The following is a 124,062-nucleotide window of genomic DNA, read 5'->3' as shown; positions in this document are numbered from 1 at the left end:
TGGAATGATGATTTGGTTACCTGTGGGCAGCGAATGAAAGAACCTAAAAAATAAGAAAAGACGAGCACTTTTGAGGCGGGAGGTGAGCGAGGCAAGACACAACCAGGATTTTAAGGCTGAGACAGCTGTATTATAGGAGTAGTCACAGAGAATGAATCTGGCAGCACGGTTCTGAACCGATTCAAGAGAATTAATCACATTAACCTGGGGGTTGTCATAGATAGCACTGGCATATTATAGTTTAAAACGGATTAGGGTTTTATATGCAAGTTCATTTATGTATGATACCTCAAAGGTCGCAGAACGGGACATTACATGAGGGTCTGCGAGGTGATATGTTCGTGAAAGGGACCTCGGTCGAACGTGCAGAGCCATTTCAGTGCGAATAGAACACTTAACTGAATTTTTTCTAAAGCCCTGCGTCACTTCTGCTTTTATTGATTTCATTTTCAGGCCATTTCTGAATAAGGGCTACCCTACAACTTGTTTCCCGGCAGGAGTAAGAACAGCAGATATTTTATATTTTGAAGAAATGAAGACCACCTTATTGTGACCTGTTCCGAAAATTTGAACTGTGGTAGTTGCTTGTACTCGAAAAACCACTACTGAATGCTCGCTTTCCCTCAGTTTTTATGCTTTATACACGGCATTTAGTTGTTGATCCCGGTATCCTCAGTAAACTATGCGGGGCACGGTGTTAATTTTTATTCGAAGTACGAAACAATATCCTGAGTGACGAGCGATAAACGTTTTTTCTGTGTAGGTTCATTGCAAGCCTTTGTAGAAAGTTACATATTGAAGTGTTCCAGGGTGCCATACCGCCGCTTTCCCCGACTACTAAAACAGTTGCATGAGATATGGACTTGAAATTCCATTAAAATATGGATAATTTTCAGCGCAATGCGTTGCGAAAATGTCACTTTCCTGCTTTAAATGCAAGTGTTGCAGATAAACCCTTGTTTTCCCATTTGTTCCCGTGCACCATACGGGATGCGTATAGGTTGCTTCTCCGGTGTCTTCGGTGAGCAAAACAAGGCATCTTGTTTATATATGGGGATAATGAAATTTTGTGACGAAGTAAGATGTGTATTGATGAATTACTGTTTTTTTTTTAATTCCCAGCAAGAAGTGCTTCAACGCATTAAACGAGGACAAGGTTTAAAACGGAACACAAATATATGGGTTACTTTTCAATGTAAGCGATGTAATTACAGGAAACTGAAACATTTAGTGCAACTGTTCGAAAAAAAAAACAGCTTCACTAAATATCGGGTTGCAATTCACTAAGTTCGCAAACCTCTGCCGTCTCTTTTTTTTTTTTTTTTTTTTTTTTTTTTTTTTTAGTATTGAGAGTAATTTATGTTGATTGTACTTCGTTCTGTGTAACCTCGACAGCACTATTACCTTAACTAGCGACACATTTATGCTGTAGACTTAAACACCAAGTAAAATTATTTGTTTAATCAGTAAAATTGAGTGCAACAAATGTGCATTTTTTTTTCTGAGCTGCACTGCATGCTGCTACTGCGTTGGATCAGGGACCTCTGGGCACTCAATGCCATTTGTCCCTGCATCACATATAGATTTCATAGCGACAAGAAATAAATGCAAATTCAAATAATTTTTCGGGCTTCGATGGTTGACCATGTGTTATTGAGAAATAGGTTTATTGTTACGCATAAAAATACCTGACAGATGCATTTCCGGGCTTTTTCACTTATTATAATAGTAATTCTATATATATATATATATATATATATATATATATATATATATATATATATAAGGAGAGAGAGAGAGCGTTAGATCTGCGGTTTGCCCCCCCACTCGAGAAATAGTTGGTACGCCTCTGATTGTGTAAGGTGTCTGAGATCAATGCTCTCGGTGTACTTTTTCCTGTAACCTTAGACTTTTCTGTTAACACTAATCGTATTGGAATGTAGGGTCAGTGCTCTCTAGGCTCTCTTTGCAGACTATCAAGAGAATCCAATTCTCCAATACATTTCCACAAGTTGTACACATCAATCTGTCTTACTCAACTGGAATAGGCATCAGTGGTCTAAAATGGCACTTCTTAACCCAACAGTGACATTAAAGAACGGGTCCAGAAAGAGCGTTTGAGCATCTACCATCACCGCTTTCCTAGCACTGGCACTGGATCTTGTTCTAGCACTGTGGGATTATCGTCACTGGCATCACTTCGTTGCCGACGTAATCGCGCTGACATTCTGTTCCTTTTCAAACTCCTCCATGGTATTACCTAACCTGCCCCGAACTCCTCAGGTGTGTCGTATTTCAAATTCCACGCAAGATCACCAGGGGGCATAAACCTTTCCATGTTCCAGCCTGCCGTACATAGCTAATATTTAGCTATCCACAAAATACAAAATTTTATCACGCATTTTATTTATCTCGCTATTTTTCACAAGTTACTGCCATTGTGTTTTTCCTAACTTTGCTTGTTGTTTCATAGCTAATTCCATACATTGTTCATAGAAGCTCATACAATTTCACACAAGTCCTTTTCTACCCCTTTTTCTCTTGAACTTACCTTCCGTTTTGTTCTATGCAAACTTTTTTTTTCATAATTCTCCTTTTAAATTTAATGTATTTGTTCACCCATATTATTCCCAGTTGTCCTAACTTTTTCTTTTTCTTTTGCCACTTTTTTTTTACTTACATTCTCTTGTAGATGCCTTTTTTATTCTTTTTTTTTTAGCACGTTCAGACTTCAGGGTATTTGGCTGCCGCGCTCTGCAGTCCGGCCTATCCTCATTCTCTGAACGGTGCCAATTAAACGGGTTCACTCTAAGTTCATCTACAATCAAAATTATGTAATATTCGCGCAAAACACATAATACTCTCTTCCATTATTCTGTTTATCGTGCAGTGTTGACCAGGATTGTTGAAATAAGCGTTCTCGATGTGTTTTTTGATAGCATATCAAGCTTCTCCGTTCACGCAAAGCCCGTTGCAACAGGAGGCCTTCCCACGCTCGGTTCCGTCTGCAGACTTACAAGGGATTTCCGTACCTCACTTCCGGTCCTCAAATAGTTCACATCCATGACATCCATTACTTGAATACGCCTCAGCGGTGTGGAATGGCACAAGTGATTGAAATAGCATATAATTGAGCGTGTATACAGAAAAAGTGAATGAGCATATATAAACATCGTTTTCTGACCTCGCGCACCAACAATTTTTTTTCAAGTTTGAATAATTATCCTGCACCGACGTCCTCTATTTATGCAAAATCATTCATGGAATTATTACAAGTTCGGATCTAGCTTCTCTTTCACTGTGGGTTCCGCAGGAGACTGCCAGGGAACATAGACCTTTTTCTTTTTCTTTTTTTTTTTAAGAACGCGCTGACTTAAAAGCACTACACGAAGAAACAAGACGGATTATAGACAAGTTGACAGGACACGGTCAGTATCTCCTGTCAACTTGTGTTTTCCTTCTGTTTCTTCGTGTAGTGTTTTTAATGTCGGTGTATTCTTAACAGAACTCAAAATGAACCAACTAGCCTCACTTATTGCTCTAGCGAACACAAACCCCTCCACGTTCCTGCCTCTTTCAACAGACTCTCGCCTATCCACAGCAAAATGGTGGCTGCTTGGGTTGATTGGTGAAACATTAGTTTAGACAAGCAAAAATCATTTTAGTGTGCAAAATTTTGAAGGAAGAAGGCGACAGGACAGAGAGCACACTAACAACGAATTTTTTTTGCGCATATGGCGGAAATATAAGTGAAATGGGAGAGGGAGAGGAGAAGTGGGAAAAAAGGGGGGAGGGCAGATAAAATCATTCATTTTTCACTGATGAAATAACGGCGTATGCACATGTCCCAGAACATGCATCATCTCAAAAGATACTTATACCATTCTAGTAGACGGTGCACTCCCAGATTTCTTTTGTGCGAGTGCCCATGTACTGCGAATACATGCCCCGCGAATGCACATGCACATGTTTCGCAAATAAGAATTTATTTCCTTGTGGGGTTGTCGCTGCAGACAGACCGTTGTATTAACGATCGCCTAAGAGAGCACGCCAAGCTGATGCACGTGTATAGCCACCTGGCCAATCACTGTTCCAAGTGCATCTCTATAGTTTTGACGATTGCCAAGTTGTGGCCCAGTACAGTGACAAAAGGGCACGTGAAATTCATTAAGCCTTTCTTATTCACGATGAAGGAGAAAAGAAATATGTGAGTGCGCTGTCTTATTAACTTACTAGATAATGAGTATCTTTTAAGATGGTGCGTGTTCTGGGACAGGTGCCTATGCAGTTATTTTATCTGTGAAAAAGGGCTGTTTTTATCTGCCCTCCATCCCCCTTTTTTTTCTCCCTCCTCCTCCTCTCCGATTGTACTTATATTCCCACCATCTGAGCAATACAGGGACAGAGCGTGCGCTCTGTCCCTGTATCGCCTTCTTCTTTTCTTCAACGTTTTGCCCACTGAAAATAATTTCTCCTTTTCTAAAGTAGCCTCTCCATAGAATACTGTCCCTTTCTCCATCTTGAAATCTTTCAAATCGTGTTGTCATCTTTCCGTTTCAAGCTTCGCAATTTCTCTTGAGCATTCTCCCTTGTTGCACTCCTCTGCTGTCTTGTTGTAGTTTATCTCTCCTTCCGTACATGTTCTCCGTCTCTCAATTGTGTGTTATTGCTTTATTGTTGTTCATTATGCAGCTCTTTATCCAGTTCTTTTTTGTTTATGTTTTATCATTCTATTTTTTAACCGATAACTTTTAGTCATAGTTGTTTTACATTTTTGCCTTTCTTGTTGTTTTTCTGTGCACCAGCCCCCAGACCTCAGTGTTGTTGCTGGGCACCCTAAAGGCAATGCTGCGTTAATTAAAAGACACCGGACTCAGTGACAAATTGTGACTACACTGTGTGACGTAGGGTGGGACATTGACACTATGCAACACTAGAACGCCTTCGCAGACTGCGTGACAGTGCCCACAGAAACAGTTCTGTTTTTTTTTTTCTGTGCGTGCGTGCGTGCGTGCGTGCGCGATTTTCTTTCCTTTCTTCCCTTTTTTTTATACTTTTCTCTTCTCTCTCTCTCCTGTCGAATCCCTTTACCCCTCCCCCGGTACACGGTAGCCAACCGGAGAAAATCTCTGGTTAACCTCCCTGTCTTTCCTTTACCTTTCTCTCTCTCTCTCTCTCTCTCTCTGTGCACATTAAATAAATTATTTATTTATTTATTTATTTATTTATTTATTTATTTATTTATTTATTTATTTATTTATTTATTTATTTATTTATTCAGTCATTGATTTCTCCCCATTATAGGTTGATGGAAGGGGTGAGACTAAAAAGTAAAAAACGCTTAACGTGAGTCTCCTACCTTTTACGCCAGGCAACAACAGGGAACACCATACATTTTACACTCATAACCTTGCACTAATAAATCTTTAGGACAGAAATTTGTTTTAAATTTGCGATGGAAGTTGTCGCCCACCCTAATAGACAGTAATTTAATAAGAAAAAGAAAGTGTTATATAACAACAGCTTTACCTTATGTGGCAGGGCTCTAGTCCTGGTAAGCTTTCATGGGGATATGATTTATATGCCTGTCCCACAATATATGCTCTAAAAATGAACATCTAATGATTTTAAAAACTGTATAAATAGTTACTATAAGTTCGCCCTTGAGCGATAAGCTGAAAGTTACGCAGCATGCTTCTTTCTTTGACGAAAACACACTGTCTTAGATTTCTTAGCATTAATGTTCAACTCATTTGTATCGCACCATGATTCCTGTTTTCCAAGAAAATTATTCGCCTGCTGTGCTAAGATATTAAAGCTATCACTTCCAACGAATACAGTGATGTCCGCCTCACATATTATGACACAAGCATTATTATCAATAGTGAGCAGATCAAAATTGCAGATATTTAAAAAAACTGTCCGAGGATGCTGCCTTGCGGCAGCCATAATTCGCAGCTTGCATAGTTGAATTAAATCTGTCCATTGGAACATACTGTTTTCGAGAAGAAAGGTACGATCTCACTAGTTGCAATGCATGACCTATTATTTCATAGCATTCTATTGTTGTTTTTAAGTACGTCGAGACTTACTTTTTCAGACACGCCTTTGAAAATCGAGGAAAATTTCCAACACGACAGTCTTTTTTCAAAATTTCCTAAAACATTTCTTTTGCTGCAGTAGTGCGAGCTGTGTAAAGCGATTTCTCCTGAAGCCGTGCTGACAATCAGTAATAATATTATGTTCGATGAAATAAAAATTTTATTGATTCAAGAAGTACTTTTCTAGCACTTTTGAAAACGCGGGCAACATACTGATTGACTTACAGTTATCGAAATCAATTCTGCTCCCTTGTAAAGTGCACAGACTCCTGCAAACTGCCTGTCTGAAAGAAAAATATCCGTTCGTGCACAGTGATTATATACCGGGTGTTTCAGCGAACACTTCCAAAATTCTTAAAGGTTGCCTGTGGCAGATAGCACAATTCTAGTTCATGAGCTGGTCTACTCGAAGAGGCGGACATTACTTGCACAAAAAATTGAAATGCATAATCGACTAATTAACAAAATTTCACTAATTAAGTTTTAACTAATTACCTTATGGTTCATATTGCAAATTACAAATTCTATCAGCCCTGGAGTTCGCAAGGCGGATTGACTTCGAACGAATTCTCAGGATGACACCAGATATTAATTCCGGAGCTTTGCGGAGAAATGCATTGGCGTTCCAGTTACTTATGTGCTGCAATGCATAAAACGCCGTTTTGTTAAGAAAGTAACTGGTACGCCAATGCATTTCTCCGCAAACTTCGGGAATTAATATCTCGAAACTGGTGTCATCCTGAGAATTCGTTACAAGTGGATCTGCTTTGCGAACTCCACTGCTAGAATTCTTAAATCGGAATATGGGCCTTAAGGTAATCAGTTAAAACATAATTAGTAATTTTTGTTAATTACTCGATTACGCATTTCAATTTTTATGCAAGTAATGTCCACCTCTTCGAGTAGACCAGATCATGAACTAGAATTGGCCTATCTGCCAAAGGCAACCTTTGAAGATTTTTGAAAGTGTTCGCTGAAACATCCTGTATGCGTCGAAGAGGAGAGGCGATAATGTCGATGAAGTATTTAACTGATCTTATATCTAGATTATCATCATCGCAGATAACAGGGAGAGTGTTGTAATGACTTAGTTTTCGCAGTAAGACATAGCTTGAGTAAAAAATGCTTAAATTCATTGGCTAAATAACCTCCTTCATATTCGCGATCCTATGTACTGGTGGCTTCTTACCGTTGCCTCCATCAAGTGAATTGATTTCGCGCCATAAGCTGTCGGATCGGTCGTCTGATGATTCAAAGTGTTTCTCGTAATAGACAGCTTTAGTTTCACGTAGTACAAGAAGATTTTGCAAGATTGAAATGCGCATGCGCCGAACGTAAGGAGCCCTGTCGCGTCTCACGTATACGCACATGAAATCTGCGTCCTTGCGTTGCGCGCCCCACGCACGCGAAGGGCTCTGTGAGCTGCTCGCGTGATATCTCGAAACAAACGAGAGCAGTTTCAAGATGGCATCCGACCTTGCCGACGGTGCGTGTGGTGCTGCACGTTTGCGCTTTTCGAAGTCGGACGACCTCGACTTGCTTCGCGAGGAGGCTTAAATCCGTTTGACATGTCTGCCGAAAAAAAAAAAGCACTAGCAGACATGCGGAAGCATGTCTACTGGCGCAGGGAAGAGTTTAAAACGACCGAGGATCCGTTACAGGCATATGGTAGCGGTACAAGTTGGATAGAGAAGTTTTGAGGAATTGAAACAAGATTAAGGAGATGCATACAAAAATGCTAGGACCAAAAGCACGTATAGCGTACCTGATTAACTCAAGCAGGCTAGGTGACCATCTGTCGCCGCCCCGTTTCAAAGGCGATGTCAATAAATCATCATCATCACCAAGCAACGATCTGAATATTTGCGAGGCCTACATCCTCAAAGTGTTGCGCAAGCAAAACAATAGGCGCGTCCCACCCATGCGGCGCGTAACGCACGTAGGACTCTCACGTTTGCGTGCGCAAAGCTTCTGCGTACGTGAAACTAAAGTTGTCTAATAATGTGTCTTTGCTTTGCAGATGGCACTTTTTAATTAAAGAGTCCCTAAGCCCCCCCTGATAATTCAACGAAGAATCGTGTAGCCCTCTCCGGTCGTGACGCCAAGAGGGTCATGCCCTTAACGTCACCAGGTTTCGACTGGTCCATATACGAGGGACATCAGTTGCAATCCATCTGCTAGCATATCTTTGTCATGCAGTCGCACGATCACTCTTGCTCGCCATCTCGCTTTTTTGTTAGCTAGACTCAAAGCAGAAATGCAGCAAACGAGGGCCGACTTTGAGTCGCTCCGTAATTCTTACCTCTCACAAGCCGAGAAGCAACAGGTGCCCCCATCCACAGGCACGCTAGAGTAAACGTAGGGCCACGCCCCCAGAGGTGGACGCTGACTCTATGGAAACCGAGTCCAATAACAAAGGCTTAGAAAGCATGCAGCGGGCAATCCAGTAGCTCACTGAAAGCGTGACTGCCCTCCTTAAAAGGATGGCGTCCCTGGAAAGTGGACAGGCCGCGTTAGCTACGGCTAGACAGCCTTCAAGAGATCCCAGTCGGGCACCTTCACCCACAAGCGCCTCCGTGGAATGGCCAATCCAAGGCAATCACCATGGCGGTCAATTCCAATAAGCTGGTTGTGTGGCAGTGGAACTGCGCCTGTTTCCAACGGCGCAAAGCTCCGCTGCAGCACTTCGTTTCGGCACAGGCGGTCAAACCGCACGTAATTCTTTTACGAGAAACTCTTGATGACACGCCTACTTTCCCGGGATACCTGGTCATATCGATACGGGAGGAGGGAAAGCGGGGCTTAGCAACCTTGGTCGCATGGAAGTGCTCCTTTCAAGTACACAAATTACCACTTGGCAAAACCAGGGTGGAGATCATTATGGTCGAAATTATCCCTAACAATTGGCTTAAGAGCAGTGTCTTCCTTTTAAACATATACAGCTTGCCGTCGGATCAACGGCAGGTATTCGCCACGATCATGACAAAGGCGGTGGCCCTGACCAAGGGGGCCCCCATAGTGATAGCGGGTGACTTCAATGCACCCCACGATGCCTGGGGATACCCCCGCAACTCCACCAAGGGCAATCTCCTTGTCCAGGCAGCTTCTGACTGCTGACTGGAATTGATTACGGATCCTCAATACCCGAAGCGAATCGGCACGTCGGTAGTCCGAGACACCACTCCGGACCTGGCGTTCGTCAAGAACGCCCCCGGAGCAGGATGGCAACATTTGCAAGAGAATCTGGGTAGCGACGACTTCATTGTGGAGATTACCCTAACAATTAGCACAGCCCTACCAGGGAATTTAAAGTGACGGACTGGGATGCCTTCTGGAAGTTGCGGGAGGCGGACCAGACCGACTACAATAATCTCGATAGTCTGTTCACAAGACTACAGAAGGACGTACAAGCTGCGACGAAGGTGGTTAAGACCGACCTAAAAGTTGATCGGATGGACGCGCGCCTTGCGCACCTCCTAGAAGCCAAAAACTCCATCCTGGCCCGCTGGAGAACGCACAGACTCCACCACCGACTTCGCAAGAAAATTGCGGAGCTCAATCGTGCAATAGAAACTCATTCCATCGAACTGTCCAAACAACAATGGAACGAAGTGTGTTCCTCGGTTGATGGGCAGATGAGAGCGGGGGGAAAATGGAACCTCCTCAAACACTTACTCGACGATTCGCAAATTAAAAGCAATCAAAGACTAGCCATTGATTGCATAGTTCAAAATCAAAAGGCGGCGGGCGTACTTGAACACGTGCTCCTGCAAGAGTTGGCCGAAAAGTATCTCCCGCTGGGCCCCTCCGGTGACGGGGATTATCCTCGTTACCGGGGGGGGGGGGGGGGGGCGCAGTGGGGGATCTCGACGCCTCCTTCACAGAATCTGAAATCTTGGAGGTGCTCCAAACGCTCAACGGTCGCTCTGCACCGGGCCCGGATGGAATCTCCAATAAGCTCCTCCGAAACTTGGACGGACATTCAGTAGCGTTACTCACCGAGGAAGTCAATAAAATCTGGGAAACGGGCCTCGTCCCCGACTCCTGGAAGACAGCCTCAGTGGTGCTCATCCCGAAACCAGGCAAACCTCCTGCGCCGGAGAACATGCGGCCCATCTCGCTCACAACCTGCGTGTGGCAAGGTGGCCGAGCATGCCATTCACAACCGTATATCTAAGCACATAGAAACTAATGAGTTATTCCCTCACAACATGGCCGGATTTCGCCCGGCACTCTCCACACAGGACGTCATGTTATTTATAAAGAGGCAAATCCTTGATGATGACACTAGAGACACTAGGGGCATCCTGGCTCTAGACTTGTCCAAGGCTTTTGATAACATCTCGCACCGGTTCGTGCTAGACGCGATCTCGGACTTGGGCCTGGGGCCACGATTCCATGCGTATGTTAGCTCCTTCCTCAGGGATAGCAAGGCCACTGTAAAAATAGGGCAGGTCAAATCCAAGGAATTTACATTGGGAGCGAGAGACACTACCCTAGGGGCGGTCATCTCTCCCCTACTGTTTAGTATCGCCATGAAGGGCCTCTCGGAAAGACTGGCCACAGTAAGCGGAACGGGTCACGCCCTCTACGCGGATGATATTACCGTGTGGTGCATGGGAGGGTCTGACGCTGCAGTTGAGAGTGCGCTCCAAGAGGCGCTCGACATCACAGAACACTTCCTACTAGACATGGGCCTGAGTCTATCACCAACCAAGTCCGAACTTCTATTGTATAGGCCCAACCGACGGTGGGTTAGGTGCTTCACACCCTTAGATCAAGTTCCCATAGCCCTCTATACGAGGGAAGGAGAACAAATCCCCAGAGTGGCTACCATCCGGGTCCTCGGACTCTTGCTGGAATCGCTCGGGGGCAATTCACAGACTATAGCCCGCATCACCACCAAGACGGGGAACATGCTTAGGCTTATCCTCAGGGTCTCGAACCGCCGGGGGGGGGGGGGGGGGGGGGGGGGGGGGGATTAAGTGAAAGCAATTTCCTCAGACTCTACCACGCGTTTCTTATGAGCCACGTTAACTATGTAGCTTCCGCGTTGCGCTGGTCTAAACGGGAAGAGGCCAAAATCGACGCCCTCATGCGCAAAAGCATTCAAGCGGGTGCTGGGTTTACCACTCACTACCAGTACCGAGCGTCTCATGCAACTAGGCATGCACAACACCCTGTCAGAGGTGATCGAGGCCCAACGAGTGGCCCAAATAATACGACTCTCATCATCGCTAGCGGGGAGACGCATCCTAGAATCCGTTGGATGCGGTCACCAGGAAATCACGGAGCGCAACGCGACCCTATTACCCATGGTCCGAGATACGTTCAAGGTAGATCCTCTGCCACGTAACGTCCACCCTCAATACAATGTAGGGCGCCGGATAGCCCGCGCTCGTTTCCTATTAAAAGTGGCTGCGGCCACTCCGAATCTTGCATGTTTCGTTGATGCCGCCCAGTACGGGCACTCTGATCACTATGTCGTAGTTTCGGTTGATTCCAATGGCACTCTCATTAATTCAGCATTCGTGCGGAAGGTTTCTGCAACAGTAGCCGAGCAGGTTGCTGTAGCTATAGCACTGAAGGACCGTCTACGTCCCCATATCTTTACAGACTCTAGGTCTGCAGCCCGAGCGTTCGCCTCCGGCTAGATCTCAAAGGAGGCGGTGGCCATCCTCGGCACCGAGGGGGCTGCTGGTTTTCATATCATCAAATGGTTCCCGGACCATATGGAAATCAATGTGCACTCTGAGGTTGTTAAAGCCAATGAGTTAGCCCATGACTGCGCGCGAGGTATCACACACCGTGGTGGTTCCGGTAGACTCACGGGCGGCGACTTAGGACTATACAGGGATTCGCTCCTCACCTTCCATGAAATCTTGGCACATTATCAACTTGCTCGGCGGGCCTTTCCGCTACCACATCCTAAACTCACTAGACCACAATCATCGGCCTTTCGCATGCTCCAAACGGGGTCGTTCCCCTCCAGGGGCCGATTCAGTCACTTCGCGCCTAATGTATAGAACCCCACTGTCCATACTGTGGGGAGGCGTACTGCTCTTTATCTCATATGCTCTGGCAATGCTCGGAGTTACGCAGCTCATCGCTTACCACTCTAACGGACTGGGAGGCAGCCCTTAAGAGCGACGACCTCTCAGACCAACTACAGGCTGTCCAGAGGGCCTGCGACAGGGCGGAGGACCACGATCTTCCGACCCCGACGTGGGTGCGGCCCGCGACGGCTACAGGGACTCCCTGAAAAGGGAGGTACCCTAAAGCGGTTCCTCAGGACCACCAATAAAGTTCTTTGTCTGTCTGTCTGTCGCTTTCTTGATATACGCAACCAACCAATTTCACCTCTTCTAACGTGTTTTGCACTGTACGTATGCGTGCGTCGACAACAATGTGTAGCCGGAAAGCGCGGAGTCCTGATAAGTGGAAGGTGATGGTGTTATGAAACAAGAAAAAAGTGCCAGCGCGACGTTCGGCACTGACGTAGTGTCCACGTCGGGAAGCATGCTGCAAGGAGAGAGAGCTCGCGAGGAGGACAGCGAAGGCGAGAGAAAGAGAGCTCATTTTAGTTCTTCACGGGCAATTGCTGCAAATATGACGGCATGCTATTGGGGTGTTGTTGAACGAAATTATGGATGTCTGTATTATCCTCACGGAAAGTAGTTGACAGACAATCCTGCTGGCAAAAGCCCAGTAAAAACAACGGCGTACTTTCTACAGTGTAGGTAACCAAAATCGCGCAAAATCGATAGGGTACGACAAGAAAACAACAAAAAAAAACATTTTGTTTCCTGCTCGGAGGCTGTTGTTCATAATTTGCTTTTATCTTGTGTGAAAGTATATGTTGGCCAGAATGGAAAGTGTGTAAACACAGGGTTATGCTTAGCATAGAACGGGAATAACGTTGGCACGTGTATGCAAGAAAGTGTTACCTTGTAGGACATGTTCAGTATTGGGGGTAGGGCTAAAGATTCACTTGCGAGAGCGATTATTTAAGCATATTTTATAAACCGAGCAGAACAGCAATGTGTGAGCACTCCTTTCATTGCATTATTCGACAAAGAAATTTCCTTTCTGCGCATGTGTTAAGCCTATAAGGTTGCATTGTTTACGATTTCTGTGTTCCGTCCTGTACCACATGTGCCTATAAGTATGCAAGTTCCGTGCCAATAAAACAGTTGGAAGTCAGCGCTCTGTGTGTCCTGTTTCTGCGATCGTCTCTTGTCTAATGCGCTGTGGCATAGTCATAATGCAATACTAGCATCATGCAAAATAAACCAAGAAATGAGAAACGAATATATGGAGAAGCAATAGCTGCGGCGAGAAACGAGGGTGAGCACGATATCTGCCAGGAACGACGCTATCAATAATCCCCTACGTCCTAGGACATTAAATATACATCTTTTTTACAAAAGAGCGGATCGCTGAGTGAATGTACTTACGAGTTAATGGCTTTGCGTGCGGCGTCAGGAGCCGGTGATTGATCGAGTGAGCATTGCCTCAATCAATATGCGACCCCACTTGAGAAAAACGTACTTGGAAACTCATTATCAGGACCAAGAAACCTTGGCCGCTGCTTCACTTCAGCGGATATAACAACGCCCCCTGCTGGCCGATTATTTTTAATCCCCTCCCAAAAGCCGACTAAAGGCGGTCGTTCGGTTGCTAGTTCTCGTATGTACACGTGATAAACCCTCCAGCTCGAAACCAACCACCCCCTTCATTTAGCCTCCCAGGTAGCCCGGGTGAAAATTTTGTCCTGTTATGTTTGCAAGTATTCGAAGTGCGAATATGAAGTATATTCGTCCTTTAAACGAAAATTAGCAGCATGATCTACATTTGTTCGTACAGCAAGCTTCAATCTGACGATTGTGTTCAATAGCGTGCGTGCGTGCGTGCGTGCGTGCGTGCGTGCGTGCGTGCGTGCGTGCGTGCGTGCGTGCGTGCGTGCGTGCGTGCGTGCGTGCGTGCGTGCGTGCGTGCGTGCGTGTAAAAAGTGCAAAGTACAGTTTTTCCATTCTTTTTTAATGATAACCTCGGTCGTCATGGGTCTTAGAAGGTGGGTAGTGAACGAGAATTGGAGGTGGGCGACGAGGGCTTGAAGATTAATATGCAAAATACAAACGTAATACTGGCAAGAGAACAAGAATTCAGGATCCCCAATCAGCCTCTAAAGTCTGTAACTGAGTACGTTTATCTAGGTCAATTATTCACAGGGGACCCTGATCATGAGAAAGAAATTTACAGAAGAATAAAATAGGGTTGGAGTGCATACGGCAGGCATTGCCAAATCCTGACTGGGAGCTTACCACTGTCGTTGAAAAGAAAAGTGTACAATCATTGCATTCTACCGGTGCTAACACATGGAGCAGAAACTTGGATTTAAACAAAGAAGCTCGAGAACAAGTTAAGGACCACACAAAGAGCGATGGAACGAAAAATGTTAGGCCTAACGTTAAGAGACTGGAAGAGAGTGGTGTCGATCAGAGAACAAACTGGGATAGCCGATATTCTAATGGGCATTAAGAGAAAAAAAATGGAGTTGGGCCGGCCATGTAATGCGTAGGATGGATAACCGGTGGATCATTAGAGTTACAGAATGGATACCAAGAGAAGGGAAGCGCAGTCGAGGGCGGCAGAAAACTATAGGTGGTGTGATGAAGTTAGGAAATTTGCAGGCGCAAGTTGGAATCAGCTAGCGCAAGACAGGGGTAATTGGAGATCGCAGGGAGAGGTCTTCGTCCTGCAGTGGACATAAAAATAGACTGATGATGATGATGATAAAGAGTGGACTTAGCTGCATGCGCGCCGTTGCGATGGCGCCCAGATTCGTATCTGTCGCTATCACCACACAAATTATTCCCCCATATTCGAGGCCGTACTGGCTGTGGGAAAACATATTCGTTCTTGACTATAGTTAAATGAAAACCTATGGCGCTCTGCTGACCACGATGTCCCGGTTTCGGTTCCCGGCCGTGGCAGCCACGTTTTGACGGGGGTGAAATTCAAAATCGCTGGTGTGCTTAGATTTCGGTGCACGTTAAAAAAAATTATGCTAGAGCGCTCTCCATTACGGCGACCCTCATAATCCACTGTACAGTTTCGGGTCGTTGAACCCCACCACTTCCTTAATTAGTTCATGAAACCACTGCTGCTAAGTGCGCCCTACGTGAATGGCTTTCATGACACGCTGCGTACAAAAGTCGGGTGGGAAGTAAAAAAAAAATGAGAGAATAAAAGCTGCTGCTATACAGATAATGCCGGATGTACCTGTTTCATTTCAAGCTAAGTCATCGCTGAAATCATTTTATTACATCGTTGTAAAGGGAAGGGAAGATGGGGAGCATGGCCTCAAAGCATGAAGAAATGATTTTCAGGGTGAGACTGAAGTTTTAGCAAAGTCAGGTGTATCTGTGAAAGCTGGATCCGCTCAAGCTCTTAAATTCGTAGCGGTTTGTCAAGCGAATCCAGCTGTACTCTCGATCGAGCTGTACGCTCCATTTAATTATCTTTATTAAATTGTCACGAAGCATGGAATCAATGTTCATTCGCTTTCGCCGTGGTGAATCACTTTCTATAAATATATTGTGCAAGTCTGTCATCGTTGATGGACGTTGTTGAACCTTAACTGCCAGCGAAGGCGGCCGCTACGCTACAAGTTGGAGGCGCCGGGCAGTGTTAGGTAAACACATATTGTCGCTTAAGACTGTACCTTTACCATGTCCTTTTTGAGATCTTGAAGTATGTGAGCGCTTATTAATGCCAAACCCGTTTTTCATTAGTGCGTATAGGTCTTCGTATATTAATTAACTTGTACATTTTCTATGAACCTGAGTTTGTCATTCTTGTTCAGTCATTAATTATTTAGTTGTTTTTTAACTTAAATATATAGTTTTAATATATGTCCATGTGGACCATACGAGTCGTTAATATATTTTGTTTGACCAAATCAATATACGAAGTGGTCCTGATAATGCCACGGATAATTGTTTGCTGACCTACAAAACACCGACACCAAGAGTTGGGCTGGTTTTAAGGTCTACAAATGTCGTTCTCCGAAGTTCACCCGGCGCATGAAAAAGAAAAAGAACTGGGAGTAGAGAGGAAATGTTTATCGAATACCTTGCCCGGTGTGATATTTGCACCTCGCGAACGTCCATGTCCGAGGCTGCCAATGTGTGGCGGTCTACGGTATGACTGTAGCAGAAGTTATGGTTGTCGTGCATTGCATACTTCTTCAGACAATGATTAAAATGTTTTTGATGAAGCTCGCCCTAACCTTAGGTACTGAAGCTCGGTTTAAACCGAGGAGATTGGTTTCAACGCTATCTTCAAGATAACGAAAAGCAGTTGAGGTGGGTGCTGCATATCGAGACGAATGTTATCCAGCGTCCCGCTTTATATTCGCATAAAATCGCACTTGGCCTTGTAGCTATGACTGAAATTTAATAAGTAAATTTTGTAGTTTTACGTGCCAAACCACGATGTAATTATGAGGTACGCCGTAGAGGGGGCATCCTTGGTTAATTGTGACCAAATGGTCACAACTTTAACGGTCACCCAAGTCTAAGTAGACGATCATTTTAATGGGGGCGTTTCACCCCCATCGAAATGCAGCCGCCGCGGCCGGCAATTGAACCGGCGACCTCGATCTCAGCAGCGCGACGCCATAGCCACTAAGCTACCGCGGCGGAAAATTAAGACACAAATAAATAGGACATCATCCTTGCACGCCTGAGCTTTGCCTGCGATGCCTCGACAGTACTTAGATATTCCCTCCCCACGTAGGCCAAGTCGCGGCTCCTTTTGAATAAACTTATTCTCTCTCTCTCTTCATGTTGCAGTGTTACCGTTTAGACAATGCACTCAAAAGCTGTTTTCCCCGGTTGTACGGACAAGCTGCAAGTTGGCGAGTAGAGCCAGCCTCCATGCAATGAAGCGGTGCTTAGTGCGACGCGGTTGCGCACAGGAGTTTTCCTTGGAATCTTAAGCATGAGTAAGTTGTAGTAGTATAGAAAACACAAACGCGCATACGCAACGCTGTACACAAAGAAATGTTCAAAACACTGTCCACAAGAATGTCTCGTAGAGCTTTGACGCCTAGTCTGTGTTTACTGGGGCACGACTATATGTGGTCCGAGTATTTTCAGGCACAGACAAGGGACGTCTATCTAAGGCGTTGATGCGACTACCTCTCGTTGCCGGCCGCCGCTGCTCAGGTCCTTCTTACTTGGCCTAAATCATTAGCTCTTTCGTTCGTTCATGAACTTCCTTGCTGTGCCAAAATATGGTGCTCGCGCGAGTCAAGAAATTCATAAAGTCCACAAAGTCTAGTTATCCGGAGCATTGACTACGTATTGATCGGTAGTTTTCATGGTGTAACATTTTGAGAAATATCGCAGGGAAACGATGATTGCAACAATGTAGAACCGTTCAATGTAAATTTTTTCTAGCCTTTTGCACAAGCTCAGTGGTCCTTTAGAAAGTGTTCAATTATTTACTCAACGCAGCAGGCCTTCGCAACTCCGAAATAAGACGTGCTCGCATGGAGGATGAATAACAAGGAAGGCGCTGGAAGTCATGAATTCTTCATCAACTGGCGGGGGCCTCAGGAAGAATGTGGTGTCGGGGAAAAAGAAGAAAATGAAAGACGTGATTACAAATTTACCGCCAGCGATGTAAACCAAACAAACGGGCAATAACAGGCAAAAGAAAATGTATTTATGCGGCCAATCAACGTGCATCCTAAAATGCATGCATCACTAAAAAGTCATTAAGAAAACAACAAGAGACCTGCTACACGCCATGTCGCTGCACTATACCCGTGAAATGCACCCGCCGCGATAGCTTACTGCCTACGACGTTGTGCTATGTTCAACAAATTTGTGTCACATAGTATAAATGCAACAGATGGTGAAGGTCTCTATGAGGAACTTAGGTATTTGAGGCGATGGTATTGCCGAGAGCCCGCGCGTGGAAGATGTTCCCTTTTGAAGCTGTTGGGCTTTCTCCTTGTACTTCGCCTGATAATTTTGATGCAAGCAGGCGAAGCACTCGAGGTCACCCACTCTATCGCGTGAGATGCTATAAGGAGCAAACGTTTGGGCACCTTTGGAGCCAACCACTTTACTCCATCACCGTACGTGCACCACTGATGCACGGTGATGCAGTTCGGTGGCGACTGCACACGCAGCTGTTGATATTGTCGACGCTGTAAACAGTTCGCAGCGGCGCGTCCCGTATAGTAAACAACCACTCTGTTATGTCAGTGATCAAGTTATGAGTCTAAAATGTCAGCTCCTGGACCAGAACTCAACACCGACCACGTTTCGTGTGGAGACATTCAACGTGGCTAAATTATGAGAGTGGTTTTCCAAATTTATCTTAGCAATAGTAGCGAAACGTTCTGCTCCCTCAAGTGCCAATTTCCAACTATATAAAGAAACCCTATCTTATGAAGAAAATGCCGTATAGCTGAGCGACACAATATCTACAACTGACTCTAGCAAAGTTCTGAAGAGACAACCGTGACGCCACTCGCTCACGAACTCGTATTCGAACATGCACTCGCAGAGGCACTCGCACGTGCACACGACGAAGTGACCGTGTTTTGAGACAAATCCAAAATTGAGTACAGCCGAAGTAGACGCGTGTCTGCTGCACAACTTCACGAATAAGGCAATTAAAAACAAAAGCCGTTGCGACCTTGCCGCGCCTCTCGTTGACATTGCGGTCTCATTATCCTCTTGAGTTCCGTTGTACGACGTACCACAGAGATCACAAGTTCCGCAAATAAGTTACCGCAGTGGCAGTGGTACTGTCTCTTGCGGAGCACAAGGCCGCGGGTTCGATTCTCGGCAGCGACAACCGCAGTCGACGAAGCTAGAATGCAAATACACTCATGTGCCGAACCTACCTGAGTTGCACGTTAAAGAACCTTAGGTGGTCAAAGTCAATCTCCATTACAACGTGCCTCTTAGAGTCCCGGTGTTTCTTTGAGACGTCAAACTGTATTTATTTATTAATTAATGCAAAGCATCCTCTGCCGCATTCTTGGCACTTTGCGGTAGGAATGTAGGTAGGTAGGTTCCTATCTGTCTCACCTCGGTTTAATAAACATAATGATAAGGAGATTTACTGACGGCAAGCGGCAGGCGAAAAACCAGTACAGTTGCAAGAGAGCAACGGTCTCGGCGCCAAGAGCTCGTGATCTGCGCTCACGCCCTACATCTATGAGAGCGCCCCACTACTGCTTGCTCCCTGTTCTTCTTCTTCACTACAATAACCCCGGCGGCGAAGGGGAGCTATCCTGGTGACTCAAGGGGACGCAAGAATGAGAGGGTCGTGATGCGGCTTGAGGCGGCTGACGTGGACCGTGTCGCGACCGAGACGGCGCTTGTCCGAGGAGGGGTGACCGGCTCAATGACATAAGTGACGGGAGACCTGCGCTCGATGACGCGGTATGACCCGTGGTACTTGGCAGCAAACTTGGTAGTGAGGCCAGGAGAATTGAAAGGTATCCGGAGCCAGACGAGGGATCCAACGGCAAAGCTCTGCACATGCTCATCGGTGTCCCGGCGATCTTTCTGGAGGGCTTGGCTGTCGGACGTGAACGAGCGGGCCAGCTGACGACACTCCTCTGCATGCTGGGCGACGTCAGAAATTGCACTGAATTCGGAGGCGTCCGGGCGGTACGGTAAAATTGTGTCAAGCGTGGAGGATGGTTCATGGCCATTTAAAAGAAAGAATGGTGAAAAGCCCGTCGTAGACTGTGTCGCGGTGTTATACGCATAATTCACGAAGGGGAGAACGACGTCCCAATTGGAATGATCAGAATCAATGTACATCGACAGCATGTCACCGAGCGTGCGGTTGAAACGTTCCGTGAGCCCATTCGTTTGAGGATGGTAGGCAGTTGATGTGCGATGAACAATACGACACGAGCGGAGCAGCTCTTGTATCACGTTGGACAAAAACACACGTCCTCTGTCGCTCAGCAGTTCCCGTGGGGCTCCATGACGGAGTATGAAATGGCGCAATATGAAGGAAGCGACGTCACGAGCACCAGCCGCAGGGAGTGGAGCGGTTTCTGCGTATCGCGTGAGATGGTCCACCGCGACAATTATCCAGCGATTGCCAGCAACAGAGCACGGAAGCGGCCCATAAAGGTCGATTCCAATGCGTTCAAAAGGGCGGGCAGGACATGGTAAAGGCTGCAGCTGACCAGGTGTATGGTTAAACGTCTTCCGTTGTTGACATGCGGAACAAGACCGTATATATTTACGGACAAATGTGTACATCCCACGCCAGTAGTAGCATTGGCGGAGCCGTTGATACGTTTTCAGCCCGCTAGCATGGGCATGTTGCGGATCAGCATGGAAGTATGCACACACATCGGCTCGCAAGTGCTTGGGTATGACCAGCAGCCATTTACGTCCGTCCTCCAGGTAGTTGCGGCGGTACAAAAGTGAATCGCGTATTGCGAAATGCTTGGCTTGTCGACGAAGGGCACGGGGTTGGCTAGCGGGTGAAGAGGCGCAGAGAACTTTCAAGAGGGACGCGATCCATGGGTCCTTGCGCTGTTCCGAAGGCATGCCGGTGATGGTCAGAGCATCCAGGGAAAAGTCGACCGCTGAAGGAGGCTCTGCTTCGGATTTGACGGGTGAACGAGAGAGCGCATCCGTGTCAGAATGCTTGCGCCCGGATCGGTAAACGACGCGAATGTCGAATTCTTGAATACGAAGAGCCCATCGACCGAGACAACCAGAGGGATCTTTGAGGGAAGCCAGCCAGCAGAGTGCATGATGGTCGGTTACAACGTCGAAAGGCCTGCCGTACAAATAGGGGCGGAATTTTCCTAACGCCCATACAATCGCGAGGCACTCTTTTTCGGTGACCGAATAATTCGCTTCCGCCTTGGTGAGGGCGCGGCTTGCATAGGCCACAACATACTCAGCGAAGCCGGGCTTGCGTTGCGCGAGAACTGCACCAAGACCGATACCACTGGCGTCAGTATGTATTTCGGTTGGCGCAGCAGGGTCATAATGGCGTATAGCACGGGGGGCGAAGTAAGTAGGCGGCGCAGTGTCGCAAATGCGTCGTCGCAGGCCGGTGTCCAATGCGAAAGGTCGCTGGGGCCGGCGAGGAGCTTCGTAAGCGGTGCGCTGATGGAGGCGAAATTTCGGACGAAGCGACGAAAATAGGAGGCCAAGCCGACAAAGCCGTCAGCCGCCGAGCTAGGACGCGCTGCTTACGTAGTTCGTCGAAGCTCTGGCACAAGGTCACGAGTTCAGACACGGTGCGTGGGTCCTTGGCCAGCAACATCTGAAAGGCGTCGTCGTCTATGCCTTTCATGATGTGCTTTATCCTGTCTTGCTCAATCATAGAAGGATTCACGCGCTTGTACAAGTCAATGACGTCTTCCGACAACGGCTCAAAGACTCCCGATCCCGCGCAACGCTCAGAAGAGACGGCCCGGTCTCGCTCTCATCCATGGCCAAGCTCGCACTGACTAGGCGAGCGCGGCGCTCCTCTTAGCCAGGCGCGCGGCGAGTCACGTGGTCAGGCGGCGACCCAGCTGCGGAGAGCGCATGCGCCAAGCCAGTGGCGGAGCTCATCGCGGTGAGTCACGTGATGCGTTGCCGAGGCTACGGTGCAGCTGCGGTCAAATGAAGGTCAAATTGCTAGCGACTGCGAAACTCGGCTCGACTAGGTTGGTAAACTTTCGCTTTAATAATAATAATAGTAAAAAGTTGGAGGATCCATAAGCATATTCTGATGAGATAAGAACGCGAAAGCGTTTTTGTTGGCTAGGTTGTTACGGAAGGGTGCTGCAATGTGGTGTTGCGTCATTCTTTGTGTTTTTATCTCACAAGAATATGCTTAGGGATCCTCAAACTTTTGTTTTCTTCTTCGTAGACAGTGAAGTGGGTGTAGAGCGTACACGTTTCAATTCACGCTTGTCCCCTGAGTCATCCTCGTCGAGTGAGCGCTTCGTCGACGAGTCATCTGCCGACGTCGACACTAAGACTAAAACTTCGACATTAGACCGCTACTTGTTGCAGAATCACTATCCATGCTGCTGCGACAGTACCAAGAACCTGAAGGCAAACTGCAAGTGCGGGAGAGGGCGCGCTCCTTTTTTAGGTGCTACGTCGGTGACTATAGTCGGGTACAACTTAAGAACGCAGGGGAGGCCCCGCCCAGATGACCGAAGCGCAGCAGCCCATTTCCTATGCGACTAAAGAAATAGTCCCGCTGACGCGACTCGCCCCGGCTTCAAGCGCGGGCTGCCATGTTCTCTGTCGGCGGCATGGAGGAAGGAAGTCGGCGGGGACACCGGCCGTCCGGCTCATGACGCAAGTCTTTAGTGCGCGCCCATTGGTGGAGGCTCGTATGCATCCGCCTTTGAGGGGGCAAATGCCGCTGCCTTCTAAAGTTGTACCCGACTGACCGCGCCGACTATTCGAATCCGCTTTCCTTCTCCCCTTCGAGTCAGGGCTTCCCCTTCTGCTGCGGGAATCCCCCTACTCCTACGCCGCGGCTGCAGGCGGTTCGAAGTGGAGCGCGCGTTAAGTGTTGCTACGGAAGGCGTTGGCGCCGGCGTCAATTCCGGTGGGAGAGGTCATGTGCTTTCCGGGCACGGCTTTTGCGGACGCCTTTTGCGGACGCCAGCCGGGTGCGCGCTTTCACCAACCTAGCCAAGAAACGCTTTCGCGTTAATAATGTTTCACCGACGGTGGAATCGAACCTCTGCCGTCAAGCGCAGCAGCCCTGTGCTCTAATCACTAGGCCACGATCACTTTTTATTGCGATAGCAATTATATGGACACTTCCACCGAATTTCTGCCTTCGGCGTCGCCGTCGCCGTGAGGTTCCCTATAGATAAAATCTTCGCCGCGCGCCGTATGCCCGAGCGGAAGCGTGCGGGGACGCGCGCTATCACGGAGAGCGAACGCACTCAATCTCCCACGCGCAAGCAAGGAAGCAGGAAGCCAGCGCCGGAAAGAGCGGGGGGGGGGGGGGGGGGCCCACTTCTACTCCGCCAACAACTGCGCTCGTCGCTCGTCCGCACTGCACCGTCTCTTATCTCCACACGGCTCTGACCTTTATGCGCCGTGCATTCGCCGCTCAGTTTCCTTTGAAGCGATAGACCGCACGTACCTTCCGCCGCTGCGGCGTATGCTTGCTGCCAGCGTTTTGACAGTCGTTGTCTGCAGTCATTCAGTGTGATCTATTCGTGTTTGTTTGTGCGCGCTCACACCACGCTTGTTCATTCAGTTAGTAATAGTCGGGTCACATTTTCCAACGCACGCTACACATGCAATGCTGCCCGGATCGGCAGTGCAGCGCTACAGGTGTGTCCCTTCGCACGCGCTGCCCACGGGCAGCGCTTCTCATCAACACCACCGTTTCACACGCGCCTTCTCGTGGTCATCCAGTCTCTCTTCATGTCGGTCTACTTACGCCGCAGCACACCTGCTTACTTAATCAGCTCATGTTTACTACAATTCATATTGCTACCAAAGCCGCTCACCTTACTTCGTATGACATTGCTGTGTTGCTATCGCATTCATTGCTTCACCCTTAGGGCGAAACTGTGGCATTTTTTTTTGTTCCTTCTTTTTTTTTTCATCCCTAGGCCACGATCGCACGCGCGAGTGTTTCGAAGAGCTCACTCGGCGTGTGCGTCTCATGCTTCTTTCCTCGTGACAGCTCGCACTCTGACGCACTGTGTTTGATTGCACTATCTCCGACACCGGCCCACATTCCCCAGTACTTCCCGCGTAGCAGCTAACGCTACGTACAGAGGTCAACACACTTCTCTAGAACGCGCGAACCACGTTCTGAAGACTGCGCTGGCGAATCTGAAGATGACATGCGGCACAAAATTGGCTGTATGTGAGGTTGCGCGACCACATTTACAGTTTCCATTGATTTCTCTCGACCTGGTGGCTTCTTTGACCCTCAGGAGTGTTTTAGACAAGTGTGTTGACCTCTGTACAAACTGTGCGACGCTGTACCACCTTCATGATTGGCCAAGTTAATCGTGTTATAACATTTGTTCGCCGGCGTACAAATGTCATCGTCGTTTTAACATACACCACATGACAGAGACATGAGTGCGTACGTTTGTGTAACACTTAGTCGCAGTTCACGTTACAGTGCGCGTTTATCTCACTAACGCCCCGTTGAGTACCTGTGTAGAACCCAACAATCGACGTGTCTCGTCGAACGGCCGCAGTAGAAATGTTGCCCTCGCCGCCATACAATCGTGTTCAACCTGGACGTCGTCGTGCTGCTGTCGTCCCACACACAAACACTCGATTTACACAAACACGTTGGTTCACCTCGTCTTGCTCTGCGGAACCCCAAAAAATGCTGAATAGATAGGCGCCTGCAAAATTTAACATCGATTCCCATAGTGCCTAGGATCTGCACCATTTTTATCCGTCCGTCCGTCCGTCCGTCCGTCCGTCTGTCTGTCTGTCTGTCTCTGTCTATTCCTGAAATAGGCCGAATTGTATCCAATATATAGTTCGAGAAACACAGACATTGAATGTATTACACTGGAGTATCGTGCAGACGTATCTGCAACGTGACGAAGGCAGTGAGGTAAGTTGTCTATGATCCTGTAGCGGCCGCGAGAGGGCCACAACGTGCAGGCAAGGGTAGGGTGCGGCGCTGGGCATCGAGGCACCCTAGGCAAGGGCGAGCAGCGAGCGTACCTCCGAACCGGTTGCACCCCACGCCTCCGACCTCCACTCTCCACCAATGGTGACGAGTGCAAAGGGCGAGCAGCCCCAAGGGCGGCTGAAGCAAAAGAAAAATAAAACCAGTTGACAGTTGGGATTCACGCCGTCGAGTCGTCTCTCTCTCTTCTCCGCTATAGTGTACTAGAATATGTACCTCCGCGCGGTCTTCTCGTCCTGCACTCGCCGGAGCAAGACGTGTTTTTCTTGCTCCCTTGCGCCGCTTTGTTCCCCTCCCACGACCACGCTCTGAGCGTAGCCCTTATCAGGGCTCCCAAGGGAGTGGGACGTTAGGAACCTTAGCTCTAGCTGAGTTATCGTATAGCTAGGCGGCTACACTCAACATGTAGCCATCCAGCCCAGCACCCTCACGATGGGTAACCTCTCGGACGGCGAGTCCGGTTTCGCGCCCAGCGGCACCCCCGGCCGCTCGCGGAACATGGAGGCTCTCCTCAGAGCCACTCGACGGCTCCTGACCCATGACCTGCACCCACCGGCTCTCCAGTCTGCATCCCAGAAGGTCGGAACAGTGGGTAAAAAAATGCGCATTGCCAAGCGCCTCCGGCCTTCACCCAGACGCACCGGCGCCCCGACCCCTGCAACGGCCCGAAAGCGCAAGCGCCGCAAAGTCGCCGCAGCCCCCCGGTATGCTGCATCCCCACCAGCCACATCACAAAGCCGCCCCAGTTTGAGAGAAGCTGAAACCACAACCGGTTCGCCACAGCACACCGATCTGGTCTCACCTCCCCCACCCACGCAGCACGAAGTGGCCACGCACTCCCCCCCACCCCCCCAGCAGCCTGACACAGCAGGGGACGGTGCGGCAGACGAAAAGAGCCCGCATACAAGTACGCTCTCCAGTCCCCCCCTCACATCCGCTTCCACGAGCCCTTCCGAGAGCCCCTCCCCCTCGCCATCGACCGAGAGCACTCCGAGCAGCGAGGACACCTCCTCTCCAGCTTGCACCCGATCCCCTTCCCTGTCGGATCGAGAAGCCTCCGAGCTGTCAGAGGGAGAGGAACCTGTCCAGCAAGTCCACCCCCCAGTGGGTGACGTGGCTCCCGAGGTGGCGGAAGTAGAGGAACCGGCTGCTCAACCACCCGCACATCACGAGGTCCCCAAGTTCCCGGAGGGAGACAAACCGGTTGAGAGTCAACAACTCTCAGAGCACGTGGCTCCCAAGCTCCCGGCAAGAGAGAAATCTCCCCAGCGACACCACCCGACGGCGGACCAGGTTGACACTGCTCTACCGGAGAGAGGGAAACCGATCGGACAGCTCCCTTCCCCGGCCGGAACGGCGCGCCCCAGCTGTGTGCTTGGTACCCGCGCCCCCCTGGTCGAGGATACGTTCCCACCTCTACCCCCTCCAGGCAAGCCGCCCCTCCCCCACCCTGGCACAAAGGCAAGCCTGCCACAGGCAAGGAGGGAGAGAGACAACCAGCTGAAGGAGTCAGCTGTGGCTCCAAGGAAGCAGCCCAGCGACCGGGCCGGCACACGTGCACTCAACGGTGCCCCGCCCCCTCCAGCGATGCGAAACCGCAAGCGCCGCCGCCGCGGAGGCCGTCGACAGCGTCCTCGCCGCGCCCCAGCCCTTCTGCCTTTGCGGGAACCCTGCGACACTGTGTTGTATCGCCCCCTCGCCAGGATGACAAACTTCCTCGCACACTCGCAGGAGGCGATTGCGGCACAGCTGTCGCGGGTGGCTGGCGCGCGCCGGGTCAGAGTCAACTTCCGACTCAACATTGTCGCGGTTGACGCTGCCACCGACGCTCCACTGGACCCGCTCCTCGCTGTCACGGAAATATGTGGCGTCCCGGTTCGCGCGACGTCAGCCCCGGCCGAGTCCTGCACGGGATACGTCTTCGGCGTCGACCGCAACCTCAACGACGACATCCTGCTGGCGAATGTCGAGTCGGGTGTTGCGGTACTTGGATGCGTCCGTGCGGGCGGAAATGTTGTCCTCCGCTTCGCGGGCAGGAAGCCCCCTGCTGAGGTCGCATTGTTTAAGGTGCGCCGGTCTGTGCTCCCGAAGCGCCCGCGTCCTAGGCAGTGCCACCACTGTGGCGCCTACGGCCATATAACCGCGACCTGCACCTCCGAGCAACGTTGCCTGCGTTGTGGGGGCGCCCACAAAACGTCCGGCTGCACGGCCAAACAAGCCACCTGCCTGAACTGCGGCGGCCCGCACGCGGCGACAGAGCCGCGCTGCCCCAGCTGGCAGCACGAAAGGAAGGTCGCTGAGACCCTCGCCTCGTCTGAGCTGCCCATAACTCGCCGCCAAGCTACCGTCCTCGTCCGCACCACGGGACAGCCCACCACACAGGGGCCGAAACAACACGCCGCCTCCCTTGTCCCGTCCCGAGTGCAACCTGGCCGGAGCTACTCCGACGCCGCGGGCGACCGCCCGGCGAGGCCGCCCGTCGCGGGCAACACGTCGACGCCTGCGCCCCGATTGCCCTCGGCGTCTCCCGACTCACGCGACGCCGTCATCGCGCTGTTGACTGCCGCGCTCGCGTTCGCGACAGAGTTTTTGCCGCAGGACTGCCCCGCACGCCCACTGTGCGCGGCCGCCCTTGCCGCTCAACGAACACTCGCCAGCCATGGCAGTTAGACCTCAGGGTGCCTCTCGGCCGCGCATATTGCAGTGGAACTGCAACTCCCTGCGCCGCCGACACGCTGAGCTCGCAGAGCACCTTCCTCTGCACGACTACGATATTCTCGCTTTACAGGAAACGTACGCGCGTGCAGAGGAGGTCTCGCTGCCGGGCTACATCGGTTACAGCAGTGCGTCGGACTGTGCAATGCCTGAGTGTGACGCTGCGCCGTGCTCTGTTGACGCGCATCCGCCTGGCCGTCCCCGCGTTGCCGTCTACGTGCGAGCCGCCCTTCCTCATGCGCGGGTCCCCACGGACCACCTGTGCTCCGCGATGATCGAGTGCGTGGCCGTCACTGTGCGCGTGCGCGGCACGAACACCTCGGTGGCCAGTGTTTACGTTCGCGCGGGTGCCCGTCGCGCCGACTACTCGTTCGTTGTGCGCCTCACTGCGCTGCTCTCGCCTGACACCGTCGTGTGCGGCGATTTCAACGCTCACCACCGCGACTGGGGCAGTGCCAGGAGCAATGCGCGAGGAGGGGACTTGTCGTCTGCCGTTGCGGCTGCGGGCCTCACCGTCCTCAACAGTGGGGAAGCGACGTTCGTGCGGCGGGACGGAGTCGCCACAGTGATCGACCTGGCGCTTGTCTCGGAGCGCTGCTCTTACTCCTGGCAGCGTGCTCCGGACACCGCCGGATCGGATCACTACCCGATCACCCTGTGCCCCACCAAGCCAAGTCGCGGCGCCACGCGCGTGTACGCTGTCGTGCGGTGGCCGCTCTTCCGCGAGATGTGTGCGAGACCGTCGCACTGCAGTGATTACTTCGCGCACATCGCGGAGTGCGCGGGCCGTGCCACGACACGCGTGATCGTCCCCGCCGGCACGCCCTGCCCCGACATCAAGTTGCTGAACGTCCGCGCGGCTCGCCGACGTGCTCAGCGACGCGCGGTCCGCTCCGGTGCCGCCGCGGACTGGACTACATACAACCGACTTGACGCGGTGTGCAGGCGACACGCGAGGCAGCTGCGCCGACGTAGCTGGGCGGGCCTCTGCTCGTCGCTCGCGAGACCCCGCAACCAACACCGCGGCTGGCGCGTCCTGAATGCGCTGCTGAACCCCAGGACACCACGGTTCCCTGTGCTCGCCATCGCTGTGGCGCAGGGCATCAGCGAGCTCGCGCTCGCCGAACAGCTGGCGGAAGCCTTTGCTGCTGCCGCCACCGCTCCCCTCCTTGGTGTGCCTGCGGTCGCGCTGCGGGCGCTCTACGTGGCTGTGTTCGTGCGGGGTGGAGATCAGTCAACCCACGCGCAGGCAATCACAAGTCTGTGCGAGGAAGACTTCACCTTTCACGAGCTGCAGCGCGTGCTGTGCCGCGGGCGGCGCCGCAGTGCGCCCGGGCAGGATGGAGTCACCCACCAAATGCTGCGCAACCTGGACGAAGATCAGCGACACCTCCTGCTCGACGCATTCAACGGTGTCCTGCGCAGCGGGTGCCTCCCGGAGTCCTGGCGCTCCGCGCTCGTGGTGCCAGTACTGAAGAGTGGCAAGCCGCCTCGCAGCCTCGCCTCATACAGGCCCGTCTCTCTAACGTCAGTCCCTGGCAAGACGATGGAGGCGATGGCCCTGTCGAGGCTCCAATGGATAGCGGACATCCGGGGTGTTTTTCCACCTGAACAGTGTGGGTTCCGCACGCACCGCTCCACGGCCGACTGCCTTGCCGCCGTTGTGGGCACGCTGGAGCAGGCAAGTCGCGACGGCCACGCCGCGTTTCTGCTGCTCTTAGACGTCCAGAGCGCGTTCGACTCCCTGCCCCACGACACCATCATCTCGGCTGTGCGCGCTCTTGGTGTGGGGGGCCGGCTCCTGGCGTACGTGCGGGCCTTCCTAACAGACAGGTCGTCCGTTGTTCGGGTTGGGCGTGCGACCAGCTCGCCCCGTTCAGTGACTTGTGGTGTGCCTCAGGGGAGTGTGTTGAGCCCCTTTCTGTTCAACCTTGCACTCGCGCCCATCAGCGAGTGCGTGCGCAGCAGTGGGCACCTCCCTGTGCGTACCGTGGTCTACGCGGACGACGTGGCGCTCTTCGTCCGTGGCCCGCCGGCAACGATGGCACAGATGCGTCTGCAGCTCCAGGCGGCGGCGGATGCGGTCGGCGACTTCCTGCGGGCTATTGGCCTGCGCTTGTCGGCGGCAAAGTCGGAGGCCATCATGGTCCACCCACGCGCTGCTGCCCGGCGCCACACTGGCTGCGTGGTCGTCGACGGTGTTCCTCTTCCCTGGCGGCTGACGGTGCGCTACCTCGGGCTCACCATCGACCATCGCCTGACATGGCTCCCCGCCGTGAAGCGGCTTCGCACTGCCATGCGCCAAGTTGAGGGCGCGGTGCGCGCGCTCCTCGCGCGTGGTGACGGCTGCCCCCCCTCGTTCGCGGTTGGCATGTACGGTGCAGTGGCGCTGTCCAGGGTCCTGTACGCGCTCCCACTGTGCAACCTGCGACCGCATCTGTGGCGACGCATCGACGGCGACCACCGACGAGTGCTTCGCATGTGCCACGGCCTGCCCAGTGCTTCCCGTGTCGCGGAGACGCTCGCGGAAACCGGCGCCTGGCCCGTCTCCCTCACTGCCGATCTGCGCGCCCTTGGCCACTTGGAGCGCCTCTCCCGTGCCCCCGGTGCCGGCCCCATGCTGTCATACCTGCGCGAGCTGCCCAAGTCGCGTGTGGGGATGCTCCTCGAGCTCTTCGACAGCCTGGTGGTCGACGCCCCGGCCTCCCCTGCTGCCTGGCCGCCACCAAACCAGCGTGTTCCGTTGCGAGTGTGCCTCGACCTGCCGGGCGTCCGCTCCAAGCACCGCACGCCTCGTTGCGCTGTGGTACAGGAGGCTGCTGCACGGATACACGACGACCTGGTGGGGAGGGCACACCTGTACACTGACGGTTCTGTCCGCCAGGATGGTTCCGCGGCCGCCGCCTGCGTTGTGCCGCACCTCGATGTCGCGAGACAGTGCCGCCTGTCCTACCGAGCTTCCTCCACCACAGCGGAGCTTGTGGGACTACATCTGGCGGCCGACATCCTCGAAGAGTCGCCGTTCCTGAACCGAGTGGCGATTCTTTGCGACTCGAGGTCCGCTTTGCGCCAGCTGCTGCTCGACGAGCGTGCGCCGCTACTGGCACAGCGCGTTGCCTGCAGGCTGCATGCTCTACAGCGACAGGGGTGCGACCTGTGCCTCCAGTGGATACCGTCGCACGTCGGTGTCGCCGGGAACGAGGCAGCTGATGACCTGGCAAGGCGCGCCCACGATCCCCTATCCCCGCTGTCGACGCGAGTCAACTCGTTGGACGTGGCACGGCTTCATTTCAAACGGGAGCTCGCGCTGCGCCACCCCGACAGCCGCGTCGCGCGCGGTCGCCCGCCACGCCTGCTTCCGGAATCCGGCTTCACGAGGAGAGTGCGAGGAGGACCGGTTCCGTCTGGCCCGCCGAGCGCAAGCACCGCCTCCGCGGAGCCTCCTCGCCCCTCTGCCATGTAGTAGTAGTAGAAAACGTTTATTCACACAGAAAATAAATACGGAGGAAAATGTACATCGAGTGGAGTCTTCATTTCAAGACCCCAGTGGCCTTGGCTGCCGCTCTCGCCTGGATTACCAGTCCGCGCTGGGTTGCTAGGTCGGGGCTGGACAGAGTGGCCTCCCACTGCTCCTCCGGTTGTTGTGTTTGTATGTCTGGCGGTTTGGGGCCTGTACACCCCCACGTGACGTGGTAGGCGGTGGGTCGTTCGTTGCACCATGGGCATGCGTCTTTGTAGTGTTCTGAGAAGATAATGCTGTATTTGTGTAAGTTGGGGAAGGTGTTGGTTTGGAGCTGTCTCCAGTCCCGTGCTTCCTGTGCATTTAGCCCCTTGTGTGGTGGGGGGTAAAGCTGACGTTGTTTGCGCAAGTGTTGAAGTCGCGCGCCGTAAGCCGCAGGTACGGGGAGGGTAGTAGTGGGATCGAGGATTGTGGCCGCTCGGTTTGTGTGACCTCGAGCTAGCCTGTCCGCGGCCTCGTTACCCTCCAGCCCCGAGTGCCCCGGAGCCCACGTGATCTGATGTTTGAGCGATGAATTTCTAGCCAATGGATTAGTCGTGAACCTAGCTAATTTCTGAGGTATTCTGCCTGCAAGAAGGAGCCGACACGCCGCTTGGGAGTCGGTTATTACTTGAAGTTCTCGGTTGGTCGCGTCCCCGTACTGAACGGCCAGCACGATCGCCGCAGCTTCCGCTTCTGTGACGGTGCAGTGCGGGATGGAGATGCTGGAGACTTCTTCGTAAGAAGAGTCCACCACCACGGCTGCTGCTGCGTTCGATGCATCCTTATATAGGGCGGCGTCCACGTACACCGTCCTCGGGCTCCGTCCCACTGTGCGTTTGAGGTAGTCCACTCGGGCGTTTCTTCTGCCTTCGTTGTGGGATTGTGACATATTTTTTGGGAGCGGGGCCACGTGTACTCTGGCTCGGTACGATGTCGGAATGTTTGTGGTCGACTGGATGGCGTCAAGGTCCGCCGGGTAGCCGATGCGCTTTAGGATGTGTCGGCCTGTCGCTGTGGACAGGAGGCGTTCTCTCTGGGTCAGGAGGACCGCCTCCTGAATTTCCTCGAACGTGTTATTTAGTCCCAAAGCTTCCAAGCTGACGTTGGATGTGTACGGTGGGAGACCGAGGGCGTTCTTGTAGGCTACGCGTATCATCGCATTAACTTTGTTGAAGTCTGCTCGGAGCAGGGTGAGGTAAGGGAGCCCGTAGGAAAGGCGGCTGATGACCAGTGCCTGCACCAAACGGATCGTGTCCTCCTCCCGCATGCCTTTTCTGTTTCTGGCCACCCGGCGGATCATCTTAGAGATCTGCTGTGTTGTAGTCTTGAGCAGTTGGAGTGTGTGGTTGGCCTTTCCGTCGCTCTGCAGCCAGAGGCCCAGGATCCGGATGAGTGGTACCTCCCGGATTGGGACCCCATGTAGGAGGATGTTTAGGTTGCCTGGCGATTTGTAGTGATGTCCCTGTATGCGGATCACTTCGGATTTGTCGGGGGAGCAGTGGAGTCCACATCGAATGGCCTCTGTTTCGACGCAGATTGCTGCCTGCTTGGAGTGTGTCTTCCTTCTCGGCTAGAGAGCCGGTGTTTGTCCAGATCGTAATGTCGTCCGCATACAGGGTGTATCCGATGTTCGGAACCTGCTGCAGAGCCCTTGCGACGCCGATCATGGCGACGTTGAATAGGAGCGGGGAGATGATCGATCCCTGTGGTGTGCCCTTGTTGGGCATGTCTTGAGGGTCCGATCTCGTGTCACCCATTCCTATTGTTGCCGTTCGGTTGGACAGAAAAGTCTTGACATATTGGAAGGTGCGCTCGCCACAGTTGAGATTGCTGAGCTCGGAGAGTATTGCCTCGTGAGACACGTTATCAAACGCGCTTTTTAGATCCAGCGCCATAATGAGGTGTTCGCCACCCCTCGGGATGTTAGAGAGTACTTCCTCCTTCAGGAGAAGGAAGGCGTCTTGTGTCGACAGGCCCGACCGGAAGCCAATCATGGATGGATGAAAAAGGTCGTTATCTTCTATGTAGTGTTGAAGGCGCGTCTGGACGACTCGCTCGTAGAGCTTGCCCAGGCACGATGTGAGAGATATAGGTCGTAGAGCTTCCACTGCCGGCTTCTTGCCCGGTTTCGGGATTACTATGATCTCCGAGTGTTTCCACTCGGAGGGAATTTCATTCTTCTCCCAGAGCGAGTCGTTCAGGTACTTGGTGAGGTCCCTGATCTGTGCCTTGCTCAGGTTGCGGATCATGGCGTTGTTAATTTTGTCCGCTCCAGCCGTAGTATTTCGGGTGCACGATCGTACTGCGGCGTACACCTCGGCTTCGGAGATGGGAGCGTCGAGTGCCGGATTTTCCTCACCCTGATAGGTCGCAGAGCAGGGTGGCGCGGTGCTGGTGCCGATGTATTTGTCCCTTAGAGCAAGAAGTAGGGCTACGTTGTCTCCCGGAAAGAGGTGAGCAATGCGCTTCAGGGTGCGTGTAGATTCAGATTTTGATTTAGAGGGGTCGATGAGGTTCCGCAGGATTGCCCACGTACGGGAGGTTCCCAGCGTTCCCCGCAGTGACTCACAAAACTGTTGCCAGTTTTGCTGTGCTAGGTTGGTGGCGTATGTCTGAGCGCCCTCTGTGAGCTGTGCAATCCGCAGGCGGAGGGATCTGTTTAGCCGTTGCCTTTTCCATCTTCCCACGAGCCGGTTGCGCTTTTCCCATAGCTTGAGAAGGTGGCGGTCTACCTCTGGGGCTTCCGGTGTGCGGTGTATTGTTTCTGTGGCTGTCTTGTATGCCTGTCTGATGTCCTCGCTCCAGACGTGTATCGACTGGATTGGACCTGACGGGACGGGTGCATTGCGGAATTTGGGCCAGTCAGTGATATGGGCGGCACCCAGATGTCTTCTAATTTTGCTAGATGATATGGACGTGCTGAGTATACAGTGGTCGCTGCCCAGGGTTTCTCCTAGGTTCGTCCACGTGGCCTCGGCGACGTTCTTGATCAGGGTGAGGTCGGGGCATGAGTCACGGGTGACACTGTTGCCTTCCCTGGTCGGATATAGAGGGTCGGTAAGGAGTTCCATTCGTAGGGATTCTATTGCTCGCGCGACTGTCACTCCTCTTGCTGAGTTTGACTGATACCCCCAGTCCCGGTGAGGCGAATTGAAGTCCCCGACTACAATAAGCTGGTTTGCTTGCGCCAGTCGACTGGCTTCGGAAAGGAGGTTGGTGAAATCGGCCTTCGCCGGCCTTGGTGGCTTGTACGTGTTAACCACGAACGTGCTCTTTCGGCCCCGTTTGTTGGGTACGATCTCTATGGTTAAGTGCTCAACCTCCGGTTCTGACAACGAGTGCTCGATAACAGTGATGTCTTTTGCGACGAGGATTGCAACCTTCGCCATGTGGGGTTGGTGGATCGTGTAGTAGCCGGCTAGCGTAGGGGTTCTGTCGGCCCCTATCTCTTGCAGGCAGATAATGTCAGGTCTTACGGGGGTGGTGCAGAGGTATTGCTTCAGGAGACCCTGTTTTCTTCTGAAACCTCTGCAGTTCCACTGCCATACTTCGATGTGTTCAGTAGTGTTTGGCTTATGGTTTGGGGCCATATTGGGTGACTAGGTGGGCTGGCGGGCTTGAATCGCTCCCGATGGAATTGGCACGGCTGCGATTACGGGAGGGGCCTTGTTCGCATGACGAGGCGCGTTTTCGGCGTTGAGTCTGGAGCGCCTGTATGGAGTTGGAGTGTTGGTTCTGTGTAGCAGTTACCTGCGTGAGGTTGGCAGCTATGTTCTCGATTTTTGCTTGAAGCGCGCTGAATAGTTGGGTGACATTTTCGATGAGAGAGCTGACTAGTGTCTTCTCCATGTCCTGTAGTGTTCGCTGTAGCGTTTGGTGTGTCACTACTTCATTGGGTTGCTGTGGGGGTGTGGCTGGTGGCGGCGCGGTGTTGTGTTTAATTACTTGTTCAAGTTTGGCCATAAGCGCTGTGAGCTTCGCGTCTTGTTCTGCTATCTTAGCATTTTGCGCTTTTATAATAGCTTGTAATTTAGGGATTCGGGGGTCTGTTTGAGGAGCAGGGGAGTCCTTGCCCTTGCCTTCCCAGCTCACCTGCTTCGTTGTGTCTTGGGCGGGTTGCTGCTGCTTCTTCTTCCTCGGCATCGGTGTGGGCGGTGTCCGAATTTGTGGTGGTTGTGCCTGTTGTTGCCGGGCTCGGGTTCCGGACCCAGACCGGCTCCTGGACTGGCTGCGGCTCGCTGAGTCACTGTCCTCGGAGTAGAACCAGCGATTATTGTAGATCTTGGGGAGGCCGTCCAATCGAGACGGCCTCTTCTCTGCGTTGTTGCGGGCGGGTGGCGGCTGAAGCATCCTTGCTGGTTTCAGTCTCTTGGGGCATTCCTTGGTGCCGGTTTCGTGCTGACCACCGCATAGTCCGCATTTCGGCTCACAGACATGGGTGGGGGGTGGGTTCTGCATGCCGCACTGGCGGCAAACCGGTGTGTTGGGGTTTGGGCACACGTCCGGACGATGTCCCGACTGCATACACATCTGGCAGAACTGCCGGGCCGGCCTAAACTGGTGGCACGGGTATTCACACCCACCGTGATAGACCAGCCTGGGCAGGTGGGGCCCGTCTATGGTGAGCAGTGCCGTTGTAGATGTGCCCAAGATGCGGGCGTCCAGGATCTTGATGCGGGTGTCCCGCACCCACAGTCCTTTCATGAGGGTTTCTCTTGTGTTGTTGGGGTCCAGTCCGTGAATGACACCTCTGATGGTTTGCGGTGAGAACGGCACGTACGCTCTCACCGGGTGGGCTTGGTTGGCCAGCTTCAGGTGGGTAAGTTGGCAGATCTCGTCAGCAGTTTCCTCGTGCGGGGTGCTGACTATCAGGATGTTTGAGCCCTTGTGGGGGCGCACGACGTATTTCCCCTCCACACGGGCGGGGGTCTGGCAGGACATGACAATTGCTGCCGAGATGGCGTGGTTAGGGTATTGTTTGAGGGCTAGGCCTCTTGTCGGCCGGATAACTACCTTCAGATCACCCTTTGGAAGGGGTGGAAGTCTAGGGCGACGAGGACCGGGCTTTCGGGTTATGTCTGGGGACGGGACGTTGACATTGGACGGAGTGCCACTCACGGAATTAGCTGCACCCAATGATGAGGAGATCTGAGCTTCCCGGGCGGCCCTGCGGAGCTTCTTCGCCCGATGCTTGCTGAGAGAGTATTCCCACGCAGGCCCGTGGGAAGGGGAGCTCGCAGCAGGATCGGACGACGATGTCAGGAGGCCTGGATCTTGGGAGGAATATTCACGCGAATCCATATCGGAGTCTTCATCAGGGAGGTTCACCATCGATGGTGTCAGTTGGTGATCGCTGGAAGGGCCCGCATCATCGGGCGAATTTCCGGCGGCCATTTCAGTAGTCGGGGCGGCGGTTGACAGTCGGAGAGCCTGACGCGGCAGGGCCGCGCAGGCAGAGTCCGACTCGAAACCGGTTTAGCGGCTGGGCTGAGGAGCGGCGGGCCAGGAAGCGTAGGAGTATCTACACGCAGGCGGCGGCGAACCCGTCGGGCCGTTCGGCATGAGGCGACCAAGGCAGCCGGAGGTGCGATAGCAACCGGCGTTGGCGGAGAAGGACGACTCGCAGCTTATCGGGGTGGAGCAGGAGCCCATCCGCAACACGTCTGCTCCGGTCGGCTGTCGCGGAGCGAGTCGCCCCTCTGCCAGGACTGCGGTGCTGTCGAGACGCTGCAACATCTGATGTGCGAGTGCAGTGCTTCGTCGACGGCGCGCGCTACTCTTGCCCGCGTTTACCGCGCGCAGAACCTCCCCTGCTTGACGGTGGAGGACGTCTTGCACCCCTCGGGCTGCACATCGAGCCACGGCAAACTCTTCCGCGCACTGCTGAACTTTGCCGACGACGTGGGTTTGGTCGACCGCCTGTAGGCCTCCCGTGTGGGCTCCCGGCGGCTCTTTCGGGGCCGCCCGGGGTGCTGTGTTGGCGCTGGGGTCTGGCGGGTGTCTCTCGGCGTCTACGCCCTTCCTCTGTTTGTTTGTTTGTTGTTGTTGTTATTGTTTTTATTGTTGTTGTTGTTGTTGTTGTTGTTGTTGTTGTTGTTGTTGTTGTTGTTGTTGTTGTTGTTGTTGTTGTTGTTGTTGTTGTTGTTGTTGTTGTTGTTGTTGTTACTTTTTTTTTCCTCACGACCTATTCTCATTTCCGACAGTGTGCGACGTAGACCCCACGCGCCTGCGGCGCCTTAGATGATGCTGCTGCTGCTTCCGCTCCTGCGCCTGCGACCTCTTTCCCTTCTCTTTCCTTTCACTCCCCATCCCCCTGTGCAGCGCGGTTGAGGTGTCCTCTATTGAGAGACAGTTATCGCGCTGCACTTTAACCCAATCTTTCACCCTTTCCAACAATAATCTCTCTCTGTACCTCCGCGCGTACTCGCGTCTCAACAATCCTCTTGCACGTACAGATGTGTGTTATACAGGCCACACTGTCGGCTATTCAGAGTAGAAGTGGGTGAAAGTTTATGAGAGTCACTTTCAAGCAGACAATAAGAGGACATTCGTCGCGCGTCCAAGAAGACCAGATAAATCGAAGTCCGCAAATCAGAGTACAAGGTAATGCACGCCGGCAAGGCTTTCCGTTTTCCCTAGTGAAAACAGTCAAAAGACTTGCATGCATGCCGCCAACACCACCTAGATATCTACAAGATTGTAATCCCTTGCAGCAGCTATACTGGATGGCTTTAACACGCCTGTGCTAAAGCAGCAGTGCAAGTAGTACATGCTCTGGAGACAATTCAGGCTCGATCCTTTAACTATAAAAATAGATACCGCATGCGTGTGACAACATGACCTTGCTTAATAATCATCTTCACCCCTTGACCATTCATTACCCACCTCCTATGTCCCTACATTGCCATTTCCCCCTTCGCTCAGTGTATATAAGTAGCAGATCAGAAGCATGTTCTTCAGGCCCTTCCATCATTGAAGTCTGTCTCTTTTTCTATGATGTCGCGTACGCACTTGTGCACGCTAGGCTTTTCTGTTATTTCATTATCTTCTTTCTGATCACTCTCGTTGCAGGGTAGCGATGTAACCCAGAAACTGCAGGAACGTTCGCGCCCGATACTCCTTTCTATTATGTCAATCTCGCCAACAAAATTGTTGCATAAAACCATCTCAATACGCATCAGAAAGAAGGCACACCACAGCATGAAAATTCAAAAAAGAAAATACCAAGGGTGACGCTCTCGGTATTTCTTCATTTTTTCAGTCAATGTTATTCGTGTTTGGAACTGTCTTGCACAAGATGTGTCTATTTTATCAGGTAATTACTGTTTTACACATTAAGTACCTAATTACATATTTAGTTATCACTCAATGCATTCGTCCCTCCATACCTGTAAATAATTTGATGCATCTACCCAATAAAAATAAATAGTAAAAAAATTATGCGGATCCCACGCACTGTGGGAATCGATGTAAACGAAGCTTTCAGTGCTGTTTGCTTTGATTGACGATAATTAGTGGTGATGCTGACGTCGAATGTTTAAGTTCTTCAGAGTTTAGTGCAATACGCGAGTGATGAGTTGATGGTAAACGTTACCTTGCGCGCACCACTTGTATTTGTCTACGTAGTACACTCAACACACAGCAAGACGTGCTTGCTTCAGGCGTTGTTGTGCGCCATTGTTCATGAACTCTGAGAGGGTTGAACATTGTCATCGCCTCACATGGCACATCGCATCGTGGCAGAAGTGTTAAATTTTAACTGAATTGTGGGGCTGTACGTGCTAAAACCAAAATCGGGTTACGAGTCACGCCGTATAGTGGCGGACTCCGGATTATTTTGACACCCGGATGTTCTTTTAACGTGCACCTAAATCTAAGTGCACAAGCATTCTCGTGTTTTCCTCCCGTCGTCGAAATGCGGCTGCCGCGGTCGGGATTGAACCCGCGACCTCGAGCAATGCCATAGCCGCAAAGCTACCGTGGCGGGCACAGAAGTGTTGATTTGACGTGCGACCGCTCCCGCAGTGTCGCCTAAACCCTACGGTGCGTTAAGGCGGATTTGCGTCTGCACGCCCTACGTCAGTTGCCCGCTTAACAAATCTGCATGGTGTTTATTTTTCAGAAATAGAAACGTACCGTACCGTACCTTCAGTTTGGCCGCAACCGCTGTCGTGTCTTTAGAAGTAGCGCTTCCTTGCCTACTCACGTCACCCTTTCCCTCTCCCGCCCTACCCCCCGGGTATGGGAACTGCGAGCGACGAGTGGCAAGGCTGTCATTCACTCGTTTCCCGAGCGCGTCGGTTCTACCAAATTCTCTGCCTTCCCTGCCCGGCTCCCTCTACCACCCTGTCTACCTCCCCTGTGGACTTGCAGGCTGTAGTTTCTGCAATGCTTTGATCGCAGTGAAGCCCTGGACTGAGTACCTGGTGGTACTACCCACCTGCTCCTTCTACACCTCTTCAGTTCAATAAGGTTGCTATATATATTTGTGGACGGGTCACGGATAATTACAGCTGTAAAAAGGCTAATGTGGCGACGCCCAGGGAGCTCCAGAGGGCCAATATTGTGCACATGCGACGCGATGGAAAGATCCAAATGAGTTTCTCGCGTCGCCTTTCCGCTCTGCCACGCTCCTTCCGTGTATATACACGCTCTGAACCAACCCTCGACGTGGCGTGCAAGACGGCCGCAGCAGTAGCAGTGGAAAAGGCCAAGGAAGAGGCAAAGAAAGCTTCGCTTTTAAAAAATCCGTGGTAGGTCCCCTGCAGATAAACGTCGACGTAAACTTTAAAGGGAAACTGGTGCGTGTTGGATGCAAAACAAGTATTTATCTAGAGACACGTTGCAGATGCGGCAGCTACCCGAAAATGCTGTTGCAGGAAGCAGTTCAGCTGAGCCGAGCACTGGGGAAACTTCTTCGTCCCGATTTAATGCTAACGGGAGCGTCCTTTTCGTCAGAAGTGCACGGTTTGCATCGAACTGCAGCGAGGAAAAAGTTCAAGGCCAGACATAAAAATGCAAGGAGAGAAGAAAGAAGCGTTGCAGCAGAGTATGACTGCCGGATGCGTCCGCTGAAACTCCACTCACAAAAGACGCGCTCTGCGCCTGACGAGTACGAGACAGAGCTTTTAGCAGAAATACAACGCTCAAAATCGCAACCGAGAGGCCGGGTAGCAAGGCACTCGCGATGGCTGCGCCGAGTGCCACAAGGAGTGGCGGTGCCCGAGTCCTTTAGCAGTATATGCGCCTCGTCATTTCAAAATGCCGTACAAGTTTATCGTCTCAGCCATCTGTATTCATTGAACTAACGCGGAACGCCGCTAGCTCAAAGACCGATGAAGCATTGCAAGCAACGACTGCGTTGAAACTGTGTTCTCGAAAGCACGCCCACTTTTGAATACTGAAAAAGTGGGCAATATAAAGGTTTTGATATGAGTCAGCTGCGTGGAACGTAGGTTTGATGTAATTATATCAGCAGCCGAAGGCTTCTGTTATAAACTCTTGGAAATATTACAGCACTTCACAGTTGGCGACACTGTGAGCGAACAGGAAGCGCACTAACGCAGTAAGCTGAGCGCAAATCTGAAGACGAGGAAGGCATTTTCCTGGATTTTGCGGGAAAACTTTTGAACATGAGCTTTTAAACACTTTTGTTGCCCCCCCCCCCCCCCCCCTAATATCGTGTTACATTTAAACAATACATCGAATAAGTGCCGCAAAAGATGTCTCATAGTTTAAAAGCTGTCAGGGGCCCTAATACAACATCGTAGTGCATTGGAACATACAGCACTCCATTGTTTAGCAAACTTATACATTCTTTCAAAGATAACATAGTGCATATACAACGAAGCACAGACTACACAAAAACTACACTGCTCAAGACGCCACCGCAGTCGTGGCTCTGCGACAACATGAAAGTCACGGCCAGTTGGACACCTTTAAAATCGCCGGTTGTGATTCTAACAGCTGGGAACAAACCACTATTGAAAATTCTGCATTTCATAGTGAATTTTCGAGAGTACTCAAAACTATACATATATGTAGAGGGGAGAGCTTGCGAGAAATTTCATCGACGACGCGTGCGGTGTCCGCATAGTATAAAAGCGGTCCTTGCCATTCCTCCTTAGTTGCGCTGGGGCCCAGCACCTGAAGTGCCCAAAGTGCTCTGCCCCCGCGTCTGCAGTGGATGCTCGGCATCTGCTGTGTCCAGGTATAAAGGCCATAAGAGGGAAAGTGCTTATATATGCCGGGATACGGACAGACCAGCCCACAGACTATACGAACAGTTCATTACAGACAAATTCCACAGGCCACTTATGCAGCTTCTTCGCGAAAAAAGACTGTACAGACTGTATCATTTCTGTACAGTGCCCGAGAGGAACAGAATAAGAAATTAGAAAAATAATAAACGCGTCAGCATCGCACCTAGAAGACGCGATTATTCTGATACACAATTAACATAGCAGATATAAGAGATGGCTGTATTTCCAGAGTTTTGTGAGCGCGCGCCGGCTGCAAGCTTGTCTTGCGCTGTGCTATGTGAGCGTGTAGAGACAGAAAGATGAATAAAGGGAAATACATGGAGGTTAACCAAATATTCAATTTGCTATCCTGCACTGGGTAAAGGGGATACTAAAACAGGAAGAAAGTACACTATAGGGGCGAGCGCAGGCAAAAAAAGAAAAATAGAAGCCTCGCTGAAGTGTAGTCGATTGCTCTTGTGAGCGCGTAAGTATGCAAAGTGCTAAGAAAAGTGACGGCACGAGCGGTGATTGTGGCTCCGACGTAATTATAGGTGCGATCCTGCGTCCGACTTGCACCAGCAACCACACACCAGCGATTTCCAAGAAGGTATGACGGGATGAGGCGTCGGATTGGATGCCGAACGAACGACAAACTGCCTGGATATCGTCATATGACAGCGGGAGCGATCGGGAGGCCGCAGCCAAACACAGGGCCGAATGCGTATGAAGTTGCCTGCCACATAGCCGGCGCCTTCGGCGTGCCTATTCTCAGCGGTTCGATCAGCCCGGATGAAGCATTCGCATCTATCGCCACTCACAGCGGCATAAAAATCGGCTACAATATTTGTCTGACATGAAATATTAACTAATAGAATAAGGTTATGTCGAAATTGCACCTGTTCTACAAACCCCTGGCGAGATGGCGAGCCGCGGTGCGAGAGCATTTCGCAGGCACGCAGCCCACACCGGCCTTCTCAGCGAGGCGTCTCCCTTGATTTGCACTTGTGAGGAGAAAAGCACTTGTATTTGTTTACGCGTGACATACTTGTACAAAGGTTAATCGTGTCGGCAAAAAATTAACCGACGATTACGATACTCCCTAATGCGAAACTTGAGCGCAGTTCTATGCGTGTTTTCATTTCGCGATATATTTGGCTGGCGCGGACAGTCTGTCTCGTGTTGCACGTTGCAAACGGAGCAAAGTGTGGCGCGACTGCCTCGCCAATTGGGAGATCGAAGAGGCAGCGCGTGGGTGACGCGTGGGCACGATTCAATGTAGCCGCCGCACACAGAAGTTTCCATATGTGGTATCTGTAGGCGCGCTCGCCGCATGCCGTCGTTGAACAGACGATGGCGCGCTACTCTAGCGCCATCTCGTAGGGGTCGTCGCTGCAGAGCCCGTCTTGCGCGGCACTACGTTTTTCTTCTCACGCTTTCGCCATACCCTCCTCCTCCGCTTTTCTTGTCGCGCGCTCTTCGCTATCGCCGTCTTTCATCCCCCGCTGCGTGCACTCCGTGTTCGCTCTTTCATCCTTCGTCGTGATCGTTTGCTCGGTTACGCCGAGGGACAACGCCGACGCGAAACGCAGGAACGCTGCGCTCTAAAACAAGTGCTGGAGCTGGCTCGCAAAGTGGAGACAAAGTGGAGCTGGCTCGCAAGCACCGTCGGCCACGGCGTCCAGCGAGCTCTGCCTAGCGGCCCTATCAGCGGCTGTCAGTTGACGACGCACCGTGTTTGTCACTTGCGCAGGCATGCTTTTATTGACAATGTTCGTGTAGAACAAGGCAACGTCATTCCGAGCGTACAGGCAAGGCGCCGGGTCTAGGCGGAGTACGCGCCACTCGCTCGTTCGCACGCCTGCCGCATGCGTCTTGAATAGTATGCCGCAAGATTATCGCACAAGGAAACTACGCATTGCGCTCCGTTCGGCGCCATCCGCACTGCTTTGTACTGACTGAGATGCAGGCTACGCGAGCGAGCGGGTCAGCGGGTGATGGCTGGCTATGTCGATGGGGAAAGCAGTGAGTGCAGCAGTGCGGCCTCCGAAATCACTTCGATAGCACGGAACGCTCTCGGAGACCACAGCAGCAGTATCCGGTAGGATTCAATGCCACATCCTGTGTGTCGCGGCCGTTTATGACAAAATCATTAAATTCATTATTTTCTATTCATATTTTTTTCCGAAATCAGTGCTGTGTTTGCCGTTTTTTAGCGTCCCAGCTTTTAAAAAGCTTTGGGCGGTGCACGGAACAGTATGCAGCACGGAGAGTGGCACCAGTCCGCATCGCCCTAACGATTCGAGTCTGAGCTCTGCCATCTTGGTTAGATAATACGAGACGAGCGCAGACACGCGAATTTTGCATATATCACCTATTTATGGCTGAATATCTTGGCACTTTTTTTTACTTACAGGCTTCAATGTTGTTGCGCCTAAATATTATTTTAAAGTGTCCTTCAATATCCAGAAAGCTATTAAGTGCTTCAACGTTCCTGAGCCCAAATTTTATTTAAAATGTCCTTCAATGTATATCAATGTAACTATTAACTGAAGTTTATTTGCGCCTGTCCTGTCCAAATGTATAATTATAAAATTCCAAGTTCTACCAAAATCGATATTATTTCGGCGAGGGACATATAACGACAATATATAATTTCATTCCAATATTGCGCTCACGGTCTTTTAGCAAGCAGAAATTTGGGAAAAGCGATTCCTTACCAAACCTACTTTGTAAAAACGTTAGAGTGAACGATGCTTCGGTAGCTTCTGGGGTGAAAATTGGCAGCAAGCAATTTAAATATATATATATATATATATATATATATATTATTGCTACTATATAACACTCGTCCACAAGTTGTTGGAAAAGCATTGGAGATGGCCGAGCACAGTTTGACACGCATGGCACGGAATTGTCCTGCATCGAAAGGTAGTCGTCATCATCGCCAACGTTTCAGCTTTTCGCAGTTGCTACAATTTTAAAGGTGTCAAGCGTGCGCCAACATGGCGGTACTTCGGCGTGCCACAACCATAGGCGTATTTACCGGGGGCGCAAACATGCCCCCCCCCCCTTTTTTTTTTTTTTTTTTTTCAAAACGGGCACTTTTGGCTGCACGCTGGAAAGTCCAACGAAACTACAGCAGAAGCAAACTTTTCCATCCTAATACAGTGGCCACATAAGTAATGCTTTTCTTTACTAAGTATCCAACAGGGGAACAGCGCCAAAAAAACACGAAAGACAAGAAGGGAGACACACACCAGCGCTTTTCTTTCGTGGTTTTTTGCGCTGTTCCCCTTTAGAGTATGTGCCGACTAGCCCAAGCCTCTACGGTGTTACTACGCATCCCCTGCTTGGCCAGCGAGGATCGTCTTTTGTCCCTCCTCGAGACGCGCTGTAGCGGACGACGTGCGGGATTCTCCATACAGGCTCGCGTTGCGGTGAAGTCCTGGCGCTGGGCAGTTCCCGCCCGAACGAATGTCAACTTTCGCTACTTGCATCATGCTCAGTTTTTTGGGGTCGCTATATCGGTATATGAAAACACAATCAACTTGCTATATTTAACCTGCGGGCGAGGGGGAAGTCCGGATAAAGTATTAACAGCGAAGCTGTTTAAGCCAGCCGTAATTTGTGGTGCGTAGCCGTGGTAGCCATGGCAACCCGGAGAAAGAGGAGGAGACCGCGTGCATGCGCATGCGGTCCCCTCCTCGCCAGCTCTCTGCCTTCCCGACTCCTGCCTCTGTTCTCTCCGCGGCGCGCTGAGCCAGGAGAGAGAGAGAGAGAAAAAAAAGCAAAGCGAAAGCTTGCAAGAGGCCGTGCAAAGCTCAAGACACAGCGTAGCTGGCCGATTGATATCGAGCGGCTAGCCTCCAACGCGTTCGACGTCGGCAAGTAGTAGCGTTCTTGGCAGTGCCAACCTTGGTTAGCCTGCCTGCGTTTGTGGCATGCCAGGAACGCTGTCGCTCGTAGGCGCCGACGCATCCAGCGCTAGTCGCACGAAATGTCGCCAACGCGTTCGGCGTCGGCAAGCGACAGCGTTCTTGGCACTGTACCAAACTTGGTTAGCCTGCCTGCGTTTGTGGCATGCCAGGAGCGCTGTCGCTCGTAGGCGCTCACGCGTCCAGCGCTAGTCACGCGAAATGTCGCGAAAGGGAAGGTACCTCCGAAAATGATCGCTCGAGAATACCTTCCCACATGCGTAGTTAAGTTAAACCAAGTTAAGAGCTAGCAGGCAACCAAGTTCATACCTAGCAGTAGCAGCCAGTAAGCTTCGCTGTGCCTAAGCTTTGCGCGACCGAGTGCAAACTTGCGATTTTTTTATTAATCAGCCGCGTACAACGATTGGACTCTACGGTGTTACTGGTGTGCCTTACAGCATTAAATCGTTGGATTATCAAATGCTGAAACTATTGAATCTCCGTCCAGAGTTAGCCTACATAGTGTTGCAGTCTCAGTACGTTATCACTGTTAAAAACCTAATCAAACCTCTTACAGGCATAACTGTCGAACTTCATTGTATAATCATGACTTATCGTAGCTATGTTCATGAAAATTAACTTAGTCGAACGTGCAGACCCATTTCAACACCAATAGAACACTGACTTGATTTTTTTCTAAAGACATGTGTCACTGCTGACAATGTCGATTTCATTTTCACGCTGTTTCTAAATAAGAGCTATACTGTTACTTGTTTCCCGGCAGGATCAAAAACAGCAGATATTTCATAACTCGAACAAATGAGGGTAACTTTTTGGTGACGTGTACTGAAAATTTGGACTGTGTAGATTGCTTATGCGCTCTGAAAACAATGGATACTTGCTTCTTAACCATTTTTATGCGTTATACACGGCATTTAGTTGTTTTCCCCCAGTATCCTCGGTAAACTGTGCAGGGCACGGTGTTTAGACTTAGTCGAAGTACAGAGCAACATTCTGAGTGACGAGCGATAAATGTTTACTCTATGTAGGCTCATTACAGCCTTTGTAGTAGGTTATTCATCGAAGCGTTCTATGGTGTCATACTGCCGCTAATCAAAATGTTTTGCAGGCTCCTGGAACAACAAGAGATACGGACTTGAAATTCCATGAATATAGAGAGAATTTTAAGCGCAACGCATTGCAAAACTTTCATTTTCCTGTTTTAAATGTAAGTGTTGCAGATAATTGCTAAACCCTTGTTTTCCATGTGTTTTCATGCATCATACGAGATTCGTATTTTCTTTCTCCGATGTCCTCAATGCGCTAAACAAGGCATCTTGTTTTATCTTGGTAAAATTAGGGGCATGATATGGATAATGTATAGGCATGTTCTAAATGGGTAGGTTAAATGTGCCTTTTCTAGTAGAATGCGTACGCAAGTGGTCCATGCCATTATTAGTCTGTTTCACGAGCTCTGTAAAACTTACACGGCTGTGGTGGCATATTTATAAATACAACTGAGGTCAAATTTTGCGAACATAGGGTGAACAATACGCCAAGTTTATGTGCTATGGTAAATGCGTGTTGATCAAACACAGCCTAAAAACATTGTTTCCGAATGTCCCAAGAAGACTTTGCGTTTCTGATATTTTATACTTTGAAGCAATAGGCAGCATTTTAAGTGCAATGTGTGGCGTAGGTTTCATGTTTCTGGCTTATCTAGAAGCATTAAGAATAACTATTGAACCCCCCCCCCCCCTTTTTTTTATTACCTTTTCATGCACCTGGTGTCCACACTTAACTAAAGGAGGCAGCTTCTTTATGTTTAGTGACTGTAAGGACAACGTAATGTGTAGGTGAAGCTTGAAATAGATGGGTAATTAGGGCTTTCGCAATAAATTACGCATCCAAGCACTCGAGTGTTATGAGCGCGTCTAATGAGCAGGCCAGAATTGAGCCTGCTGCTTTCACCTGCTTTCGCAGAAGTATAACAGCCACTAAGACTAAATTTAGCGAAAATTGGTGGTACGATATGGAAACTCTCTGTGTGAAGTTAAATGCGGTTGGATCAAACACAGCATCGATAAAAAAAAATTTTATTCAAGTGTTAGAGCATGTGATACGGCCGCTATCAGCTATGCTTCCCATTGTTCCAACATCGCTGTAGGTCACAAATTAACATGTTCATGTTTCGTGGAAAGGAGATGAGGGTCATGGTAAGTGAAATGTGCGACAAATTTTTAAGTTCCTGGTCCACTTAGAAGCGTTGCAAATAATTACTGAGCCGCCGTTCTTTCCCCGCTATTTTCATGCGTGATAAAACGTTTCTACTACTTGGTTTCAGCGATGTCCTCGGTGAACTAAACAAGGCACTGTTTATATTTGGCCAAAATAAAGGGCGCATTATGGGCAATGTGCAATTAAACCTCAAAGACAGAGGACCAATTATGAGATTTGCAGTACATTAGGCACGGAAATGATCCGAAGCTTTATTAATGTGGTGTACGGACAAAGCAGAATTTATCCCGCTGCCCTAGGAGAACTGTAAACTCAACCAATATCAAATCTAGCGAAAACGGAGTGGGGGGAAGGGAGCGAGGAAGGACACTATTGTAAATGTTAGGGCGAGGCAACATTTTTTAAAAGTATGTGATATAATTACAAGAAACTGAAACCTTTATTGCAATTGTTCAGTAGTATGTGATATAATTACAAGAAACTGAAACCTTTATTGCAATTGTTTGGTAGAAGCAGCTTCGCTGGAAAGTGGGTCGCAATTCTCCAAGGTCGCACACATCTCATATGCTAGCTGTCTTTATTTCTTACGAATTTTGAAAGTCATTTATATTGATTGTACTTTGTTGTGTATTAACCTCGACAAAACTATTACCTAAACTAGCGATACATTTATGCTGTAAACATAAACACCAAGTACAATTCGTGTAAACCAAGGCTTCAGTCCGTACACCTTCAACAAACACCAAAAGTACATTTGACGGGCGCTCTGGAGGAGTTTCAACTTGTCCAAAGGATGCAGCTTTCCCTCCTGACCCTGCACTATTTAGTTTTCCGGGCGGTGATCGGAGAGCGAAGTAGCCGGTCCAAGAGGGGAAAAGGAGCGCTGCATCGGTAATGGAGAGCGACGATGCGGGAAGCGCTATGAACCGGCAGCGTTGAATTCCTGCGGAGAAGGGGAACGTCGAGGATAATAATAGTAGTACGAACGCCGACATTGTGGTACAGGGCCAGAAAACTCCTCCCTTTCAAAACCGTAATAGCCACGTCTTTCATCTTGCCGACGGCGTCGGCAAAACCTTAAAATGTGGCCACGGATGCCGCAATAGTAGCAAACAAGTCGAGGTGGGCTCCATGCGTTGTAAGACTCAAGAGGTGGTGGTTGCGCAGATTCAGGGACCCGTGCATTGCAGGTGCTTGCTGTGGCGGCTGCTGCAAGGGTGGCACCAGAGAGGCAACCTGAGCATAAGTTGGCGTAGGGATGGGGTGCGGGATTGGCGGGCACGTCATGGCAGCTATCTCTTCCCTCACAATATGGCGTAGGCCACCACCACTACCATATATATATATATATATATGAAGGAAGTATTTCTTCGGATTCGGTATTTAATAAATTAAGAGAAGTGCAGGCGCACGTAGAGAAGCGAAAACATTTAATTTCGACGTTTCGGCCGGGATCCGGCCTTCATCAAGAGCTATCAAGAGTCTTCATCAAGGCCGGACCCCTGCCGAAACGTCGAAATTAAATGTTTTTGCTTTTCTATGTGCGCCTGCACTTCTTTTAATTTATTAAACACTGGATCCGAAGCACCACTCCCAGCGACGGCAAACACCATTACCTTGGTTCTATCCAGCTACGTAGCATTTGCATATTTTTAAAGTTTAAAGAAAATGACAGCCCACAAACAAATGTCAAAACAAAACACCGACCGGGCATGCCTTTTATGTTAAATCTTCTCAGACTAAAATATTAAAAGTGCGAAACAATAACGGAAGATCGGCCCACGCAAGAGGAAGGGTTTCTACCAGAAAGGCCGCCTTCGTGCAAATATAGTTCGCTGCTAGCGTTTCCTGCTAAACATTAGGCGACGGTTACATAAGCTGCAGTTGCAGGGAGGCGTGAGGAGCAGTCAGGGATCTTTGAATGCTAACATGTTCCACTCTTAAAAGCGAAGCTTAAGCGTCCTCCATTTTTTTTTCTTTCCACATATTTCGCGAGCTTTCTTTAGAGCCCGAAAAAAAAACCCATAAAAAAAGAAAAAAAAAAAAAAAACGTAAAATGTTATTGTATGGAAACAGCCTAATTATGTGTTTCTAGGCCCGCTATACAACTTTTCACGTGCAACTTATGCCTTAAAACGAATATTTAATATTTTGCATATTTAAATGGAATTATTATTAGCTAATTATTCGGACTTAACAAAAGAAAGTCTGAGTAATTCAAAACGACTACAAACACATTGCCTTTGGTCTCATTCGCCTAATATGCACCACTCTATTCTTAAAAGCTTGGTTCCAGTTACGTGACTATTTATTACAGTTACTTGACTATGACTGCACTATTTATTTGCATTATGACCGCACTCTCACGGATAGTTAACTTTATAATTATGCGGAATGAACTGAATTCCAATCCCTCCTTGCTCATCGTGCATTCCAGCGCGATCGCTGTTGCTCGCGCACATTCCAGAATGTGCACCACTATTCGCGTGCCGCGCGCAATCTGATTATAGACATGACCTTTTGCTATAGAATCGACAACATTCGAGAAAGTTTCAATACATGAAGGTGTGTCTTGCGCCCAGCGATAACATTGTAACAGTGGTTAGCCAATGAAAGATGGTCCCTTGAAAAGAGATGTAAAATGTATGCATGTCACCATACTAATACGGGCTGGACATACGAATATCAGGCTGCATGGCTAGGCTGTGGAAATATTCAGCTGCTTTTCAGAAGACGCGATTGCTCATAGTGCTTCCTTCTGCAAGATTGCCAGCAGGGGCGGATCCAAGGGGGGAACAACGTAACCCATAGTGAACAACATAACCTATCGTGACTCACCATTTGCAGATATATTCTGTATATGCATGAGAGATGTAGTATTTTCCAACCACAATACTCTCGTCCGCAGATTAGTAGAACAATGTATGGTTCCCATTGAACAGCTTTTGCCTTTACCACTCCAAGCCCCTCTACTCTTCTAGGGTTCAGCTTGAGCAAAGGCTCTTGAATGGCAACAATACATTCCCCCTCGGTGGCTAGGTGTGAGGTCAGGAACCATGAGGACAAGAACTCTCGAGGGGAATTCTAGAAAAGCCTCTGTGCTCCCGCTTCTTCCCCCCGAGGGACCGCACTTAGAGGAAAAAATGCAGTCTGTGAAGGAGCACTTTTTTCTTCTTTTTCTTTTAAGTTTTAGCAAATGTCAGACAGCTGAGCAAGACTAGCAAACTTCGATTTTTGCAAATGGTCTATAAAAGTCCGCCATTTACCTATTTTCCGTGAACAAAAAAGGACTGGCGAAAACTTCAATCATTACTTGACGCAGAAAAAGAAGCCGGAAGAAAAAGAAAAGGTGCAGAAAATCAAGGCAAAGAGCGAATGGAACTGGTGAACTTGGCGTCCAGGTAATAACGGAGTTACATTGTTTTCCAACTAGATCTACGGAAGAGGGTGCATACTATTTTGCAAGTCATCTATTACTCAATTGCACTTCCTTTATGTCCCCATGCTACATTCTTCTACAAATAAAATACAGTAACGAAGCTTACCGCCAGAACTTTGACAGTATCATATGACGCAAGTTTTGCTCACGTTTGGTTACCTGCTGTGGCTGACTTTGCATATCCTTCTTTGCTCAAGAGATGTTTAAATGGAACTTGAAATCATGTCTGTGTGATCATCATCACTCGATGCATATCATTACTTGATCCCTTGGCAGTCGCTGAGGCAGGTTGTCCGAAGCAGGGCTACTTCCTGTGTTAGAAGCCTTTGTCAAAATTGTGGCATCGGACGTCTTCATGCTTGACTCCGTAGTTCAAGTGCACGTCTCCCGACATGTGCACCCAATTCTTGCCAATGTATATGGCTGTTCTGAAGACTGCAGAAATGTTTTGTTAGGATGGGCTCTCAAGCAGCAAGCACGCGCCAAGGATTTTAACGATGTCTGCTTGGGTCTAGTTCTTTTTATACCTAAAGACATTGTATTCTAAATGAGCTAAAGACAAGCTATGTTAACAAGTTTTGAGAGCTTCTTCTTTGAGAGCTTATTGACAAATGCTGGCGCTAGGCGCAAAACTCAAGAAATGGAAATTTCACCTTTATTTTCTCTTCTCAAAATAAGCCCCTTGTAGCTAGTTCAACAAATATAGAGTTCTGAAGGAATATTTTACCAGTCTAAACTAGTTTAGTGTTTCTTCTTAGTGTTTAAAAGTCTTAAACTTTCCAAAATACTGACAGTCGCCAGAAGTTATGGAAAAAGATCCAGCTCGGACGCAAGGCCGCAGCAATCCGACTTCACTCGCGGCAAATACTCAAGCACAAGGTGGCTAATACCTCCGCTACACAGGAAAATTTGCATATTTAGATACCAACATGAGATGGGAATGACAATTTGTTAAACTATAAGGCAAGATTGTCGCAGTGTGTGTGCAAAACTTTGCAAAGTATCCATTCCAGAAATTCGCGGTAATTATTGAAAAGTGAGTAGTATCTTATCGGGCGAAACTTATCCACAAGACTCAAGCGGGGTATGAATGTAATGGGTCCACTAACAACATAGCCAACAAGCCAAATCATGACAAATGCACAGAGATGATCTTTGTGGGGTGCGACTGTTTTCACAACAAATCCGTGCAGGGGCAAGGCCTCGCCTCAATGACGTATCACCATTTTCTTTTTTTTTTCTTCCTCTCTGTTTGGCAGCGCTCCAATGCCGGCGGCGTAGGAACGGAGAACACGTTGGGCTGGTGGTGACTAGGCACAACTGTGGCTGCTGTTAAGGGATCGATGGTATTCCTAAATAAACGCATCACTGTTTTGATGATCCAAATATAATCTCACTATCAGGGAGGGAGCACTCTACCTGACCGGAGCAGTACTTTTTTATTTGGGGTGTTGCTACGCTGCACTCCGCAACACCCCAACGACCGCCGCTTAGCGTCAGCGCCCGGCACCGTGGCGGACCGGGGCACAACCGACCGCGCCACCAAACAGAGAGGAAAAAAAAGAAAATGTTGGTACATCATCGAGGCGAGGCCCTGCCCCTGCACGGATTTGTTGTGAAAACAGTCGCACCCATCTTTCTGACCTGGTAGAATGCATAGCAGCTTTTTATTTAAAAAAAAAATTGCAACCTTTATATTCCACATTTTTAATTATTATTTAGTGTTTTTTGCTGTTGTGTTTGTTACTTGGTGCTCTTCACTGGAAAGTACACATCTACTTCTAAAACACATTTGAAGAAGCTGCTTAAACTCATTCAAGAGCTAACGTTGCTTTTATCTAATGACACTATTAATATACACAGACATGTCTGTGTATTTATAAAGCAAACATGTAACAATTACATGGAATTAATTACTTGTAATAAATTACATTTGCAATTGTAATCAATTACTTTTCCAAATGGTCTGTTACCTTTTGTTACTCAGTAACTCACTGTAATTGAATTACATTTTTCAGTAACTAATTACATGTAACTGGTTACTTTATTGAGGAGACAAGTTGTAACAGGCGACAGCTGTGATGTGAATTTGACGTGAACAACAGCAGAACTTCCGCCATCATGCCATGCAACAGCCTCACAAGTGCTCATGTTCAAATAGACAAACACATATGCCCAGTATTAAAGCGAACAGCTTTCTTGGGCTATTTCGGCCGTTTTCGTGGTCAGCAGCCACACTTTCTTCACCAATGCAAAGGGCTTGTGATCTCATGCAGCCAAGTTGTTGCACGTGTTAGTTGACGAACGCCAACAAGCTCTATAAGAGGTACGTGCTGATGCGCAAGAGCTGTATGGAGCATGAAAGATCTAGATGCTGTGAACGGTGTTGGCAATGTGTTGCGTTTTTCTGCCGTTTGGGCCAACAGTTGTGGGGCGCCTTCATTGACAAAGTCAGCTGCGCGTCTTTTGTCGAGATGAGCTATTTCTTGCAGGCTTACCACAGCTTTGCTTAGACCGACTCCCACAGTGCGTGGGATCTGCATGATTTATAAGCGAATGGTTGGACGGTTATCTGGCCTCTGTGAAGTAAACAATCAGATGACAGGTCAGGTGCACAGCCGTTATGTTATCGTCACACTGCCATGTTTCTGCTGCCAACATTCCGCCGTCGTCACACCACCATCCTCGTGCTGAAGTGATCCTGTTGTCGTCATGCCATCTTGGTCATGCTGCGGACGTCATCACGGCATTATCTTCATCATTATCATTCTATTGTTGTCGTCATGCCGTCTACTAAAACAAGTTGACATTTATTAATGCCGCAATTCTCAAACACCCTTATTAAGTATACTTTGGAAGCACGGATAGTGCATCCATATAATTTCCGCAGTCAGTAAAGCTATTTGCTTAACTTTTACAATTGCCTTCGATGGTTTCAGCACCAATTTTGTTTCCTCATCTTAACTGCAGGTTGCACGGCCTGTACTATTGGCACCGCATTCTAGATGTCACGATGGTTTTGCATTTATGAGTGGCATAAGCGTCACCATGTCAGAACGCTGTTCAGTTACTTTAGACTACGCTTTATCTATTATCATTGGATGGTTGTCTATTTTTGTTCACTAATTTTTAGCTCTGGCCTCTATGTTTGCGACGTTGGTGAAAACCCTACAATACATATGCGTGGTTTTAGTAGCAAGTCTGTTGCATCATGAAAGGTTGTGGTGCTGACTCACTGGCCTCAGCTCGAAGCACAGGGACATTGCATATAGCAATCACTCTTTTGAGAAATCCATATGGGTTTCCTTTGTAGCTTCGTGCTGCATTTGGGTGGGTGACAATCTTCCCTTTCATGAACCTTTCTCCACCTTGCGGGATTCCGCAGAACTTATTTGCTATACTCAGTTACCTTTCTTCTGCAACGTGTACCACTCTGTTATTAAGTATACAGTAAACCCCTGTTAACTTGAACTCTGATATCTGAAATATCGGTTACATCGAAATTATTTTGACTTGGTGTCAACCTATGTTTTTCATCCCTGATCCCAAAAAGTTTCTGCACTGGATTACGGATATCTCGAAATCTCGAGATATCCACATCATTGTCAATGAGATAATAATGTGTATTAGATCACATCATTATCTCCTCAAAGATCACAGTGTATTAATCACGACATTGAGCAAGATGATTGGCACTTTTCAGCAGGTGCGATCAGGGGTGGTATTTTCAGGTGATCACTTTCGGGGAATTTCGGCCGACAAGCATCGGACGTGCTAGCATCAACAGGTGACAATGTTTCTGGTACTGTGCCAAGACATCGTGCTTGGCATAGCACAAGGAAAGCTGTTGCACGCAGACAATAATGCTAGCTTTATGCTCGCGCGATGATTAGGTGCAAATGCCGCGTCACTCGTGCCTGTCTACTTAAGGTGTGACAACTACGCTCTTCTGCAGTTCAGCCTGTACACACTGATGTGTCCGGTGCCTATGCACACAAAAGTGACCAAAAATATTAATGGTGGCATTTTGGAAAGGCTCCATGTGGTCTGTGCGTGGCCAGTGGACTTCTGCGTTAGTGATTTCTCTTATCTCAAAACATTTTCCGGTTTTTACAGTTTCTAGTTAATGGGGGATTACTGTATTTATGCAGACACAAACTAATAAGATTTTCTCTTCCCATATTTATGGGGTACATAATAATTCAGTCTCGCAGGCAAATCTAGCGTAATTTTAAGCAAAGGCAATTTACCAGCGAGTGCCTTCTACAGCAAATGTCACTGAACATTTCTGTCTGAGAGCCTGCGAATGACACAAAAAGTGAAGTGCACCCGCTCAAACTGACATTAAATTTGCCCATGAGAGAGGAGTATAATAATCTGTGAAGTACACCACTGCACAACCCTCTCAGTGCAGGGTTTCCCATTGTGTCCAGTCACATTGTACCTGAACTAGGCAGCTACAACACAGCGACTGTCATTAACATGCACACGGAAAGCAAAAAATCAGCCATGGAACACAATTTACAACATTTTGAGCAAGGCATTTGTTTGCCCTAATTTTATTTAGACAGCTTGCCTAAAATTAGGCCAGGAAGAACTTGCACTGTAGATAAAATGCACAGGTAGCTGCAACAGCCCTAAAAAGAAAGAAAACTGTCATCCACCAGAGAGTAGCACAGACCTACAAAGAAAACCCAATACGGGTTTCTCAGCAAGAAAGCCTCACAGTTGAAGAAAAATTCATACTGGTTTGGTGATTGAACATGGGACCAATGCCTTTCTGGAGCGATTGCTCTATTATTTGAGCTAACCAGGATGCTAGCAAATTTCTAGCGTGGCGAAATTAATTGACAACTCAAAGCCCAGGCTAGCCTCCTTTGTAGCTTTGCACTACACTCAGGCGGATGACAATTTTTCCCTTTCATAAAACTTCCAACAAGTTGCAGATACCATGTAACAGCCCTGCATTCAATGCACCCAAATACAAAAAAATAAGGTGAATGTTCTGATAAGTTGTGATAAAATTTCTTGGAGGTTTCTGTAAGAGCGATTACCGCATTTACCCGATTTTAACGCACACCCAATGTTCCCGGGTTTAAAGTAAGAAAATAAAAGTGCACCTGAATGTAACATGCCCCCAATTTATAAAAGAAAATCTACCTTCACAGAATGGATTTTCTGTTACTGAGCTTTTACAATGAAAGCGGCATGCCGCCATCGCCATTTGCGCTTCACTGGCCACAGGTACCAAGCATACAGGGGCGATACTCCCAAGCGATCAATTTTAAAGATACAGTGTAGACCGCTTATAACGTAAGTCGCCGGAGTCGCGAATATCTGCACTATAAGCGGTACCGCACTATAACCAAAACAACGATTTTCAAGCCCTGCATGTATGCAAAACATGTAGACCAAGCATGTAGACACGCTTTGTACTGCCACGATGTAGCCGGTGCTCTTCAAGTTCGACAGCTTTGCACCGAGTCAAAACGAAACAACTGCTTGCCGCAACCACTGCGGAAAAAACCGTGACCGCTATCGACGCGATTATGAACGACGACTTCGCAGTGCTGAAGGCACGCGCCCGACGCACGCACAGAGTCTGGACGAATTAACTACCATTGGCTGCAACAACTGCAGTCGTAACCGCGGTCGCTATCTATGCGATCATCGATTGCAACTACGCAGTTTTTTAGGCACGCGGCCGATGCGCGTACCGAGTAAAAACGAAACTACTGTTCGCTGCAACTGCTGCGGAGAAAACTGTGGCCGCCATCGACGCGATCGTGGATGACGACTACGCAGTTACGAAAGCCCGCGGCCAACGTGGTGTTATGCGCAGCGGTAAACGCAAGAATCCAGGCTTTAAAGACACAAATAGGCTCGAAGCGTTCCGGCGTTGCTGTCATTCACGTGCGAGTTCAACTGATGGCTGTGGCGATGCGGACTCCGCCGCTTCGTTTCAGTTGGATGCTAGCGCCGTTCTTTTTCTTTTGCGTCGCACATTTGGGGCACTCCTCGCTCACCGAGCTCCGAAAATACTCCGAATTAACCGATCTGCGGCCAAATAAGTCCGAATTATTAATAGTTTGATTGCATTGAATAATATATGCATACGCCGGCCGGGAGCGCGCACCTCGTTGAGAAGCGTGCTCGCTGTCGCCTTTGTCGGCGAGATTTTCCCGCGGAAGCCGCATTATAACCAGTATTTCGTCTCATGCGGCTGCACTGTAAGCGGTATGCGAATACATGGAGTGCTATGGGAAATTAACGGGAGTCTGAAAAGACCGTACTATATCCGGTCCTGCACTATAAGCGGTTACGTTATAAGTGGTCTATACTGTACTACTATCACTTTCACAAGATTTTACGTGACTCTACATCAGACTTGTTTAGGGATGTGGCCGACAGCATTCCTGGCACTGTACGCAAATAGCAAGCTTGACACAGCACCAGAAACGCTGACGGCCATATATGCCGACACCATCCGGTACTTAGTTAACATGAAATCTCGCGAGACTGATAGTATCTCCGAAAATGATTGACCGAGAATACCGCTCCAGATCGTAGTCGAGCACAAAATGAATCCACACACTAACAGCAACCTTCACGAACATGTACTTTGTCACCATTCTGTGATAGCGATGAGGCTGCGTCTTATGGCTCTGACGGTAGGCTGTTGCCAGCGCTGCCAACACCCGGTTTTGGTTTTGTACCCGATTGTAACAGGCAGGCAATTATTTTCGGATTCATTTTCTTAGAAAAAAGGTACGCGTTAGATTAAGGTAAATAAGGTGCAGTAGGTGTAGCACTGCTTTTGACACGCAAACGCTTTTTAGGCATAGGTATCACAATGTTCACGTCTGTTCTGCCAGAGCTCCATATATGCACTTGACAATGCAATACTGAACACTTCACCAGGCTCCATCTGATGCACCCACCAAAAGTGGAACAGCCGCTCCTAAAGGCACGAACACTGATACAAGACTGCACTGGTAGTCCATGTGGGTAGCACTTAAATGACACTTCCACACAGAACTTTTGTCAGCAGTTAAGGACTAGCACTTGGAAGCAACTTTCACTAAAGCTGCAAGGAACAGCACTCTGGGTAATTCCAGCTAACAAGTGCTAACACCATGAAAGAACCTCCCAGTACTGTTCGAAAGTGGTAAATCTGTCGGACAACAGAGCAAGTGCCAAATGGTCAGTACAGGGGAGACAAACATTGTGGGAAAATGTGAGTGCTTGACTCCTGCTTCATGCCAAGTCAGACGCAACTGAAAGTAAAGAGCACAGTGGGAGTTGCCTTCAGCACAATTTCTGCTACTGCACCGGGCAATGTGTGGCTTGGTGAGTAGAAATTGGTGTGCGCCAAGAGCAGAGGAACTTACTTGTTCCCAGTGAACAAACGTTAACACCGCACACTTGACACACAATGTTCTTTCGAGGGTCCACAGACAGGACTCGTAAAATATCCTGGTTGGCATGAGCAAAGGTGTATTTATGACAAGTCGGACAGCATCGGGTGCCACACCATATCACTATTCATGACTATGCAATGCACTGGCTGCCATCCATGTATGTGGCACCAGAATCTGGCATGACACAGAGCTCAAGCCACGTCCTCACTTGTTCCTGCTAAGTATGGTCTTGCCTGTACAGAGAGCAATGCTCTTGTTAAGCTTCTTGTTCGTTTTTGCCTTCTTGGGCTGGAAACTTTGGCGCAGTTTCCACATTTATGCAATAAACCCTACAGACACAATGACCCTATTGAATACAGATGCCTTCTGTAAAACATGGGGCACTATATACTAGTTGTGTCTGTGTATGTTATTTTGGCTTCTTGTTGCGGCGATCCCTTGGGCTGCCACGCTGCCACTCACGCTGAAGTTCTAAAAGTTGCTCTTTGGTGAGGAGGCCTTGTGCAAGCAAACGGTCAGCAAGCTTGCCCTGTAGCTTGGGTGCGTGGGCTGAGGCGGGCCCCTCGTCATGATCTGAAAGCACCACAATTTCATTTATCACCAGGATTGTTGCGTGCATTCAAGCACAAGGTGGAAATAGGCGTGAGATATTAAAGCATGGCTCAATGGAAGCTATGTTTGGTAAGCACCTATCATGAACTCAACAAGTCAAGAATAGAGCACAGATCTAGACACTTCTCATGCGGTTTGTTTTTACAGAAACTAACCAATTTTTTGGACACCATATTTTATTGGTCCTGCTCAATTATTCAAACTTCACGGCACCATCAAGTGCTTGCCCCATAGAATCAATGTACAATAATAGTGACTAATGTTTTGGACACTACAAGGTGTCAAGCTTAATTTTTCAGACATTATTTGTATACACAATGCCACAGCTCTGGATTGTTGCAGTCATTTAGTTGCTGCCATTCAGGTTATCACATTAGTCGTTGCCTTTACCAGTGATGCATTGTTTCAAACTTCAAAGTGCCATTTAAAACTCTCACAGTTAAATTTAAATTTGCAACCTGTAGTTTTAGCATCGATTGAACAATTTCTTACTAATCGCATGCCTTTAGTACATATCAATAACAGTACTTCTGATCCTCTTCCCGTAACATCAGGTGTCCCCCAAGGTTCTGTACTAGGCCCCTCCTCTTTCTAATATATATAAACGATCTACCATTGCATGTGTCCTGCAAAATTTGCATTTTTGCTGATTGCGTTATTTGCAGTTCAGCAAGTACCAATTTGCTACCCTCACACCGTACGGCAGCCCCTCGTTCCCAATGCTGTTCACAGACACACATCGGACTCGTTTTGTAGCTTCGAGTGACCCGTCATAAGACTAGCTTTGGATTTACACTGCAGGCGTGAAACTGTCATTTGACGATACCGCGCTGACCTCTCGGCTGTATACATTTGCGCGGACGGCAAGTAAGTGGAGAAGGGGGAGGGGGGGGGGGCATCGCGCAAACTTGCCGTGACCCTCCCGATTTAAGACTCTGACAGGTGGCACATCATGCCGAACCTGCCAATGAAACGGCGCCTGCTTTTTACCGTTGGCGCCGACCGTAGTCGCCCCAGCACAGCACCAAAAATGGCTACTCGCAGAGCGCTGCTCCAAGTCATGTGATGCGCAGCGAGCGCTTTCGTCTGGTGCGCAGGTTCACCTTACGATAACTGACCTGCCGTAAAGGTGGGAAAGCGTTTCCGTATTATGGAGAAAAACTGGAAAGCAATACTTTCCACGCACTAAAGGATTGCCACAAAATTTGGGTCCACTATTAAACTGAGAAACTCATTCGTATTCAGTACAACGTCACTAATTCTTTAGCTTTAGGGGGAAAAAGCACTTGATTTTATTCATGACATTCTATTCATAAAAAAATATTTTGCAGACCTTCATATATTAGAACTGAGTGGTAATCGGTGCTGGCATACAAATTTGAAGTTCTCTTTAACAAGAATAGACCGCACTGTATATTTCGATTTCTATGTACCTAATTTAGCTGATAGCTTGCTACGTTCTTGTTCTGCAATGCTAGGAGACTCCCGAGCATGTGCAGCACTGTGTTTTGTTGCCCAAAATTTGTAAGCATTAGATTTTGCGCACCAATTTTCTGGCATTTGATATTTAAATCAGTGCAGTCAACGCCCAATTTTTAAGACTCTAGAGAGGCCGCGAAAACGTCCGAAAAATTGGGCAATTTGAAAAAATGAATGCATGCCTTTTACTGCCCTCAAGGGTTCAAAACGCCACAGGCACGTCCGTAATAGCTCTAAAGGCCTGCCAGTACACTTATTAGGGGTAACTGTGCTCGTACTGTGATAGGAGACAACGGGTACATGTGTGTATAATTAAGGAACACATACCATGTCCCATGACAAGTGCCCCTTCCCATTGTTGGTATGCTTCACTGCAATACTTCGCGTGTGCTTCACCGCGTAACAATGCTGTATTGAGGCGAAGCTGACTTTCGGGAACCGGCATTATGCAACGCGACATGCTTTCCCGAGCTTCGAAGCCATTGGTGGGAATTATAAAGGCGGAGTCGGCGCTATTGCTAACAGTGGCTAATTGTTTCAATGAAAAACACTGCACCAAACAACAAGAAGCTTGGTAGCAACTTCGAAATAGCTAGGCCTAGTGTTGCCGTGGTGGTGGCTACGGCTGCCAGCAGATATGTTTGCAAGAGCGCCGGTTCGAAGCGGCGAGATAATCTAAACGGCAGCGGTGGTGGCTTCAATTAATGCCGTTTCGGGCCGGCGGTCATGACAAAAAGTCCGTAAAATTGGACGGTGAAGGTTTTCTTGCGTCCAAAATTTCAGACATCCTTGTACATTGACTCTATGGGGTACGTGGCGGTGCCCCGAAGGCGTTCGAATTATCGGGCATGTCTGAAAAAGCGGGCGTCTGGAAAATCGGTCATTGATTGTATTTGGCCTTTTTTTATTCTTGATTCAATTTGAAATCTATTCAGTATTCGCACACCCCTACTCAAAAGGGAAAGAAAACACAATATACAGTGGACTCTCAATAAACGAAACTCGGCTAAACGGAAATTACCGATAAACGGAACTAAATAATATTATTTGGTTGGTTTCCTATGTGTGAAGCAGTAAAATTCTTTGGTTAATCGAAACACCACTTGTTACCTGCGGTTAAACAGCACAAAAGTTAAGCACTGCACAGGCGACTTTTGGTTGCAACTGCCAAACTAGTCTCGCAACCATGAAATACGTAATTTTCATAGCCAACACCGTAGTTGGGACAAGTCAATCCAGTAGCCAGGTCTCGTTTGTTGCGCCAGCGGCTGCAGTGTGTTACGCCAACGAGTGTGCCGACGGGCAGCACGATGGAGAACACAAAGAAACAGCAGCATCAAGCACTGCCGCTTGAAACGAAGCTTCAAATTCTCCAGGAGCTCGATGGAAGCGGCCTGTCCAAGACAGAGGTGGCAAAGAAGTTCGGTATCCCCAAGTCGACGCTCTCGCGGATCTCGAAGAACAAAGAAGCGATTGAATGTGCCGTCAAGAATGGAACCTTTACGTCAAAACGAATGCGGATGCGGACGACAACTTATAAAGAACTGGAAAAGGTTCCTTTTTTGTGGTTTAAGTGTGCGAAGAGTGCGAATTTCCCCATAAGCGGACCCATTTTGGAACAGAAGGCACGAGAAATAGTGCTGCAAATGGGCATTGAAAATTTTGCTGGAAGCGACGGATGGCTAAGCTGATTTAAGAAGTGCCATGGCCTCGTCTTTAAGACTATATCTCAGGTGAGAGTGCCGCTGTAAACAGAGAAGTTTGCACCGACTGGCAACAAGGGTGGCTGCAGGAAATTTTGCGGAACTATGAGCCGCGGGACGTTTTCAATGCCGACGAGATGGGCCTTTTTTACAACGTGCTTCCATCAAAGACTCTCGCCTTCAAAGGTGAAGCCTGTACAGGAGGACAACGCAGTAAGGATCAAATTACTGTACTGGTGGGCGCAAACATGGCAGGGGACGAGAAATTAAAGCTGTTGGTAGTGGGAAAGTCGAAGCACCCACGTTGTTTCAAGGGTGTTCGAGACCTTCCCGTTACGTACCATGCTAACGGAAGAGCATAGATGACTATGGCAATTTTTGAAAAGTGGCTACGGGAGGAAGATGCAAGACTTTCCAAGCAAGGCAGGAAGGTTGTCTTTATCGTGGATAATTGCCCTGCTCATGGCAAGGTGGAAGGATTGAAGTCCATCACTCTTGAATTCTTGCCAGCCAATGCAACAGCTGTGATCCAGCCAATGGATCAAGGCGTAATACAGAACATCAAAGTTCTTTACCGTAGCCAGCTGCTTCACTGAATGCTACTTTGCACAGACAATGGAAAGAGCTACAACACAGATTTGTTGTCGGCAATCCACATTCTGGCCCATGCCTGGGAACAAGTGCAGGAAACCACACTACAGATGTGCTTCCACCATGCAGGCTTTGAAGCACAAGAACAAATGCTTCATGAAGAGGAAATCCCTGCCGACGCCGATGCTGATGCCATATTCAGTCAGGTAGTGCCCTCTGCCCCTTTTACGCGGCAGGAGTACGAGGCAATTGACGAGAATTTGAGCACCTGTCGCGAGGAAAGCCTCGAGGAGCTGATTGCTGAAGCACAAGGCGAAGATCAACCCTCCTCCAGTGATGAGTGCGATACCCTTATTCCGAGTGCAGTGGTGCCAGACAGTGCAGATAAAGGAGCAGTCGAACTTTTGCAGCGCTATTTTGAGTGTGAAGGGTGTCCAGAATTTCTGGCAAGCCTGTCAAGCATGGGCACATACTTCGTGAAAAAGCAGCTCAAGCATGCCAAGCAAGCCACAATTGATTGCTTTTTCTATGTCCATGTACAGTAGAACCTCGCTGATACGTTCCCGCTTAATACGATTTCCCGGCTCCTAACGTTCGCAATCGCGAAAAATAAACATAACCCCATAAAGAATGTGTTAATACATTCCGGTTAATATGTTCCCGGAAAATACGATTATTCGGCAGCAACTTTAAGCATTGCGGCAAACTGCGGTCGTATGATACGTTCTGCAGCGAAAAATTATCATTCAGGTGTGCAAATAGGCCGCTTTCATGTGCTTTTGAAGCGCTAAGTGGCAGACAGCCGCCGCGCAGCTTCTCTGCAGTGCGCCATCGCCCCACCCCCCCCCCTCCGCGACTTCTCTGCATTGCTCGTTCGCCCGAAGTGACGAAGCGCGGCGAGCGAATTGACATTTCCGCTACCTCGCCCCTCGCTTCAACGCGAACTACTAAGCGGCGAACACAGGCGGATATGATTCGCCGAGATCGTAGCGGCCTGAGGCGGTGGCAGACGAGGCACCTGAAGACGGCGGCGAAAACAAAGGCTTGCGTACACCGGCTACCTTCGCCGAAGCCTTTGCTGGCCTGGAAGCCTTACAAAGCTTCTTTCGCATGATCGACAACGAAAATGCGGACAAGTGGAAAATACAGTCAAATCTCGATAATTCGAACTCGAAGGGGCCCGAAAATTAGATCGAATTAAAAGGACTTATGTTTGACGTATTTGTGCACCATAGCGCTACGTACGAACAGTGCGAGTCGTGAAATATCGCGGCACGCAAGCACATAGCAAGCAAGGGCCACGGAACTGCCCACGCCGGCCAACGTTCGCATCCCGATAGCGCCTCTTCCTCTTCACAACCACAATCTCTCTCTCTCTCTCTCTCGCATCCCGATAACGGCAGTGAACGAAACTTCAGGGAGCAACCGCGCCGGCACGGCAACGCGCGCGCGGAGACCGCGTCGAAGGTGAGGGAAGAGGGCGGCAGGGAAGCGATATTTTTTTCCTTTTTTATTTCTCCGCGTGGCGTCATTGAGGGGTCTCTCCTAAGCTATTGCTTTATGGCGGTGTCGGAGCATTGCCAGTCGGAGGCGCCTCTACGTGATTTGGCGTGTTGCTGAGAGCATTGTCAGTGTGCGGTTATGTTCAAATTAACCGCCGCAAATGCTTTCGCGTTCGAATTACTGAGCGTTCTCGCCCATTGGAATACACATCACTTTGACGGGACCACAGCGTCAATTCGAATTAACGAGATTCGACTGTAACTATGTTTTACAAGAAATAAATGTTTTCTGCCTTTGCACCTCAATATGGGCTTGTCAGTCAATTTTTATTGAATTCGGATCGTACGTTTTCCCGGATCGTACGTTTATTTTTCGTGTATTTTTTGAAAACGTATGAACGAGGTTCTACTGTAGATAAGTACTACTTAAATAAAGTGCTTCATGAAACGTGTACTTTGCTTAAATGAAACTTCTGATAAATGGAACACTTTTATGGATGCCCTCCAAGTTCCGTTAAGAGGAGTGCACTGTAGTGTGAACACCGTGAAAACACTGGAAATGGCAAATAAAAGGCAGATACCCACAGAGTTTTGCTCATCGTCACTGCAAACTGCAATTGCAAAATGAAGTGGGAACAGCACGCAAAAGACCAGTGCCACACACACTTTACTCGTCATTACCGCTGATGTCTTTGTCACTGAGAATGGAGTTGTCATTAGTGCTGTAAAGGTTATTGGACAGGCAGCCCTTCAAAAATGCCCATGACAGAATCCAGCATGTTCAAAGCCTCCCATGCACCGGTGGTCCACCACACCACTTCAGACACTAATGCTTGCTTGACTCAGCTTGTTGGTGCCAGCAGTTGATTGTTGTCTCCCAGCCACTGCTGCCTTCATACAACATACCTGCCAGGTTCGAAGAAACTAAACCCGGGAGATCTTCCGACCGGGGAGGGTCAGTCGGTTACAATCGGGTCCTCATATTTTTACCCATGTTAAAATGCCGCTCGCACTCTGCATTGCTCTGTGGTATCAACAAAATACCCAACGTCAGTTCAGCTGAGCACTACATTAAAATCCGGCGGCTTACGTTATAAGCGGTCTACACTGTACTTCCTTGACAATTTTTGGCGCGATGAACTTCCAACTGGATTGGATTGGGCTGGATTCTTTTTGCCAATGTGGCCTGACAAAGTGCTGGATGCGGATAGCAACGGAACACAACTGCAATTTCCAGGAGATTTTCCTGTCAACCATACAACCTGAAGAAACGGTCCAAATCCGGGAGTCTCCCGTTTAATCTGGAAGATTTGTCAGGTATGATACAAGCTCTTTCAAAGGCTTATTTAGCCAACATTCAGTAGCTGCGGCTGCAACGTAACACCCACAGGTATGACAAAGAGGTCGGTGTTGGTTTGCTAACAAGAACATTGACCTCATCAGCTAGGCACCTTTAAATGTGTCCAGTACAAGCATTAGGAAATCCTGATGTTTCGGTCTGGTGGATTGTCTTCACACGACACAGAGCCACTCAAGCATTGTGGTGCTGTTCATCCAACATTTGTCGTTGCAACTCATGTGCATACAGGGTGGGAAAGTCTAGTTTTTCATGAGCATCTTTCTCATATCAGAAAGAGTGCCAGCTTGTTTCCATTAGCCAAGCATGTGAGCATTGGCCTGGTCTTCTTGTTGCCTGTTGTGTGAATATGTATCTCTTCGGTGCCAACGTTTTTCCACAATGTAGCCAGATGGAATGTCCAAGAAGAATAGAGTCTCGTTGGCATTTCCAATCTGGACTGTCAGGTGGCTGTGATTGCTATGCAACTTGATAACGCAGCATTGAAGCACCAGTCATTTCTGCTCGTACCCAGCAAGGAGCATTAGAAAGATCGATGCCCGTTGGCAAAGCAAGAGCCCGGCATAATGCATAAACTTCTGCGCCCAAGAGTGACTCGTCTTAAAATAAAATGTTCGTGTTGATAACGGTGGTGCCGTAGAGTTGGTTTTTTCACACAGCTTAGGCACCTAGCAGTTGAGCTTGGTGCAGCTGAAGCCCCAAAAAATGCATTATTATATACGTTTCGTTAACCCAATAAAACGTGAAACATGTCCTGAAGCCAGAAATTGGCAAAAGAAACGCCTTATATTCATGCAACTGCAGTAGAAATCATAGTTTATGGCCCTGTAATTGAAGCATGCCAGTTTAACAGTAGCAAGCTGCAACGTACCGGTTTCCTCAGAAGCACTTTCCATGCCAGCACGCAGCAGCTGTGTGATATTGAGCACACCCTTTTGAATGATTAGGTCTAATTCCTGCTGCATGGCACGTACGGCCTCAGCATCCGGAAATAGGTCTGGGAAGCGGTAGCTGCAACCAAACAAAGACAGCGTAAGCACATAGGGGAAAAAAAATTGATTATACTCAGCAGATGAAGCATACAATAAGCCCAGACACTGATAGGTAGGTAGGTAGGTGATAGGTATCATTTTGCCACAATGAAAAAAATTGTGGCCTACATTTTCTTTCACACATTAACAATTTATTTCATCAACCTTCACTAATTTTCCAGCTCTGTCTTACTTATCTCTACCTATTCAATATTAATCTCCTCTGCTTTTAAGTTTGAATGCTTCTTATGCCTCTGAGCCTGCCTCACCTATCTGGGGTTGAAAGGCATTACACACTATTCTATATGCCCCGATACTTCCCTCGCTTGTATGCAGCAGCAAATATCAACACTGTCATGTCAGCTTTAGCTTATATAGCATTTCTTTCTCAAGCAACCAGCCCTAGCCTCAAAACTCCCTCTAGAGTTTTGGAGGGGGGGGGGGGGGGGAGAAAGAAAAATCTTTTTCAATGTCTTCTTCAGCCATGCTACTGAGTAATCTCTGTTTTAACTCGCACATTAGTTCTCCAGTAAGTTCTCCTGCATTTTTTACTTTGCACAGGTGGTTGCTCTAGTACCACTCTGGGTTTGGCCTACTACTGCCATATTGCAAATATGGAACCGTTGTGAAAGACGAGAAATGCATACAAATTGTTTAATATTATTTGAGTCGAACATATTTATACATACCCTTTATTATATGGGATGCAATTTTCACACACACTAGTAACAGACGTCAATGAACGTTTAACATGTTTAGAATACTGTCAGCCTATTGTAAACACAAGAAATCGTGACAAATAGGTGATAACACATTTCCGCACATTTTGTCATCAACACCAGACACTAGCCTACAACATACCAGTGACTCTAAATAAATATGCATATGTTAGAAGTTATAGTCGAAATCAACTTCCATTTATTTTGTTCAGTTATGAGGGTGTTTTTTATTTTTTATTTTTTGCTGTTTTAAGCTGCGTAGCACTGACAACTTTACATGTGAATGTTTAGTCATGCTCGTCCTAATTGATTTGTTTCTAATTACAATTCTTGATATGAAGAAGCCCTTGCTTTCTTCTGCTTATGTATTGCTGTCAGTTCTGATGCGCAATGATGTTGCCTTTTTATTGTTGCAGTCATAGTTTTATTGCTGTTAATAATGTATGTATGTAATTACCATTTCATAGCACTATATGTATACTTGCCTTACTATGTACCACGCTGACATTGCTAAGTAAGGTCTTCTGGGTCCCGTCATGCTACTGTCGTAGCTTCTAGCCCAAAATACCCGTCCAGTTTTTGTTTACGGGAAATAAAGGTTACTTCTTCTCTGACGCCCATGATATGTGGTGTACACACGCACAAAAATGAAGTGCTAAATGAACCATGTAGAAGTTGTTCCCAGGCTAGTTGTTACGTTGTTCTTGACAAATTTTCTTTTCATCCACTTTCATTTCCATTTGTCTTATTGTTTCTACATTTCAACTAAAGGAACATTAAATTTCCCCAGTGCTTTCCTGGACTTCACTGTCTGTTGGTTTAATATGGTTAGAACAGGACAACAAAGCACACAAAAACAGAAATATAGCCACAGAAAAATCCCAGTAATTCAAAATCGTTTAATTCGAACTGACGGATCATTCAAACTGCTCGGTTAGTACCAGCAAAGTTGCACGTATATGAACAGGGAGAAACTTCCATGAATGCAAACTACAAAAACTGTGCAACAGTTATGTTAAAATTTCTCACTCCTACGGACTGCATTTCAGGCAAATCCAAACCAAAGGTCAAGGTATGATGTGCTGCTAGCCACCATAATGTCACATACTGCATAAATAGAGCAGTTTAGCTTTGCGCAGTACGTAATGTGTTACCACGATACATTACGCTCAAAGCAGATGTGCCTCCTCTCAGCAGAACCGAAGTATCATGCAATGCGATCAACATCTTAGCCTACTGTCATCACATTCTGTGCTTCAGTGGATAAGTAAATTAGTAATGCAGTGAAGAATTAAGCTTCTGGAGCATTCCGCATCACCAACACACGACATGTGCTAAATGATGTAGTACTACCTAATAGTCGGAAATACAGGGAAATTTCGCTATAACGAACTTCAGGGGACTGCGGCAAATTGTTGGTTATTCTGAAAGGTCGTTATAGTGAAAGCCCCAAAATGAACCATTTTGTTCATCAACCCATCTGTTTATCAGTTGTCACCGTATGAGCTATCCATGAAAACATCGTTGTTGGCTCTTGGCCTGTGCTGTTGCTATTTTTCATAGATTCTGCTGCCACACACCACCGCAGCACCATATATAGAGTGGTGCGTGCAAAAGAGATGCTGACGCCGAGAAAACAACCAATAAAAAAGAAGCTCCATGTCGCCTATAAAGCATAATGTTTCTTTTTGTTTGCTTGTTCTTCACATTCCTTGCCATGGACACTGCAACTATCCCACTCGATCAAAGTGCAAGCACGTGTAAACTACACTGTCCGGAAAGTGCGACCGTGTGGCATCCCCGCGAGCACGGAGGTTACATTTCTCCACTATACATAGCTGGTACGGCCACAGAAAGAAGCGTGAAGGAAAGAAGAAGCGTGCGCAGAAAGAAGGGCAAAAGAAGGAAGAGGCGCACCTCCGTTGCTAGGCGACACTTGTCCAGGTGGAGCATGCGCTCACAAAACCTGATCCGAGAAAAAAAAAAAGAAAAAGAAATCCACTCCCAGCGTTTTTTCCCTCCAGCGCCGTCTCGAATTTTCCAAACCCATGCGCCGCAATGTCCGCTTTCTGCGCCTTGTCGTTTGCCAGCATACTGTTCTGGCGGCCATAAAAGATACACGGAAATCTAAGAATCCCCAGATTTCAGAATATTAGTTCGTGGTACTGAGGTGTTGTTAACATGACACGGAAACTGAATAACAATCACGTTATTCTGAAGTTCGTACTAGTACTGAAATATTTTTACACTGAAACTATAAGCAGTCAGCAGGGCATTTCTGAGAAGTTCATTAATCTGAAAAGTTTGTTAATGCGGTGTTCGTAGTAACGAGGTTACACAGTAAAACACTTTCATGGCTCACTCATGCCTTAGGTCTAACAGTGCCAAATCAAAAAGTTGATTTCACTAACAGTGACAAAATGTCGCTCATAATTTATCCTCAGCATGATTTGAGGCTAAGTGATAGCCGATTTCCCCATTTGTCTTGCTATCATGACCGAGACCACGTAGAAAGTGTGAATTTGGATCACAAGGACTGGCCTGGACACTGCCATGTTATTACGCAATCATGTGCGTGATCCGTCGCACACTCTATTGATAGCCGCTGCTACCGCCGCAGGTCACTACACGTAGCCCACAGGTTCACACCGGTGCGCTTACCCTTCTCGTTGCGTTCCCAACTTGAATTAGGTAGCCTGCATCATGAGAGCTAGTTGCATGCACAAGTGCCCCTAGTGTCCGAATAAGCAAAAATTAAATGCAGTTTCTGGATTGCCATCCTTAAATGTGAATTTGTTTGTTTTTGTTCAAGCCCTCTGCAAGTTTAAAAACCTGCCTGAAACAATACACTGCTGAAATCAGCCCCTGTGTATGTCTTTATTGTGATGCGTACATTTGCGCTGGAACATTGACACTTCAACGGTAAGACATTTGCACCAAGTTGGTATACTGATGAAGCAAGCGATGGCATGTGTTTAGGATGTGCACACCCACCTGAGCCAACACCCACCTGAGCCAAAGATAAAGGTCCAACACATCAAAAACAGCTTCCAGGTGCACCAAGTCCATGATGGACTTCGGGATGGCCAAGGGCCAACCAATGTTGCGCCCTAACCACTGATAGGTTAGTTGTTCATTGCGGCTGTACTGCCGTGCAAACTGTAACCGACCAGAGGGCAAGTGTCAGTTTTACCATGGCATTTTTTCTCTTTAAATACAACACTGGAATTCAATAGCAAGCTTCAAGGAAGGAGAAGGCTTCTTCATAGTCATGAAAACAGTAGCAGTTCCGAGATGCACCCAGTTTGACATGTGTTCCAAGTGCAGTATGGATTCAAGCAAAAAATGATGTCAGGGCAAGAGATAGTAATAACTATGGCATTAGTGATTACAAACCAATAATGCACATGTCAGTCAGCTCGGGGCTCTAAACTAAGCAATTTGCCATCTTCCTCACAGCAATGTAGAGTATTAAAGGGCCCTTAAACAACCCTGAGCTCGAAAATTAGTTACACAGCGGCTGACTTGTACTATTCTACTATGAACATTTTAGCCACAATAATATTTTGTAAAGGTGCTGTAATACCAAAGTTACAGGCATTTGATGAACGAGGCATTTGATGAACACACCAGAAGAACGGCTTCACTCTCCTCCCCTAATCGCCCTCTGCGTGGAATTGACTGAATAGAAGATGCGCACAATGGGCGAGCCCCCTCCATTCTCGGAACACGCACAGTAGGCTCTGGTCACGTTGGCACTGTCATCCCTAGTTGACCAACCAATCGACAGCGTTTACCCCTGGTGACGTCACCCAAGTACCAAGAGGCACCAGAAAGACCAGAAGAGAAGCATGGGATTGTTTTTTGAATGTATGGCGTTCCCGTGGTGCATAGCGCTGCTGGATTCGCCAAGGATGATAGTCATGGCATTTTTACATGGTGCGTGCATTTGTTTTAAATGAGTAAAAAAATGTTAGAGATTGTTCAGGGGCCCTTTAATGTTAATTAGAATATTTCCTACCTCTGTTTGCTCTCTAATCCACATCACTTTTTCCCTGTCTCTTAAGGCTACGCCTAACATTTTTTGTTTCATCGCTTGTTGCGTGGTCCTTCCACATTTATAACTGCCAAATTTGATAGCAGTCTCACAGTAGTCCGAAAATTCAATTTATTGCAAATGGATGATACATTTAACATAACCAAACGTTGCTGTGCGTTTACACTGCAGTTCTGAAACTTTGGGATACATATGGCAACATTCTCTACTATTAGGCCCCACAATTTATGGTTTGTTGTAACAGTAGAAAATTTTTCAATGGAACAGCTGCAACATCGAGCCATTGGTTCTGTACATCTTGATGTTGGAAACACCCTGTACTGAGGGTTTAGGTAATTTACTGGTTGTAACTAAAACTATTTTTAGCAACCAAACAAATATGGACTCATAAGCTGGCTTAAGAAGAAGGAAAAGAAGATTTGATTATGAAAAGTCACTACCTTGAGGAACATGCTGCAGACAAATGGCATTTTCTGGTTGATGGGTGAGCAGCAGAATACATATCGTGCCCGCAGTGGCAGGGGCACATGCTGAATCATGTCAGCCAGAAACTTGAAGCCCTCCAAATTGCACATGAAGTAGGATGACGAATCAACTTTGCAAAGGCTTACAAAAATGTCCTAGAGAAGACAAACAGAAACAGAGACCAAGAACAAGCTGCACCACAAACCAAGGAACACAGATAGCATCACATGCCATACACAGTACACATTATTCATGCATGTTTATGCAAAATGTTTTGGTCACTTATAGACTGACAGTTTATGCATGCATGTGTGTCATCGAAACCCCTAGTATTAGATTATTCTTATATCGGCCAGAAACAAGGCTTGTTTATAATCGCACTTCCACTTAGGGCACATTAGTTTTTTCCTTACAGCCAGAAATATGCTTACTTTTGGTGCTCTAATGATTTTATCATTTCATTTCAAGATGTATTAGTAGTTGCAACATATACTACAGTCGAATCCCCCTACAACGAATGCCCCTACAACGAAGTTTCCGCCACAATGAAGATTTTCCGATTCTGCCCATAGAAAGTAATACAAAAAAGTCGCTTCATAACTAAGGTGTTCTATTCGGCATTTCTGCTTCAACGAACTTTTCGAGAACAAAACTGGGACTGAATTGAAATTGGAACTGCCGAGTAGTCAAATTAGAAGGCCCTTCCAAAAATGTGACGATTGTATGTCCGCTTGAACGAGGTTTTCGCGAACGAAATCAAGTTCAAAGTACCAACTTATGCCACTGCAATCCATAGCCACGCATGGTCATCACGCGCCTGCGCGAGATCACCACAATCGTTTCCGTTTTCTGTGGTGTGTGTGTGTCTGGTCAAAATGGCTACTCCCAACATAGAAGCGTAAATTTCTCTCTCTCTCGAGAAGGCACATATGATCGCCGAGGCAGAAAGCAGGAAGGAAAAAATTTTGCAGTTTCGCCCAAAAGGCGAAGCATCGATTGCGATAGTAGTAGGATCATAGTTTTATTGGCCGTTTAAACTTGTAAACATTTGCTTACTAACTAAATTACCAAGCACGGTGTCACAGGTAAACATGAACACATTTCGCTCGATGACCGCGGAAACTCGGTGTCAACGCGCTGGAATGAGAAGGTGCTGCAATAGCAGTGAGCGAATTGACCTCCGTGCCGTTTCTCGCTTCAACGCGAATTAAACGTCGAAAGCACAGCACACACGACTCTACCGGCACTAGTTGCACTTTGCCCACATCGCAGATCGCTTTGAAGATGAGGCCCGCGGGGGCGCGCACTTTGTGCATGGCGCAGATTGCTTTCAAGACACGGTGGCCGCGCCGCAGCCGCTGTTGTCAACATGATGCCAACGTCTCGTCGTCTGGGGAAAATGACGAACCCGCTAGACACACTGACTCCAACGACTGCTTTGAAAGTAATGGATCCTTTTGACCTAATCTTAAAAGTTATCAGAGCGTTATCAGAGCGTAAGAAATCCAGGCTGACTGACTTCCGGAAATAAAACTTTTGCCAAGTTTGCCGACTTTGTCATAAATATGCAATGAAATTGTGATAATTCAAAGTGCTTCATTGCAACGGTGCATGTGCCACAAATAGAGTGTTTCGAGATCAGCCGGGCACGCGCATTGAGTTAGACAGTGAGTTGTAGCTGGATTTCCCGTTTGGCGTACGTATATAAATACTAATTTCGCGTAAACGAAGTTACTCCACAACAAAATTTTTCGCGTGTACAGTGAATTTCGTTGTAGCGGGACTCGACTGTACAGTGATCAATGAAGTGTATCCTAATTGTCTGTATATATTAGATACAATTAAAGCAGAAATGATTGTTCAGGGTTTTTGAGAATTCTCATGTGAAAGTTCTTTGAAGGCGTTGGCCGCAATGTACGAAAAATGCTGTAACAGCGGCGCGAAATGCATTCTCTCGTGAAGTTGACACTTTATTGGCCGCCTTCGGTACGTCTCAACCTTTGCCCCTATGCCATCGCGAAGATTTCCCATTTGGCGTACGTATATACATACTAATTTCGCGTAAACAAAGTTACTCCACAACAAAATGTTTCGCGTGTCCCGTGAATTTCGTTGTAGCGGGACTCGACTGTACGGTGATGAATGAAGTGTATCCTAATTGTCTGTATATATTAAATACAATTAAAGCAGAAACTGATTGTTCAGGGTTTTTGAGAATTCTCATGTTCATTGAAGCATCTCAAGAGGTGTGATTAAAAAGAATAAATTGTGATTTTACTGAAAGTACCAAGAGCAAAACGAATTTGAAATACTATACAAAATATGTGCCTCGATCCTGGTTTATAGTTAGACCATGCCAAAAAAATTACGCTGATTTCGTAGCACAAATATTCGCCATAGTGATGCCTATGCTATACAGGAAAGCTGTGGATTCGCGAATGTGAAAATGAGTATCCTGCAGGAAGCATTTGCTTTGATTCCTTGAATTAAGAGCCTGGTTCCTTTCTTTCTGCATTTTTTACTCTTGAAACAATGGCTGCCAAGTTGGGGAATATCTACTAACCGCCTCATACTTGATTACTGTCCTCGATAAGCTTTGTTCTGTGAACAAGTTGGCTTAGTTGAGCACCTTGAACTGACACTAAAGCCTTTGCGTGCTTTTACAGTATTTGTACAGTATATTGTACAGCAATGAATAAGGGCATTTGCAGAGGTAGTGTTAAAAAAGTGGTTAATTAGACTGGTAGTCATGCTCCTGTGGAATGTCGGTGTGAAATCAACCGCATATGTGCAAGTCACATTCTTTTTTTTACCGTAATTCACTTTGTCATACTCTTTGTCTGAGTGAAAACTCCAAATGATGAGAAGAATTTTTCACAATAAGTAGTACAGTTGTCTGAGTGAAAACTCCAAGTGACGAGAAGGATTTCTCACAATAAATAGTACAGTTGACTCCTGTTAATTCAACCTCAGCGAGTTAGACTTATCGCTTAATTTGAACACAGGAATGCTCCCGTGAAAAACCATAAATCGGTATGGAAAGAAAATTCGTTTTGTTCGAACTCAAAAGCATGTCACTTTGGTTCATTCGACCCACTGACCCCCACCGGTGCCATCTCATACGTGCAGTAAAGTCCAAACCAATTTATAACAAACTCAATAGTTCCGCGAAAAATGGTCATTTTACAGTCCACGTCCAATCTTTGGGACTCTCAAGGGACTGCGAAAACGTCAGAAAAATCAGGCAGTCCGAAAAAATGAACGCATGCCTTTTACTTACCCCAAGGGCTCAAATAGCCACAGGCACGTCTTAAGTAGCTCTAAAGGCCTGCCAGTATACTTTTTAGGCGTATTGGTGCTTGTACTGTGATAGGAAACGGCGGGGGCACGCGTACATAATTAAGAAATACATATGTTCCGTGACAATTGCCCCTTCCCACTCTTGGTATGCTTCACCGCGTAATACTTCTGTATTGAGGCGAAGCTGACTTTTAGGAACCGACATTGTGCAACGCGTTTTGCTTTCCAAGCTCTGAAGCCATTGGCGAGGATTACAAAGGCAGAGTCAGCGTCACTGCTAACACTGGCAAATTGTTTCAATAAAAAACACGGCACCGAACAGCAAGAAACTTGGTAGCAACGTCGAAGTGGCTAGGCCTAGTGTTGCCGCGGTGGTGGCTACGGCTGCCAGCGGATCTGCTTGCGAGAGCGCCATGTTTCTCCGCGTTCGCGCCGAATGCGCCTGGTGTCCGTGACTGCAGCCGATGCCTCTGGCGGCGGCTCGGCAGGTTTCGACCAGAAAAAACTGAAGCGAGAGCTAGGGAAGCTGAAACCAAGCGTCACAGAAGAGAACATCCCGAGTTTAGATTGATGGAAGCCAAGAGTTCACGCAGGCAAAGAAATGAAGATTCGGAGGCTTGTGAACGTGGCCGGTTCAATTCATCACGATACTACGCAGAACATCGCGAAGAAATCCTGAGCGCCAGGAAACTAAGTGGGTGGTTTGCCACTACTTTACTAGGCTTTCCCCAGCTCTGCTGGTCTATGGTGTTTGCGGTAGCAGGGCCACGCATAATTTTTTAATGTCACTTTATGTTTTTTTTTGTCACTTTGGCTGAAAAAGTGTGAAGTTCTAAAGGTAGAATGCCATCACAAACAATTATCAGCAACAATGTAAATAAAGCGTCGACAAACCATAACCGCCGACTCCTTGCAGCTTCACGTGGCAGCTGCACGTAGTGCTGCATTCACGCAAGTGACAAAAGCGAGTGACTTTCCTCTCGGCTTCTGAAACCTGTGTGCGGCACTCGCTCATCTCGGCGCAATCAGACTGGAGTGTGTGTGTGAAAGGGAGTGCACTGCAGTACACCCAGTTTGGTCGCGCTACCATGTTTCGGAACTTTGCATGCGCCCTCATTTTACAGCGACCGGGTTTGAAGGGTTCATAGTAACAGTACAGAACTTTTGAAAACATTTGTTATAGCTGGGTGCAGTTTCAATAGGCAGGGTCAGAAAATCGTAAATTCTATGAAATGTGGTCGTTACAACCAATAGACCGTTGTATCTGGGATCATTATACAGTGCAGACCGCTTATAACGTAAGTCGCCGGAGTCGCGAATATCCGCACTATAAGCGGTACCGCACTATAACCAAAGCAACAATTTTCAAGGCCCGCACATATGCAAAACATGTACACCGAGCCGCCTTGTGTATGCGACAGTCGAAGAATGCGGCTAGAACGTTTGCATTCAATTTACAGTCGAATCTCGTTAATTCGAACCAAATCACGCGGCGGCGCCTCCGACTGGCATTGCTCCGGCGCCGCCATAGAGTAAAAGCTTAGGAGAGACCCGTCAATGTCGCGCGCGAACAAAAAAAAAAACGCGGCGGAAATTTCACCCTCTCTCAAATGGCAAGGTCGCCGATTCTGCGTTGCGCCGGAACATGCGTGCACGTGCCGACGTCTCAGCCATGCTACCATAGCCATGCGTAGGAAATGGCAGTGAACCCTTCTTTCTCCTTTATGCTTCCTCTACTTTCTAGTCACATGTTGACCTTGCACGTTTCGGCTACGGCGCAGAGGGAAGCAGCAGCGCTGTCCCAGGACGGCCAACGAAACTGCCCACGCCGGCAAACGCCCGCTTCCCGATAATGGCAGAAAACGAAACTTCGGGGAGCTGGCGCCAGGCCATCTGGAGCGGCGGCGCCTGCATGGCGGCGGACGCGCACAGTGACAGTCAAAAGTGAGGGAGCTACGAGGAAGGGCGAGGGGAGCCACCAAAGCGGCGGAGTTGCCGAGGCGAAATCCGCTTCCCTGCCGCCCTCCTCCCTCACATTCCACGGTCTCCGCGTGCGCCCTTCGCCGTGCCGTGCCAGCCCCGCCCGCTCCCTGCAGTTTCGTTTACTGCCGTTATCGTGAAGCGAGCGTTGGCCGGTGCTGGCAGTTTCGTGGCCCTCGCTCGCTATGCGCGCCGTGACATTTCACGACTCGCATTCACGATTATGGTTTCAGCCTCACTGGCTGTTCGTTCGCACCACGTGCGCTTCTCCTCCACTTCGTCTCTCTTTCTTCCTCGAGCACTCCTTGGGGCGCCCGTTTAAGGGGAACGTTCGCCGTCTCCGCTGACTTCCGTACTCCCAGGCAGCCACACTGTAACCGGTATTTCGTTTCCCGCAACTGCACTATAAGCGATACGTGTATACATGGAGTGCTATGGGAAAATTAACGGGAGTCTGAAAAGACCGCACTATATCAGGTGCTGCACTATAAGCGGTTACGTTATAAGTGGTCTACACTGTAAGTGAGTTCAAGTAGAGTTACTAAAAGCTTGAAAACACAAGAAATTCAGCAGACGATGCCCCACTGCTTCCCTAGGCGTGAAGCTGTTTTATTTAAATGTTTAGTGGCAGGCACTTCTTCAGCCCATAAAACCATCTGTTTCCACTTGTTTAGTGTTGTGTTACACTGAGGCAGCACATGACGGCACTCTTTGCCTCATGCTGGTTGAGTTGCGCTTCGAAAGCAAGAACCAAAAAAACATTACAGGTCAATTCTACTAATGAAAAAGATTTCAATTTGTTCATTTTGCCACCATTTCTTCTTTCTAACTTTCAGACAATTCAACCAAAGCTTGTAGTTCTGCAAGTGTAAAATTAACGGGAGTCGACTGCACATATAGCCTTAAATCGCTAAAGGTAACCTACTGCGAGACAGCATAAACTGCACATGCTATTATTTGAAGATAATAATCCAAACAACACCACCTCCTGATCGTGTGCCGATGTTTGAGGCACCATTAAAGCACCATAAACGTCGGAGCAGTAAATTAGACAACCCGATTGAAGTTCTTGTGCTTTCACTGCTGCTGTCATTTAAAAATGATGTAGCCAAATTGACCAATTTTGCACTGTTTGATTTGGGAAGTACAAGGAGCACTGGAGGCCAAGTTCAACGATACCTCCTGTCGAAGTTTTATTTTTTGAGACTCCCCAATGTGCCAAACATGCCAAAACTGGTCCAGAATTATTCATTTCATACAGTTTCTGGCATTGCTCATGGAACAGTTCCAACAGCAATGTTTAGCAATGTGTAAAAAGTTGTAAATAAAATCGATCGATTTCCTAGGCCCAGTAAGCAAACAGTCATACAAGATGGCGTACCCCGCTGAAAGGGGGCTTTGCCTTAGGACTGCTTGCAAAAGCAAACTGGTCATGTGTGTCGGCTCCCACTCAGCAGTGCCAGCGCAGCATCAAGCACGCAGAACTTGAGATGTGGTGTGGCAATGCTAAGTGGGGCATGCTGGAGCACATGAAAAGGAGGAGACTATTGTGAGCTATTGCGAATTTCCTGATAAGACAGTAAGCATAGTGCAAGATAGAGGTAATTGGAGATCAAAGGCCTTCATCCTGCAGTGGACAAAAAAATAGGCTGATGATGATATTTTACAACCCCTCTCTGCACATCCACACACTCACTTTCTTTGCTTTGTCCCCTAGAAAGTTCAGCCCTTCTGTCGAAATCATGCTTCAAGTTTTGAGGGGTCAGTCACTTTGCTTACAGTGATCTGCATCTTTATTCTAACCCCTTTCTTGCAAAAGGTTTTGTACTTGTTGCCATTTTGTTCCAACTAAAAATTTAGCAAGAAGATAGCACTTCTTGCTTGGCATCATTACTTGCCTAGTTCATCCAGAAAGCAACATTGCATGTGCTCTTCATTATCAGAGAAGCTAGCTGATGCAGAGATGTGGACTGTTTTCGCCACCTACCAAAGATAACAGCAGGGAGAGTGCCAGTATCAGGATGGCGTCACAGGTTATGCTGTTTCACTTCAATCATGCAAAACCATTTTGTGATCTCAAAGTGTGGTGAAAAACAAAACAGCATCTTCACATGAACTGCTGCACCAACAAAGCCATCCTGTCACTGCTGCTATCAACAGAGCATCTTTCAGCTGCCCACTGGTGGCGAAACCAGTCCATGTCTCTGCAAGAGCTAGCTTCTTTTATGATGAAATGCATATACTACAACAGTATTTTCTTTCTTTGTTAGCAAATGGCAGCTTACGATAATCACACGGAGTTGTACTCTATTGCAGCAGACACTAATTGCACGAATGATGCAACTCAAAGCAGCATAAACGCACCACAAGGTTGGCCAGAGTTGCATGGGGCAAATGGTAAGCAAAGAGCTCAATCTGCTCTGCAGTTGGGTGCAGGCCTGCTGCTTCAATCTGCTCCACAGGGGCAGCAAGGATTTGCTTCAGTGCAGGTAGGTCCTGTGGCTTCATTGTTGTCGCCCGGCCAACCTCATACCGACTCCCAAAACGGCCTGCTCGGCCCGCAATCTGGAGTGCCTGCAAGAGACGAAACCAGAAAAGCAGGGTTCTAAAGGTCAGAAGGATCTGAAAAAGCTTGCCATAACTAATGGATAATAGCCACCCAGTCAACAGCAAGGTTTAAATCTGAGTATACCAGACCTATTCCTTCAACCCTACAACCACATAGTAAGGTGTGCTAAATGCTCACAATGCTTTGTCAACAATGCCCTTACTTATGGGTGCCTGCGTTGATTATTTACGAAAACCTATACGCAGAAGCTTGACTTCATATAATTTATTACTCATAGTAGCACCAATAAAAACGGCATTTTTTATCATGAGTCACCAAAATAACATTGTCACAGTATCAATTCAACAATGTCCTTGAGTATTGCATGCGTGCACCACAGGCTTCACAACAGTAAAAACATGCAAGAAAAAAAAAAGAAAAAACATGAACAGCTGATACAGACTGCATTATTACCATGCACCTTCCTGCAGTGCCAGCAAGCATAAGCATCCGCCTTTTTCATTTTCCTATACTGCCCAATGCCGCACGCCACTGGAAACGTTTTGGAAGGGTGCCAAGGCTTTCGCCAGTTGATTTGTGTACCTGCGCCCATGTTGAGTGCACATCGGTTGTGCGTTTCGTGGAACGCAAACAATTATTAATAGTTTCTCCAGGGCAGCATGTTATTCCTGGAAGCCATGTTGCATTCGCCGACTACTGCATGGGTGAGCAGGCTTTAGTGCACTATTGTGCTAACAGTGCGGCCGACAAAGACATGCTGAGTTCCCTGTGCCAACGTGGTTGCCTTGAAGTTTGTTGGCACTGATTTCTTCACTTGCACCTCGCTGTTTGTATTCTTTTTACACATTCTTTAGACATTTCGCATATTCAAGAAGTCTTTGAGCACAGCCTTCAGCATCAGATTTACCAAAGCGGTGCACTTGTTTACATCAACATACAGTGGAATCTCGATGATACGAATTTCATGGGGTCACGAAAAATATTCGTATTAGCCGAAATTCGTATCATCGAAATACAATTAAAACTAGCTAAATTCAAGAGTCAGAGGTGAACTCACTCAGGCACACGTACGTAAAAAGCATTTACAGTATAGACCACTTATAACGTAACCCTTTATAGTGCAGAACTGGCTACAACACGGCTTTTTCCGTCTCCCATTTATCCTCCCAAAGAACTTCATGTATACGCATACCGCTTACAGTGCAGCCGCATGAGACGAAATACCGATTATAATGCGGCTTCCGCGGGAAAATCTCGCCAAGGGCGGTAGCGAGCACGCTTCTCAACAAGGTGCGCCGACCAATGGGAGAGCAGATCAACGAGGGCGATGTGGAGGAGGAGCATAAGACGTGGAGCATAAGTCCAAGGGTGATAAAATCGTTGCTGCGCGCCGTATGTGCGAGTGAAAGCACGCGCCTTCACGGAGAGCGAACGCACAGCGGAGAGCAAACGAGACTTCCGACTTCCGTCGCGCGAAAGGCCGCGAGGGTATGGGAGGGAGGGGGGGCGACGTTGTGCTGTGGTACCAAATGCGTATCTTGCAACCAGGCGCAAGGGTAACTGGCGACGCAATCTCCCACGCGAAAGGAGCAAAGCGGGAAGGCAGCGCGGGAGGGAGGGAGGGAGGGGGGGGGCTTCTACTCTGCCAACAAATGCGTTCTTGTACTTTGCGCCTGTGCCGGCTGTCGGTGTTGTCGCGCGCACCGTATCTTGAAAGCGATCTCCACACGGCTCTGGCCTTTGTAAGCACTGTGCTTACGCCGCTCAGTTTCCGTTGAAGCGATAGACCGCACAAACCTTCGCTCGCTGCGGCTGGCCGCGCTTGCCCACACCTGTGTGGGGAAAACCACAAAAGCAACAAAAGCGCCACCGCTTCAAACTCTTCGCGCCCGGTCGCGGCCTGCGCGCTGTCTGGCGCCGCGTCCGCGCCAAAAGAGAAAGGGAGAAAGCGCGTGACTGCGCGCTGTTCTCTTTCGCAACCGTTGGTGGGGCGGCGTTTATTCGTATCAACCGACGCGGGTCGAAAATCGATTCGCAACAACCGTTCTCTAGCACATTGCAAAGTAATGGGGCTCGGCCGGGACCACAGAAAAATTCGTATCATCTGGAAATTCGTATTAGCCGTGATCATATCATCGAGATTCCACTGTATACAGCCACAGATCGTTGTTAGCGTCAAATATTGGAGAAGTGCATCGCTGATATGAAGCAATGCCAAAACGTAGCAAAACATACATATCTGCGCATTTGAGCCACATTGTTGCACCCTGAAATGAGTCAATATGCGCGGCCGAGCCACTTAAACAACGGTAAATGTGATCCAGATACATTTATTACGGGCTGTTAATTTTTTATTGATTCTCGCTTTTCTTTAGCTTCATCACACTTAACAGTTTGTGCGTGCCATAAAGTATTATTAGAAAGTTTTACTATACCAACTTCTTCACCGACACTGTAGTCAGACGAATGCTTAGACCTTAGAGCTTCAGACCCCTACAGTTACAAATCTGTTGACTTCCTGTGAAGCAGTACCTGAGATGTAGAGATAGTGTCCATCTGTCGTTCGCCACGCTCATTTATTGCTGGCTTAACGAGGGAGTAGAAGATGACACGGCCAATGCTGAGGTTGAGGCCCATACCGATGGCATCGGTTGCCACAAGCACCTTGCATGGATGATCAGGATCATTGAATTTTTGTGCCTGGGCCAGCTTGGTGCCAGGTGGCAGTCCACCGTAGATGACGGCACACTCCAAGCCTTGGCGTTCAATTTGTAGGCTCACTTGGTAGATGTCGCTCTTGTTGAAACACACAACACAGTCACCTGGTTGTATCTTTTCTAAGCTTTCTGCAAAAAAGAAAGAAAAAAAAGCGATGTCTCATGTAACACACTCTAACTTGGACAGTGATAGCTAGGGAAAATAACTCGTGCATACACCTTATGAATTACACCGCATTCACTGGAGAAGTCATTGTGATCTACACGCAAAATGCTAAGTGCTCTAGAGAATGACAACAAGTATAGTGCAGCCACCTACAAGCTGTACAATACTCTAAGTTGAATTTACTGCAATAAGTACTGCAATAAGTGAAATTTTATAAAAATTAGTAGCACTTGCATAACAAGCATTTATTGACTTTTACAGCTCAAAGCTACAACTGGGCTATTGATGAGTCACAGTGCACGCCTCCATCTTTAGGCCTTGCAAAACTTTTGAACATGTAATATGCTAGGTCACCAGACAATGCTGTCATGAACACACAAGCCAAAGGTTACTCCTGTAAAGGAAGCATTAAGCCAATAACTTCGCTCATGAGACCACCCGATAGCTCCTGCAGCTTCCTTAAATTCCCACCACTTTGTGTATGTATTTCTATGTACTTATAAATACAATGGCCAGTGGCCAGATAACTAAATACAGTTGGCTTCTCTTAATTCGACTTTGGTGGGAACAAGAGAACTGATCCAACTACAGTCGAAGTTGTACTTGCAGTGAAAAACTTTGTTAAATTGCGCATCACGTTAATTCGAGGTATTAAACTTTCCACAGTAAAAAATTCCCACAGCATTCCTGGTGGATAGTACCTTGTTAGTAAGCACTTACAAACAAATCTCAATAAGGTCAGGCCATAATAGCGCGGTTATGAGCGCCAGTGCGTGTGGTGCAGATCGTGCCGAGAGCAATGCATCGACGTGGCTCGCAGCGTCCAAGATTTGCGTGCGTAGTGTTGCACGGCACCGTAAACCTTGCTTAATGTAACCGGCGCCTACAATTTAAAGGTTTGTAGTTTTATCGGTGTCACGTGCACTCAGGCGAACCTTAACAGATCTCACTCAATGACCAAAATCTCGCTGTCACAACGCGAGCAAACACTTTGCACCGTGTCTCAAAAACTTGGGATACGTGATCACCAACACTAGACGCGCGGGAACCCAATCCACACCAAGGCACAAACCGTTTCGTCTTGGCGTTTGCAATTGCCACAGAAAGATTACCTCCACATGGTCGTGCACGAGGAGGAGACGTGCGCAGATGCACACAGATAGGTGCACGTTTCTGCCCCCTCCCCTAGCACGTGCTTGATCACGTTACTGCGCGTTCACTCTCTCCCCATCCCCCTTGCGCAGAGGGAATCGTCAGCTCTCGGCTTTTTCCAAGCGCTGCGAGCTTCCGCGCACCCCGCCTCCACAACTTGTTTACCAACGCGACAAATGGCGCAGCGGCGTTTCCCGCCTACCATGTCCCTGCACACGCGCGCTTTGACAGCGTATTTGCTGCTCAAACTTTTAATGCAGAAGGGTGGTTGAAATAACTTTGGCCTTGGCCGACATTTTTATAGTTCTGTGCTAGATTTACTAGCCATAAAGGAGCCAAGTACATGCTTGAAATGGCCGAAAACCGTGTCACGAAATTACAGTGGAATCTCGATGATACGAATCTCACGGGGTCATGAAAAATATTCGTATTAGCCGAAATTCGTACCATCGAAACACAATTAAAACTAACCAAATTATGGGGGGATCAGGGGATCAGATCGCGAAAATCGCGAGAAAAATTGATTTTTGAAAACCACGCGTTTCGGTATCTGCAACGCCTAATCTACGCTGTATCAAAATGGTTTGGCTGAAAACGCACTAAAAGTGGCTGAAAATGATTTATTCGTCAGTGCGCAGGGCGAGAAAACAGCTTTAAATTGCGCCAGATCACCACAATTCACGGAGACATATCTCGTATTTCCCGCCCCCAAGCGCCGCCATCTTGGTATTGTTCAAAAGCTCAAAGTTTCGCCGTTCCGCTTCTCAATTAGTCCGTCGTCGCCATCTTGTAACAAACGCGCAAACTCAAAAGAAGCGCGGGTCTGCGATAGGTAGTCACACGGGCCCTCCGATGAAAGCGGGCCTCCGATTGGCTGCCGTGCAGAAAGGCGTCTCTCCATTGGTTGCTGCTGTGGCAGGGGCAAGATGGCAACCACAGTTGTCTGCTTCGTAAACCATGCCGGCGTCTTCACTTGACACGCAGAATTCGGATTACTGAGAACTCCCACATTAGTGATGGATCGTCGCTCGTTGGAGAAGAAATTTTGGACGAAGCACGCCTTCGGAATACGGAAGCGCAAGCCTCCTACGGCAAGAAACATACGGCGATTAGCGGGAGAAGCGGAGGAGCACCCGACTGAACATGCCGCGCTACCTTGCATCGTGGATTACGTGCCGCGCTATCTTGCACCGTGTGACTCCAGCAGCGAAACCGACAATCGCCCTGTGTCATCGGCACCGATAACGCAGTCGACGGAAGACGCACCAACGGAGGCTCCCCCGCCTCGGCACACCGCCGCGCGAATCAGCCGAGATCGTATCTCGGTCGACATAGCTCGCTCGACTAGGCAAAATGGCGCAAACGCAAAGAACGCGGCCCGAAGCACAGCAGCCACTCTGTCCGATGGGCGGCCGCCGGAAAGGAGGAAAAGCACAAAAGTAACAAAAGTGCCACCGCTTCAAACTCTTCGCGCCCAGTCGTGGCCTCTGCGCTGTCCGGCGTCGCGTCCGCGCCTCCGAACCAAAAGAGAAAGGGAGAAAGCGCCCGTGACTGCGCGCCGTTCTCTTTCGCTGCCGTCGGTGGGGCGGCGTTTATTCGTAACAACCGTACTCTAGCACGTTGCAAAGTAATGGGGCTCGGTCGGGACTACGGAAAATTCGTATCATCCGGAAATTCGTATTAGCCGTGATCGTATCATCGAGATTCCACTGTACTTCGTTAAATCGTGAAAAAAATACATGGTTTTCAATGGAGCTAAGATCAGGAAATGAAAATAGTTTGTTACATCGCGAATTTCGTTAAATCGAGGCTCGTTATATCGAGGTTTGACTGTATCTGACAGGCTGAACTTAAAAGAAAAAAAGAGAAAGAAAGACAGAAAAAGCATCCGCACACACCGCTACTTCATATGGCAGTACTTATCTGATTTTAATAATGCGATCTGATATATTATAATGCGAAAAGTCTACCATGCATTCGATTCTGGCAATCAGAAATAAGATGAATCCTACAGAGTTTATGCTTAGAGAATGGAAATTTCTTTACACTTAATATCCATCGTCATCCACCTCGGACAGCTTTTTATCATGTCGCCCTCCTTGAGGTCCATCATATTTGATATTTTGGATTTCTTGAATCCCTTTGCTTCATTCACAAATGAGTTGGTGCCCCTTGTCTAGACTAACCACTTGATCAGTTCATGCGATGCATGCACATCTCTGGAGTGCCAAAAACACGTGACACAACTTTGTTGCTGCTAGCTTAGCATGTAAAATAACTTAGCTTCTGAATGAGATTGAGTAACTAAAGTTTGAAAGCGGAACCCCGTTGTTACTATCCGATGCGAAAACTCATTATGTCGCCATCTTCTGATGAGAATGGCAATGATGGTGGCTCTGACAGTAGACTGGAATCAACTCCACGAACATGCTTTTGGTTTCATATCTAACAATGCACAGGCAATTCTCGGACTAATTTTCTTGGAAAAAAGGTTATTGTTAGAATTGCCTAAATATGGTAGTCACTCATTGCGATCTGCTCTTCTCGTTTCAAAATGTGCACATGGCAAATTCAAAACAAGCATTTTTGACAGGATACAACTTCCATGCATTCACTGTCCCTTAGCGCCACTATAGTGACTAGAATATACCCCTAGTCTGCTAAGCGCAGGCACCACAGTGGCACCGAGAGTGATGCCTGCCACCGCCAGTCACACGGTCTCGTACTGCAGTGCAGCAAGCGGATCTTCTTTTCACTGCACGCTTCGGAACGTGTCCTTGCGCAAAGCGTGGCTTCAGTTCTCGTATCTTCACATAATTACACGATTATTCAATAAAAATAATAAACTACGACTACTTTGCATCAGCGAACGATAGTACGTTTCGTTGACGGGATACTGTGGGTAGCCTCCAGAAGGCGTTGCCCAAGGGGACCGTGCCAACCGTGCGGTCTCCAGGCCATTTCCGGCGGTGCCTGGAGACCACACGGTTGCCAAACCACACGAAAAAAAAAAAAAAAAACAATAAACTAGCTTACCCCCCCCCCCTCAGTGTGCAGTCAACACAAATGTATTCGAAGTAACACGTGCTTCTCGTGCATGAGAGGAAGGTTCACATGCTCAACACCCTCAGCACTTATGCTCTAATGTGCCTACCTATGGTGCGATCACGCAAACACCTCGCTTTCCGCACGTTCGGTTTGACTGCTACGTCACAAAGTGGGAAAGCTGCGGTACCACCCCGCTGTCTCTGATGGCCGCTGAAGCAATCACAATTCTGACCGATCACGAGAAGGCAAGCGAAGGAACGGAAAACCGAGCTGTCTGCGCGATCGCACCCCTACCCTCCACAGGCCCTTGCAGAGCTTCAACAACAGCATCAAAGCCCTACGTAATGGCAGCATTTTCTTCATTATTCTGTTTATGCTAAGTGATGCATCAACACACTCAGTCATGACAGTTCTGCACACCAGTTCCCACATTCCAGCCACATGGCAGCATTGGCAAGCAACAAAAACCAGAGAATTTGGCGCTGCTTTTGGAAAAAAGAATAGGAATAGCAGCCCTTGACTCTGGCATCTATAGTATCCCAAATGTAACTTTCAGATGTCACCAGTTAATTGCTTTTACCCCATAGGTTTGCATACAGTTGATCTATGCTTAACGTCAAATCAAAGACAATCAAATGTTGCAAGGTATATTCTAAACACATCCACTTAACAAGTACTTACCAAGTGCTCTGTTTTCAATTGTTAGCTGTGTCAAGCGCTTGTACTTCCGAACCTACAAAGAGAGCATAATAAATTGATTTGATTGATTCGTGGGTGTTTAACGCCCCAGAGCAACGCTGGGCCTATGAGGTACACCGTAGTGGAGGACTCTGGATTAATTTTGACACCTGCAGTTCGTTAGGTGCAGCTGAATCTAAGTACACAAGCATCTTTGCATTCTCCCTCTATCGTAATGCAGCCGGGCATTGAACCCGCAACCTTATGTTCAACAGCAGAAAGCCATACCCCACTGAGCCACCATGGCGGTTGAGTATAATAAATAAAATACAGAGCATAACCTAACTGAGAAACACAACACAATGACGTGGTTGATATTTGCCATTATCCTACAAGTTTAACATCTTCGACAATAAAAAACTGGGTCTCTTTAATTTAATGCAAGATTCTTGCACATTGAGAATGCTGAAAGTAGTATTATTTGTCCATTCCCACTGTGAAATCCAAACAAAAGCAGTGAAATACCTAAAAAAAAATAACACTCTGCTCAGGCCATTCTGTTTTACATTTCCAAACAAGCTCTACAGCAGTTCTTGAACCCGGTAAACAAACTTTCCCAGTCGCTAGACAATGCTGTCACAAACACTTGCGGAAAATATTCTTGTGCATGCAGGAGGGTGCCTTAATTTTCCTCAAAAGACTGCCTGCCTTCTACTGCAACTTTTCAAAAACCTTATCACATTTGTGCTGTGTATAAAAGTATTTTACTATACACAGAATGACTAGTTGTTAAATTTTTTAAGATGTCATTTAGAACTTATGAGTGCCTCCAGCTAGAGCGAAGACCTAATTGTTCTTAGAAATGGTATTGCAGCCAAACTTCACTTTATAGCGGAATTAACAGGGAACTTCACTACAACTGTTATATATGAAACAACTAATGTGCCATTTAATGATCACTGCTAAAAAGAAATGTGTTACAGTTACAAATACAGTTAAACCTCAATATAATGAACTTCAATATAACAAAATTCTTGACATGACAAAGTATTTGACTGTTCATAACTTCTTGTCCATAGAACACCATGTACAGTGGAACCTCGTTGATACGATTCTGCGTAATACGTTTTTCGGGATAAGTTGTTTTTTTTTCGTTTCCTGGCCAATGCCCCAAAGAGCAATGTATTTTTATGCGGTTGATATGATCGCGTTTTCACCTGAAATTGAATGATACGACTGCAAACTGGTATTTCTGAAACTCGTAGCTTTATATTCAAGTGTACTAGATTAAATTATATTCCAATGACCCACGAACAACGTGTTAAGGGCTGGCGACACTAGAGGAAAAACGCGCGCTGCGCGCCACAAAAGCTGCTGCGAAGCAGGTTTTTCGTGCCATGGGAGGGAGTATTCCAGGACCGATTTAAATTGCCGCACGCCCCGGCGCCAAATGAGCCCAAGCGAAGCAGCCCATTGAGAGTTGCCCCCTTCAGTGATGTATGCGCACGGCCGGTCTGGAGGCACACGCTAGCTCTTTAAAGAAGGAAGGGAGCGCCTCCAGATCGGCCGTGGCACCGGAAACTGGTGTCACGCAGACCCGCCCGACCGCTATTTTCGCACGCATAGTCAGCATTGTCTTAGAAATGGTATTGCAGCCAAACTTCACATTATAGCGGAATTAACAGGGAACTTCACTACAAGCTGTCATATATGAAACAACTAATGTGCCATTTAATGATCACTGCTAAAAAGAAATGTGTTACAGTTACAAATACAGTTAAACCTCAATATAATGAACTTCAATATAACAAAATTCTTGACATGACGAAGTATTTAACTATTCATAACTTCTTGTCCATAGAACACCATGTACAGTGTAACATGGTGTTACAATGTCTACTCGCGCCAGCTTTCACTCGCGCTTGTTTTGGTTGGCTTTTCAGGCGAGATCTTCATCAGTCACGTGGCTGAATGAAAAGCCTGCCCTCGTCCACCAGTGGTATCGCTTGTTGTAGCCCGCTGCTCTACGGTGTTCCTTTGTTTCGGAAATCTTGGCCTCGTGGTGCCGTGACCACCGTAGCTATGTCAAGGAACTTATCTTTTAAAAGAACTTGTTTATGGACTTTGAAAAAAAGAAAGTTCAGCAAAAACTGACGAGCTGTTTTAAAGTTGCTAAATAAAAGTGTGTGGGCTGCAGTTCATGTGGTGTCGTGATGCTGCTCTGCATAACACGCGTGTTATGCAAAGCAGTATCACTCGGCACCACAGGAAGCTTTGCTAGCGAGTTTGTCACCAAGTAAGCCTGTTTTCTACACATTTTGGGGATTGCTTTGAAAGATACGATTTTTGGATGATACGTTTTATTTTCTGGTTCCCGCGAAGACTGTATCAAAGAGGTTCTACTGGATTTAGAAGTATAACGAATTGTGTTTATACAGGATTCCAATACATATAATGAAATTTCACTCCCGCCGCGAAGGAACACCATTACAAAAATGGGAACTTTTGAGGACACAGATGGTCAAATATTTGAATTACAAGCTGCTGCTTGCGAACACCCCTCTCAAATCACATTCCACGTGATCAAGAGCGATCAGCAGCGTCAACTTCTATGTAAGGCCCAAGTGCGATGAGATCCTATTGCATCCCACGCGCTGTATGCTTTGGGTGCGAGTGAAAGCGTGTGAGGATGAGCCGAGAAGGATGGTGGCTTGATAAGCGTCGTCTTCCCGCATGAGCAATGGGAAAGGGGGGAGGTGAGTGAGCTTGTGGTAACGCGATCAAGTGCATGTGAGAGGGGTTTGGTTGGTGCGTGACTTTTGTTTTTGTAGCGCTGAGTGTATAAACAGCCCACGTGCCCAGTTTTAGAGGTAATCTGCCACTTGTGCAAGGAGCGGGCATGCTGAGATGGTGTGGCACTATGTGCGATGTCTTCCCACGCGTTTAGTACTAGAGGTTGCGTAATCTCGAGTTTTGGAGACGTGTTGAAGTGAGAGGCAGACGAACCATTCGCTCATCGCTGCTGGCGCTTTTCATGACAGCATTGTCCCACGGTAGGCGACACTATCAGCCACAGGGGTGGAGTGGACGTGAAAGCGTTGCTGGCTTTGCTTAATCTGTACCACTGATGTGAAGATATTGTCAACACCACATGAAACAGTATCAAACTCAAGGAGTCTTTTTCACATTCAAATTTGCTCTTTTCGGTTTCCCGATAATTCATAAAATTTTGCAGCCCCTTCCATGTAAGATAAATCGATTGTCAACTTTTTATTTGCACAAAAGGTCTAATTTCAACAATGAAATTTCGATATAGCGAAGCGAATTGCCGATTTTATCGACTTCATTATACCGAGGTCAAACTGTATAATGAAGTCTCAGATGCAACGAAGTATAAAATTTGGTTCGTCATGCAGTACTTCAATAGAGTACACGCGAACCTCGTTATAACCAAACAGAATATAACAAAATAATGGATATAACAAAGTAAATGAAATTCCCCTGGAAATCCCCATAGAGATCCATGTATTTTAAAAGCTCATTTAAATGCAGTGAAATTGTCCTGCCAACGGATATAAGGAACTAGATTCGTCTCCGAAACCAAACAATACCTGACCGTTGCGCGCTGAGTACATCCCTTTCCGCAGGGTTCAGTACTCGTTTGCAGCAGCAGTTCAAAACTCCCGCGTCCCCGCGTCGAATACGTCGTCAAGCAACACTAGCCTTTCTCACCACCGCATGTAGCTGCGTACCTGCGCACAAGCAGCAGCAGCTCACTATCGCACTTCTCCACTGACCTCTCTCTCTTGCGCGTGCCTGGCTGCACAGCTACGTGTAGCGGTGCGAAAGATTAGTGCATTCACTTCTGAGCGGCAAACCGCGCAGGCAGGCGCAGCTGGGCATGGCCTCCGAGATCTCCCCAATGTAAATTCGGGGGTCACGCGCAAGGCTGCGCAAGTCACGCCACACTGCGCATCTATGCGTGGCAGTGTGAAAGATTAGTGCATTCATTTGTCTCTTTCTCTACGGCGCGCCGCACAGGCAGCCGCAGCTTGGCCTAGCCTCGGAGACCTCTGCGCCGCAATTTGGGGGTCACGCCCAGGCTGTGTATTCACTTCCCCCTCTCTCCCTGCAGCGCGCCGCATGGGCTGGCAGCTGGACATTGCCTCCGAGATCGCACCGGCCTCCGTGTAGCATGGTTCCACGGGCCACAAAGCCATCATCTTATTTCCATGTTTACAATTATGCACCCCATTGGGTATATATTGCAGTAAATTGCAGTAATGGATATAACGAAGTAACGGATATAACACAGTAATTTTGGCTCCCCCTTCAACTTCGTTTTAACGAGGTTTGAGCGTATTCTCCTATAATCACGAAACAGAAAATATGGGATCTGACATGGCATTGGTTATATCTAAGCAAATTTTTGTTTGCACATGCACAAAATATATATTCTGGTAGGAAGAATGGGAAATACAGTCGCTGACTAATTTTTCAGATGGCCGACTTTTCGGACCTGTACGATTCCTGTGGCACTGCCACCTACCCCTAGCACCAATTTATAACGACAATAACTAAAATTTCGGATGCCGCACAGTGTTTCGGGCATGAACCGTGCATGTGATGCCACAAACATGGCAGCCATGAACAAAGTTGCTGCTGTGTCAAACTGGCACGAAACCGCAACTTTGCTTGCCGACTCCCGACGAAGCGGCACTGGTTAGGCCTAGCTGCCTAAGCAGTCAGGCCGGCGGCTGGTGACACTCTGCCTGGTGACACAGCTGCCACCAATACGTCAAGGCACCGCCAATATGAAGCGCACTGCCAAAATGTTCACACTTGTAGACCTTATCGGCAATCAAGAGTGAGATCAGACGCACGGGCTAGACTGACTGCTGTAGTAGCAGAGTACAGTTTCAGGTGCAATCCCCTCCATTTCCGAAAAGTCTGTCGGTGGTGCGCACATTTTGGCCAGCGGCTTGGCTTGGTTGGACAGCAGTAGCCGCAATCGGCAAGCCCCAACGTGCTGATCCCCAACACCAACTGCACGGTTGCACATTTGTAGTGGTGTAGAGCATGTGTATGTCTTTATTGTTGTTCTCATGCCTCATATCGGCACAGTAAGAGGTCGACGGGTTATCAAAATCCACAGGAGATGCTTGGCTGGCCCATCGGAGGCACACCACTTGCATTTCTTTTGCATAGTGGATGCAATTTTGTAGCGATGCCTCTTTCAATGCTATTCCTTTTAGCCCTTCGTCAGTAATCAGAGCGACACTCCGCCGCATTTTCAGTGGGATCAACCAGCCATTAACAGTGGATGAGAAAGAGTGTCATAGAATTAATTAGGCAGAAGGCATCACTACAAAATTGCGGCCCAGAGTGCGATTTTTTTTCCCCGTCAATATCTATGTGGATGCTTATAACAAATACAGTCGAATCTCATTAATTTGAACACGCTTAATTCGAACATACCGCGGACCGAAAATGCTCTCAGCAGCGCGCCAAATTACGCGGCGGCGCCTCCGACCAGCATTGCTCCAACACTGCCATAGAGCAAAAGCTTTGGAGAGGCCCCTTAATGCAGCCGCAGAGGCCCCCCCCCCCCCCCCCCAGTCCGGCAAACACTCGCTTCCCGACAATGGCAGAAAACGAAATTTCAGGGAGCGGGCCCCGGCGCCAGCACGGCGGCGCATGCGCGCGGAGACCGTCGAAGGTGAGGGAGCTGCGAGGGAGTTCGGAGAGAGGTCTAGGGGAGCCACCGCAAATATGCCAAAGAAGAGGCGGAGTTGCTGAGGCCAAATGCACTTCCCTGCCGCCCTCCTCTCTCACATTCCACGGTCTCGGTGCGCACCCGCCATGCCGGCGCCGTCCACTCCCTGAAGTTTCGTTATCTGCCGTTATCGGGAACCGAGTGTTGGCCGGCGTGGGCAGTTGCACTCTTTGTGCGCTTGCGCGGCGCGATATTTCACGATTCGTACCATTCGTGCATCGCGCTATGGTGCTCGAATACGTCAAAAAAAATTTGTCGCACTTTCACCCGAAAGACGAAGCAGCAATTGCGATAGCAAATTAGTAGAGAGCTATACGGAGTAACGATAGTAGTTTTATCAGCTGTATAAACTTGGACATGCAGCAGCACCAGCAACACGCAGAACTGTTGTCGACACCATCGGCGTTCTGCCCGCATTCGCACTGAACGCGCGCGGCGTTTTTATGTAAATACGTATTTGGTGCCGCAGCTAAACGTCGCCTCCCCTCCCTCCCTCCCGTCCCCCCCACAGCCTTTCGCGCGACGGAAAAAGTTGCGTTTGCTTTCTATATGTGGAAAGGAGGAAAGAGACGCTTAATTCTTCAGGGAGCACGGCGCAGAACGTGCGTTTGCTCTCCGACGTGCGTTCGCTCCCCATGAAAGCGCGCGTCCTTCGCGCCCTTTCACTCATACATACAGTGTCCGGAGCGCGGCGACGATTTCATCGCCGTTGACGTCATACGGAACCTCATGGCGACAGCGACGACGACGGAAGAAATCTGCTTTGGAGTGTCCATATAATTGCTATCGCAATAATACGTCCTTCCTTTAATTCAAGCTTCTTTTAATTCGAACAAATTTTCGGGCCCCTTCGAGTTCGAATTATCGAGATTCAACTGTATAGGATATAAGGAAGCTATTTTCGTGTCCAATGAAACTTCGTTATGAGGTCGACTGTATACAGAACTGCTACTGTGCCAGTTAATGACCTTTGCTAAAAGATACAAAAGGCAGACACAAAAACACCTTTCTATTGCATGTACAACTGAGATAGGTGTAGTCTTTGTCTCAATTGTTAATGAATGTTGGCTGCTCCAGTTCGCGGCCCTCGTCCTCGTATGAAAAGCATCAACAATCCTATGCCTCACTAACCCTCTCTCTTGTGACAAACAGTCACATCCTCAAAATCTGGCTTGCAGCAACGTCTTTGCAGCTGCACTGGCAAGAGTAGCCATGATAGGCCCAGAAAGGCATTTTCATACTCTTTGTCGTGTGTAATGCATTTGTAATTTTAAAAATAAACTCAGTTTAAAGTCTGCGCTTATTTGTTCCCTTTCTCTGTGTCCTATCTTTTGTACAGTTTGTAGCAATAAACATTTATTGAGACTTTGAAAAGTTTAAGTTGTTCATCTTCACTGAAACCACCATTTTCGTCCTCATTATCATTAGTTCTCTCTCTTCCCCTTTTTACTCCCATTGTCCTTTTCCAATATTGAATAGCTGGCCAAAACTTCATTTCAGGCAAGCCTCTCAGCATTTCCAACATAATAAAATGCCTCTCTCTGTACCGAGTTGGGAACATGCACCAAGGCGTGCCCAGCCACAGCGGTTACCTCCAAGTCTTCTCCGAGCGAGGCCAGCAGGTTGCGCACAAGCCCTATAGCAGCTGCTTCACCACACAGGTGAAGCTCCTTGGCTGCTAGCCCCAGGAGAGCACGAGTCCAGGCCCATCCTCGCTGGGGGTCACGCATCATCTGGATCTCGTCAATCACAGCCACATCATCTGCAAGAAACCAGCGTGCATACCCATTTTCAAAGCTTTCTTCAGCTCATAGTGGCTCTGTCAGAGCTGCAGTGCTGCAAAACACTTTTAAATTTGCTGCCTGCTCTGTGTGTGAAGGGACACAGTCGCTGCTTCATGTAAGGTTCTTTTCCATCAATTCCATTCTTTTCTCGTTGTGTAACATGCCAGGTCGCCAATCCTGGCATGAACGGCAGCACTGCAGTGCACGAGCCAATGAAAACGTGCAAAATTAATCAAAAAGGTATCAATATAAAATCTGCCCCTTGTAGAGCACAGAGACTTTTAGCCTGTCTGTAAACGTCTTACAGTTATGGAATACTCATACACCAGAGCACCTGGCAGCAGCAGTGCTAGTAATGATATCAAGTGATGTTTTGCTCAACTATAAGTGACATACTTATCATATTGCATGAGAATCGTTACATAAGAATGCTGATCTCATATGAAATAATTGCATGATATGTGTAAATAACAAATTGTAATAAATAGCAACAGCATAGCATAAGATTCTGGTATAAACATTGGTATACAATAAAAGCCTGAATGAAACGAACATGGATATAACAAGTCACCGAAGTAAATATAAATTTTGGTTAGTCATTCTTTATTTCAACAGAGTGTTCTCCTGCAACAATGAAACCAAAAATGCAGAATCCGACTTGGTATCAGTCATAGCGAAGGAAATTTTTGTTTGCACATGACTCAAAATGTGCATTTCGGCAGCAAAACTGGCAAATACAGTTGCTGGCCTACTTTTCAGACACCTGATTTTTCTAACATTCCTGCAGTATCCTCACCTACCCCTAGAAGCAATACATCATCATCATCATGATGATGAGCTATAAACAGACTTATGTTTTAAATTGCCATCCTCAGATTCACCGGGGCCTTCTCTCACTTTTCCTCACATCGTCATTATACGTCATCATCGTCCTATTTTATGTCCACTGCAGGACGAAGGCCTCTCCCTGCGATCTCTAATTACCCCTGTCTTGCGCTAGCTGATTCCAACTTGGGCCTGCGAATTTCCTAATTTCATCACCCCACCCAGTTTTCTGCCGTCCTTGACTACGCTTCCCATCTCTTGGCACCCATTCTGTAACTCTAATGGTCCACCGGTTATCTACCCTACGCATTACATGGCCTGCCCAGCTCCATTTCTTTCTCTTAATGTCCGCTAGAGTATCGGCTATCCCCATTTGCTCTCCGATCCACACCACTCTCTTCCCGTCTCCTAACGTTAGGCCTAACATCTTTCGTTCGATTGCTCTTTCTGCGGTCCTTAAGTTGTTTTCGAGCTTCTTTGTTAACCTCCAAGTTTCTGCCCCATATGTTAGCACCAGTAGAATGCAATGATTGTACACTTTTCTTTTCAACGACAGTGGTAAGCTCCCAGTCAGGATTTGGCAATGCCTGCCGTATGCACTCCTACCTAATTTTATTCTTCTGTAAATTTCCTTATCATGATCAGGGTCCCCTGTGAGTAATTGACCTAGATAAACATACTCATTTATAGACTCTAGAGGCTGACTGGCGATCGTGAATTCTCGTTCCCTTGCCAGGCTATTGAACATTACCTTTGCTTTCTGCATATTAATCTTCAACCCCACTCTTACACTAAGCAATATACTGTATAGTGGCAACCAAATTTTTAATGCTGCACGGTGTGTGGCTCAATTTCTTGGACATGATCTGCATACAAGCGACGCTGCAAACAGTGTGGCTGTGAACAAAGTTGCCACCACATTGAGTTGGCACCAAACCGTGACTTTGGTTGCCAACTCTCGATGAAGCAGCAGTGGTTAGGACTAGCCAAGGTCTACCCACCTCTCTGTGTGGTTGTGGCCAAAATTCCCCAGTGGGAAGCCGAGTGGCTGGCGACAAGCCATTGCGGGAAGCTTCCCGACAATATGTTTGTACCCATAGACCTCATCAGCGATTGAGCGCGAGATCACATGCAAGGGCAAAAGTGACAGCCGTAGTAGCAGAGTTCAGGTCTGCATGCAGTCCCCTACATGTCCAAAAAATCGGTTGGCAACTGCACTCAGCTGGAGCAACTTGAAACAACCCACTGGCAAATGCATGTCTGTGTTTTGGGCCAGTGGCTTGGCTTGATTTTGATTGGACCACAGCCAGCAAGCCAACATGCCAATCCTGTGTGATCACACTAATCACATGGTTCTGTATTAGCAACGTTACAAAGTGTATATAATTTATTGTTATTCCCGTGCTACATATCAAAATCCCCAGAAGGCCCTTTGCTGGCCCATCAAAAGCATCATGCTTGCATTTTTTTTGCACAGACCTAACTGCATTCTTTTTTTTTTTTTTTCCCGATATCAGCGTGTATTTTTATAACGAATACTGGATATAACAAAGCCATTTTCGTGGCGTTAGTGATCTCATTGTAACAACGTTCGACTGTATTAATGCACTAAGAACAGCTTGAGATACTAGTTACAGAAAGTTCCTCCTTACCAAATGAAAAGAAGAAATAGCAGTTAATCATTCTTTCTACCAATGCCTTTGCATCAGTAACTAAGTAGAACATGGTTAACACAACTGGCGTTCTAGGTGCTTTAGCTGAATTCAGTGTCACAAGGTGCCATCACCAGTGCTGTTGCTCGACTTTGTATCAAGCTAGAAAAAAGTTAGGCATGCAGATATGAACACAAAAAGAGGGAAACAGACAACACAAGCACAAGTCTATATGCCTAACTTTTTTCAAGAATTGTAAGAGGGAATAACAAATGCAGATATATTCTGACGTAGACTAGTCCCCTTGTGTAGATGACTGAACAGCCATTCTTTGTTCGACTACTAATGATCGCTTCGAGTCTCCACCTTCTTGTGAAGCTCATTCTTATGTTGTCTGATTTTTTAAATTCTAGTTACAACCTGCCTGTACACATATTAACATTTACAACGTAACAATTCCGGAGACAAATTTTAGAATGACAGAAAGTTGAGCTAGTTGGTATAGATTCATGTCAGAAGTGTCTGACAGTAAGTATCACAAAGTACGTTTTCCTTTATGGTATGTTGCAATGTTGCATAATGTTTACATTGTCATTTTTGTTGTCACCCTTCTACAGTATTGCCCACTGGGAGATACAGGCATAAGTGAATCACTTTATCACAAGGGGTTCCGAGAAATGTGCTCATGTACTGAGCATTCTGACACGTGGCGACTGCGATGTGTATGCCATATCCAGAGTAACTTGCGTCCGTGTAATAGACGTCCGGCTTGCCTTTGAAACTCCTTCGCAATGCTCGCACCCGAGCCTCTCGTCTTCCCCCGTGGTACTTCGGCCTCATATTTTTGGGGATTGGTGCTACGCATATACGTGCCCGAATTTCCCTATCGAGAAGTGATGTATCGTCTGCGCTATAAAACGGACGAGGTGCATACCCCAGTCTGTTTAGAACAGTTCTCACTTGTTTGGTTTTGCCTAACCTCTCTCTCTGAGACAGGAAAACGGCCGCTGCGTGCTCTTCGAAGGTGTTGTACACCCCTAGCTTCTCCATTCGTTCCGTGCTGGTGCTCTGAGGGAGCCCAAGGGCAGCCTTATATGCTCGTCGTATTATTATGTCCAACTTTTTAATCTCTTGTGCGGTGGTGTTTAAGTACGGGATGCTATACGTGACTCGACTGATGACAAAAGCGTGCACTAGTCTAATTGTCTCGTCCTCCGAAAAGCCTTCTCTAATGCGCGTGACCCTGTGGATCATTTTCACCACATTCATCACCGTGCCCTTTAGCAACCGTATCGCATGCTCCGCGTTGGCTTTCGGTTGAATCCATATCCTCAGAATTTTTAAGGTTTGCACTTCGCGGACTTCCTGTCCGTTCAGAGTGAGTTCTATACTCGGCCGGTTTGCCCGCCTGGAATATCTTGCACGCACCCGAACGAACTCTGACTTTTCGGGGGCGCATGCCATTCCCGCCTCCCTTGCGAAAAGCTCTACCTGGTCGATTGCCCACTGCAAAAGGTCCTGTCTTTCACCGTAGGATCCTCGAGTCACCCATATGGTGATATCATCCGCGTATATAGCACCTTCCTAATCTCGCTTCCCTTTCCAACTCTGTTGCAGTTAAACCTGGATATAACGAAATTGACAAATTCCCGAAAACTTTGTTATAAAGAGGATTTCGTTATATGCACGTTCGGCACAAAAATTAGAAAAAGAAACGCTTACCCTATTTACTCGATTCTATCGCGACCTCGATTGTAACGCGCACCCGTTTTCCGTTTTCATCGAAGCACTCATCCTTGGAATGTCACACCAGGTACTGGATGCATGGACACGTGTTGTTTCGCACAAGCACGAGGCGTCGGAAACCAAGAGCGAGCGACACAATGGCGTTGTAGCGTCGTATAGTGTCACCTAGTGTCAGGTTAGTGAAGTGAAGCGCAGAGACTTGCGCTTCACTGCATGAAGTGAAGCGCAAACTTGCGGCAACATCAACTGGAAAAGGAGAGTGCCCGCTTGGCGGGCTAGGCCAGCTGCAGCAAGCGGCGGGATCAGGTTTGAATGAAGGGAAGGGGAAAGGTCACGTCCGCGGTGACAAGGTCACCAGGTTGCGGGATGCAGGCCTGCCTCGCAGTCACCGTGAATTCAAGCGCGCCAAGCGCGACGCCGCCGCTTCGCATTCCGTCGCGGCGGAGAAGGTGCTTCCGGTTGCTGCTTGCGCAAAAATGACAAAATTTGGGGCGAAATCTCCAGGTTGTCGACTGGGAAAATTCCTTATTTCGAGGGAGTCTCCCGCTACCACTTCGTTATGTAGAGGTTTTAAATACATGTGCTTCTATGGAGTAACGACGGGGAATAGAAAAACTTCGCTATATCCCGGAATTCATTATATGGAGGTTCATTATAAGGAGGTTTAACTTTAGGTTCTTTTCAAAAATAAGATTTCGGCACTAATAGGAAAACACGTGCCTTTGATAACGATTACTAACGATAAAACGAATCCATGGTTCAACAAGTCTCTGCGCAGACTCAGAAACAAAAAGAAGCGGCTCTATAGGTCAGCGAAAAATTCATGATCACAGTCTTCTTGGGATACGTATGAGGAATGCCTAAAAACATATTGCCACGAAATTGCAACTGCCAAAAATAAATACTATTCCCAGGACTTACCATCACTCCTTAAATCTAATCCGAAGAAGTTCTGGAAAGTAATAAGCCCTGATTACGACGATAACTTCATTTCCTTGCATGATGAAAATAACACTCCTTTTGCCGACACTGATTGTCCATATGTTTTTAACTCATTCTTTTCATCTGTCTTTACTAGTGAAAACGACCATCTTCCCGAAATTCTCGAACGAGATTACTCATACATGGCACCCATCGATATCACAATTGAAGGCATTTCTAAAATCATACAAAATCTGAAAATGTCTTCGTTTTCTGGTATTGACGATATAAATTCTAAAATTTTAAAGAACACTATATCTGCCTCTAGTAAAATCCTATTCCACATTTTTCGGCAGTCACTAAATACAGGATTGTTGCCTACTGACTGGAAGATAGCGAAAGTAGTGCCAGTCCATAAAAGTGGGAATAAAGATTCACCTGGGAATTATCGCCCCATTTCCTTAACATGCATCTCTTGTAAGATGCTTGAGCATATCTTAGCTTCTAACATTTACACTCATTTAGAATCTAACAAATTCTTCTTTTCTAACCAGCATGGGTTTCGAAAGGGTCTTTCTTGTGAGACTCAACTTTTCAAATTTACTACCGACTTGCATTCTAACATGAATAGTAATCTACAGACAGACTACATATTCCTTGACTTTGCAAAGGCCTTCGATCGTGTTGCTCACTGCCGCTTGATTTTAAAACTATCATCGCTAAAACTAGATTCGCTTACGCTAACATGGCTCCGTAACTTCCTAACGAACCGGCAGCAATTTACTATCGCAAACAATTACTCTTCATCACTTTGTTACGTTTCCTCTGGTGTTCCGCTAGGAAGTGTTCTCGGCCCCTTACTTTTCCTCATCTACATTAATGACCTGCCGGACAATTTATCATCTTGTATGCGCATATTCGCTGATGACAGCATTATTTACCGTCCCATCCGCAGCAGTACTGATCATCTTGCCCTTCAACATGACCTAGAGCGTATTGGTGAGTGGTGCAATACCTGGCAGATGACATTAAACGTTTCCAAGTGCAAACTAATCACTTTTAGTCGAAAACATCATAACTTTAGTGGCCTATACAAAATTGATAACAGCATTGTGGAACGCGCTCAGCATTATAAGTACCTAGGCATAAACCTAACTCCTAATCTTTCCTGGTCCACACATATCACTTCTATCTGTGCTAACGCATCAAAATCATTAGGTTTTCTACGCCGTAATTTATACAATTCTCCTTCCGATGTACGTAAACTCGCGTATCTTGCTTTAATCCGTCCGCAACTAGAGTTCGCCCCCTCCATTTGGTCACCGCACCAAAAATACCTAATTAACAAGTTAGAATCTATCCAGAACAGAGCCAGTCGATTCATTACGCGTAATTACAGCTACCCATCTAGCATAACACAGATTAAACAAGGCCTTGCACTCAAGCCACTAAAAATTCGTCGTGACATTTCCCTTTTATCACTTTTCCACAAACGCATCCACACCAGCATGATGCCATCTGTTCACCTTAATCTAGCTCATCGAACTTCACGCCGACTAAATAACAACTTTAGCTTATCACGCATGTACGGTGAAACCGACGCTTTCAACATTTCGGCCCTTCCACGAGCGATTCGTTTGTGGAATGACCTACCAGATGATCTCCCATCAGAGCGGGATCACGCAAAGTTCTTAAACAACCTAAAAAAATATTTATGCACCGAAATTTGATGTATGGCGTTTTTGCGTTCACCCGTGCCTACAATGCTGTTACCGGTATGCTTTTTTTTTTCTTTTTTTATTTGCTTTTATAGTTTTGGCGATGCTTTTTTCAACTGTTTTTATTTTATCGTCTATGTACAGTTATTTGCGTAATACTTTTTCGGCAGTTATCATATCTTGTTAAACTGTTGGTGTTTAAATAGTGGCTTTATATTATCTTTTGTGTAATGCCTTCAGACACTACACTTTGCTGTTTTAGTATATTTTGCGTTTCTCTGTTCGTGTGTTCACTTACATCTGTAATAATCAATATTTCACCTATGTGTATTTCTCTATTCTGTACATGCTGTATTGCCCCCCTTACACAATGTCCCACGAGGGCGCTGTAAGGTACTCATAAATAAATAAAGGAAGAGTGCAGAAACAGGACAGCAAGAAAAAACAGACAACTTTTTGCCTTTCTGAGCACTGTTTGCCTCAAGAATGGAATACCAACTCACCCACAAAACTATTTTTCCAAAGTGGTTAGCCACACTACAGAGTGTCAATGATCACCAGCTGCCAAAACAGTGCTGCTGCAAAGCTTCTGAGATGTCCCCAAAAATGAAGCATTCACTGCTATATCTACTCACAAGGGTTATGAACAGCAGCCATTTCAACTGTACATGCCACATGGAGGGCTGGCTGGCCATCGGGCAACACGCACCTCCGCTCCTCGCCCGTCACTAGGTCACACGGTGTGCCCTGAAACAGAGGTGAACAAGATGCTGTGTCCTGTCCTCTGTGTGTTCCTGAACAGGTTTTCTCAGGCAGAGTAGCTTCAAAGTTAAACACTAAAGCTGAGCTATAATTGTTATTTACATTCCTGCAATACCGAAGCAGCCACTCATACCATGGAAGGTCTGGCAAGCCAGAGAAGACACAAAAATTAAATAAGGATGTCAACATTGCCCTAAAGTTCCCACACAAGAGTACCATTATGTCATCAATTGACACAGTCTTCTCAGGTGTAGTTGTTTATTGACAAAGAAGGACTACATTGCATTTAAAAGGAACCAATGACTCAACCTATAAAGTTTTGAAAACATTTCCTTTTCCAGAGCGGCCCGTATTGAAGGATACAAATTCACTGCATCACACTGATGTACCAGCGATAAGGCTTTGGCACAAAATTCAAGAAAGGGAAGCTGGACCTCCATTTCCCCCCCACTAGTAATCAACCTTCTACATCGAATGACTGATAATATAGTTTTCAAAGAATACATTAACAGTATAAATTGATTTAGTGTTGCTCTTTAGTGTCCCTTTATAAGCTGTCAGCCCTTCCAAATAGAGTAACATGATTTGAATCTCGGACAACAGTGACACTATTAATGGAGTAGGGTGTAGCCAAAAGAAATGGCAATTTTCACAAACAAACAAGGTCAGCTTCCAAATAAAAAAGAGCAATGCTGTTTTGCACAGAGAAAGCCTTTTACAAATTGAAAAAAATTCTTGCCATAAGTTTGGTAAATTTTGCTCATTTCTTTTGTTGCAGATGAAATGCAACAATTACCTCTCACGTGTCACTGTTCCTAATTCAGTGCTCCATAATAAAGACTATGATCCCTTTGTTTACGACAATAATCAGATGATTTCTGCAGAAGCAGCAACACACAACCTAAGCCTTCCTTACTATAGCCACACAAATATGGTACTAAAAAAAAGGAATCTTGAAACCATTACAGTATGCCATATAATTCTTGCAGGTAACTGGTGCCATATGATAAAAGATGTGCTGGTCACAGTAGGGATCTTTAATAACCTACCTTCTCGTTAGTCTTCTGGAAAACCTCTACAGCCAACATTTTTAACGGTCCACAGTAAAGGCCAGTGCTTGCATTATGAAAACCCGCAAGTGCAGCATGCGTCTTCCCGCTGTTGGTGGGTCCAGCATGAAAGATCACTTTCCTCTGGATAGCACGTGCCTCAGGGTACCTGCCAAGTAGAATGGTTTCCAAACCACTGTGAGTCACTCACAAATACTAACCAAACATAAACAGCCCCTATTACAAACCTAAGCTTTGTCCCCCTATGCTAAAATATACAATCTTAATCGAAGGTTCCCAGGACACTTCAAGCTTCACCAGAGCAGAAGCAGAGTGATGCAGTGATTGTTCATACTTTTTTCTTGCGCTATGTACGAAAGGACGGGGACAGGAAAACATGGCCAAATGAACGGTGCGCACCATTCATTTGTCCGTGTTTTCCTGTCCTCGTATTTTTGTACATAGTGCAAGAAGAAAGTATGAACAGCCACCAACTAGCTCCTTTCATCACCCTTTTGATGTAGTGATGCAACAGCACTCTAAAGTGATGGAGGGTTCCAAGAAGGAACTTTCCCCTTGCTGCCTAGCTTTCAAACAATGTGCATCCAGAGCACACCTGGGGACATATTCTTGGACAGTCACTTTCGGTGATATCACTTTCAGTGAGCACTTATTGACTGATTGAGCACTAGTTCACGCTAAATGGATAGTATAGCCAAAAGTGATCTGAGAATACGTCCCCTGGAGTGAGCCTTTGCCCCCCAATGCACAGTAGCCAAAAAACTTTTGAAAAGATCATCATCATCGGCTTATGTTCAATACAGGATGAAGGGCTCTCCGAGCGATTACTTTTGTCTTGCAACATCTGACTCCATCCTGAGCCTCTAATCTCTATCACACCACCTGAGCTGCTCCCAATTGTATTTCCCTTCTTGGCATCTCCAATCAGTTATTCTAATAGACTACCAGTTACCTGTCCTACACACTACATCCTGTGCCCAACTCCACTTCTCTCCAAAAAATGGTACATGGCATACATGCCTGTGTAGCTACAATGTGTAGCCATTGCAAAAGACCTGCTACAACCCCGGACAAGGTTTAATTGCAGGTCTAGTGGACCTGCTGTAGTGGCTCTGTTATGCTAAAGTAGTCTGCTGCTAAAAATTTTTTAAAATGAAATTATGGGGTTTTACGTGCCAAAACCACGATCTGATTATGAGGCACGCCATAGTGGGGGACTCCGGAAATTTGTACCGCCTGGGGTTCTTTAACGTGCACCTAAATCTAAGTACACAGGTGTTTTCGCATTTCGCCCCCATCGAAATGCGGCCGCCGTGGCGAGGATTCGATCCTGCGATCTCGTGCTCAGCAGCCCAACACCATAGCCACTGAGCAACCACGGCGGGTATAGTCTGCTGCTGAGCCCACGATAGCAGGTTTGAATCTTAACAACAGAAGCCACGTTACGGCAAAGCAAAATGCAAGAATGCCTATGTGCCAGAACTTCGGTGCACAATGACCTCAAGTGTTGACAACCAGTTCAGCTCTTTGGGTAATTAAATACCATTAATCCACATGGGTCAGATGACACTATCTCTTTTTAGCTACAGACAAAGCGAAAGTGTCCTGGCTATAGATAATCCAGCTTTTTAAAGCTGCATATAAATGGCTCGAGGTATGTTTCTTTCCCTCCTTTTAATGGCTTCCATAATTTTGCAACATACCAGTTCTAACATAATAAAACCAAATGGATGAAAAAAAAGGCCAGACAGTGTCCAACATGTCTAACAAAAACACGTTGACATGTCACCATCATTCCTTTAGATGACAACGCTGAGCATACAGTTGCCAGAAAGGCTGTTGAACACTCCAAAATATTTGCATAGTTTCGTATTTAAAATAAACCAAATAGTTCATTTTCGAATATGAATAGTTAGTGTATAATATACTATTCATATTCTAAACTTCGAATATTCACCCACGCCTAGTTTTTATATATCACAGTGTGCCAGTGTGCAAGCGGATATATTATGTAATTAGAGTTGTTGGCAATCCGGTTTCCAAGCTTACTCTTGCTTTTTCTCAATCCCAGAGATATTTAATAAGGCACTACAATTCCTACAGAAATCACTGGAGCAGAAATGGTGAATTAGGCAAGGCCGAAAGATCAAAATTGCAACATCTTTGTAAACAGAGCAACCCTTTAAATGAAACAAAAGCCCAAGACTTGCTTCGTTTTGTGTTTAGTCAACGCAAATCAGCCATGGTTCGGTGAAATTCATTATGTCACACTTCTATGTAAAATCAACTAAGCATAAAATTTAAAATGAACTAACGCAGGAGTCCTTGGGTAAGTGCAGTGTCATGAAGTCATTTGCAACCTGTGCTCACTTTTACTTGGCAATTTTTCTTTCCTTTTGGCACTTTTGTCGAAACTTATGAGCTCTGACATTGGCACAGGGGTTCCAGCATTATGTGCTCACGCAGGAGTAGAAGATTAGGTCACTGGTGGTTTAGTGATGGCCGCTCATTGGTGCTTGTAGTAAGGTGTGTTCATTTATGAAGTGGCACCATAGAGGAGAAACATTTACAAAAGCTGAAATTCCTTGTCCCTTAAAGTTACAACAGACACGAGCCATAGTAGGTGCAATCATATGTATCTAACCCCAAAGAAATAGAATTCACCAGTTTCCAGGATGCCTCAAGTCACTGATCTTCTGCAGCTCCTCCATGCATTCCAAATGTGGGAAGATCTGTCTCGCATGTTGGAGAAAGTAAGGAACAAGGTCGTCCAGGTGCCCTGCGTATATGCACGCAGTCAAGTCAAATATGCAGGAAGAACAACCACTGACCAAACAGTGTCACGGTACGTACTGCCGCCTTGAAGAAGGTCGCTGAAAATTATATGCAAATCTGCGGGAAGCTGTTCCGACTCCATGCAGTACCGTCGAAAACTGACGAAGGCTTGATGAAACAAACGAGCTGCAAGGTGAAAAAGAAAAAAAAAAAAAATGCATATATTCGTGTGGTGCCACTGACACGCTATCATTCAACGCTGCGCGTAATATAACGAAAGAGTGCACCTCACCATCTAGACCATTCTCCTCGCTCCATTTTATAACCTCCGGGCGTTTACTAAATTGATTTAGCAGCTTAAGAAGATCCTCTGAAAAGTCAGCAAGGAAAGTTGGCAAATAACAATCGAGACTCAAAAACGATAGTACAATGAAACCATTAATCATGATTACCAGTGTTTGGGTAGAGGTAATTTAAGTTAGCGAGTAGCAACGTACATAAACTCTACAATACCTAGTCAAAAAGCGCGCTTACCTTTTTTGAGTTTGGTAGTTAGTTCTTCACCTACATTGATATCATCCGGGTTGTTGGACACTTTTACCGGAACTGGCATGAACAGCGACGATACACTGCCTTTAGTGCTTTTCTGCCGAGCGTCTCTCAGCAAGCGAATGTACTGAAATCGTCTTGATAAAGACCAAAGGCTGCCGCATACAGTTTCAGTTGCCGCAGCGCGCAGGTGAATGTGCCTTGAGGTGCCGCTCGCTGTCCGACTCATACAACGACACGCGCACGCAGAGCTCTGAAGAGGCAATTTCAACAAACGCATTTTGCTTCCCTATAAATCAGTTATAAATTACATGTTATACAGGATCCAGTTTGATTTAAATATAACACGGGGCTAAAAACATCGCGATAACCTTTCGGCGAGTAGCCCGCAACGTGACCACGGCAGCGACCATACTTGACCCGGAACCGGAAAGCAACGCAATGAGTTTACGAAGATTTACCGTTAACTCGAAAGATGGCAGCAACATCGTTTCGTCGGTTCCTCCGTGGTCGGTTTTTGTTTTTTCGTTCATGGTTTTGTAAGGTTTTGTTGATTTCGTCCTACAATGGCGTGTTTTAGGTTCCTGCAATGGTTCTCTGCTCCTCAAGCAAGTAAAAACGACGCCTTCGACATTTGCTTTCCTACAGGGGGAACCATCGATGGGGCGTGGATTTGGACACTGCCTATTTCCCTTAAAAGCTTTTTAAAAGGACTTTACGCTTACCATGGCTGCTTTGTTTACTCCAATTTAGCAGCGAGGACGGATTTTATGGTGCGAATAGTTCAGTATAGCACTTGGCACTCTTTTGATTTTCCAAGAACAAGAAGCGAGCTCTCTGCAATTAAAGCAAAGCATGACCTTCGATGATGGTCTCATTATCTGCTGGGGATTGCAATGTGGACACCATGGGGCACAGGCGACAAAATGTCATTTCTTTAATACGACTAGCATTGTTTGGGGACTTGACAAAGTTTCCGGTATGTTTGTCGGCATCTAACTTTTATCACTCGAATTTGGGTCACTGGGTGTGTGTTGCTGTTCAATGAACCTCTTTGTGACCCATGGGTACGTGCCACTACGTATGTGCCGCTATTCAATGAAGAAAAACAAATCCTTAAAGATTTGTCCGGTGTTGGCGGAATCGAACCCGCGCCGAATATATATCCAGACAATTTTGTCTGTTCCGACACTCACCACGCGCGGACTTCATGGCGGTGCCGCTAGATAGCGCAGCGTGTCTAGAAGAAAGTGCCCGGTAGTGGAGCCCAGCTTTTAGTTCAACAACACGAGGCGTTGAGTACACTCATACATGACGTGTTTCGTAGGACAATGCGGTGGGCCGCTACACTGCATAAATACCGTCGACAGTGATCCTGAGATGGTTTCTGGCGGAATTATTTGTAATGGTTTATCATTCTCAGGGTACATCACGCGCTTTCCAAGGGCTATCTATCTATGTTTGCCTGTTTCTATCTAACCGTTTTCCCGCCCTACCTGGTATAGTTCGTGGTCGGATGGTTAGTGCATGGGGCTGCTGTGCTGAGGTAACAGTCTTCGAAACCAACCATCGCACCAACTTACGTCACTCAGTATGTGGCAGTGTTGTACACGTTCCTCAAAAACAGGAACGAAAGCTCGTTCCTTCCCAATAGTGAAACGAGTTCCCGTTAAAAGTTCCTTTAATGCGAAAGGAACGCGTTTCAGTTACACTTCGAACATTGGAACGTGTCGTTACATTAACGTTACATTTGATTTTTTTTATTAAAATATAGTGTCGGATAATCCTGAGGCTAAATTAAGTGAGCAGTTTAAGACTACATCGAACTATGTATATTTTACGAATTTCAACATCGCCGGCAGCAGATTATCAGGAGATAAAAAGAATCCAAAGAAACGCTCTTAGACGAATTTCTTCAGGGAGCACCGCACATACACCAGCCATGTCTGACTGCAACTTTGGTGCTCGTCTATTACAAGTGCAACACATATGGCACCTTCCGCTTTGGTCTTCAAATGCGCAGTCAGGATACTGCGCTTCAGGTGTGCAAATAGAAAGTTACTCACATACATCAAAATAATTAAATTTCTTGCACAAGAAATTTCTTGCACAAGCTAGCGTTTCGTTCGGCGAGTCGCGGCGAGACGCGGTGCTATGGCCTCCAATCCAAGCGTGGTGATTGTTGAAGGCATGGATATTACTCCGGAGGACGCGGAGTGCTCAGGCTGGGTAACAGCGCTGGGCAAAAGGAAGAAGAAGAAGAGCGGTCCGGGCGAGCCAAGGATGCCGGGGCCCGAAGCGAAGCAAAAAGGCGAGAAACGCGGCCGCCGCACGGCCGCACCACGGAGCGCGTTGAAGCATATCGTGGACGCCTCGAGGCTCCCCAGACTACTGAGGGAGCAATTCAAGATCATCGTCCGACCTCGAGGGGGGCTGGACTTGAAAAAAGTCGGATTTGATACAACTCGCACGGGCGCTGGCCATGTCGGCGGCCCTGGCGCCGGAGCAAGTGCGGGATGACACGGTGTGCATCCAGAACATTCTAGTTATTTCCACGCCGCATGAGGCGAATGCGCGCGCCTACGCCAGGATCCAGAGGATCACACGAAGGAGGGCCCCTTCGACGTGGCAGCATACGTTGCAGCATCGGATGACACCTGCAAGGGAGTGGTGCGGGGGGGTGGACCCCGGGATAAGCGACGGTGATCTAAAGGCGCTCATCGTCAACCACCGAAACCCTGAGGCATTGGAAGTACGAAGAATCAAGAAGACCCCCACGTGTGGAGAGCTCGGCCACAGAGCAGATGTCTGCCCTAACGGCGAGGACAAAAATTACACCATCTTCCCGTAGGGGAACCCTGAGTAGTATGCGAAGCAGCCATGGGGTCGAGTCAAGGTAGTTTTATCTGCGGTATAAACTTGGACATGCAGCAGCACCAGCAACGCGCAGAACTGTTGTCGACGCCATCGGCGTTAGCCCGCGTTCGCACCGAACGCGCGCGGCGTTGGTGACTGTCGCCGGTGCCTCTGGGGCGCCTACCGTCGCGCCTCTAACCTAAGCTGCTTCGCATTATCGCGCACGGAGCCGCAGGTGTTGCCATTCGTTGCGCAATCCGGAGAGGAGAGGAACGTCGGAGAGGAGAGGAGGAATGATGAGTAGTAGTAGTAGAGGTTCTAGGTGGGAAAAGATGCATATTTCTGCAGCCCTTATAGGGAGCACGGCTCAGCATCTGAGGGGAGGGGAATGGAGGGGGGGGGAGAAAGAAGGAAATAGTGGGAGAAGGGTGGAAGGGAGACGGCAGTCGTCCTCGTCTCGGGCAGGGTGTCCCTACAGCCGGTCAGCCAGCATAGTGTCCGCAAGGTAGCCGAGGACCACCTTGAACACTTGGCTGGGATTGCGGGCTGGATGCAGCAGGTCCGTGCTGGTACCAGAAGGTAGGCCCATGAGGCGGAGTTGAGCCACCATGGTGTTGCGGTGTTGGTCGAGTGCGGGGCAGGAACATAGGAGGTGCTCCAGTGTTTCGTCTGCCCCGCACATAGAGCAGGCTGGGGAGTCTGCTCTTCCCAGGCGGAAGCTTCGGGCGGCTGTCCAGCAGCAGCCAATCCGAAGGCGTAGTAGGAGGGATCTCTCCCTTCTGGTCAGTCCCCTGTCAGGCAGCCGTGTCGGAGGGCTCCGCCTTGCCACGCGTGCGTCGGGGTGGCAGCTCAGCAGCGGTCGTTGCAAGGTGCTCCTGGAGTAGTCCGATGACACGACCGCCTGGCTGGGTGCCGTGTCCGTGCCGTGTGCCTCCTTGGCCAAGGCATCTGCCTCTTCATTGCCCGGGATCCCCACGTGAGCAGGTACCCAGTGCAAAGAGACATCAGTACCACTGGAACGGAGGGCGTGAAGCTTCGTCACCAGGAGGGCTGCACTGAAACCAGCCCTCTCCGGGAGGCACACAGCCTGGAGAGCAGCTCGCGAGTCGCTGGCCACTGCGACCGGTACCCCAGGAGGCTCGGCTGCCAGCAGGTCTGCGGCCAGGTGGAGGCCCGCCATCTCAGCAGCGGTGGAGCTGGCCGAGAAGGGAAGTCGACAGGTCGATGCCCTGCCGAGCGCGGGGGCCACACAGGCTGCAGTGGCTGAGCCTGCTGTCGGGGAGGACGGAGCCATCCGTGAAGACGAGCAATCTCCCCGCCAGCTCTTCCTCCAGCTTGGAGGTAGCCACCTGAAGGAGTACGCAGCTGGATGATCGCCGCTTGCTGTGTCCTTCAAGCGAGGTGGTGATGACCAGGGGCCTCTCGTGTGGTGGCGGGAGTCGTGGTGCTGGGGGTACCTGGCCGACCACTGCCAGGTAAGTGTCGACGAGGCTCCCCATCCTGGAGGAGGGACGGCTCGCCCGGCGGGTGAGCAGGCGTTCTCCGTCAGGGGCGTGGGCCAGCCTGTCGATGTGCAGCAGGCCACGTTGCTGCAGCAGGAGGGACAGAGGCCACGCCCCCGCCTCTGCGAGCGTTGCTGCTATTTGAGAGGTCCGGGGCAGCCCCAGCACGCTCCTGATGAAGCCTCTGTGTAGCTGCTCCAGACGCCTCAGCCGGGTTGCTGACAGCGTGACGAGTGGCAAGGCGTAGAGCAGCCTGGAGGTGGCGGCTGCAGAATGCAGACCACCCACCAGCTCCCTTTCACCCAACCACTTTCCTTATTCCCCTTTTCCCCTCCCTCAATAAATAAAGTTTTTCCATCCATCCAGACGCAGCGCCCAGGATGTCGAGCATCCTCGCCCCCTCAAGAAAATGCGGCTCACGGCTTTCTGGACTCTCTGGACCTGGGCCACGGCAGCCTTTACAGCGGGAGTCCAGGTCAGCAGGTGGTCGATCTGCAGTCCCAGGTACATGACTGTCTTCTGCCAAGGTATCTCGGTGCTTCCTACGCTGAGACAGGCAGTGCTCCGTCGGGTGGCCGAACGAGGATGCACCAGGAGAGCCTTGGTCTTGGCAGACGATACCGTGAGGCCCACGGAAGCTAGGTGGCCCACCGAGGCGTCCAGGGCCTCCTGGAGGCAGGTCCGGATTGCAGGAAAGCTGCGTCGTGGTCCGCTGGTCCACAGGGCGATGTCGTCTGTGTGCACTGAGCAGTGCACTGGGAAGCGCCGGCCCTTCGGGATGGATGAGGGCAGGCGTGCTAGGCCACGTTGAAAAGGAAGGGGCTCAGCACCGATCCCTGAGGCACGCCTGCCGTGACCGGTCGCGGGGAGCTCTGTGCGGTGCCCACGCGCACTCGGAACGAGCGACCGGTCAGGAAGGCACGCACGAATTTCTCCTTGCGTCCCGACACTCCCAGTGCATTTAGGGCGTGTATCACCACCTGATGGGGCAGGCTGTCGAAGTCACTCTGCACATCCAGGAGGACCAGCAGGGCTGCCTCTCCTTCACTCCTGGCCTCCAGTGTCGATAAGACGTCGCCGATGGAGTCAGCTGTGCAGCGGCGACACCGGAAGCCAGTCTACTGCTCCGGAAAGAACTCCAGCACCCTGGCTATCCACTGCAGGCGCACCAGGACCATGGTCTCCATGACTTTGCAGACCGCAGATGTAAGGGAGACAGGCCTGTGGGACGATGGAGCTGTGGCTGGCTTTCGTGCCTTCAGTATGTGCACGACTATGGCAGTGAGCCATGACTCGGGGAGCTGGCCGTTGTTCCAGACAGCGTTGAGACAGTCCAGGAGCCGGGCCTTCTCAGCGTCCGCCAGGTTGCGGATCATCTGGAAGGTTATCCCGTCTGCTCCCGGGGCGCTTCGCCGCCTGGAACAGTCGAGGGCCTTGGTCAGCTCATGGGGTTGGAATGGCTTGTTGCACAGTGCCGCCACTTGCTCCAGTATCCAGTCCTGGTGGTGGACGATGTGCGGGGCGGCTCCTCTCACCATGCTGGCAGGATCGACGAGCGGGACAGGTGGCCGGGAGGTAAAGTGACTGGCCAGGAGGTTTGCCAGGGCCGTTTCCGTCAGCCCCATGGAGACAGCAACAGCCATAATTGGCTGTCGGAGGCTTGGGCCCTGGTGGAGTGATCGCAGCAAGCGCCACACCGTTGAGCTGGTCGTGGCAGAGGAGATAGAGCTGCAGATCCCCTCCCAGCTCCGCCGACGGCGCTGGTTTGCGTGTCGTCTGCATATTGCGTCCACCCTCCGGTAGGTGGTCCAGTCCTCCTGGTCAGCCGTGCGGATGGCCCGACGTTCTGCCCTCCTCCTTGAAGCCCGGAGATTCAACTGCCGGAGGTCAGGAACAGGGCGTCCAGGCTGCACTCGCGTCACTATGGTGGCTGCCGAGGCACTGTTGTTTATGTGCTGCAGGAAGTCGTCATCTGCTGGATCACCCATGCAGTGTCTCCTGAAGAGGGTCCAGTTCACCATAGAACAGACCCTGCTCCGGGGGGCCCGACCAGCGTCATGAGAGACGATGACAGGGAAATGATCGGACCCCCAGGTGTCTGGACAAACTCTCCAGGTGTACGCACAGCGTTCAGTCGCAAGACTGAGATCTATTGCCGTGCGCACACCTTTTCGGACGTAGGTGGCCTCTCCGGCGTTGAGTATCAGGAGACCTGCACGTAGGCTGATGTCCGCGATGGCACGACCACGAGTGCAGCAGCGTTTTCCACCCCAGGCTGTGTGGTGGGCATTCATGTCCCCACACAGGAGGAAGTCTTTCCCGAGGCGGCTTGCCAGAGGCAGGAAGCTGGAGGCATCCCAGGCGAGACGGGGGCGGATGTATACGCTGGCCACTGTGGTGTCGCACGAGCCTATGCAGACAGTGACCGCACAGCACTCCATCGCGCCGCCGGCCAGATCATCCACTGGGACCACAGCATGGGGGATACTCGCCCGAACGTAGACGGCACATCGGGCAGCTCCCTGGACATGGCCGGCCGCCCGGCAGGGTGCCTCGGTGCACGTGTCCAGCGTGCAGGATGTGGTACTTAGGTGACCCACATACCCTGGCAAGCGTAGAGCTCCAGCCGTTACGTACACCTCCTGCAGGGCGAGCACGTCGTAGTCCAGCTGCAGGAGGTGTAAACACAGCTCCGCCTGCCGTCGCCGCAGTGAATTCGCGTTCCACTGCAGCACTCGAGGGCGTCGGCTGTTCCCTCGGCCACTAGCCATGGTGGTTCTTGTCCCCCTGCAGTCCCCCAGCCTGGAGGCAGAGTGATTTCAGCGGGCTGTCCGCTGGGAGGAGCTCACCCACTGCTCGGAGAGTGAGCTGCAAGGAGGCAATGATGGCGTCCCTCGGGTCAGCGGCAGGAGTCGCCAAGGCCTGTGCTGCATTGGCTGTTGGTCGAGCAGCAGGGGTGGAAGGCTGCTTAGAGGGGGCCGCGGCCGACTGGAGTGCCGGGGGGGGCTGGTCTCCGGGGGCCAGCAGCAACTTGAGCATAGGTGCTGGCAGGCATGGCTGCAGGGGTGCCCTCCCGTACCATCGTCCGGACTGCGTGCTTGGACAGTGGGACTGAGGAAGTCGCCAGAATGGTCGCCACCTTGCGTTCCTCCTGCCATCTGGGGCAGGCGGGAGTACAGGCAGGGTGGTTGCCTCCACAGTTGGTGCAGCGGGCCTGATTGCTGCAGAATTCTGTAGCCGGGTGTGTGCGACTGCTGGCACTGGAGCGGACGGGGGCGGGCAGGCCGCACAGCAAAGCGGAGCTTGAAAATGCTGACGCTTTCAGGAGGCAGCGGGCCGGCGAACCCGAGGACTACCGTGCTCTCCCGTCGGGTGGCAGCAAGGACGGGAATGCTGCTCCGGATGCCCTCCAGTAGCTCAGCCTCGCTGTGCGTTCCATCGACTCCGTGAACAAACCTGTGCTCGGCGTGCGATCCGCTGGTAAGCAGGCCGCAACAGGGATGCCACGGAGTTCGGTGGTAGCCAGCAGCACATCGAGGCAGCTCTGCGTCGCTGCGTCCGCGGCAACCACATTTCTTTTCGCGTTTACGCGCACCGCACTCACTCCCTGGAGAGACGATAGTGCACTAGATAGTGCAAGGCGCGATTCCTTCGCGAAGGAGCCGCCCTTCTCGGAGGGCCGGAACAAGACCGTTCCTGCCACGGAAGGATCTGAGGCCAGGGCCACGGTGGCTCTGGTGCGACGGCGGGCGGCGCGCGACATAACCAGGCTGAAGTCATCAGTAACCTCACGGGTGCTGCCAGCAGGCTCGTGGGCCCTCGCCCGGCTAGTCATGGCCTCAGGCGTCGGCTGCCTGGGGTCAGCCTGCTGTGGGGGGGATGTAGGTGTAGACGGAGAGGCGTCCTGCAAAGAGCTGGAACCAGCAAGGGGTGCGCCAGCCGGTGGGGGATGCTTGGCCCTAGCTGTTTTCTTTTTCTTCTGCTTTTTCGTTGCAACGTTTGTGGCTGGCCGCCGATTCCTTTTCAGGAAGTCAGCTGCAGTATGTTGCGGCACCTTTCGGTGAGGCTCAAGCTGGCGAGGTTCTGCCGTCTCCAGGGAAGCAGTAACTCCGGTGGGGGTAGTAGCCGGCTTCCCAGGAACAGCAGTTGATGCGGTTTTTTCTGCAGTAGGGGTGGGAGCTGCAGGCCCCACTGCGCCGGTCGCCGCCGTCGCTGCATCTGGAGCTCGTTCGCCAGCAGCAGAGCCGGAAGGAGGAGTCAAAGGCTTCCTCTTTGAGTCCGGAAGGGCACCGAGGCCCTTTGACTGCTTGAAAACCTTCTCCTCGTCCTCGCTGTCTCGTCCACGCTTCCGAGAGGTTGACTTGTCCATGACCTCCTCGTCGGAGGTCACAGGGAGCTCCACCGTGACTGGCTCGAAGGTATCCGTGGGCTGCAGTGCCGCGGGAGCTGGAGTTGTCAGGGGGAGATCATTTGGGACCTCTCCCGAAGGGACCGGAATATCGGCAACAGACGCAGCCGGGGCAGATGGGCGCCGGGTGGCCACTCCGCGCCTCGCCAACCACTGGTCGACGATGTCCGCAGCCCTTGCCCGTGCGGCATCGCGATGCCGAAGCTCAAGGCCCAAGGACTGCAGCATGTCCACCGTCGCAGTTGCCGAACGCCGATGTCCCTTGCGAGGAGGTCCGCAGAAGGGAGCCGTGAAATCCGCCATGTCGCGTGGACCTCACGGGACACGGGAACGGGCTACCGCACGCAGCACAAACACCGCGCGAGCACGTGCACCGAAGAAGGCCGACGCTCACGGAGTGCACAAAAAGCACGTGGTACAGCATGGGTTGCAAGTACGACAGGCACCTGCCAGGCACCTGCGGAGTGCGGACACCTGACACACGAGGCACACGTACAGCGGCGAACACGTGGCACGTGTAAATCGCAAAACACTCGGGCATGTGCAATTCCAGCAGGCCGGGGAGCGGGTTGCTCGCGGAGAATCCAAGCGCAAGCTTGGAGGTGATGGCCGAAGTCCTCGTGCCACGGCCGCTCGATGAACGCGAGGCCCAACGGTTCGCGTTGGGCTCAAAGCAGGAAGAGTTCTGGACTTGAAGATCGGGCCAGAATTGGCCGTGAAATGATGGAAACGGGTGTAGAACACCTTCACTGACCGATTGCAGCTGGAGTCACATTCTTGGTCAAAGAAACCGCCTTTACAAGTCAAAATTTGCGGGGCCGAAGTTGAGTGCATCCGCTAGCCCAACTCGTAGTAGAAAGAGGGTAGCGTTGCATGAGACGCCACAGCGTCTCCCGCAGACGCCAAAGCTCCGAAAGACACGTCCGATCTCCTTGAACGCTCAAGCGAAACTCCCCGTAGCATTTTAGATGCGAAGCATCTTATGCTCGGGGCTATATCACTCCCTACCTCCCTCTATCCATCCAACCGCCGTGCGCCCACACCCCTACTGCGCATGTGCATCCTCCTCCCCCTCCTCTCCTCTCGGTATTCCTCCTCTCCTCTTCGACGCTCCTCTCCTCTCAGCATTCATCCTCTCCTCTCCGACGCTCTTCTCCGGATTGCGCAATGAATGGCAACACCTGCGGCTCCACGCGCGATAATGCGAAGCAGCTTAGGTTAGAGACGCGACGGTAGGCGCCCCAGGGGCACCGGCAACAGTGACCAACGCCGCGCGCGTTCGGTGCGAACGCGGGCAAAACGCCGACGGCGTCGACAACAGTTGCGCGCGTTGCTGGTGCTGCTGCATGTCCAAGTTTATACAGCTGGTAAAACTACCTTGAGTCCACCGCTTCGCATACTACTCAGGGTTCCCCTACGGGAAGATGGTGTAATTTTTAGGGGCGAAACACCTTAGGGCCGAGCCTTGTCCCTCGTAGTCCGTAGCTCTGGTTGGCAAGGAGACCGCTATTTATGTATGTATACGCATATATATATATATATATATATATATATATATATTGTGATATGACGATTTATTGGACGTCTCACGCAATCGAGGCAGTCCACGAACGCTGATGGTGCGCACAGCGACAGACGCAAGAGCACTTCTTCCTCTTCTTCACTACAATGGCCCCCGGGAGAGATGAGCCATCCTGGCGACCTACGGCGTAGGTAGGATCAGGGGGTCATAGTATGGCTTAAGTCGGCTGACATGAACCGTGTCACGTCCGCGATGTCTAAGGTCGTGTGATGGCGTCACAGGCTCGACAACGTAGTTGACAGCCGAGGTACGGTCGATGACGCGGTAGGGACCATCATAGCGTGCAAGAAGTTTGGTTGAAAGGCCAGGGCTGTGAGGTGGGATCCACAACCAAACAAGGGAACCAGGCGGAAAATGTGGTGTAGGCACGTTACTGTCATGCCGCAGCTTTTGGCGACCTTGGGCGGCGGTCGTAAGGGTACGGGCGAGCTGCCTACAGTCCTCTGCGTATTTGGCGGCTTCAGACACTGGCGTGCATTCAGAAGCGTCGGGTCGGTATGGGAGCAGGGTGTCCATTGTACACGAGGGCTCGCGGCCATATAACAGAAAGAATGGCGAAAAGCCAGTGGTAGCTTGTGTGGCGGTATTATAGGCATACGTGACGAACGGCAAAACAGTGTCCCAGTTACTGTGGTCCGAGGCAACGTACATAGTCAACATGTCACCGAGTGTGCGGTTGAACCTCTCTGTCAAGCCATTCGTTTGCGGGTGGTAGGCGGTAGACTTGCGGTGAACGATGCTGCATGCAGCGAGAAGGGCTTGTATTACTTCGGACAGGAACACACGCCCCCGGTCGCTGAGCAGTTCGCGTGGTGCTCCATGTCGAAGAACGAAGTTCCGCAAGATGAAGAAGGCAACGTCACGCGCAGAAGCCGCCGGAAGTGCGGCAGTCTCGGCGTAGCGCGTCAAGTGGTCGACGCCTACAATTATCCATCGGTTACCCGAGGAACTGTAGGGAAGTGGCCCGTATAGGTCTATGCCGACGCGATCAAATGGCCGGGCCGGGCAGGGGAGCGGCTGTAACTCGCCAGGAGGGCGCTGTTGAATTTTACGCCTTTGGCACGCCGTGCAAGCGCGTACGTACTGGCGCACGAAGTGATACATGCCGTGCCAGTAGAAACGCTGCCTCAGCCGAGTGTACGTTTTCAGAACGCCGGCGTGACCATTATGAGGAGCGTCATGGAAATAAGCGCATATGTCAGTACGCATGTGTCGTGGTATCACAAGCAGCCATTTGCGACCATCAGGCAAATAATTTCTGCGGTAAAGGACGTTGTCGTGGACAGCAAAGTGAGCGGCTTGGCGACGAAGTGTTCGAGAAGAGGGTGTGACGGAGGGATCGTGGAGGAAATTCAGCATAGTTGAAAGCAGGGGATCCTTGCGCTGCTCGGCCGGCATATCAGCGACGTTGATCGTCGACATGGATGCGAAGGGCGTTGACACTGAAGCCACATCGGAAGGTAGCGGTGATCGGGAAAGCGCATCGGCGTCGGAGTGCTTTCGGCCCGATCGGTAGACAACGCGGATGTTATATTCTTGTAAGCGAAGTGCCCAGCGGCCGAGGCGACCTGACGGATCTTTCAACGAGGACAGCCAGCAAAGGGCGTGGTGGTCGGTAACAATGTCAAAAGGGCGACCATATAGGTACGGACGAAATTTGACGAGAGCCCAAATAATGGCCAAGCACTCTTTCTGTGACAGAGTAGTTGGCTTCTGCCTTCTTTAAAGTGCGACTCGCATATGCGACGACGTACTCGTCGTAGCCGTCTTTCCGTTGCGCTAGGACTGCACCAAGTCCGATGCCACTGGCGTCCGTGTGTAGCTCTGTGGGCGCTGTCGGATCGTAGTGTCGAAGAATCGGCGGCGAAGTAAGTAGACGACGTAGTTGCTTGAAGGCGTCGTCACACGAAGTTGACCACGCGGAGATGCCGCTGCTAGCCGTAAGCAAATTGGTCAGTGGAGCGATAATAGTGGCAAAATTGCGCACAAAACGCCGAAAGTAAGAGCAGAGCCCTATAAAGCTGCGGAGTGCCTTAAGAGTGGTGGGCATCGGAAACTCTGCGACCGCGCGAAGCTTGGATGGGTCAGGAAGTACACCATCCTTCGAAACAACGTGTCCCAATATTGTTAACTTGCGGGCAGCAAAACGGCACTTTTTGATGTTGAATTGGAGGCCGGCAGAGGTGATGCACGTCAGGATCTCACGCAAGCGAACGAGGTGCGTCGGGAAATCGGGCGAAAACACGACAATATCATCAAGATAGCATAGACATGTTTTCCACTAGTAGTTACGAAGGATAGTGTCCATCATACGCTCGAAAGTAGCGGGCGCGTTGCAGAGCCCGAATGGCATTACGGTAAATTCATACAAGCCGTCGGGCGTGACGAAAGCGGTCTCCTCACAGTAGTCTTCAGCCATCGGCACTTGCCAATAGCCGGAGCGAAGATCCAAAGATGAGAAGTACTCCGCGCCTTGTAGGGAGTCGAGGGCGTCATCTATCCGAGGCAGCGGATACACATCTTTACGAGTTATCTTATTGAGCCGACGGTAATCCACACAGAAGCGTATTGAGCCGTCCTTCTTGCGTACTAATACTACAGGAGACGCCCATGGACTCCGGGAAGGCCGAATGACGCCACGATGCAGCATATCGTCGACTTGCTCGGTAATGATTTGTCGCTCGGCTGCCGACACGCGGTATGGCCGCTGGCGTAATGGTGGATGGGAACCAGTGTGGATGCTGTGAGTGACGGTCGCCGTACGTCCCAGGGATGGTTGGTCGCAACCAAACGACGAGCGAAAATTCTGAAGAAGCGCGAGGACTTGCTGGCGGTACGCAGGTGGGAGATCGGCGTCCAAGGCAGATTCGAGAACGGCTGACGACGACGACAATGATGATGATGATGCGCACAGCAATGGAGAAGTGAGGGCGTCGAGCTCATAACAGGCCATGTCGTCGGAAGTATCGAGAATGTGAAGCGGGTCAAGAGGCTGAACACGACCAAGGGATTCTCCACGCAGTAAGGTCACAGGGGATTGAAGCGGGTTACACACAAGCATAGTGGATAATCCAGATACAGTGTTGAGGACGGCAAATGGTAGAGGGAGAGCCTTGCGACGTAGAAAAATAGGCGATGGTGTAAAAAGCACCGTAGCGTCTGGCGCTGCGGAACAAGATACGGGCACAAGAACCGACATTTCGGGTGGTATGTTCGTATCGGAGACAACAGTGAGCTTGGCGGCTTTACTTTCAGAAGGGTCAGGCAGCGAGGCTTCGGAAAGCGGGAAAAGCGCCACTTCGGCCCGAGCACAGTCGATGATGGCACGATGGTGAGACAAGAAGTCCCAGCCAAGAATGATGTCATGTGAACATGAAGGATGCACGAAAAATTCAACAACATAAACTACGTCGGCAAGAGCACTCTTGCGGTACATTAAGCGAGCGGCGCTATATGCTGCGCACTCGCGGTACGCAGTAGCAAACCAGACAACGGCGTGGTGACCTTGCGGAGCTTACGACAAAGCTTTTCGTCCATAACAGAAACCGCAGCCCCAGTATCAATAAGCGCAATTGTGGCGGTTCCTTCAACCAAAACGTCCAGTAAATTGTGTGGCGACTGTGCAGGCCTTGTAGAAGTCGCGAAGCTGGCAGTTCGTGCCTGCAGAACTGCAGCAACTAGTTTCCCTCGCTAGGTGACTGGCGACGACGTAAGGGGGAAAGCGAGCGACGACGTGGTGACGGAGAACGATGGTTGCCGAAAGGGCGTCGAGACGACGGCGGATACTCTGGGTCGGGATGCATGGAATGGCCGGTAGCATCGTGGGAATATCCATACCCAGGCGTTGAGACAGCAGGGTTAGAAGGTGGCATTCGACGATGGCAGAAGCGCGCGACATGGCCGGCGAAACCGCAAGCGAAACATATGGGTCGGTTGTCGCGTGTGCGCCAAGGGTTCTGAATTGGGCTTCGAGGCGGAATAGGAGGCGACACGGGAGTTGGCACTGCTTGAGGTCGCACTGTCGCAGGAAATGCGAATGTCGGCGGCGCAGGTCGCGCTGCGACTGCGGCATAGGTCAGAGGTGCCGCCACGGGAGGACATGGTTGAGCCGAAGGTGGTGAGTCGGCAAGTTCCTCGCGAATGGCTCTCCTAATGGGAGCAGCCAGAGATGTGTCAGGCTGTAGGGGTCGATCGCTGAGAGGCAGCATAGACAGTTGGCGCGCCACCTCCTCACGAATAAAATCCTTAATCTGAACGGAGAGTGAGGATTCAGGCGAGGAGTTGGAGGGAAGCGTGAGGCCCGAGAGAGAGTGGCCGGGTGCAACAGCGCTGCGCGCAAGGACCCTCTGGCGACGCAGCTCATCGAAGCTCTGGCAAAGAGTGACGACAGCTGCGACAGATGAAGGGTTTCGCGCGAGAAGCATTTGAAATGCATCGTCCTCGATGCCCTTGAGGATGTGCTTCACCTTGTCCTCTTCACTCATGGTAGAATCGACGCGGGCGCAAATATCGACGACATCCTCTATGTAGCTGGTGTACGTCTCGCCAGGCTGTTGAGCGCGCTGGCGTAGACGCTGTTCAGCACGGAGCTTTCGTAAGGCTGGGCGGCCGAAGACTTCCGTGAATGCTGCCTTGAAAGCGGACCAGGTTTGGAGGTCTCGCTCATGATTGCGGAACCAGAGGTTCGCAACGTCAGCAAGATAGAAGATGACGGAACGTAACTTCGTCGGGTCATCCCACTTGTTGTTCTCACTGACGCGCTCATAGGTAGAGAGCAAATCTTCCACGTCAGTCTCACCGGCTCCGCTGAAGACGGGGGGGTCCCGCTGCCGCTGGACGGCACCGCAAATGATGGGCGCGGCGGAAGCTGCTGGCGGATTGTCGGTAGGCTCGAGCATGGTAGCGGCTGAAGCAGTCGGCAACGTTCGGCTGCGAAGTTCCAGGGTGAAGTCGGGGATGGCAGCACCTTCCACCAAATGTGATATGACGATTTATTGGACGTCTCACGCAATCGAGGCAGTCCACGAACGCTGATGGTGCGCACAGCGACAGACGCAAGAGCACTTCTTCCTCTTCTTCACTACAATATATATATATATATATATATATATATATATATATGTACGCCAAGCTCCGGCTTCCAGAAGCCGGAACCGGAAGCCGACTTCCGCTTCCGGCTTCCGGAGAACACTTCCGGCGTTTTTCTCTCTCGTCCGTAGCTAGGGGCGCGGCGGTGCACAAGGGCGTTCGTTCCCGACGCGCGCTCTCTTTCTCGTCCGTAGCTAGTAGTAGAAGTGATTTTATTAAAGAAGATGACGCTTATTTCTGCTGTCCAATATAGGGAGCACGACGCAGCGTCAGGGGAAGGGGAAAAACGAGATAAAGATATTGAAAGGAAGGGAAGCTGAAGCAGCAAGAGTCTCATCCGATCATGGAGGAGGCTGGTGATGGAGGCGGTGGCCTACTAGGGGCGAGCCCTTAGCGATGGGTGGTGATTCCGTTGAATTCCACAAACTCCAAAAGGCTATGGACAGCTCGGAGGGGGGGGGGGGGTGACGGGAACAGGAGGTCGCTGGTTGTCGCAGCAGGTAGACCCTGTTGCCTGTAGGCAGTGATGACCCTTGAGCGGTTCTGTGCCAGCGCTGGGCAAGCACAGAGAAGGTGCTCGAGGGTCTCGGGGTCGCCGGAACGTTCGCAGGCCGGTGAGGTGGAGCGTCCCTTGGCGTGCCGTAGCTAGGGGTGGTGGTGGTGAAAACTTTATTGAGTCGTTTGAGCCTTATGCGGTTACACCTTAGGAATGGGTTGGCTCTTGGCTGCGTGCAGTGGCTGGGAGCTGGTGCTTCTCAGCGACGACTAAAGCCCAGTCCGTTAGCTGTTCTTGCACAGCCGGATCAGAGCTGGACACCGCAGCCTCCCATCGCTCGAGGTCAGTGAGTTGCCAATCGGCAGGTGGTTGGAGCTCAGAGCATAAATATAGAATGTGGTGGAAATCCACTTTAGGCGCACCGCAGAGTGTGCACTCAGGCGAGAAAAGTCCCGGGTGTATTAGTGCTAGATGGGCGGGGCAGAGGAAAATGCGGGATTGTAGCTGGCGCCACGTCACCTGCTGCAGTTTGGTGAGAGATTTGTGTGGTGGGGGTACGGGAGTCTTTCCTCTCTGTAATGAAGGGAAATTTCATGATATGAGACCATGCGCTCGCGAGCGTCTCCCCAGTTGGTGGCCTGCCCTGCTCGGCTGACGAATCCTCGAGCTAGAGAATGGGCGGCCTCGTTTCCGGGGTGACCCGCGTGAGCAGGGACCCATAAAATTTGGATCGGCCTCATAAGGGGGGGGGGGGGGGTCCGAGCTAGAAGTCGTGAAGCCGCGTCCGATATGCGTCCGCGGGTGAAGTTGCGGACCGCGGTCTTGGAATCACTAAAGATGTGAGTGGCAGAGGTGGAGGAGATAGCCAGGGCAATGGCTGCCTCCTCGGCCTCCATAGAGGAGGTGGCGAAGACCTGCGGGATCAGGGAGTTGGAGACGACGCTTATGGCGAAGGCTGGGGATGAGGAGTAAGAGGCGGCGTCGACATAGACGGTATCTGTTCGCGTGCCGTAATGCTTGTGAAGAGCCTCCGCACGGGCCGCTCTGCGAGCCGTGTGGTGCTCCGGGTGCATGTTTTTGGGGAGGGGATGTACCGTGAGTAGACGGTGGATGTGGGGTGGAAGAGTGTTCTTCGAGAGGCAGT

General features: G+C 48.9%; 1 protein-coding gene and 1 pseudogene across 1 annotated transcript; one reads left to right on the top strand and one right to left on the bottom strand.

The window, feature by feature from the left end:
- Positions 1-55,376: 55,376 nt before the first annotated feature.
- LOC119457398 (ATP-dependent RNA helicase SUV3 homolog, mitochondrial) lies at positions 55,377-107,401 on the bottom strand. The gene is made up of 14 exons (XM_037718977.2): positions 106,972-107,401; positions 106,730-106,807; positions 106,516-106,623; positions 106,327-106,441; positions 103,642-103,810; positions 102,466-102,577; positions 94,777-94,946; positions 87,412-87,463; positions 82,180-82,493; positions 79,443-79,652; positions 71,774-71,953; positions 70,287-70,435; positions 66,398-66,537; positions 55,377-58,855 (listed from the first exon to the last, which is right to left on the bottom strand). The coding sequence occupies exons 1-14, from the start codon at positions 107,264-107,266 to the stop codon at positions 58,692-58,694; spliced, it is 2,256 nt and encodes a 751-aa protein (XP_037574905.1). The 5' UTR covers positions 107,267-107,401; the 3' UTR covers positions 55,377-58,691.
- Positions 61,272-63,458, top strand: LOC125944592 (tigger transposable element-derived protein 4-like; annotated as a pseudogene).
- Positions 107,402-124,062: the final 16,661 nt, after the last annotated feature.

Source organism: Dermacentor silvarum, chromosome 1, assembly GCF_013339745.2.
Source record: "Dermacentor silvarum isolate Dsil-2018 chromosome 1, BIME_Dsil_1.4, whole genome shotgun sequence".
Classification (NCBI taxonomy): Eukaryota; Metazoa; Arthropoda; class Arachnida; order Ixodida; family Ixodidae; genus Dermacentor; species Dermacentor silvarum.
Note: the sequence above shows the minus strand (reverse complement) of the source record. Positions and strands in the feature narration are given on the sequence as shown.

Coding starts and splice junctions, on each gene's coding strand:
- LOC119457398 (XM_037718977.2), bottom strand. CDS start 107,266: ATGCGTTTGTTGAAATTGCCTCTTCAGAGCTCTGCGTGCGCGTGTCGT. Junction 94,947..102,465: donor GGCTGCTGTTCATAACCCTT/GTGAGTAGATAT, acceptor GGTTTCTTGCAG/ATGATGTGGCTGTGATTGAC. Junction 58,856..66,397: donor AAGTGCTTCTGAGGAAACCG/GTACGTTGCAGC, acceptor TGGTGCTTTCAG/ATCATGACGAGGGGCCCGCC.